This window comes from Saimiri boliviensis, chromosome 4 (assembly GCF_048565385.1).
Source record: "Saimiri boliviensis isolate mSaiBol1 chromosome 4, mSaiBol1.pri, whole genome shotgun sequence".
Classification (NCBI taxonomy): Eukaryota; Metazoa; Chordata; class Mammalia; order Primates; family Cebidae; genus Saimiri; species Saimiri boliviensis.
In genome coordinates this window covers 160,156,089-160,300,267 of record NC_133452.1, presented here as the reverse complement: position 1 = coordinate 160,300,267, position 144,179 = coordinate 160,156,089, and the positions used below count along the sequence as shown (strand labels likewise).

The 144,179-nt window shown below is 39.4% G+C and overlaps 1 long non-coding RNA gene across 1 annotated transcript; it reads left to right on the top strand.

The window, feature by feature from the left end:
- Nucleotides 1-42,814: 42,814 nt before the first annotated feature.
- Nucleotides 42,815-135,061, top strand: LOC141584408 (uncharacterized). The gene is made up of 4 exons (XR_012517460.1): nt 42,815-42,981; nt 90,786-90,907; nt 122,468-122,642; nt 126,245-135,061. It is a non-coding gene; the product is annotated as an uncharacterized LOC141584408 (long non-coding RNA).
- Nucleotides 135,062-144,179: the final 9,118 nt, after the last annotated feature.

Here is a 144,179-nt window from a genome sequence, read left to right as displayed (position 1 = left end):
AGTTAGAGGTTTCAAGAGACTTGAGAAGATTTAAAACAGCTTTGTGGAGAAGACAGGGTGCTGACTAGGGAAATATATAAAATCTGTTGAGCAATTCTTACTTTTTAGATGGGGAGTCTGTGTAAGCTGTTCGACATCATTCAAGTCCAGAAAACAATTGAGTCTTGTTCTTTCTGATTCCATAGCTACAGCTCTTAAAATTGCCAATACATTGGACCACCTACACCTACTTCCTAGCACTGTTCTGTGCCTCTTTTGACACTCCCCACTTCCCTGTCTTATATATATTTAGTTAAGGAAAGGCGTTTTTCTCTTAGCCAGTTCCTGGTGTGCAGGATCAATATTTTAATTCATCCTTGTGTTTTTTCAGCGCCTACCGCAATTCTGTGCACACAGAGAAGGCTCAATAGCTATTTGCTGAGTGAATGAATGGATGAATAAAGAAAGGGAAGCTGCATGAGGTGGAGGAAAAGCCCCTTTTCCTTATACAGGCTTACCTTCCTCATTCATATGTATGACTGGCTCCATTTCTACTTCATATTTCTGGCTTAGACATAGCTAGAGACTCACTCTATTATATTCATAGTTTGGAAAGAAATAATTTAAAATCAAGCAAAGCAATGCACCGTGAAAAAGATTGTTGAGAATTTCTTTTTAAATTTTTATTTTTCTATTTCTTGGAGTCCAGACACAGCCTAAAAGCCGATAGTTGGGAGATTGTCTTTTCACCAATGTAACTGACATCACAGAGTTTGTGCCCTTATCTTTCATTCTCAAGGAAATAAACAAACATTGGGATTGGCCAGAGCCCTGACCTTGTGAATGACTAAGGCCCCCCGGAGTTAAATTCTAACTAAGATTTTCCTCTGGGACTCAAATTCTATCATTTTGTTCTGTATTTACCAATGATGTTACACTTTATCTTTATCTTAGCAAATATTTAATTTGCTGAGAGAAAACATGTCATGAATGCATTACTCATAAGTTTCCATATTTCCCAAGGATTCTGGCAAGTGGCAGAAAGGGAACGTTCTGGGGTTCTATTCATACAGCTGAAACAAAGCCAAGCACCAAACTTGAGTGAATTCACAAGGGAAGAGATGTGTGCCATACCCAAACGGAAACACACACACTACGTGATCTACTATGGCTAGGTGACCAGCTGGTCAGTCGTCAGTCCTTTCTTGCAATGGTTCTGTTTAGCTTTGAAATCAAATGGTTTACAAAAAGAGTATCTGAGAATCGAGACAATGTACCTTACCGACTGAAAATATGGAAAGCTCACCTCTTTTTGTTCTCAGTCTCCTTCTCTTGTATTGAATTAAGGATACAGCTGACAATGGAGAAGTCTGGTGATGGAGGGAGACTTTTGCATCATCGTGATGAATTTCTGTACTAATGTCTAAGCTTCTGAACTGAAACTCTCGTGAGAAAATAGACTACATCTTGACACTGATGGTTCTGAGACTACGAAAACACACAGTGTTCTACAGAACCGAAATAGGCTATTTAAATAAGAGTTTTTATTGATAAGCGCCCTTAAGAACTCATTATTTGTACTGCAAGCTGAAATCTGACCATAGGAAGCAGTTCTCTTGATTTCCCCAGTGACCTCATAAAGGGTTTGGGCTAAGTCTAATTCCAAAATCCAAAGAAAATAAATTTTATCCAGATGTTGGGCTTGGAAATTCAAATTGCATTACAAATAAAAGTGAATATTTGTTTTCGGAAAATCTTACTACTGTATATAATTTAAAGTAAATGTTAGATGTGCTTCTTCATTCTTGTCACAGCTTCCCGTGTTTAGCCTCCGAATGCCACTTTCCCACTTCTGAGCCTCCAGCATTTCTGTGTTTGTCGACAATGCGCATGATTAAAATGATATTTTCATATTTCAGTGTAGTTGGAGCTCCTTAAAGCAGAGGGTTGTAAGTGCAAAAAAGAGATACGCAGTTCCCTGATGGCTTATTACCATCACATTTGCAATTCAGATCAGCTCTAAATTGACTGAAATTTTTAAACACATAGCAGGCAGTTTAAACTAATGATTGTCTGGAGGTTCACCACTGACACGAACTAAGCTTCTGTTCAAAACAAATTGCAAATAATTCCTCCCTTAGAGTCAAAATGTCACTTTTAAAACTCCATGTTATTGTTAGATTTTTGTCAGTTACATCCCCACCCCCCCCCCAAAAAAAAAATATCTGCTTTATAGGGAGTGTTCTACCTTTGAAACGACGGAGTGACACAGTTCCCCTGTTTAAAACAAAAAAAAAAAACACAACAACACGTATCCGTGTATATAGATCTACACTGGTTTCACTAGGAATCACCCCTCCCTCTTCCCCCTCATCCCCTTCAAAAATCCTAATTGTAAAGTAAAACACCCTTGGGGCAGTGGTAGGCCCAAGTTGCTTAGCAACCCTCAGCAGGTAGCAAGGATTCAGCTGCAGCTGTCCTGATTCTTTCCTAAGAACCTTCTTATTACTGTTTGTGCTAATCTTTAACCAGGCTTTTAAACCACAGTCTTTCTCTGGGGTCTCTTGTTGTTAGATTGCAGGGGCCTACTCAAATGTTGTCCCAGAGGTAATGGTATTAAGGGTGGCTATTGAATGTTTGAAGAGCGATAAGTGCTGGAAGGGATTAGAATTGCGTGTTCCAACTAACCTTATTTTACATTCTTGAAAAATATCATGAAAATTGTCCCCCAGTAGGAACAATGGTCGGTGTTGACACACAGCTCTAAACCTGATTTTGCTCCCAGCTTGTAAATTGGGGAAGGCGGGCTCCCTCTCCACAATTGTTTCTTTTAAAAGACCCACATTCTCTTGCAAAGGCTATTTAAAGAATTCAATAAGAATTAGTAGATAGCCTGATTTTGGTCTCTCATTTAATTATGAGAAAGCTAGGTGTGGATTGGTAGAGAGGTATAAAAACAGATATAACAGGGTATTGAGAAAATTTCTTTCCACAAAAAGTGTTTCTGCCTACGTTGACAATCCAAAAACTCCAAGGTTGGAGTGCAGGTTGGCCAATTATTACAGAATAAAACCGTGTTTTATTCTATAAAACAGTGGCCAAAAATGGCGTATTTATTTTTAATAGCAAGGAGACTTCTACTTTGTTTCCTGGGTTGCGAGGTTTGGCTAAATTACAGTGGCTGTCCACGGCTGTTATTAACCAATGAGGGTAAGTTCATAAAATGTTTTAAAGTCAGTCTACTTCTGCCTTCCCATTACACAGTACAAGGCAAAATGAAGAGGACATGGCTGCCCTGAGACTTTTTCACTCAATCCCTTTCTCTCAGCAGACTAAAAAAAAAAATCATCGTGAATGATTCACTTGTTGAAACTTCATCCTGTCATTTAAAAGGAATTTAGGCCTTTTCCCATCATAACATTTTGTTACAGACCTGGTCCTATTACGCAACATAATATGTGCTGAATATGTGTTGATTAACTGACTTGGAAATTGGAGAAAGGTCAAAGCCATCTGAAGGAGACAACGTTTTTATATTTTCTGAACCTTGTCAGAGTTCATCCAAATAGACATAATCTTCAAAATCTGGTTTCAAATCACACATACAAATAATATGAGTCTCAGGATTTTTAAATTTCACTACATTCTCCTTTTTGTTACAGGTTGTATAAAAAAATTGTTTGCTCTCAAGTAAAAAACAAACAGGATAGTGTCCTCCAATAGGTTGATAGTGGAGAGTGTCTGCCATCATACACATGGAGTAGTTCATTTTAATTCTTCTGATCCCACCAAATATCAAATACAGGGAAATGTACCTTATATTTCCGATGGGAAAACTGAGACAGGAAGCTTGTTATTCAGTTTTAGACTGCCATATTGGGATGCCCTGAAAGTCCAATGATATCATATAAATCTCCCCCACTGTGAAATGGTACTCAGGTGTCCACTAATATTAGTGTTGTATTTAGAGGACTAGCTAATTTTTCTTTCCGAGAAATCTTGGCCACACCACTTCAAAATGATAAACTCTCTAATTTTGATTTGTTTCCTATTTAAACTCCAACCTCTGTCTTTTATCTTTCCCTTGCCCTAAGATCTATTATTTTGTTATATAAATGATTGCCCAAGTGGGTCAATTAAATTCTGAATACGGCTGATGTTGATTATAGTTTTGCTAATAAAAATATCTTTGTGAAATCTTCAAGACAACCTATAAAAACTAGCTCCTTGATGAACCTGGAAATTCCGAACAAAAATTTATCAGTCAACGTGTTGATCAATTTCATCCTATCAATCAAAATTTAGTTTGCCAGATAATCTGTTAAGTGTCCGTGAAGGAGGATACCGTTTAGAAAAGGGCAATTTGAAGCAATGCGCTTGTGCCCTGGTGAGGCGTGTATAGCCGTCCTCATGGAGTGTGGGTTTGGAGTTTGTCTTTGGGGAAGTGGGAAAACAGACCCCACACCTATGGCCGGAAGGCGCCATGTTCCTCTTATCTTCAGGCAGCTACCTGTGTCTACCTGGGGCAGATGGCTTTGAGGACCTCCTGTTCAAGTCTTCCTGGTAAAATACCTCTGCTCTTCCATTGTACCTCCAAACCATCAATCCACATGCCAGAACTACAGCCCCATCCCTGAGAGGTGCATCTGGTTAGGGTGACCCATTGTGGGCTGCAAGGTTTCTGTGGTGGTTCGTTACATTAGGTATGAACACATACTTTTAGTGTTGTTTGTGGCTCCCAAATTTCTTTTCATTTCTTTTATGACATCTGAGTCCAAGAATGAAGAAAAGGCCATATGCTTTATTCTCCATTGTTAGTTATTACAGTAAGTAGAGGAATATTCTTAGATTTGTTGATGTCAGGATTTTTCAGTCTCGGCACGACTGCTATTTTGGGTAGTATTGATATTTTGGGCTGAGTAGTTTTTCATTGTAGTGGAGCTGTTCTGTGCATTGTAGGATGTTTGGCAACATCCATGGCCTCTACCCACTAGCTGTACCCCTCTGCAGTTGTGACAACCTAAGATGTCTCTGAAAGTGCCAAATGTTCCCTGGGGGGACAACGTCATTTGTAGTTGAGAAGTGCTGGCTTATTCTCTTCAGTGGTACAGGCCAGCCACATCAGCATCATTAGGAGCTTGTTAGAAATGCAAAAGTCTCAGGACCCGCCCCAGGCTCACTGAATAGGAATCTGTGTTTTAACAGAATCCCCTGATGATTTTGTATAAACATGAATATATGGGAAGTGCTTGATTAGAAGTCTGGACATACATATTTCTTAGGCTAAAACAGCACAATCCCAAGGTTCAAAATGTAACTATCGGCCAGGCACAGTGGCTCACACCTGTAATCGCAGCAACGTGCAAGGCTGAGGTGAGTGGATCACCTGGGGTCATGAGTTCAAGACCATCCTGGCCTATATGATGGAACCCTGTCTCTACTAAAAATACAAAAAGTTAGCCGGGCGTGGTGGCAGGTGCCTGTAATCCCAGTGACTTGGGAGGCTGAGGCGAGCCAATCGCTTGAACTGGGAGGTGGAGGTTGCAGTGAGCTGAGGTCGTGCCACTGCACTCCAGCCTGGACAACAAGAGTGAAACGTCATCTTAAAAAAAATGCAATTATGGCAGACTTCTCAGTCTGCAAGCCCATGTATACATTGATAAAATGTATTTAAAGTTAACTGAAAAATTTAAGAAAAATAAAAAGGCATTGACTAATCTAACCAACTCCCTCTTCCCCTAATAATTACCATATTGTTTTAGATTTTGGCCATTTGTATCATATAAACATAAATTAATAGTACTTTGGAAATATCTCTGTATCTCCTAAGCAAATCCATAAATAGCAATAACAATAATACTGCAATCTATCAGTTGTGTTTATTATGTACTGAGTAGTTATTAGATTGTTTAATCTTCATAACAACAGTGTGAGGTATTAACCTAATTTGACAGACAAAAAACTGACTCAGAGAGGTGAAACACTTTGCCCTAACCAAACATTTCTACAAAGTGAGATCCCAGCACCTAGTCCATGTTCCTTCTATCCAGCTATTCCATCTGAACTTCTAAGGAGAGAAAAAAAACGATAAAGAATATTTTCTCCAAACCAATTATGTCTAAACAACATCCACACAGATCCTCAACCCCAGGAATGAGCAGGGGAAAGGAATCATTATTTTTCTTTAAAGACCTCTTTTGTTCTGTCTTCTTAAGCAGTGCTCTCATTATACCTTGAGAATGTCTGAGTGTAGCCAACAGCTTGAGGTGAAGAATGCTGCTCACGCATTTCCTTCCCTTTGCCCCCACGGAATTAGCGTTCAGCAGCAACAAAGCCATGCTGTACATTGTTAAGAAGCATTCTTGGCAAGGATGGTTTTGTCTTTCTTGTTTCTGAGATTTGCCCACTGATTGCTGAAAAGTATGTACTATGAACCTTGATGAGCTAGCCCAAGGGTCTGATGAGTAGACCCAAACTGTGCAAGAAAGCCAAATGTGACATTTATGTGATTTAATCCGAAACGAATACAGCTACGATCCTTTCTTTCTTTCATCAGAGAAAGCCTTTGCTTTTGCTTCTGATCCCTTCTTTGCCTGAACGTCTTCTACTGTATCATCAACCTATTTTTTTATTCAATGTATATTCTACCAGCCGGTATTCTAGCTTCCTTTTATCACCATGGTGACACTGTGTGCTTATGCCTTTATTAAAAATTTATCTTAAATAGATCTAGGAAGTAGTCTTTTAGGCAATGACAATTTTTTTAGTTTTAAATCCACCATAAGGTCCAGATGCTGGGAATTTGTGTGCAAATATCTTTCCACTATTACTATAAAGGGAAATAAAGCAAAATGTTTAAAATTAGGTGGCTGCTATTCCTGTTAGCTGCTTATGCATGGAAAAAGACATTTTATATGCATTCCGTTCTTGCTTTTCAAGTGCACTTGGCACACAGTCTTTTTAAAGAAGAACTTTACTTAAGCTTTGATTAGCTTATATGATCATCTATTACTGGTGAATTCGAAACTTAGTGTTGCGTTTCTAGGAATCCTATGAAACAAATCAGAAATACTAACAAAGATTGACATGCATGTAATAGTCCTCACATTATTTATAATAAATACTTAAAAATTATAAAAATGTTCAACAATGGAGGAAGGATTAAATAATGGCAGGGTGTTATGGTTGAACAACATGCCTCTCTTAAGAATGATATTACAAAGAATTTTAGTGACAGGGAAAGAATTATAATATGTTAATTTTTAAAATTACAAAAATTGTATACAATGTGACTTCTATCTTCATAGTTATATATAAAGCTTGTTAGTTAATTATCTTTAGTTATATTTATATCTATTTATAGAATTTCAAAAATGCCGGATGTTAATAGTGGCTATATCTGGATGGAGAGTTTATGGATGATTTCATTCTTTTAAAAGCTTTCCTCTGTTTTCTGCAGTATTTTAGTGAGCATAAAATGCCTTTGAAGTCAGAAAGAAAAAATAAATATTTAAATAGAAAACTGGATAACTGAATTCTTCCAGGATTTTAGTAAAATGATTAAGAGGTCCCTGAGACTTTTCTGTATTTTCTTCTATTTATAAACTCTATTGTTATAGAAACTACTCTTAGCCTGGTACTTTTGTTTTCAAAGAGAGTTCAGGACAATTACTCTAGATGAAGGACAGTGACTATTGTCTTCACCCTGGATAATGAAAAATGAATTACATGGAAAGAGGCACAAAGTCAGAGGACATTGTCCCAATTGTGTTTGAATTAAATAGCGAATTTTTAAAAGGGTCAAATCTGGAGTCTGTAGATGGGTCTGGCAACAGAGAAGATTGCAGGGATTTTTTCATTGTAATTAAACACAAATGTGCTTAAAAATGCAAAATGTAAGAAGATACTTTTATATAAGAAAATGATTAATGAGTATAATATTTAGGGGAAGAAATACTTAAAGGTTGGTACTAGGAAAAGAAAAACCCACAGATTTTGATCACAAGAAACCTCGGATTCTAGATTTGACCCTGGCAGTAACTTGGACAAGGCATTTATTCTCCCTTGGCCTTGGGTTCTTCATATATCACATAAAGGGTTTGGATTAAATGCTGTCTAAAATCCCCCCTTCCAGTTTATTAAATCTGATCTATTTTACATGTTTTTATAGCACAGATCAAATTCTGGAAGTTTACATTTCCGAAACTTTGGTCAAGGCCCTTGTTAGTCCTCAAAAAAGAGCAACTGTGTGGACATCTGTGGCAACAGGAGGAATTCTTTAGTGGACAGTCAGCTCTGTTATTCTCTCCAGCCAAATGAAGACAAACAACATGAAAAGTAGGCTCAAGCACCCAAAATCTCTTCTTGACTTCCACCAAACAGTCTTCTTCATTTGGAACACTATCTTCATATGTGGAACTTGATGCTAGTATAAATTTTTGTGATGAGAACCAACAAGTGATGATGATAGCTGTTCTCTTGTGTGAATGCAAGTATCTGTTAAATATATCTAATGCCGGGCGCGGTGGCTCACGCCTGTAATCCCAGCACTTTGGGAGGCCAAGGCGGGTAGATCACGAGGTCAAGAGATCGAGACCATTCTGGTCAACATGGTGAAACCCCAACTCTACTAAAAATACAAAAAATTAGCTGGGCATGGTGGTGCACGCCTGTAGTCCCAGCTACTCAGGAGGCTGAGGCAAGAGAATTGCTTGAACCCAAGAGGCAGAGGTTGCGGTGAGCCGAGATCGCGCCATTGCACTCCAGCCTGGGTAACAAGAGCAAAACTCCGTCTCAAAATATATATATTAGATATATATAATATACACTTGTATATATGAGGGCATTTATTGAAAGACACTTAAGATAAGCATGAATAAATGTACTTTTTTTTTTTGAGACGGAATCTCGCTAGGTCGCCAGGCTGAAGTGCAGTGGCGTGACCTGGGCTCACTGCAACCTCTGCCTACCGGTTTCAAGTGATTCTCCTGCTTCAGCCTCCCGAGTTGCTGGGACTACAGGCACGCGCCACCACATCCAGCTAATTTTTGTATTTTTAGTAGAGACGGAGTTTCACCATGTTGACCAGGATGCTCTCGATCTCTTCATCTCATGACCCCCGACCTTGGCCTCCCAAAGTGTTGGGTATGAGCCTGTACTAGTGTTTAAAACAGCTTCATTGAAGCATAATTGACATGGAGTAAGTTACACATATTTTAAATACACAATTTGCTAAGTTTATGCACACACACACACATAAACTCTCACAAAACCAAGTTATTAACCACAATATCACCCCTAAAAGTGTCCTTTTCTTTTGCAGTTTTGCAAACTTGTATGTGGTACCAAGTATGAATCAAATTCTTTGCTTTTTTTTTTTCTTTTTTTTCATTGTGGATATCCAATTATTCCAGCACCATTTGTTGAAAAACTTTCTTCCCTTTGATACATTGTCAAAAATCAATTACACACATATGTATGGATTATTTCTGAAATCACGATTTCATTGTTGATACAGTTATCTCTCTTTATGTCAATACCACATTGCCTTAATTGCTGTAGATTTACAAGTCTTAGAATTAGATAGTCCTCCAAAATTCTTCCTTTCCCCTCTACCTGGAGTGGCTATTTTAGCTCTTCTGAATTTCATATGAATCGTAGAATCAAATTGTCAATTTTATGAGAAAGCCTGCCGAGATTTTTATTGAGATCACATTGAATCTCTGTTGATTTGGAGATAACTGACATATTAATGATACTGAGTTTGCTGATTCATGAACAGCAAATGATTCTATAATAAATGATTCTCCTCATTTATTTAGGTCATTGTAGGTTTATCTCATTTTATATTTTTCAGTGCACTGGCCTTGCATATTTTTTGTCAGATTTATCCAGAAATATTTTGTATTTTTATGCTTATATAAATGGTATTGCTTCTTTTAATTGCAATTTCTGATTATTAATTGCTAGTCTACAAAAATACAGCTGATTTTTTTTAGTATTGATCTTGGATCTCATGGTCTTGTTAAATTCAACATTTAATTCTAGTAGATTTTTGGGTAAATTCCATAGGCATTTTTACCCAGATGATCATGTCATTTGTGAATAACGATAGTTTAACTTTTTCTTAAATATGGATTTTTATACATTATTTTTCTTATCTTATTACACTGGCTAGAACCCCCACTAATGATGAGTAGATGTAGCCAGAGCAGACATCTTTTCTGCTCATGACATGGACACCATATGCTTCAGATGTTGCTCTGCCCTGTTTGTCAATCTGACCCCAACATCCCAACCTTCTGTGCACAGTCTCACACCGGTCTTTGTCCATCTGCACCCCACAGGGTTGTTTCTCAAAATCCTCTTGGCACAGACACTGCATACCCTTGGTTGCACACAACCCTCCCAACGAGTGTGCTCTGGGCACCTTGACTCCTGTGCTTTCATTCATCAGCTTTGTCATCTTTAATTTGGAGAGGATATTTTGTTCTTCTGTTTGTCTGTTTTTCTGGCTTGCCCACTACCTGTGGGCCAACTCTGGTTCAGGCAATCCAGTGAAGTTCTCTGTCATGAAGTGGGCTGTGAACACAGCTTTGCAATGAAGTCATAATTCAGCCTTGAGGAGAGCACCCCTTTCGAGTTTGATCCTCTTTGAGTGCTCTTCATCAAACTTAAGATTTTTCATTAGCATTTTCAGTACATCTTTATCATGACCCCAAATTACGGTTAATTATTCTTTATATCAAACTTTCTCTTTTTCACATGACTATGTATTTTCTGCCTCTTAATTAGACTCCAACTGGCATATTACTTTTGAAAAAAATTATTGAAGTAAAATTAACAAACAAAAAACTGTACATATTTAACATATACAATTTGATGTTTCGACATTTGTATACACCCGTAAAATACAATCAAGATAACCAACATGTACATCATCCCCCAAATGTTTCCTCATGTTAAACGGTATTTAGGGGTTCATGTAAAGAGGAACTGAGCTAGGGATATGTTTAGTTTGGGTTTATTAGGTTAGGTTTATATGGTTCACAGTCACTTTCATGGATGGTTAAGACTGTCAGTCATCCTGATTTAGGAATGGCTTCTGCAATTAATTCTGTTGCCTACTGCTCTTGTAAGCATCTTGATAGGAAGTGCCTGGGCCACGTGAACATACCCTAGAGTACTGAGCAGGGACCTATGTGGGTAATAAAGGAAAAAGAAGGTTCAGAATATGTAAGTAAATAGAGCTGAACCTTGTTTGTGAAAAAGTGTTTTAAATCCTACGCTAATATGAACAAAGATTTGAATGAAGTTTTCCTATCAACAAAACTTTTAATAAAGTTACTAACAATACATTATTGAATAAGAAGCTAAAAATTATTGTTAAATAATCAATAATATAAAGAAAATAAATATTTATTAGCTATGCTCAAGGAGAGTCTAAATTTCCTATCTAGTCTTCTTTTTTTGGAGACAGGGCCTTGCTCTGTCACCCAGGCTGGAGTGCAGTGGCATGATCATGGCTCACTGCAGCTTTGACCTCCTGGACACAAGTGATCCTCCCACCTCAACCTCCCAAGTAGCTGGTACTACAGGCATGTGCCACCTCGCCTGGCTAGTGTATGTGTGTGTGTGTGTGTGTGTGTGTGTGTGTGTGTGTATGTATGTGTGTGTGTGTGTGCGCGTGTGTGCGTGTGTGTGTGTGTGTGTATGTAGAGATGGGTTTTCACCATGTTGCCCAGGCTGGTCTCAAACTCCTGAGCTCAAGCAATTCTCTCACCTCAGCTTCATGAAGTGCTGGGATTTCAGGCATGAGTCACCATGTCCAGCCATCTCTTTAGAGAAAATATTGCAAAATTATTGTTTGTAAAGAAATGATTAAAGGAGCTAAAGCAAAAAATGTGGGGAAAATGTATTGTAGAGGTGGTCTGACATGTTATTAATAAAAATGTTTACTTTCCTTGCATTTTATAATGTTTGTGGTAAAGATGGGTGGGGTGATATTCGTATAAGCTAAATTCATTAGCTCTCTTTGTGGATATCTTCTATGTTACCAAAGAATTCTTCTTTATATCTTCTCAAAATTGTACCTATTGCTGTTTAAACCATCTTCATCTCACTGCACAATGAGAACCTCTGGTCAGCATTGACCATATATTTTATATGGTCAATGTCTGTGATGACTGTATTTTACAGGTTAAAATAAAACATAACTTTTTCCTTGTTTGTGTATTTATGGTTTTATAGAATATGACATTTAAACTCATAAAAGTATCTAAACATTTGTATTTACATACTTCAAGAATTATCTTTATCATAAAAAAGTACATAAAAATTGAGTACATATTTTAAGTATGTATCTCATGTATATACAAATATATTTGTGAAACTCATACTGGAAAATTGAGAACAATGTTATTTAGAGTGTCGTTTGTCTGATCTTCCATAATTGTTTTTAGGTTTTTGTTTTGTTTTGTTTTGGGGTTTTTTTGCATTTAAAATGTAGCATCAAAATTGGTGGCTTTAGACATATTTTAGGTTAAAGACAAAGTTTACAAATTCTCTTATGTATTGTGCCTCAAGAATTGTTGAACACAGCCTAAGATCATAAATGGGATTGTATCGTATTTTATTCACTTATAAGGCAAATGTATTGTTTTCTGCCATTTATATTTTGCTTTTATTTTTCATGAGCATCTTTTTACCTTAAATAGATTTATTTTCTTCTTTTCTCTGTTCATTTGTCTTTTTTTTCTTTTTCTTTCTTTTTTTTTTTTTCAATAGATTCGCTCAATCCCAAGACAAGGAGCTCTTTGATGATGGACTGGAGGAAAGGGTTAAAGAACGGTTTAGAACTAATTTAAGAAAGAACAATCTGATTCCCACTTGGAGGAGGACACAGGAGCTGAATCAGATGGGGCTGTGATGCCTGGGGAGGAAATTGTGAGTACTTGCTCCTGATTGAGTATCATTATCCCCCTGTTGTCTAGAAAGATGATCATTATAATTAGCCACAAATGTCATAGGCAACTGTAATTTACCTTTTCCTGTAACAACTGATAGTTTACCTTTTCAATGCCTTCTTTTATCTACCCACTATGGGGCTTTCCCCATCCCTCCATAGCAATCAAATATAGAATAAAATATATTTGTCTTACAGTATGTGTCTATCAATGTATACTTATAGTAATAATATGACTATTCATTTTTAAAAAGACATTTAATGGCTACTCTCCCAAATTTCAGACTCCTTTAAAATTAAAGTTCCTACATGAAAAAAATTAGAAACCATGAGGTTACATAATAGGAATGCTGGTGGAGTCCTTAGAGATATTTCAGGACCATTTCTTATTAATCTTATTTCTAAATACAGTATAAAGGGATGTTATTAATTGTGTTGCCTAATGCCTTTGAAATGCCATTTTCATTTCCTTAGGATTTATTTGTAGTGTAATTTCTTAAATTCCATTTTAAATTTATTATGGTAATTCAGAGGAAGTATATATTTGTATTCTATTGTAGAGTAGTTATAGTTTCTATTCTATTTTTAATACAAATAGCTTATTTTTAATAGAAATACAATAGTTTGTATTCTATTTTTAGTAAGTTACTTTAGTAAGAACTAGCTCTTGAGTTGAATTTTAAAAAAAGAGTAAAAATCACAATATTTTATAAAGCATTATATAATTAAGAAGAATTTTTAACTAGCACATACCTTTGCTAGATAATAACCAAATAATAACCATATACACTGAATTGCTTTCAAATTAAAGTAGCTCAAGTGCTCTTTTTAAAAAATGTTTCACTGTTTCGGACTTCATACTATATTTATCTATTTATTTAGAGACAGAATTTTACTCTGTCACTCAGGCTGGAGTGCAGTGGTGTGATCGCAGCTCACTGCAACCTCTGCCTGCTGGGTTCAAGTGAGTCTCCTGCCTCAGACTCCCGAATAGCTGGGACTACAGGCACAAACCACCACGCCTAGCTAATTTTTGTATTTTTAGTAGAGATTGGGTTTCGCCATCTTGGCCAGGCTGGCCTTGAACTCCTGACCTCAAGTGATCTGCCTGTCTCAGCCTCCCAAAGTGTTGGGGTTACAGGTGTGAGCCACCATGCATGGCTTCATACTATATTTATATTAATAAGTTTATTACATACTTTTAAGTAACAGTACAAAATAATATTTACAATAGTAATTAAATGAAAACAAATCAGTGACATAAATAGCTAGTACATCCAGGGCAAAGATAAATGTCCCCGAAACCGAGGAGAGATGGGACTAACATCGTACAATTATATGTTTTTGTTTGAATATAGCTCCTGCCTTAACACTTTTGTTTCTTTTACTACTACAATTTTAAAACAAACGGTCAACATCTCACGTCTGCTTGCCTGCCTTACATCCTTATGGCCTGAATTTGTTCCGCACGTCCTCACTGAGACATCGTGCTAGATGTCCTTGATAAATTATTTCTACAATACACAACGACCGTCTGCTCAGTGTTCATTCTCCAGGACATCTTTGCCAATTTAAAATTGTTGACCACACCCTCCTACTTGCAAGAAGTGGCTTTTGTGCTGTTTTGAGTTGTCTTCCATCTGAATTACTCCTTCTCCCACTACTCTAGATTTTCCATTTTTCTAAATAGGCCCAGTTTTCATGCACTCTTTTTCTTCTTCTTTAGGGAATGTCTATTTTCTAGGCTTCAATGATCATTTCTGTGTGGATAAAATTATGATACCTAATATTTTTCCATCTCCAGACTTGACTTCTTGAATATCCTAGAGTTGAGGAATGAAGGAAAAATAACAAGATTAAGAATTATTTTTGAGATCATGAAACAATCTAGTCATAGAGTTAAAAATATGGAAATAACTAGAATTATGAAGATTTTATCAGTAAAGTTCTTGTCTGATTTTTCAATAATTTTTCTCTCATTTGAAAGATGATGCATTTTTCTTTTCAATTTTTAGGTTTAATTCTTTGTTTCTTTAGTGTTAGAGTTGGTTCTTGTGTTGTTGCATATTTTTAAATTAAGGGGCAATAAAATACATACTATATCTATTTTCATGCAATTAGAACAATTTTATTCAAATAGGTTCCTTTAAGCAAAGTTACATAGGTTTTTTAGGCTATGGAAAGATTAAATTACTAAATATACTCGAAGTCCTGTTAGTGGGACTGGAGAAAGGCTGTTATTTTATTTTTTTATTTTTTATTTTATTTTTTTTGAGACGGAGTTTCGCTCTTGTTACCCAGGCTGGAGTGCAATGGCACGATCTTGGCTCACCGCAACCTCCGCCTCCTGGCTTCAGGCAATTTTCCTGCCTCAGCCTCCTTAGAAGCTGGGATTACAGGCACCCACCACCATGCCCAGCTAATGTTTTGTATTTTTAGTAGAGACGGGGTTTCACCATGTTGACCAGGATGGTCTCGATCTCTTGACCTCGTGATCCACCCGCCTCGGCCTCCCAAAGTGCTGGGATTACAGGCGTGAGCCACCGCGCCCGGCTAAAGGCTGTTATTTTAAAGCCACTTGCTGATTTTGCTGGCAGTGATTATAATGAAATAGAATATGTTTTATTTATAAAGTGCTTTTCACCTATACATTCAGAATGTCTGGATTTCAAGTGATACTCAGGGTATGTCAGTTGATAACTTCGCTTTCTGAGGTCTGATGAACACATTTGCATCGTGTTCATGCTTGTTGATTACCAGGGTCACAATGACCAAATTCACTGCATGTGTTCAAAATATCATAGGATTACTCAATAAAGTCTTGAAATTTTTTTCTACCATATTTATTCTTGTCTAAAGACAGGATTTGGGATAAACAAACAAACAAAAGCCAAAGACTTCTGTGTGAAAGACCTAAAGTCTTGTGTACTGAAAAAAACATAACTATAAAAGAATGACACAAATCTCCTTATATGGTTATGGAATTAGTCTTATTATCTTAAAATCATACCATCATACCACAACTATTCTTGTCACCACAAAAGAGCAGAGAATAATTTGCTGTTTAAAGACTGATTACACTAATGAAAAAATATTTCCCTGTCTCTTCTTAGTCGTTATAAGACATTACATTAAAAAACTCCACAGTTGTTTCTGAGTAGTCAAAGCATATTCCTAAGAGGTTAATTTTCTCCCACAGTCTCATCTTGTTCATATTCTTTCCCTTTTTCTTCTCTACCAATTGCCATCTTTTCTAAGACAGTTAGGTAGTGACTAGCAATCCATTTGTCCATACCCTGGATAATTCAATACAGTAAAACAACATGGAAATGCAATAAGAAATATTGCCAATTTAACATGTCCTCTGCTCTGTGTCTTTGGCTGTGGACCGCTGGCTGCTCATTTTGCTTTTTTAATTTGAAAGACAGCTCTAAAAAAACACTTGGTTCTTTTGTACCTCATTTTCTAAATTGAAAATATTTACATATCCACATATGGCATTCGACATATGTGGAAACTATATTTGATAGTAAAGAAAATTTTATACAAAATATTTGGTAGAAGTAAGCAAATATAATCTTAACATAATATTAAGAGCAGACTTAGCATAATAGGCAGAGCACATGGACCATTACACATGATCAAATATTTGCTGTAAAAACATGTTAGAATAGAAAATCAGTGTTACTATAAACACTTTCAAAGCACTGCTACATTGGAAATATAGCAATGGAAATTAAAGTAACTTACTTGCATAATTTTATTCAAACTATTACTATTAAACTTATGTAAACAGTCCTGTTCAAACTATTTCTATTCCTAGCCAAACTATGAGTAAATTGCAGCACTGTAAGTCACCAAATGTTGTAAGACTTACAAAAATATCACCATACTCATATTCGTACTAAATTCATTCTTGTATGATCCAGCAGCTGCCATGACCTACAGTAAATATTATGACGAATCTATTGGGAAGTGTTTCAGTATAGCATTGAAGAAAATAATTTCTGCATGATGAAAAATAAATGAAAAATACAGGGCAAAAATATAAGATATTAAAAGTAAATGCTTTCACAAAAGGTCTAAATTCTCTAAAGAATGATGCAAGACGTTCCATATTATGCTTATTTCATTTACATTTGCACTTTCGAATTTAGTTTTATTTTCCTGTCAGATGTCTCTCTGATATCATAGGTAAAATAAAAATAGCAAAGATAAACAAAAAACAAAACCCCAACATCCTAAAAGAAATCAATTTAGTTTTATTTTTAAAGCTTTAATATTGGGGGTTTCTGCTCTCTTCTTCAATTCTGTTCAAAAGTGATAAAAGCTTAAAGCGGCAACATATTTATTTTCTCCTCCGCCAAATCCTAGACTGATTATGTTGTTATTAACAGTTACTTGGTTAAAAATGTATACCAGGTTTCCTTTTCTTTTTCTTTAAAATAAAGCATGTTACTCAACCTCATGTTATACATGAAAAGAAGAATAATCTTGGGCACGTCTACTCCGCTGCTACAGATGTAAAGCAGACAGAGAGCACACCAAGGAAATAGAATGGCACCCAAAGGAAATTAAATTAAGAGTAATTTAACCTAAGAAATAAAAGAAAAACAAAAATAAGGATATAAAATGCATACCCCAAAAACCTATGTACTTGCTACAAATAAATCAAAAGATAGCAGGAAGCTCTCTAATGATGAACTGAAAAGTGTAATATGGACAGTTTTATAGTTTACAGAATTTATGTCTTTAAAGAATAGACTGATCAAGAGGTAATTACTCTGTATACTAGTCTCAGAAAGAAATTCTTACAAGGTTCCTCATTAAGGGAATGCTGTAAAGAACAATATCCACAATGATATTTCTATAGCTGAAGAGTTGGAAGGGTATGTTTTTTAAAAAGTTTATATTAAATATTTAAGATTTAAAAATTACAATTGTTTATATCAATGCACTATATGTAAATTAATACATGAATATGATAATTAAATATATGTATATGAAATACATAAATATATCAAAACATATTTTTTAGAGCATTATAGCAAAGTAGATAATAGAAAGGTAAATAGAAAGGTATTTTCTATGAAAATACATGGTATAGGTACTATGAATCAACAATGATTTGGCCAGACACGGTGGCTCATGTCTGTAATCCCAGCACTTTGGGTGGATGAATCACCTGAGGTCAGGGGTTCGAGACCAGCCTGGCCAACATGATGAAACCTCCCAGCCACTGGGGAGGCTGAGGGAGGAGAATTGCTTGAACCCAGGAGGCGGAGGTTGCAGTGAGCCAAGATTATGCCCCTGCACTCCAGCCTGGGAGACGCAGAGAGACTCCAACTCAAGACAAAAAAAAAAAAAAAAAAAAAAAAAGACTTTAAGTAGACACCTGGCCATGTCATATGTTGTTAAGAAGAGGGGCTCAGGGGCACTGATCTAAAAGAAAGTTATCATTTTTGGCAAACTATCAATAACATGCAACTGGTTTGTCATTTACAATCTTACGCAGTAGGTTAGGTCATTTAGTTTTCCAGGCATGTATTTTGCAATTGATTTTTCTCTGCAGAAGAGTGGCCTGCTTTTCAAGATGAACCACTCCAAATGTGCTTTCCTGGGACAAAAAAAAAAAATGGCCAAAGGGCATGATTACTTGGTCTGCACATGTTATTTTTAAGGATAATTTTTTAAAGCCATATACCCTCTTCTGGAGAACTTTAGGGTTGGTTCTTTTATTGGTATATCCAAAATTACATTCTGAGAAATTTCTTGTCTCTTCCCTAAAGGACTGAGAGACTTGGTATTCATTATACATTCTGTTAGGCAGACACCTCACCTTTCCTAAGGGCCTGTTAGTCCATCTCTGCTTAGATGGCTACAAGGCACATAGATAGTTCGAGCTTAAGGCAGAACATAGAATAGCTGCACACCAGGTAGCTGTTAAGGAGTACTTAGGTCCCTGCTGCTCTAATTTTATGAAAAAGTCAGTTGAACAAAACTGTATTTATACACACACACACACACACACACACACACACGTGTGCATGCGCGATCACTGGAAGGACATGTAGTCCAACAAGAAGATGCATTAATTGAAAATCACTGCTGGCCCTCAGACAATTGCATTTATTGAATTGCTTCTTTGGTGCAGTGACCCCAGCCTGCAGTGAGTGACTTTATAGGAAACAGTCTAGGAAAGACATTGCCACATTGAATGTAAGAGTGTTGTTGAGTTTGTCACATCACTTATTATCATCTTCATGAGGACTCACAGGAGAAAAATCTCTCGGATTTCAAAGGTAGAAATGCCTGTCCTTGACCACGTTTTCCCTCCTCATCCATGTTACAAATCATGTACCTGATTGGGCCCGTCTGAATCCTGGACTTCGGGACTCTGTTCCCCAAGGCCTTCCTTGCCCTGGATCCCAGAAAATGTAGCATCAATATGTGAGCATCTTCCAGCAGTCTTCCAGATGTGCAGGCATTCTGTGTATTCACTTCAGTCTTGACTTCCACAGAGCTCTTCCATTGTCATTTTTTCTTGATTCCATTTATCACAATTTTGGTTTTTATTCTATCTTTCCTTAGTATATTGCATGGATTTTAAAAGCTGCTTTCAATAATTTATGGATGTGAGCATGAGAATCTTGAGAGCAGTCAAGTCTTTGACCTTTCACAGTTACATGTCCTCTGAGTCTGGGAGCCCCTGTGTTCTGTGAACTGCCCCCATATATAGTTAGACCTCACTCAAAACTTGCTCACTGTTCTCACCACAGGGTTTTTCTGTGCAGATAAAATGGTATTACCACCTTCCCCAGGGAGGACATGAAACATGGTTGCTGCTGCTTCTGTTTCTGCACATCACTTGTGCTTTGTGCTTGAAGCATATAAATTTTAATATGAAATTTAAGCCTTCTTGGAGGTATTAGATTCTGTGAGCTTGATGTTTTTGATGACTCATATTGTTACTCAGTGTCTTCGGTGATTTAGTAAAAGATCTGAACTCTTCTCTGAAATGAACATATTCATTTAATAAAAAAATGAAATGTTTGTGTAATTATTTTAATAAGAGTTGACAGTAAGGCAGAAATCCTGAGAAATGCTGGTACTAAATATTGTCAGTAAATTCATTTCTCCTTTGTCTGAAAATATTTCTTACTTAAATGGCACATCTGAAATACAATATATGCTGTGAGTTCCTTTAGTACTCACATTTTTTGAATAACTAAGATGAATATAGGAAGATCATTTCTATTAGGTTATCATTCATTCACTCATCAATTTCCCTGCAGTCAGGAACTCCTCTGGGCCCTGTATGATTTCACTACTGGGAATACCATGGTAAGTGTACAAAAATACCCTTGCAGAACTTATGCTCTAGTCAGGGGAGGCAGAGAACTAATGAATGAACTAATGAACAGCTAAATGAGGTAATTTCAGATAGTTGTGGATACACTGAATAGAAAGAAAGGTGATCATGTATAGTAATGACTTTGGTTAGAGGGGTCAAGGCAGGCGTCTGATCTTTGATATGAAACTGGAATGATGAGAGGGACCCAGACATGCAAGGATATAAAGAAGAAACTTTGAAAGCAGAAGGAACAAATCATGCAAAGGTTCTTGGATGGGAGAAAGTTTGTGTTCTCAGGGTCCAGGGGAAGCCCATTACAACCTGAGCCAGGAACGTCGAAAGAGGTGAGCTAGGAGGGTGAGAGACAGAAGGCAGGCCACTTGAGGTCTTTGGCTGTACATACCTATTCTTTAGGCCCCTTGAGCAAGTCATCTAACCTGTCTAGGCCTCAGTTTCCCCTTCTTTAAAATAAAGGGGATAGAACTATCTCCTAGGCTTGCTTGTGAAGATTTAGTTTGTTAATCAATGTTAGGTGCTTGGAAGAATGTCTGGCATTTAAATACATAATAGTATAGTAAGAACTATATGTGTTATCTATTATCATTATGTATTTATGTACTTTCCCCCTAGCTAACAAGTTATTGCTCTGATAGATTTTTAAAGCTAGAATAGGTCTTGGAAATCATATTAAATCTTGACATTTTACAGACGAGACTTTAGCTTGGAGAGGTCAAATGGTTGACACGAGTTCCCAAAACTGGTAAGTAAATGTTTAGACTAGAATCTTGGTTTCTTGACTCTCAGGCCAAGAGCTTTCTACTATTAAATAGTGTTGGCCTTTAACTATCAACCTAATGGCTTAGAATTATTTTCCTTAGTATTTGCCTTATATAATTATATTTACAATAGTATTACTGAAGCTGTATTTTTTGGTAGAGACTGAGATAGCTACCACACTGGTGGTAAATTTACAAGCTAATGATTTACTGATAACTGAAAGATATTTGGAAGTAATTAGAATTTTTCCATGTGGTTTGTAACAAAATTTGCCCACAGTAAAAACAGCAATATAGGCTATTATTTAAGATTATTCTGTTATCTAATAAATTAACTACAGATGCAAATATCCCATTAGTAGCTTTAGCTTTTGTACCTTTTGAATAAGATGAATATAGGAAAATTATTCTATTACATTTTTCATTAATTTATTTCCTCAACAACTACTGTGTACCCTGTACTAATCTAGAAACTAGTCATACCGCTGTGAACAATATAGAAGTATTTCCTCTCATGGAACTTACGCTCTAGTCAGGGGAAGCAGACAACAAACACATGAGTGAATTAATAAATAACTAAAAGGGGTAATTTCAGGGTGATCCCTGAAACATTTTAAAATTGGGAAATCAGGCAATCAGTGATCTGTCAATCTAATAGATAATAATGGTATAACTAAAATCAGAAGCGTTAATCATGCTTTAAGTGATTAGCTCATTTAAACAACTTACTCTTCTAAGCCTCAGTCCTTCTATCTAGCCCTACCACCCACCAATAAATGAGTTAATGGGTTATGTAAATTAAAATGTAATTATGCACATGATGTTGTCAAACAGTGGGGTTAAATTAATGTGTGGCAAAAAGAATGCTAAAGTTATTTTACCTAAAAGGTATTATTTGGTGTCTCAGGTTAGTTGCACATTTTAACTTGCTTCTATCAACAACCTTATGGATTTTCCCAGACATAGGAAAACTGGTTCCTGGGATGATATTTATTTATTTATTTATTTCATTTGCTTCTATATAGAGAGTCTCTTACCTACAAAAGTTTTGTTCCCCAGGTTAATTTGTATGCCATTGTGAAGTCATTTACCATAGAAGCAGTGCTTAGCTTAGTAGTTAGGTTCAAACGTTGGCTTACGGAAGTTTATTTCACTGTTCTTGAAGTTGAAAAGTTGTACTTAATGGTACTCCCTTGAGTTCTGGCCCAATTTGGTTGCAAGAAGTAAACAAAAGAGGTGCATTTTTCTCTTTCCCTGAGCACAGACCTGGACCCAGTCTATCCTGGGAAGCAGATGAGATTTCCTCATGGCACCCTCTGGTCTTCCTTTCACGCTCCTGACTGCCCATGGCAGTGTTCTCTTTAGGCTTCAAGACAGATTATTTTTTTTTCTTCCTAGTAAGAGCTATGTGTCCTCTGTTCTTTGTTCCATCTTATCAGAATAATACCAAAGTTGATCACTGAGTAAACAATATGGATATCTGATTTTTCAAAATGCCAAATAGATGTATCACAGTCTCAAAATGATTTTTCTTGTTCAACTATCTGTTTTTAGGGGCCAAGAACTTCCTCAGAGTAACCTTCCTTTGCTTCTTCACAGTACCCTCTGCTCGGTTAGAGCTGACACTGACTAGCCCCCAGATATCCATAGAATGTTCTTGCTTCTAACTTTGAGATGGAATGTCGGAGTTAAAAATCTGTGAGATTTAACTCAGGGCAAGCATAGTTCTGTTAAAAGGAAAAAAAGGCTGAAAAAATATAGCAGTGTTATTTGATTAGTTTGGGTTCACTCTGCTGTTGGTATTTGCTTTATTCTCTATACTGTCCTTGTACACTTTGTTGTTACTTTAGAGAAATAGGCTATGTGAAATCCTAGCATAAGCAAAAAGCAAACGGAAGCATGAGTTTGTCCCACACCACTGTCAAGACAGAGCATAGGTCTGCAGGCTGCCAGAAATAGATGTGGTTTATAGTATGTTCAACTCCATTGCTCATATTTTTTCATTTCCTCTTCCCAGCTGAATAAATGGGGGGGAGGGGAGAGAAAAATATTACTACCATAAAAAGTACATTTTCCCCTCTATGTTCGATTATGAAGGGACATCTATAAACGTGGGCATGAAGCCCAGAGGAAAGGAGATATTGCTGAAATGTTGTCTGATAGTCACTTTAGTTTCCAAATAAATATAGTTTGAAAATACATTGAGGACGTATAAGCAGAAATATTGACATATGGCATGTAGTATTTGGCTGAGTTTGTGGATGAGAAATGAGCCTGCTTCAAGGAGCTTTGCTGGTAATTGTGTAGTCCAGGAAGGGAATGGCAATCAGTCATGAAACACAGAAATTTAGGAAGCTATGGAACCTTAATGATCATGTAGAAGAATTTACCTGGTAATTAAAACACTGAAATAAAACTACTGAAAAATATGAATAAAAGTAATGCCATATTTAGAAATAGCTAAACTATTCAGTTTCAGCTTTTGCAGTTTCCAAAAGGTGCAATTTGCCGGGCTCCAGGGTGTCATGGCAAAAACCAGATCTTTCTTTGGTCAGTATCTGCAGCTGAAATCCTATCTCCAGGCTGGCTGCTTGGGGTGTGGCATTTGTTTGTTCATTGTGATTTTACCTTCAAAGCACATGTCACGTATGCTTAAGTACGTTTAATATTATAAGGCACATATACTTAATGTGGAGATCGGAATTTGCATGTATATGCTTGAAGTAGTATTTACTTGAAAAAATAGAGTTTCGAGGAGATAGCATGGTTTATTAGAAGGCACATTAGATTGGAATTTGGAAACTTAGTTTTCATTTCTACTTTTGCCATTTGGTTTTATGAGATAAGTGACATTCATTTTCAGATTTCTTTGTGTAGATCTCTAAGATGGGAAGGCTATCTAGTTGATTTCTAGGGTTCTTTTCTTTTCTAAATGTCCAATAAATTTCACTGGCCAATTATCTGGATAAGGAATTCATTTTTTTTAATCCCAAGGGAATCAGCTAAAATACATACAAAATAATATAAAAAGTAAAGAAAAATATGGAAATCATTTTTTGCACTTATGTTTAGCTGATCCTGTGATAACTGTGGATGTTTCTGTGTTTGTGATTTTGGGATCAGGAAGAAAGATGCCACCCTTCCGCTGAAGGCATGTATGTGACAGTTCCCTGAGGGTCCATCATCATTTAGTACTTCTGTGGCCACCTACATCATCAGAAAACAAGCTGGCACACTCCAATGAGGAAAGTAAAAAGAGATCAATAAGGTAGCTAGAGGTCAAGGGCCAGTTAGAAACTGGAGCCTGAGTTCCGGGTAACCCATAGGGAATGGCAAAGATTCCTTTGGGACCAGTAAAAGCAAGGAGATCTTAGCACCTTTGTACCTGCAGGAGCAAAGGGAGAAAGTAGATGTTGGAATCTGTAAAGAGATCAGCAGCTTGCTTGTAGCTGTAGGAGAGAGTCTCCAACCAGAGCTCTGGGCTGTGGTACAGAAACCTGGCCACTTTCCGGTAGGAAGGGAGTCAGAAGAGAGAATAAATACATCAATCTCCTTCTCTCCAGAGTCTCTGATCTTTTGCTAGAGCCTACCATTGGCTAAACCCAAGTGGAAGCCAGAGGCCAGGGGAACCATGTGGACCTAGTCTGGTAAGTTCAGCCTGTAAAGGCCCAGATCTTGATGGAAAAGAATTGGGTGTTTCTGGAAGGGCAAATAGAAAGCATCCAGTACATTCATAATTTTATGCTATGGAAATGTTTTTCCATCCTGTAAAAAGTAGTTATAAATTTTCATTAGACGTTTAGAATGACTCTTGGCACGATTAACTTTAATGGAAAAAGCAAACTGAGAAAACTGCTTCGATCTAGACTTTGGTATCTGTTTTCATATTGCTACGACGATAGTACTGTTGCTAGGACCCCAACTGACTGTATCACGGACTTACTTAAACCTTTTCAGTAGATAACGTAGTGTGACCAGACCTCTAGGTTCAGGGTCTATGTGTATGCATTGCTGGAATCAGTTTACTGTGTGTGAGGCTGAAAACATTTGCATCTAAATTTATGAGAAATATCTGTGTGTAGTTTCTTTGTTTCTTTTTTTGGAACTACTTTTGTTTGTTTTTAGTATCAGAACACTACTAGCCTCACCAAATTAGTTAGGAAGTGTTCCCTTTACTTTTATTTTCTGAAAGAGGTGGTATAAAATTGACATTAGGCTGGGTTCAGTGACTCATGCTTGTAATCCCAACACTTTGGGAGGCCAAGGTAGGTGGATTACTTGAGGTCAGGAGTTTGAGATCAGCCTGGCCAACATGGTTAAACCCTGTCTCTACTAAAAAAAATACAAAAAATTATGGTGTGGTGGCTCATGCCTATAATCCTAGCTATTTGGGAGGCTGAGGCAGGGGAATAGCTTAAACCTGGGAGGTGGAGGTTGCAGTAAGCAGAGATTGTGCCACTGGACTCCATCCTGGGCAAAAGAATGAGACTCTGCCTCAGGGGGGGAAAAAAAGAAAAAGACATTCTTCTTTAAATGTTTGGTAGAATTCTTCAGTAAAAACATCTGGAAGTGAATTTTTTTTCAAGACATTTTATATCATAACTTCATTTCATTAATGGTTAAAAGACTATTCAGATTATTTCTTCTTGGTTGAGTTTGTCCTTTTCAACTTTTACAGTAGATTCAAGGGGCAGGTATACAAGTTGGTTACCTGGGTATATTGCATGATTCAGCGGTTCGGAGTATAAATGATCCCGTTGTCCAAGTACTAAGAATAACACCCAGCAGTTTTTAACCCTTGCCCCCGCCTCTGTTTCCACCCCCGAGTAGTCTCCAGTGTCTGTTGTTGCCATCTTTATATCCATGAGTACCCAATATTTAGCTTCCACTTACAAATGAGAACACACAGTATTTAGGTTTCTTTTCCTGTGTTAATTTACTTAATACAGTGGCCTCTAGCTGCATCCATGTTTCTTAAAAGGACATGATTATGTTCTTTTTTATGGCTCTATAGTATTCCATGGTGTATATGCACCACATTTTCTTTATCCAATCCACTGTTCATGGGCACCTAGGTTGAGTCCATGCCTCTGCTGTTACAAATAGTGCTGCAAGGAACACATGTGTCTTTTTGGTAGAACTATTTGTTTTCTTTTGGATATATACCCTGTAATGGAATTTCTGGGTCAAATGGTAGTTCTTGTTTAGAGTTTTCTGAGAAATCTCCAAACTACTTTCCATAGTGGCTGAACTAATTTACATTCCCACCAACACTGTGTAAGTTTTCCCTTAGCTTTGCAAACTTGCCATCATCTGCTGTTTTTTGGCTTTTCGATAGTAGCCATTCTGGTGTGAGAGGGTATCTCATTGTGGTTTTGATTTGCATTTCTCTGATGATTAGTGATAATGAGCATTTTTTCATCTGTTTGTTGGCAACTCATGTGTCTTCTTTTAAGAAGCATCTGTTCATGGCCGGGTGCGGTGGCTCAAGCCTGTAATCCCAGCACTTTGGGAGGCCGAGGCGGGTGGATCACAAGGTCAAGAGATCGAGACCATCCTGGTCAACAAGGTGAAACCCTGTCTCTACTAAAAATACAAAAAATTAGCTGGGCATGGTGGCACATGCCTGTAATCCCAGCTACTCAGGAGGCTGAGGCGGGAGAATTGCCTGAACCCAGGAGGCGGAGGTTGCGGTGAGCCGAGATCACGCCATTGCACTCCAGCCTGGGTAACAAGAGCAAAACTCTGTCTCAAAAAAAAAAAAAAAAGAAGCATCTGTTCATATCCACTGCCCATTTTTAAAGTCAGGTTGTTTATTGCTTGTTAATTTAAACTGCTTATAGACTAGATATTAGGCCTTTGTCAGATGCATAATTTACATATATTTTCTTCCTTTCTGTAGGTCATCTGTTCACTCTGTTGATGGTTCCTTTTGCTGAGCAGAAGCTATTTAGTTTCAGTAGGTCACACTTGTCAATTTTTTGTTTTCATTACAATTGCTTTTGATGACTTGTAAATTCTTTCCCAAGGCCCATGTTCATAATTTTTCTAGGATTCTAATAGTTTGAGGTCTGACATTTAAATCTTTAGTCCATCTTGAGTTAATTCGTGGCATATAGTATATGTCTATGTAAATTTTGTGTACGATAAAAAGTAGGGGTCCACTTTCATTCTTTTGCATATGGGTGGCCAGCTATCTTAGCACCATTTATTGAATAGACATTCCTTTCCCCTTTGCTTTTTTAAAATCATCTTTGTCGAAGATTAGATGGCTGCAGGTGTGTGACTTTATTTCTGAGTTCTCTATTCTGTTCCATTTGTCTATGTGTCTATTTTTGCAGCAGTACTGTGCTGTTCTGGTTACTATAGCCTTACTGCAGTGGTCCCCAGCCCGAGAACAGAAGCCCATCTGTGGCCTGTTAAGAACTGGGCTGCACAGCAGGAGGTGAACAGCAAGAAAGCATTACCACCTGAGCTCCACCTCCTATCAAATCAGTGGGGGCATTAGATTCTCATAGGCGCACAAACCCTATTGTAAACTGCACATGCGAGGGATCTAGGTTGCGCGCTCCTTGTGAGAATCTAACTAATGCCTGATGATCAGTATCATCCTGAAGCCAACCCGCCCATTGTCTTCCACACAACCACTCACTGGTGCCAAAAACACTGGGGACCTGCTGCCTTATAGTGTGAAGTTAGGTAATGCGATGCCTCTGGCTTTTTTCTTATTGCTTAGGATTGCTTTGGCTGTTCTTTGACTCTTCCCTTTCTACTTTCTCATTTTTTTTTCTAGTTTCTTGACAAAGTAATTTTGATTATTGATTTCAGACCTTGCCTTGTTTCCATTTAGTGGTATAGAGTTCCTTTTCAGCCCCACTTTACCTGCATTTCACAAATTTAGATATGTTGTATTTGAATTTTTATTTTGCTTTATGTATTTTTTATTTCCTTTGAGACTTCATTTTTGACCCATGGATCTTGATCTTTCTTTTCCTTCTTTTTTTTTTTTGCTCTGTTGCCCAGGCTGGAGTGCAGTGGCATGATCTCAACTCACTGCAACCTCCACCTGCTGGGTTCACACTTGAACCTAGCTGGGATTACAGGCATGCACCACTATGCCCAGCTAATGTTTGTTTTGGTAGAAATGGGGTTTTGTCATGTTGGCCAGGATAGTCCTGAACTCCTCACCTCAAGTGATCCACCCACCCCGGCCTACCAAAGTGCTGAGATTACAGGTGTGAGCCACCATTTAGAAGCGTAGTTTAATTTACATATATTTAGAGATTTTCTTGTTTTTACATTATTGATTTCTGGTTTCCTTCTGTTACAGTCAGAGAACACACTGTCTATAATTTCAATACTTTTAAATTTGTTGAACTTTGTTCCATGGATCGAGATATGCTGTATCTTTGTAAATGCTCCGTGGGCACATGAAAAAAATGAATTTTGCCCTTGTGTTCTGTATGTCATTTAGGTCCTGCTGTTTGCTATTCAGACTCTCCATATTTTTGCTGATTTTCTGCCTAGTAGTTCTATCAGTTTCTGAGAGAGGGGTGTTGAAGTCTCTAACTATGATTGTGGATTTATTTCTCCTTTCATCTCTATCAGTTTTTGCTTCATGTGTTTTGAGGCTCTGCTGTTCTGTGTATAACTACTTAAGATTATTATGTCTTCCTCATTCATTGATATTTTATACTTATGGAATGTCCTATTTCCCTCTTTATCTCTGGTAATTTTCTTTGCTTTGATGTCTACTTAGTCAGATATTAATATAGCTACTCCTGCTTTAAAACAAATGTTTGCACTGTATACTTTTCTTAAAATCCTTTCATTGTCAGTTACCTGCGTTATTGCATGTGAAGTGAGTTTCTGTGAAACAATATATAATTGTCTTTTGTTTTTAAATTCACTCTGCCAATCTCTGTGTTTTAATTGATGTATTTAGGCCATTTATATTTCATATAACTAATGATATATGTTAATGCTTCTTTCATTTTTATTATTTATTTTCTGTTTGTTCTTCTGGTTCTTGTTTCTCTTCTTTAATTCCTGGGTTACTTTAATTTTTTTTAGGATTCCATCTTGATTTATTTATAGTGTTTTGAGTCTCCACCTTTGGGCATTACAATATCCATGTATAACTTTTCACAGCCTACTGGTATCAACAATTTACCACCTTTAGTGAAGTGTGAAATCTTCATTTCCATTTAGAGCTCTTTACCTTCCCCAGATTTAAATACAATTCTTGTGGGTATCGTATGGTATTCTAATTTTTATTTCAATCATTAAACATGATTTATAAAACTCATGACGAAAGTCCATAGTCTATTACATATACTCATATTTTGGCTTTTTCTGTTTTCTCCTGATGGTTCAAGGTTCTTTCTTTTATCAGCTCCTTTTTGTTTGAAGCATTCCTTTGGCCAATTTTAAGACTAGATCTGCTAGCAACAAAGTCTTACTTTTTCCTTCATCTGAGAATGATTTTATTTTTCTTTCATTCTTGAAGGAGAGTTTATCAGATACAGAATTTGTGATACTTCTTTTCTCTGAGCATTTGTCACTTTCTTAGAGCCTCCATGGCTTAGAAGAAAAATCCACTGATAATTTGAATTTGTATTCTCTTGTAGCTAAATCACCATTTCTCTGTGGCTCATTTCAAGATTTTTTTCTGTGTCCTTCATTTCCGGAAACTTAATTCTGTTATGTCTTGGTGTGGATTTCTTTGGGTTTATCCTACATGAAATGGTGAGCTCATCAAATCTGCAGATTCGTGTCTTTTTCCAAATTTAGAAAGTCTTCAGTCATTATTTCTTGGAGTGGTCTTTCAGCCCCATTCTTTCTCCTTTTTTCATTTTGAGATGTGATGATGTAATTGTTGAATTTTTTTATTGCTGTCCCATAAGTCCCTGAGGCTCTGTTCGTTTTCATAAGTCTATATTCTCTGTGTCGTTCAGATCCAATGAATTCTGTTGATCTAAAGTTCACTTATTCTGTGCTCCCTGATCTCCACTTTACAATTACACCCATCCAACAAGGGGTTTTTGTTGTATTTTTTATTTATGCAATTTCCATTCAGTTCTCTTTTAAACATCTATTTTTTTTTAATTTTATTTTATTTTAGGTCCTGGGATACACATGCAGGACGTGCAGGTGTGTTAATAGGTAAACGTGTGCCATGGTGGTCTGCTACACTTATCAAGCCATCACCCAGGCATTAAGCTTCTCATGCAGTGGCTGTTTATCCTGATCTTTCCCTTCCCCAGCCCCCCAGCAAACCCCAGTGTATGTTGTTTCCCTCTTTGTATCTGTATGTTCTCATCGTTCAGCACTCACTTATAAGTGAGAACCCACAGTGCTAGATTTTCTATTCCTGAAGTTTGTTTGCTGAGGATAATGGCCTCCAGCTCTATCCACATCCCTGCAAAGAATATCATCTCATTCTTTTTTATGACTGCATAGTATTCCATGATGTATATACACCACATTTTTTAATCCAGTCTATCATTGATGGTCATTTGAATGGATCTTTGTCTTTGCTATTTTTTTTTTTTTTTTTTGAGACGGAGTTTCGCTCTTGTTACCCAGGCTGGAGTGCAATGGCGCGATCTCGGCTCACCACAACCTCCGCCTCCTGGGTTCAGGCAATTCTCCTGCCTCAGCCTCCTGAGTAGCTGGGATTATAGGCACGCGCCACCATGCCCAGCTAATTTTTTGTATTTTTAGTAGAGACGGGGTTTCACCATGTTGACCAGGTTGGTCTCGATCTCTCGACCTTGTGATCCACCTGCCTCAGCCTCCCAAAGTGCTGGGATTATAGGCTTGAGCCACCATGCCCGGCTTGTCTTTGCTATTTAAATATCTATTTCTTTAATGAAAAGTTGTTCCCAGAGAATTTGTAATTTATGTTGAGGTGATACATATATATATATATATATATATATATATATATATATATATATACATATATATATATATATGTAAAACCTGTCATTGGAACCACTACCATATATATATAGCTGCTTTAAAATCCTTGTCAGACAATTACGACAGCTGATTAATTTTGGTGTTGGCATCAGTTGGTTGTCTTTTCTCATTCAAATTTTAGTTTTCTTGTTTCCAATATGAGAAATCATTTTACTTGTGGCCTGAATATTTCATCTTTGGTAAGATCGCTGGCATCTTACCTAAATCTTTTATTTGAGCAGGAACTCATCCTGTCTATAGTTAGCATGCAGTTCCTCAGCTACTATGTGGGTAATGGTTCCAATGACAGTTTCATTTTGAAAGCCTTTGCTGTGTTATTTTGGTCTGTTTGACTTATCTTACGCTTCTTGGGCTTGCACTGGTTCCTGCAGAAGGGGTTTCTCCAGACTGGGTCACTGGGTGTCCCTAGGTGAGAGAAGGCGGTCCTAGGCCTGCAGGTAGAAAGAGGCTCTCTGGTCAGCTCTTGTGACATAATCTCCCTACTCTGCCCTGGTTGCCCCAGGATCTCTGGGCAGAGGAGGGGAGTATTAGGCCTCGGAGACAGACTTTGCAGGTCCTGCTGTCTGCTGTGGCTGGGTCCCTCCTCCTGGTTTCACACATTCATCCTGGCATCCCCAGTAGGGAAGGGAATTCCAGGTTGTGGCAGCTTTTCTGGAAAATACTTATTCTGACAAGATCTTCTCTTCTTTGAGGGTCAGAGTATTTCCCAGGCTGGGCCACGTGGTGTGACGTCCCCCTTGAAGGCACCCTCTGGAGGATGTCACAGGCCCTCAGAGGCAAAGAGGTTCCAGGATGAGACTGCTGTGGAGTTTCTTGCAGGTACTGTGGGGCAAGCTTGGCGTCTCCCCACTGGAAGGAGAGTTGCTTCTCTCCATCCATCCACCTTCATGATTCTTCCTACCTTGCCCTGTGCTTTCTGAGGGGCTCCAGTTCCATTGGGGGAGGTGTGGCCTTACCCAGGCCACTTTCTGGTGATGGATTGAAGGAAAATGCTGGGCCTGGGTCACTTTGTTCTACAGGGTGTTGCTCCTCTAGTCTTTGAGTCCCAAACCAGCTCGCCTTCTTCTTACCAATAACCAGAGTTGCTTCCCACTGTTTTCAGGGTGAGCAGCAGGTACATATAGGTCTACACCATCTTGTCTGGATTGGAAGCCTAGGGTGTGTTTTAAACCAAGGGAAGACATTTCAATGAAGGAAGATGTGGAGGAAAATGAGAACGACTACACAGTAATCAGGAGGAGATGGAAGCTGTGAAGCCCTTTTCCACTGAAGGCCACGGAAAGCTGAGAAACCACTCTAGACAGCAAGCATACCTATCTCTGAGTTAGTACGCTTTCCTCGCCCTCTGCATGTCAGCCTTTTGTATTTCTTCATTAATTCTCTGCATAAATGGATATCTGTAAGGATAACCACACTCCTTTTTGTTTTTGTTTGTAGGTCTTTGCTTTGCTTTCAGTGTGCCTTGAGATTTAAACCCTTGAAGAAAGGGAATCTATTGTGAGATTTGGATTATTATCTAGCAGTAGACAGATTGATGATGGAGTAATAAAAGGGCTAATGATGATTGCTTAATTGAGCCTGCAAAACTTTATATATGCATATGAAAAAACATATTCATGTGTAATTTTATTTCCAGCCCCCTGTGGTATTATGAGAGCTTCAGTTTAAATCATACATAAAATAAATTGTTTTATTATGGTTGCTAAACAGGTATGCTGTAAGTATGTGTGTGGATACCTAATCCATTAGCCCAGAGGCCTTAAAAGTGAGTGTTCTCAACTATTTGGAAAGAAATATTAGAATTTATATTTCTAGTTATTTTTTATCTCAGTGTCCTTTCACTTACCTTTTGTGTGTATTTTAAATGCAATAGCATACTGTAACAGCAATACATGGATGAAATTTTAAAATTATATAAATTTGGGCACCGATAGGGTGCTGTAAAATCAAAATAGTTTGGAGATTAATGCTTCAGGCAACAGAAGATTTTCAAAATTCACTGCATAAAAAAGTACTTAATTTGGGGCATTCTTCCCAGCATAATTTATAAAATCTTCAATTCAACTGAGGAGAGGCAGAATGTTCACAATATTCATGTATGGATATGTTTGAATAACATATTTCAATCTCAGAATCTCAGAGAAAGAAATGTTTTTGAAATTGTGTGGAAGACAAAGAAATCTGGCAGCTTAGAACAAAACTTGGATCTGGGATGCAAGAGAGCACAGGTTTGCATGACGTCATGGAGAAAGTCAGCTGCTCCTCTTCTCAGCGGGTTCTAATCCATCTTTTGAAATCTCTTCTTTCTCCACCTGTATGCTCAAAGCTCCTTATCCTTATTTTCTGTAGTGTGATTCATCAGCTAACATACTATACAACAAACTAGTAATAATGTTTACTGTGGGTTGCCTGTCTTCCCCCAGCTAGAATGCAAATACCATGAGGTCAGTGTCTTCATCGGCTCATTGATGTAAATCAAGTGCCTGCAACAGTGCCTGAATACAGCAATGATTAACTATGCATTTGTTAAACCACCAATAGCAGGGTCCCGGGCTGGCTTACAAGTTTCAGGCCTTGGTGGTTTTTGCTAGCGTTGGAGCTAAAGTGCTCTGCAGTTAATGTCCCAAGGTTAAGATATTCTGCTTTCTTTGTCAGCATAAACATAAACTACATTTGGAGATTTTTTTAATGCAATATGCTAACTAGAATGTGCCTTAAAAACACCGTATTCTTGATTTTTTTTATCCAAAATACATTACCTTTTTGACTTAGTGCAATTAAGTAAGTCTTACAATCAGAGAGCTTTTTTTAACAGTTGAGTTGAATAAGACTTCTCAGTGCCAATTCATATAGAGCCATCCTCAAAGAAGCCACTCCTGATGAGGCTCACCTGGTTCCCATCACACTGGTATGGCATGCAACCATGTGTGTGTCTTTAAAATGTGTGTCATGCATTGCTTTCTAAATGTCTTTCATGGCTTCATTTGTCTTTTCTGTCTTTACTATCCAAGAAAATGATAATCATTGCAGAAAGTGTCTAATAAGAAGGGTTATACCTGACTGCCTCTGGGCATTCTGGAAAGATGTTGAAGAGGAGTCATTTCACTATTAGGGTTTTATGGTCAAGCAATTAGAAATCTTTTCAGTTTCAATGGGCTGTAAGTATGAATTTACCTTTAAGGCTGGGCGCGGTGGCTCACTCTTCTAATCCCAGCACTTCGGTAGGCCAACATGGGTAGATCACGAGGTCAGGAGTTCAAGACCAGCCTTGCCAACACAGTGAAACCCCATCTCCACTAAAAATACAAAAATCAGCTGGACATGGTGGTAGGCACCTATAATCCCAGCTGTCTGGGAGGCTGAGGCAAGAGAATTGCATGAACCTGGGAGGTGGAGGTTGCAGTGTGCAGTGAGCCAAGACCACACCATTGCACTTCAGCCTGGGTGACAGAGCTAGACTCTGTCTCAATAAAAAAAAAAAAAAGAAAGAAAGAAATGGACTTTTGAAATATGTATTTAGTCAGTGATTAATTGACCATCTGCTGATAGCAAGGCAATGAAGGAATGATAAGCAAAGATGGATTCAGAAGAAAAGAAATATGCAAGAAAGGATGGGTTCAGAAGAAAGAAATGAGATAGTCTTGGAGAAAGTAGACAAATGTAAGGAGAGTATTATTCAAATTTTGTTTAGGGTTGGCTCTGTAAAGAAATAAATTGCTTTTATTTTATTTTTATTCATCCATCCTGCTTTACAAAGTATGTCTTATGTAAGTGTTAAAGGAGACAAGTGACTTGTAACTTATTATTACTAGGAAGTATAAATTCTCTAGTTCTATCTTCTATAATCTTGCAGAAGTTTTTGAATATAATCATTTCTCTGGTTTGGTTAAATAATTTTTGATGATTTTTTTTTTCTGGTCCAAATTCAATAAAATACAGGAAAACAAAGTTTATATGCATTTGGAAAGAACATTTACCTCATCGTCTCTTCTCTCTGGCTTTCCCATCATTTGTTTATTACCTGGTCTCAGGTTTGTGATTCTCTGTTGGACTTTCTGTCTGCATCATTCCCTCCATATAGTCCAGGACAATTGATATTTCCGTGTCCCCATGGCCTTTACCTCCTTCATCTTGGCAGAGCCCTTTCTGATTTCCTCTGAGGGTATCATAACGTTATTTCAACTTGTTTCTCAACCTATTTTTTCTCTATGAGTCTCACACTCCCACAACCTCCAAAACTAGATTAACATTTCTGTTTTCCAATTCTGCACATATTGCTCTCGTACTAAACTTTTCTATTTTCTTGTTGTCTGGTAGAAAAAGTACAAACTCTCCAAACTGGTATGAATGATCCTCCTCAAAGCATAAAGAATCCCACCAGATTTTCCCCCATTATTATCCTACAGCAGTGGGTCTAGCACATACTGATGAGAGCTATTAGGAAATGTTGACTTAGGAGAGATCCAAGATGGCCGAATAAGAACAGCTCCTGAGTGCAGTTCCCAGCAAGCACAGCGCAGAGGGTGAGTGCTCACCGCATTTCCAAAAAAGTTTTTTCTGCCCACAGACCAGGAGATTCCTGGGCCAAAAAGTGCCACAAGTTTTCAACGCGGCAGTTTCAGCCAGTACTGGGTAGGCACACACAAATTCACACAAGTCTGGGTGGCCGTTTCGACTGGTGCCTGGAATGCCTGGGAGACAGAGCCACCCATTCAACTGAAAGGGAGGGGCCTGAGACAGGGAGCCAGGCAGTCTGGCTTGGTGGGTACCACCGCCAGGAAACAAGCAGTCTGAAATGCTCTGGACTGAGAGTTTCGCAGCAAATGCAGCTGGACCCAGGACAAAAACTAAAACAAATTTTCAAGAAAAAAACAAACAAACCCATCCAAAAGTGGGAGAAGGATATGAACAGGCACTTTCCTTTTTAAAAAAAAAAAAAATTTCCTTTTTATTTTATTTTTTATTATTATTTTTAAAGACAGGGTGTCACCATGTTGGTCAAGCTGGTCTTGCACTCCCTACCTCAGGTGATTTACCTGCCTTGGCCTCCAAAGCGCTTGGATTACAGGTGTGAGCCACCATGCCCGGCCCCTTGAACAGACACTTTCCAAAAGAAGACATATATGAGGCCAACACACGTGAAAAATGCTCATCATCACTGATAATTAGAGATATGCAAATCAAAACCACATTGAGATACCACCTCATGCCAGTTAGAATAGTGATCATTAAAAAATCTGGAGACAACAGATGCTGGAGAGGATGAGGATGTGGAGAAATAGGAACACTTTTACACTGTTGGTGGGAGTGTAAACTAGTTCAACCATTGTGGAAGACAGTGTGGCAATTCCTCAAGAACCTAGAAACAGAAATTCAGTTTGACCCAGCAATCCCATTACTGGGTATATACTAGTAATTCTTTATCATAGAATAAATCATTCTCTTATAAAGACACATGCACATGTATGTTCATAGTGGCACTGTTTACAATAGCAAAGACCTGGAACCAACCCAAATGCCCATCAACGATAGACTGAACAAGGAAAATGTGGCACATACACACCATGGAATACTATGCAGCCATTAAAAATGATCTGTCCTTTGTAGGGACATGGATGAATCTGGAAACCATCATTCTCAGCAAACTGACACAAGAACAGAAAATCAAACACCGCATGTTCTCACTCAAAGGCTGGTGTTGAACAATGAGAACACATGGACACAGGGAGGGAAGCATCACACACTGGGGTCTGTTGGGGGGGTTACGAAGGGACTGTGGGAGGGGTGGGGAGGTCTGGGTGGGATAACATGGGGCAAAATGCCAGATGAAGGTGACGGGGGGATGGAGGCAGCAAACCACATTGCTGTGTGTACCTATGCAACAGACCTGCATGATCTGCACGTGTACCCCAGAACCTAAAGTACAACAACAAAAAAAAAAGAGAGAGAAAAAAGGGGGGGAAATGCCTACCTCCTTTATCACCAATTTTCATATCTGAGGGGGTATGAAAATAAAAGTCATTAATGAATCTTGATTGCAACTGACAGAAACCTAAATTCAAACTACCTTAAGCAAAAATTGGAATTTATCAGAAAGGTCACGTAACTACAGGAAGTAGAGCAGTGCATCGGGCCACAGACTCTCAGATGCCACCAAGCCCATCTCTCCCTCATGTCTTGCGTTAGCCTCTCACTCTGTGACATCATGTTCTCTGACCAGCTTTCTCCCGATAGCAGGGAACAAAAGAAGATGAAGCCACCTGTTTCCTGTTTCCCAGCTTCATAATAAATGAGGAAATGTCGTTTCTTTCCCTTTCTCCAGGTTAAACAATGATAGGAAAAATTTTGATGTCCCAGCTTGGTTCTATGCCCGACTCTGGGAGGAATCATACATAATCAGAAGAAAAGTCTCCTAGGGATGGATCAGGTTAATGTCATACTCATGATGAAAGGGGAGATGAATTATTTAAGAACATGGAAGAACTGGCAGAATTATACAGCTGGGAAGCCAGAAGGAGCATTTCCCAAAAAAGGGGATTGCATATCCTAGTAAAGCTGAAGGAATATCGGACAGAGAAAACAATGGTGGTTCACGCCGGTAATCCTAGCACTTTGGGAGGCCAAGGTGGGTGGATGACCTGAGATCTGGAGTTCAAGACCAGCCTGGCCATCATGGTGAAACCCCATCTTAAAAAAAAAAAAAGAAAAGAAAAGAAAAAAAGAAAACACCAACTCCATTTCAGAGAATACAACAACAGATTTGCTTTCTACAAGAAACAGTAGAAGTGACGTGCACAAGTCTGCAAGTGTATTACATAATGCACACAAGACAAGGCATAAATTTCCATTCAATCTCATCCTTTTTTGTAAAAATACAAAAACAAAACAAAACAGATTATAGCATGTAAGTACCTAAAAGGACACTACAAACCCCTAACTTCAATCTTATTACTTTTTAGATGAGCCAGCGAATGCCTACAGAAAAGCAAGTGGCAGGTACCATGACTCCAAGTCCAGTGCTCTTCCTATTTTGCCTAATATAAAAGCCTGATCCAAACTTGGTTAGTAAACTACCTCCAGCATTCTGGACAGTTAATGACCATGTTCTCTGATGTGCAGGGCTATTGTGGTTTTGAACCATTTTCTCTGTGCACACACACAAGTTTCCCAATGGGAAGCCTATAATAAAGGTTAAAACACCATTGGAGAACAGGGGCCAAAACAAGTTTTTTAAGTTTATACACAGGAGTCCAGGTTTTAATCCTAATCTACTATACTCTGCCTTAAATGCTTAAGTGATAATTTAATTATTTAAAGTGTAATGTGTCTCAAAATGACTGACTCTTGGATCGTACACCCTGTGTTTCCACAGAGCAGTGGAAAAGCCTGGGAAAAAGGGAAAGAGGAGAGTGGACCATGTCTATGTTCAGACAGAAAAATTAAAAGACACGTGTTAGTCAGTTTTCACACTATTATAAAGAAATACTCAAGACGGGGTAATTTATGGAGGAAAGAGGTTTAATTGACTCCATTCCACATAGCTGGGGAGGACTCAGGAAAGTTACAGTCGTGGTAGAAGGGGAAGCAGATGCGTCCTTGTTCACAGGGTGGCCGGAGAGAGGAGTACACAGCACAAGGAGAAGAGCCCCTTATGAAACCATCAGATCTCATGAGAACTCACCCACTACCATGAGAACAGCATGGGGGCACTGCCCCTATGATCCAGTCACCTCTCACGAGCTCCCTCCCCCAACACGTGGGGATTACAGTTTGGATTATAATTCAAGGTGAGATTTGGTGGGAGACACAGAGCCAGACCATATCAAGACATTTATCATGGAAAACAACACCCGAAAAAGGTAACTTGATGCTAGTCTCTGAAGGAAAAAGTAAAGCAAACTCAACTAAGTTCAGTCTTAATGCTTTTAGAGTTGTTACTTCTGAGGATAATTGAGCTCTTCTCATCTCTCAGATTATTCAGATACCTTAAAAACTCAAATGGAATTTCTAAAACATTGTAGGGATGCACTTTACAGCTTGTATGGCAAAAGTTGTCTTCTTGCAATGTCAATTTACAGAATGAAAAGACAAACAAACAAAATGTCCAGAAGTCCTTTGTGCTCTTTACAAGTAAGTTTACTCTAGAGTTTTAATCTCAAGTCTCGGGTGGCAGCATGTTTCGAAGTAGTCAGCACATAGGTATTTAAAGCCAGTGAATCAAAAGAGAGAGGCCAGGGAATCAGGGCAGATAAAAGTCATGAAAATCCAGGCCTGTGTCATGCCAGCATGGTAAGAGGTCTAAGAGATGAGAAGCACAAGAAACTGAGAAGGAAATGACAGTGAGGTGGAAGGAATCAAGGGAGAATAATAGCTTAAAATCCAAGTGAAGAAAGCATTTCGATTTGTTTGAAGTGGTCAACTACGTCAAAAGGTGGAGCAAGATGAAAAGAGAGAATTGATTTTTGGATCTGGCTATGTGGGAGTCGGAGATCTTGACAGGCGCTAATTCGTAAGAGTGACATGAATACAACTTTAATTGGAGGGGTTCAGGAGAAGATGGGAAGAGAGGACACTCAGGCTGCCAATCACATGAGCTTAACTCTAAAGGGGAGCAGAGAAATGGAGAGGTAGCTATAAGGAGATGTATGCTGTATGAAGTTTTTCTGTCTTTCCAGGACAGGAGATACACGAGTATGTTTTGATGCTAATAAGATGATTCCGTAAAGAAGGGGAAATTTATAATGCAAGGGAAAGAGGGGCCAATTGCAGGATGAACAACTTTGAGTAGGCATAGAGAGCAAGGTTCAGTGCACACGTGACAGAGTAGTCCTTCGACAGGAGCATGCACAGTTCATCTGAAGCAGCGGGCAGGATGGTAGAATAGAGGGGCCAAGATGCCCGTAGGTTAGCAAATTTGGTAGGGGAAGTGTGTGGGAGTACTTTTCAGATTGCTGATATTTTCTCACTATATTAAAAAGTTGTTAGCTCAGAATGCAATGGAGGAGAAAGTGATAGGAAATTGAGGAGAAAAGATAGGAAATACTCATCCAAGACGGTGAAAGAGTGAAAGGCTTGGGAGGGATATCATGGGAATAACTAGGTAAGTAGGATCCAGTCAGGGGGTTTTATTTTTTTCTCCAGCAGTATCCGCTTGCCTGCTCACAAATGCCAGTGTGTTTCAAGAACGTCAGATTTCACATAGGTTAGAACTCTGCCAAGAAGAGAGAGAGGGCAAACTAATTGAGGTTATGTGCACAAGAGTGGTTAGAGTGTTAAACTATGGAATCTAAGCTGTGTACAGAGAGAAATAAGGATGTGTGTTTTGAAGAAGACCAAAAACTAGGGTTTGCAGAATTGTTGGGGCTGAGATACCGGCAGAAATTAACTGGAAATACAGGGGATGGTATTTGAAAAGAGAGAAACTTTAAATTTAGTTTACACAAGGGGTCGAGTTATCAGCAGCAACCAATATATAACCAAGAGAATGGATGGATAAGGTAAACTGAAAGACAAAAATCACTGAAGGAGGAGTCACGGAACTAACAGTCCATGGTATTAAAAGGATCAACTACACGCATGTGTGCATCAAGAGAGGTGATGCTATACTGCAGTAACAACCTCAGTGCTTCAGTAGTAACAAACCCCCACATTTCTAATGCATGCAGAGTGGAAGCTCAGCAGCTCTCCAAGGCTGGTCTCTCCACTGAGTGACTTAGGGAGTTAGTTTTGGGCTCTCCATCTCAACATGTGGCATCTAGTGTCACTGCTGAAAGGAAATCAAGAGAGGGGAGATGGCGCACGGACTTATAAATACTTTGCCTCAAAAACGATACTTGTTATTTCTGCTCACCATATCATGGTCTGGAACGAGTCATACAGCCCCACTCCCTGTACCAAGTCCAGGAACACAGGGAGTATGTCTGGCTGCCACAGTGTCAATAGTTTCTCCTTGAAAATTATCAAGGAGTAACATACGAGGGAAAGATGGTGAACCAGGTGCTAAATTCTTCAGAGAATGAAGGGAATTCACCCAGAAGGTCAGATGTGACTACAACAAAAGAATTAGCAGGTTGTAGAGACTGTTGGCATGAGAAGCCAGGGAACCGTGGGCTCATCTGCTAGAAATTACCTTCTCTTTATACTAAACTGTCTGAAATCTGTGTACATGACATCAAATATCTAGATATGAATGAAATATTCAATCATCTAGATATTTCCTGAGGCATTAAATCTTAAGCTACTCAGAAATGGGCTGTTGATCAATCTGATTAATATAGAGTTAGCCATATTTCCTTAGAGGACTACCAGGTTTTAAAGAATGAAAATATGGGAATAATAAAACCTTACTGAACATAATTTATTCTTTCCTTGACGATTTAGAAGGCACCTTTAGCTCCTATGGTGACTTAGGGACATGCCTATGAACATCAATTACAATTGAACTGCGGATATGCAAGGCAATAACTCACATGGGCTCTCTGCACACTTGGAGCCCAAGCAGGGCCTTAGGAAGAGTAATGACGGTGGAGAATGGAAGAGTCAAGAGCTGGGGAAACTAAACAGGTGGCAGGACTTACTCCCAAGAGCAAAACCAGCAGTTGAACTAATAAAGTTCAGGGAGACGAGGGACTGGGTTTCAATTAGGGCTGAGACGGACATCCAGGAGGTACCCTCCAGGTGCTGGGAATACAAGACCAGAAACCTCCATTTACCATAGGCGGATCCTATGTCTCCAATCTAATAGGTGAATTGGTTGGAAGCAGATATGGAGTATCCAACTATTGGGATTTCTTTCTAAGTTGTGGTTTATTAACCCCGGGCTGGGCCTTTCAAAGGACCAAGCAAGCTGGTAATCATTGTGAAGTCCAGGACAGGGGTCTGATTTTACCAGGAAATTGAAAGGCAAACCAGGAAACCAGGGAGTTAAGCGCAGTAGGAGAGGTGGCAAGAAGGGCCTCCAGTTAATGAGCATCCCAGATCTCCCACTCCAGCGAGCACGCTGATTCCAGAGTACACTCACCTGGAGATGAGACGGGGCCTCTACTATGGTTTCAAGGAGAAGGAGACAGAAAAGTAAGGAAGAGAAAATGTCTTGGTTGGCTTTGGGTAGGGCTTAGCATAGGGCTCATTTTCTTGGGAGGCAGGGAGGGACAGGTTGGAGAATGAAGAAACTGACGTGCAGAAATGTAAGGCAAGGAAAATTCTGATTTACTCTATTGGAATGTTAGAAGTGTTCTCTGCAGAGGCTGCAGGATTACATACCCTACCCCACCTGTTTCCCGAGGACTGTAGCTCTGCCCCTTTATTTGGAGGCTAGGCCAATATTCAAGTTACGAGAATGGAAGATTGTTTTTGTAATGCAACTTAATTCACAAAAAAGAGTCAAAGAATGTTTTTCGTTTAATAAGGGATTGACTTAAATTCTTATTTGTCTGATAGATGTTTTGCCTGTCTTTATCTCATTCTTAAAACCTCATGAATTTAAATCTCCTGCTGTCTCCACCATGGAAAACCAGATGGAACTGAACCTGGTCCAAAGGCCTGAGGACAGAGGCGTGGCGGGAGGCCAGAGAAAGGTCTAAGAGATTGAAGAGACTGAGGAGTTAGGAGTGAAAGTGTGAGGACAGGGGCGTGGGGGTGGGGTCAAGGGGAGAGAAGGGAAGAGGAGGAGCAAGACGCCAGCTGGGGGCGGATTTCACATCTACCAGTGGACAGAATCTGTGCGGAAGCGGAAGTGGAAGCGGAAGCGGAAGGGCCAGGAACGTGAGGACGCCCACCTCCTGAGGAGTGAGCTAGACACGTTTCCCCAGATGTCCCCGCATGGCTGAGCAGTCCAGAGAGGAGGCCAGGCAGTGCAGAGGCAAGCAAGACATTTTCAAAGACACGCGGCAGGCAGTTGTGGAATTGCTAGTGTGGCCAAGGTAAATATTACTCACAGGCTTCTTTTTACCTAAAAAGGGCCATTTAGAGTTTCTGTGTTTCAAATTTATTTTATTTTTCTTTATTGATGTTTAAAAAGCAACGTAATTGGCCTTAAGTCTTTAGGTTCAATTTGCAAACTTTCTCATCTTATTTCTAAAACTAGTAAATGTTACGTAAAACAGGACGGGTTTTGCCGGGAACCTGGATTAGTGTTTCATCTACTCAAGTTACACGAAGTAAATTCTCCTTAAAACAACCAATCTCGTTTTAAAACTTAGTTAATTAAATTCCCTTAATTTTAAACTTCGTTTATAAATCAAAGTACCCTGTCTCATACGCCTGAGTGGGTAAACGTATGAGCTTAACAAGCAAAATCTTTCCAAGTTCTGAACAAATCTTTAAAGTTAAATAAATTAAAATGACAAATATAACAAGTTTTAAATTCTTTTAAGCATGCCAGTACTGATTACAAACTTACTGGTATGCATTTCGACAAGAATGAAAAATTACAAGAATCAGTTGCATGTTTAAAATCGGAATCAAGAAGCTGATTTCTCAGATTTCATTTCGAGACTTCTTACTCATTCGGTGTGGTCAGGGTGGGGGCTGAGGGCGGGGCGGGCGGCAGCACAGGGACACCTGCAGCTCATTAGGAACATGGCCTCTCCGGTCCCACGCGGAACTGCTAACTCAGAATCCATGGCACATATTTCCTTCGGTTTTTGAGCTGACACAGGTGCCAGGATCATATGGTTTATTGATTCATCCATTTTTCCTTCTCTTTCTTCCGTGTTAGTAGCATACAACAACCCAGAAAGCAAATCCTATCGATCTTGTATTAAAGTTTTCTAACTAGAAGATGCAGAAATACTGTGGTTTAAAAAGAACCGAGTGGTGCCGGTGAAAGATAGGTCTGATCAATTTTAAGAACCATACTGGGCATAAAAGGAAGAGAAGGAACTTTTTAAAAATGGACCCCCTTGCTGAGTGGAAGTTATTGCCTGAATCAGCTGCACACAATATAAATTCCTGGCAGGAGTTTCTCTGTGATTCAGGTATCAAAGTCTTCTAGAAAGTGGGATGGGCACTGTGGCAAGTGGGTATAGCCACGTTTCTTGAACTGAAAAGGAGAAAAAGGGAATGTCACATAAAAAATACCTGGCCAAAATGAGCAAGAGCTAGCTTACCCTGAGCCTAGATGAGTCAGTGTGTGGTGCTCATCTGGAAAGAGGAATAAGATCAAGTAGGCATAAAACTCTCGCGTAAGGGGTCTTACCGTATGCAGTTGGGGCTAGCCTGCTGGCATAGTAGTGACATTGGAAAGCAAAGCCCTGCCATGATGCCTCCATCAATAATGGAAACATGGAGACAAGGACCTCCAAAAGCAGGGTATGCTAGAGAGGCAGGGCCCCTACGGGGGCTTGCAAAGGGGGAGAAAGGTGACAGAATCAGAACAGACCATGTCGGAGGTTTCACAATACCTGGAGAAGTACAGAATTTGGGCCTGGGCACAGTTTCTTATTTCTGTGATCCTGGCACTCTGGGGCCAAGGTGGGAGAATCACTTGAGCCAGGAGTTTGAGATCAGCCTAGGCAACACGGAAAAACCCCATCTCTACCCAAAAAAAAAAACAAAAAAAAAAACCCAAAAACAATTAGCCGGTGTGATGGTGCACACCTGTAGTTCCAGCTACTTGGGTGAGGGAGGTGGGAGGATCACTTGAGCCCAGGGGTTTGGGATCAGCCTAAGCAACACAGAAAGACTTCATCCCTACCAACAAAATGGAAAAAAACGAGTCGGGTAGTGCACACCTGTAGTCCCAGCTATTTGGGTGATCGAGGTGGGAGGATTGCTTCAGCCCAGGAGGTTGAGACTGCAGCACACCTTGCTTGTGCCACAGCACTCCAGCCTCGGCAAAAAAAAGTAAGACCCTGTCTCAAAAAAAAAACCCAAAAATTTAGGAGCTGGAGTCTGAATAAACAGAGCACTGTTCCCGGGTGCCGTGCAAGGCTGCCTCCACAGAGGCATTCCTGTGCTTAGCTTGGTTCCAAGGCAGCTATGCAGTGTAAGAAGCAGGGATGCAGCCGGGCGTGGTGGCTCAAGCCTGTCATCCCAGCACTTTGGGAGGCCGAGGTGGGTGGATCACAAGGTTGAGAGATCGAGACTATCCTGGTCAACATGGTGAAACCCCATCTCCACTAAAAATACAAAAAATTAGCTGGGCATGGTGGCGCGGGCCTGTAATCCCAGGTACTCAGGAGGCTGAGGCAGGAGAATTGCCTGAACCCAGGAGGCGGAGGTTGCGGTGAGCCGAGATCGTGCCATTGCACTCCAGCCTGGGTAACAACAGCGAAACTCCATCTCAAACAAAACAAAACAAAACAAAACAAAACAAAACAAAACAAAACAAAACAAAAGAAGCAGGGATGCTCCATCTGGGCACGGGAAAGCCTGAAGTTTCCTAGGCCTTCTGGGGTAGAGTAAGATGAATCCAGTGGTGCAGTGGTGTGAGGGACTGCTTTCTTATAGAAAGAAGGTGTCCAAGAACTTTGGGAAGTCAAATGCAGGTGCCCATCCACTTTTTGCACCAGCTGTTGCAGTTTAGGACAAGAGTTACAAATTCAAAAAAAAAAAAAAAAAAAATCATTGAGTCGTATTGGACAAAGTCCAAAAAACTAACAGCACCAAAGCAAACCACAATTCTGTTCATCTTCTGTTCATATTGTGCTGCTGAAATGGATGCCACACCCAAAGCTGTTTTAAGTTTGGACCCAAAAGAATTCCTTATAAATAAAATCCATATTTGCCTGGCACCCTGTAAGTCCTGGAGGCAGAACTTCACATTCACCCCAGTATCATTTAAACTTCTCTTTTATAACTGATAACTCCTAGAAGTCCAGTGGCTCAAATTTCCCCTGGAGGTTTTTGTCACGGAATTACTAAATTAAAATAATTTTATGTAGGAATAAATTTAAATGAAACATGTTTTCATTCAAAGTCCAGAGGGAAATTAGAGATGTGGTGTCCCTACAGTGTCTAGTAGCCAATGTCATCTTTTTCTGTTTGTGCTGGACTGGCCAGATTTATCAGAACCTGTTTGAAACCAAGGTCATGTCTGTAACGGACAAATTAGTTTTAAATTTCAACAATCGATATGCTTTTGAAAATCACTGCAAGGACAAACTAATACATTTGAGAATACAGAAGTGAGTTCCTTTTAATTTGATAATAAGATATCTGGAATAACAATGAAGAGTTTAGCCAATTAATCCATTTCCTACAGAATGCTAAATATGTAACTAGCTTAAAGCAAACATATCAGTTGACTTAAATATTATTGTTCCTGAATGCAAAATAGTTTTCAGGTACCAAAAAAAAAAAAAAAAAAAAAAAAAGAGAAAGAAAAGTACTGGCTAAAAAGGGGTCATCCCTATTAATTTGTTTCCCAATTAATTGGAGTATCAGTGCAGTCTCTTGCCAATAAACAGTGTCATTACGTTTTTCTCATGAGGGTTAATTAATGGTAACAACCAGTGATTGAGATTAGAAAGGAGAAGGCAAGCACAAAGTTCTTTCGTGAGCTGGAACATGTTGCCTCTATATATTTGTAGGCTTCAAAATCGAAAAATAATTTACCATTAGAATTACAGTACAGTGGGCTATGACATATAATGTCTTTTTCTTTGACTTAAAAATTTTCTAGCACCAAAGATGGATTTATTCTCAGGCGGCTTGTGTGGTACACCAGTGGACCTGTAACTGAAGCAGTTACTCTGCTCAGGGGAGAATTAGTGCTACCTATTAATTTATGGTTTAGAGAATGTTTTGGCGATAAAGCTGAAAAATTAATTTCAGATTGGTCTCAAAGGGGTTGCTTTTAATAGTTCTACTAATTCACTTTGGGGGATCCCTATTAAAGTTTATGAAAATAGCAAAGACTCACTAGCCCATCTCTAATCTAGATTTTTTTTAAAACGGACCTCATCCTTCTAATTAGAGTTGTTAGAACCCACTTTAATTTAACCAGTAATAATTCACATTTATATGGTACTTCAGTTTACAAAGTGCTTTTTCATTATCTATTAAATTTTGAAATCATCACACTAATGAAGTAGTGTATTTGTTTCTTACTGCAACAACAAATTACAACAAACTTAGTGGCCTCAAACAACACAAATTGATTTCATCATGTTGTCAGAAGTCCAAAATAGGTCTCATGGGCTAAAATCAAGGTGTCGGCAGGTGTCCCTTCCTTCTGGAGGCCCTAGGGGAGAATCTGTGTCCCTGCCTCTTCCAGCTTCTAGAGGCCACCTGCATTCCTTAGCTCAGGGTCCCTTCCACCTTCACAGCCGGGCAGCAGTACAGTCAGCTGTTTCTCAGGCTGCATCACTCTGACTGTTTCTATTCTTGTATCCCCACCCTCCCTCTTTTACCTACAGAACCCAAGGAATTACAATGCCCATTCTCCCAGGCAATCTGGGATCATCTTCCCGTATCAAGATTTCTAATTTAATGACATCTGAAAAGTCCCTTTTACCATGTGATCTAACATAGTTACAGGTTCCAGATTCGAAGTCATAGACATCTTTGAGGCCATGATGGTACCTAGCCCAAGTAGCAATATTTTCAATGTTTTTATTATTAGTGATGGGGATAGTAAGAATAATTATTTTACAGATGAGGCAAACAAGATCAAAAGAGGCCTAGTTACTCAATTACAGTCACTCTGTTAAGAGCACACAATACTGTAATTTAAAATCAGTGTTCGGATGTTCATCTGCTTGTTCAACTCCATCATGATGTTAGTCCAAAAGAAAAGTTCCTATAAGGCATTTGTATTGAAGTGTGAATGATACATCCAGTAATTATCTTAGGTCATTTCCAAAAATGTTGCTTCAGGGCTTATGGTCAATAATGTCCACCATATTTTTGATTAATTAACATTAGTGATAATTGTAGTTGTGGCAGCTCTGATAATGTACATATTTCCAGATTCCCCTAAAAAAGCAAAAAAGGTTTATGTTCCCATAGCATAATGTAAACTGCCTAAATTTTGTGTTTTCACATATTATTACAACTATGTAAACATCAAGAAAGTCAAATGAAATAATCCATAGGCCACACCTAAAACAGGAAAAGACCTATTAAGTGGCAAAAAAGGAATTTGGCATTCATTCCCAAGTTTAGGGTTTTTAAATAAGCTCTTTTATTAGCACCATGAGTAAAGAAAAAGTGCAGCTGACATTTTAAAGTACAACTGAAGTCAACATATTTGCTCCGTGTGTTATTTGGAAAGGATGCCAAGAAGATGGTTTGGTTAGGGTTCAGATCAGCTTTGGGATTTGACAAATACTAGCCTTAAATGTAAACAGTTAATGAGTTAGGTGAGCACATACATTTACCAAAGCAGGCCAGAGAAACCCATGCCTCACCTTTATTTGTTTTAATCTTTGTTATGATGGAGGAGACTTCAGGACAGGATTTCACAAAAAGAAGTATTAGACACAAACGCTGATTCCTCAGCGAAGATCCCAGAATTGGTTCTTCAGCAGAATATGGTAAATTTATCAATATAACAATTCAGACCAGAAGAGACAGGAACCAGATTTCCTGAAAGAGCAAGTACTCTTTTGTGTTCTGAGATATATCAGTTGAACAGAAGCTGTTGATGCTTAAAATTTTAGCATAAGCATTTATATATGTTTTATTGTAGACAGTTCCTGTACCATACTTAAATGTTTGGCAGTCCGAGAAAAAAGTAACCATGATAAAAATCCACATTCCATGTTATTCATGGAATTGTTGAAGCAACGATGTATTTTTGGATTGGGAAAGATAAAATTTAGAAGATGGTTTCTACTACTAGAAGGAAGATTCTTTGGATTATTTTCCATACATTTAGCTCCATAAGATAAAACTAGAACAATTTTAGGGATAGCTGATTAAAGACCCATTGAATATTTGTTGTAGTAATTTGAGCTACCCTGAATTAGAATAAACAACTTCATAAAGTAGTAAGTTGCCATTCCTGTGAAATCCACACAGAGGATGGATGATGGTGATCATGGACTTTGTATGTTAGGGGAAAGAGAAAAACGGAGAAAGGTAATACAGCAGATAAGAGTAGGGACCTGTGACTTTGGGCAAGTTGCTAAATTATTCTGTCCTTGAATATTCTTATCAAGGTAAATGGAAGGAAAAATGGTTCTACCTCGAGGCTGTTGTTAGGTTTAAATAAGTTCAGAAAAAGGTTTACTACTACGTTTGGCACGTAATAAGTGCTTAATAAATAGAAGGCATACGTGAAACTAACACCATGCTAATTAAAAAATCTAGTAAAGAACAGCACAACTCAACTGTTGTACAGTAAAGGAAGCTTTGTGACATACCTTTTCTCATTTTAATTAGGATTTCATTTTTTCTATTATACTTTAAGTTCTGGGGTCCATGTGCAGAATGTGCAGGTTTGTTACATGGGTATACACATGCTATGGTGGTTTGCTGCACCTATCAACACGTCATACACATTAGGTATTTCTCCTAATGGTGTAATTCCCCTAGAGCCCCACCCCTTGATAGGCCCCGGTGTGTGATGTTCCCTTCCCTGTGTCCATGTGTTCTCACTGTTCAACACCCACTTATGAGCGAGAACATTCAGTGTTTGGTTTCCTGTTGTGTCAGTTTGCTGAGAATGATGGTTTCCAGCTTCATTTATGTCCCTGCAAAGGACACGAACTCATCCTTTTTTGTGGCTGCATAGTATTCCATGGTGTATATGTGCCACATTTTCTTTATCCAGTGTATCACTGATGGGTATTTGGGTTGGTTCCGAGTCTTGCTATTGTGAAGAGTGCTGCAGTAAACATATGTATGCAGGTGTCTTTATAGTAGAATGATTTATAATCCTTTGGGAATATACCCTGTAATGGGATTGCTGGGTCAAATGGTATTTCTAGTTCTAGGTCGTTGAGGAATTGCCACACTGTCTTCCACAATGGTTGAACTAATTTAAACTCCCACCAACAGTATAAAAACCTTCCTGTTTCTCCACATCCTCTCCAGCATCTGTTGTTTCCTTTTTATTTTTATTACACTTAAAGTTCTGGGGTATGTGTGCAGAACATGCGGGTTTGCTACATAGGTATATACGTGCCATGGTGGTTTGCTGCATCTATCACCCTGTCATCTACAATAGGTATTTCTCCTAATGCTATTGTTCCCCTAGGCGCCCACCCCCTGCTATCCCTTCCCTATCCCTTCAACCCCCAACAGGCCCCAGTGTGTGATGTTCCCCTCCCTGTGTCCATGTGTTCTCATTTTTCAGCACCCACTTATGAGTGAGAACATGCGGTGTTTGCTTTTCTGTTCTTGTGTCAGTTTGCTGAGAATGATGGTTTTCAGCTTCATCCATGTCCCTGCGAAGGACAGGAACTCATCCTTTTTTATGGCTGCATAGTATTCCATGGTGTATATGTGCCACGTTTTCTTTATCCAGCCTATCTTTGATGGGCATTTGGGTTGGTTCCATGTCTTTGCTATTGTGAACAGTGCTGCAGTAAACGTATGTGTGCATGTATCTTTATAATAGAATGATTCATAATCCTTTGGATATATACCCAGTAATGGGATTGCTGGGTCAAATGGCATTTCTAGTTCTAGATCCTTGAGGAATCACCACGCTGTCTTCCACAATGGTTGAACTAATTTACACTCCCACCAACAGTGTAAAAATATTCCTATTTCTCCACATCCTCTCCGAGATCTGTTATATCTTGAATTTTTAATGATCACCATTCTAACTGGCGTGAGATGGCATCTCAGTGTGGTTTTGGTTTACATTTCTCTAATGACCAGAGATGATGAGCTTTTTTTTCATATGTTTGTTGGCTGCATAAATGTCTTCTTTTGAGAAGTGGCTGTTCATATCTTTTGCCCACTTTTTGATGGGGTTGTTTGTTTTTTTCTTGTAACTTTAAGTTTGTTGTAGATTCTGGATATTAGCCCGTTCTCACATAGGTAGATTGCGGAGATTTTTCCCCATTTTGATAGTTCCCGTTTCACTTGAATGATAGTTTCTTTTGCTGTGCAGAAGCTCTTTAGTTTAATTAGATCCCAATTGTCTATTTTGGCTTTCGTTGCCATTGCTTTTGGTGTTTTAGTCATGAAGTCCTTGCCCATGCCTGTGTCCTGAATGGTAATGCCTAGGTTTTCTTCTAGGGTTTTTATGGTGTTAGGTCCTATGTTTAAATCTTTAATCCATCTGGAGTTCATTTTTGTATAAGGTGTAAGGAAGAGATCCAATATCAGCTTTCTGCATATGTCTAGCCAGTTTTCCAAACACCATTTATTAAATAGGAAATCCTTTCCCCATTGCTTGTTTTTGTCCAGTTTGGCAAAGATCATATGGTTGTAGGTGTGTGGCGTTACTTCTGAGGCCTCTGTTCTGGTCTAGCGGTCTATATTTCTGTTTTGGTACCAGTACCATGCTGTTCTGAATACTACAGCCTTGTAGTATAGTTTGAAGTCAGGTAGCATGATGCCTCCAGCTTTGTTCTTTTTGCTTAGGATTGTCTTGGCCAGGCATCCCCAGACTTTTTACATAGGGGGCCAGTTCACTGTCCCTCAGACCGTTGGAGGGCCGGCACATACTGTGCTCTTCTTACTGACCACCAATGAAAGAGGTGCCCCTTCCTGAAGTGCGGCGGGGGGCACTGTAGTTTGGGGACGCCTGGTCTTGGCTATGCAGGCTCTTATATGTTTTTATATGAAATTTAAGGTGTTTTTATCCAATTCTGTGAAGAAAGTCAGTGGTAGCTTGATAGGGATAGCATGGAATCTATAAATTACTTTGTGCAGTATGACCATTTATATGATATTTATTCTTTCTAATCATGAGCAGGGAATGTTTTTCATTCTGTTGGTGTCCTCTCATTTCCTTGAGCACTGGATTGTAGTTTTCCTTGAAGAGGTCCTTCACATCCTTTGTAAGTTGTATTCCTAGTTATTTTATTCTCTTTATGGCATTGTGAATGGGAGTTCACTCAGGATTTGGCTCTCTGTTTGTCTGTTATTGGTGTATAGGAATGCTTGTGATTTTTGCACATTGTTTTTGTATCCTGAGACATTGCTGAAGTTGCTTATCAGCTTAAGGAGGTTTTGGGCTGAGATGATAGGGTCTTCTAATTAGACAATCATGTCATCTGCAAATAGAGACAATTTGACTTACTCTTTTTCTAACTGGATACCCTTTATTTCTTTTTCTTGCCTCATTGCCTTGGCCAGAACGTCCAATACTATGTTTAATAGGAGTGGTGAGAGAAAGCATCCTTGTCTTGTGCCAGATTTCAAAGAGAATGCTTCCAGTTTTTGCGCATTCAGTATGATACTGGCTGTGGGTTTGTCATGAATAGCTCTTATTATTTTGAGCTACATTTTATTAATACCTAGTTTATTGAGAGTTTTTAGCAGGCAGTGCTGTTGAATTTTGTTGAAGGCCTTCTCTGCATCTATAGAGATAATAATGTAGTTTTTTCTGTTTATGTGACGGGTTATGTTTATTGATTTGCATATGTTGAACCAGCCTTAAATCCCAGGGATGAAGCCAACTTGATTGTGATGGATAAACTTTTTGATGTTCTATTGGATTCGGTTTGCCATCTTTTACTGATGATTTTCATATTAATGTTCATCATGGATATTGGCTTGAAGTATTCTTTTTTAGTTGTGTCTCTGCCAGGTTTTGGTATCAGGATAATGTTGATCTCATAAAATAAGTTAGGGAGGATTCCCTCTTTTGTATTATTTGGAATAGTTTCAGAAGGAATGGTACCAATCTACCAGCTCCTCTTTGTACCTCTGGTAGAATTTGACTGTGAACCTGTCTGGTCCTGGACATTTTTGGTTGGTAGGCTATTAATTGCTGCCTCAATTTCAGACCTTGTTATTGGTCTGTTCAGTGATTCGACTTCTAACTGGTTTAATCTTGGGAGGGTGTAAATGTCCAGGAATTTATCCATTTTTTCTAGATTTTCTGATTTATTTGCGTAGAGGTATTTATAGTATTTTCTGGTGGTAATTTGTATATCCGTGGGATTGGTGGCGATATCGCCTTCATCATTTTATACTGCATCTATTTGATTCTTCTTTCTTTTCTTCTTTATTAGTCTAGCTAGCAGTCTATCTATTTTGTTGATCTCTTCAAAAAACCAGCTCCTAGGTTCATTTATTTTTTGAAGGATTTGTGTGTGTGTGTGTGTGTGTGTGTGTGTGTGTCTGTCTGTCTGTCTCTATCTCTTTCGATTCTGCTGTGATCTCAGTTATTTCTTGTCTTCTGCTAGCTTTTGAATTTGTTTGATCTTGAGTGTCTACTTTTTTAAATTGTGACATTAGGGTGTCAATTTTAGTTCTTACCTTTTGAGTTTGTTTGATCTTGTTCGTCTAGTTCTTTTAATTGTGACATTAAGGTGTCAATTTTAGGTCTTCATTTCTCTTGTGGGCATTTAGTGCTATGAATTTCCCTCTAAACACTGCTTTAAATGTGTCCCAGAAATTCTGGTACATGGTGTCTTTGTTCTCATTGATTTCAAAGAACATTTTTATTTCTCCCTTCATTTCATTATTTTTCCAGTAGTCATTCAGGAGTAGGTTGTTCAGTTTCCATGTAGTTCTGTGGTTTTGAGTGAGGTTCTTAATCCTGGATCTTGACTCTTGATCCAATTTGCCAGTCTGTGGCTTTTAGTTAAGGCATTTTGCTCATTTACATTTAAGGTTAATACTGTTATATGTGAATTTGATCCTGCCATTCTGATGCTAACTGGTTGTTTTGCTGGTTACTTGATGCAGTTTCTTCATAGTGTACAATGTTTTGCAGTGGCTGGTAGTGGTTGTTCCTCTCCATGTTTGGTGCTTCCTTCAGGAGTTCTTTTAAGGCAGGCCTGGTGGTTACAAAATCTCTTAGCAGTTGCTTGTATGTAAAGGATTTTATTTCTTCTTTGATTATGAAGCTTGGTTTGGCTGGATATGAAATTCTAAGTTGAAAATTCTTTTCTTTAAGGATGTTGAATATTGGCCCTCACTCTCTTCTGACTTGTAGGGTTTCTGCCAAAAGATTCACGGTGAGTTGGATTACCCTTTGTGGGTAACCCAACCTTTATCTCTGGATTCCCTTAGCATTTTTTTCTTCATTTCAACCTTGGCGAATCTGAGCATTATGTATCTTGGGGTTGCCCTTCTCAAGTAGTATCTTTGTGGTGTTCTCCGTATTTCCTGAATTTGAATGTTGGTCTGCCTTGCTAGGTTGGGGAAGTTATCCTGGATAATATCCCGAAGTGCGTTTTTCAACTTGGTATCATTCTCCCCTTCCCTATCAGGTCTACCAACCAAACACAGATTTGGTCTTTTCACATAATCCCATATTTCTTGGAGGCTTTTTTCATTTCTTTGCACTCTTTTTTCTCTAATCTTGCCTTCTTAATTTATTTTGCTGAGCTGATTTTCACTCTCTTTTAGGCTTTCTTTTGCTTGATTGATTCAGCGATTGAATCTTGTGTATGCTTCATGAAGTTCTTGTGCTATTTTCAGCTCCATCAGGTCAGTTATGTTCTCTACACTGGTTATTCTAGTTAGCATGTTATCTAACCTTTTTTCAAGTTTCTTAGTTTCCTTGCGTTGGGTTACAACATGCTTCTTTAGCTTAAAGAAGTTTGTCATTACCCACCTTCTGACGCCTGCTTCTATAAATTCATCAAATTCATTCTCCATTCAGTTTTATTCCCTTGCTGGTGAGGAGTTGTGATCACTTGGAGGAGAAGAGGCATTCTGGTTTTTGGAATTTTCAGCATTTTTGCTCTGGTTTCTTCCCATCTTCATGGATTTATCTACCTTTGGTCTTTGAAGTTGGTGACCTTTGGATGGGGTCTCTGAGTGAACGTCCTTTCCCTTGATGTTGAAATTCTTTCTGTTTATTTTTCCTCCTAACATGCAGACCCTTCTGCTGCAGAACTGCTGGAGCTTGCTGGAGGTCCACTCCAGACCCTGCTTGCCTGGGAATCACCTATAGAACAGAAAAGATAAATGCCTGTTTCTTCCTCTGGTAGCTTCATCCCAGAAGTGTCCCTGCCAGATGCCAGCCAGAGCTTTCCTGTATGAGGTGTCTGTCAGCTCCTGCTGGGAGGTATCTCCCAGTGAGGATACACAGGGGTCAGGGAGCCACTTGAGGAGGTAGTCTGTCCCTTATCAGAGCTCAGATGCTCAGCTGGGAGATCAGCTTCTCTCTTCACAGCTGCCAGGCAGGGATGTTTAAGTCTGCTGAAGCTGTACCCACAGCCACCCCTTTTCCCAGGTGGTCTGTCCCAGGAAGGTGGGGCTTTATTTATAAGTCCCTGATTGGCTACTGCCTTTATTCAGAGATGCCCTACCCAGCAAGGAGGGAGTCTGGTGACATAGTCTGCCTGCAGAGGCCTTGATGAGCTGCCATGGACTCTGCCCAGTTGCTATGTAAACTTCCGGGAAACTTTGTTTACACAGTTGAGGTTAAAACTGTCTACTGGAGCCTCAGTAATGTCGAATGCCCCTCCCCACCCCAAGCTCAGACGTCCAAGGTTGAACTCAGACTGCTGTGCTGGCTGCAAGAATTTCAAGCCAGTGGATCTTAGCTTGCTGGTCTTCATAGGGGTGGGACCCACTGAGCCAAATCACTTAACTCCCTTGCTTCAGTCCCGGTTTGCAGAGGATTGACTGGTTCTGTCTCACTGGGGTTCCAGGTGCTACTGGGATATTGAAAAAAAAAAAAAAAAAAAAAAAAAAAAAAAAAAAAAAAAAAAAAAACCTGCTGCATTTAGCTCAGTGTCTTCTCAAATAGCCACCCAGTTTTGTAATGGAAACCCGGGCCACTAGTATTGTAGGCACCAGAGGGAATCTCCTGGTCTGTGGTTTGTGAAGAGTGTGGGAAAAATACAGTACGTGGGCCAGAGTGCCGAGAAACATCCCTAATGGCTTCCCTTGACTAGGAGAGGGAGTTCCTTAGCCCCTTGTGCTTCCCAGGTGAGGAGATGCCCCACCCTGCTTCGGCTTGCCCTTCTTGGGCTGCACCCACTGTCTAATCAGTCCCACTGAGATGAACCAGGTACCTCAACTGGAAATGGGGAGATCACCTTCCTACCTTCCTTCTGTGTAACTCTTGCTGGGAGCTACACACCAGAGTTGTTCCTATTTGACCATCTTTCCAGCAATCCCTTGTCTTTGTTAAAAAAACAAACAAACAAAAAAAAAAACGTTCTAACTGGTGTGAGATGGTAGCTCATTGTGGTTTTGATTTGCATTTCTCTAATGACCAGTGATGATGAGCTTTTTTTCATAGCTTTGTTGGCTGCATAAATGTCTTCTTTCGAGAACTGTCTGTTCCTATCCTTTGCCCACTTTTTGATGGGTGTGTGTGTGTGTGTGTGTGTGTGTTCTTGCAAATTTGTTTAAGTTCTTTGTAGATATTAGCCCTTTGTCAGATGGATAGATTGCAAAAAATTTCTCTCATTCTGTAGGTTTCCTGTTTTCTCTTGATAGTTTCTTTTGCCGTGCAGAAGCTCTTTCATTTAATTAGATCCCATTTGTCAGTTTTGGCTTTTGTCATTGCTTTTGGTGTTTTAGTTATGAAGTCTTTGCCCATGCTTATGTCCTGAATGTTATTGCCTAGGTTTTCTTCTAGAGTTTTTATGGTTTTAGGTCTTATGTCTAAGTCCTTAATGCATCTTGAGTTAATTTTTGTGTCAGATGTAAGGAAAGAATCCAGTTTTAGTTTTCTGCATATGGCTAACCAGTTTTCCCAACATCATTTATTAAACAGGCAATCCTCTCCCCATTGCTTGTTTTTGTCAGTTTGTCAAAAAGCAGATGGTTGTAGATGTGTGGTGTTACTTCTGAGGCCTCTGTTCTGTTCCATTGGTCTGTGTATCTGTTTTGGTACCAGCACCATGCTGTTTCAGTTACCATAGCCTTGTAGTATAGTTTGAAGTCAGGTAACGTCATGCCTCCAGCTTTGTTCTTTTTGCTTAGGATTGTCTTGGCTATGCAAACTCTTATTGGGTTCCATATTAAATTTAAAGTAGTTTTTTCTAATTCTGTGAAGAAAGTCAATGGTAGCTTGATTGGGATAGCATTGACTCTATGGAATACTTTAGGCATTGTGGCCATTTTCTCTGATTCTGATATTGATTTCCCAGATATTGATTCCTCCTAATCGTGAGCATGGAATGCTTTTCCATTTGTTTGTGTCCTCTCTTATTTCCTTGAGCAGTAGTTTGTAGTTTTCCTTGAAGAGGTCCTTCACATCTTTTGTAAGTTATATTCCTATTATTCTCTTTATAGCAAATGTGAATGGGAGTTCACTCATAATTTAGCTCTCTCTTTGTCTATTATTGGTGTATAGGAATGCTTGTGATTTTTGCACATTGACTTTGTATCCTGAGACGTTGCTGAAGTTGCTTATTAGCTTAAGGAGATTTTGGGCTGACACAATGGGGTTTTAAAAATATAAAATCATGTCATCTGCAAACAGAGATAATCTGGCTTCCTCTTTTCCTATTTGAAAACCCTTTATTTCTCTCTCTTGCCTGACTGCCCTGGCCAGAACTTCCAATACTATGGTGAATAGGAGTGGTGAGAGAGGGCATCCTTGTCTTGTGCTGGTTATCAAAGGGAATACTATCAGTTTTTACCCATTCAGTATGATATTGGCTGTGGGTTTGTCATATATAACTCTTAATATTTTGAGATGTGTTTCATCAGTACCTAGTTTATTGAGAGTTTTTAGCATGTGACATATCTTTTTTCATTTTAATGAGGATTCTAGTTTTCCATTTAAACTGGCAGGAAGTGTGGGCATACGGGCATCTCAGCTCATTAGTAAGTCATTCCACCCAACTGATGTTGCTTTTTGGATATAATTGGCCTTAGCATCTTTGGCAAACTGTATTATTGTTCTCTATTATTTACCCAACTCTTCAGTATAAAAGGACAGTAAGACCCCACCCGATGCATTGTGACTTACAGTGCCTTCAAAAAAATGAAGTATGCTGTCCCATCCCACTGGAAGCCTTGGCTTTCTGACTACTTTATCCAATAGCATATGCTCAGATGTAACATGAGCCGCATCAAGCAGAAGCTTGAAGACACATTCGTTTTTTCTGGAAGTCCTGATGTTCTTTACCTCTACCATGAGAAATATAGAAAAAAAAAATTATATCTATATCTATATATATAATGGAGGTGAAATGTAGACAGAAAATACAGTCATTTATTGCTTAACCACAGGGATATGTTTCGAGAAATGCTTCATTAAGTGATTCTGTTGTGGGAACATCATAGCGTATACTTACTTAAACCTAGATGGTACAGCCTACCAAACCTAGTCTATATGGGATAGGCTGTCACTCCTAGGCTAGAAACCCATACAGCATGTTACTTTACTCAAAACCACAGACAACTGTAGCACCGTGGTAAATACCTGTGTGTCTAAACATCTAAATGTAGATATGTTTACAGTAAAAATATGATATAAAAGGTAAAATGGTCTCCCTGTATAGGACATTTACCATGAATGCAGCTTGCAGGACAGGAGGTTGCTCTGGGTGAGTCAGTGAGTGAGTGGTGAGTGAATGTGAAGGCCTGGGACATCACTGTACACCACTGTAGACTTTATAAACACTCTACACGTAGGCTACACTACATTTATTTTTTAAATGTTTTTCTTCAACCATAAATTGACCTTGCTGTACTGCAATCTTTGTACTTTATAAACTTGTTTCTTTTTAAAGTTTGACCTTTTTGTAATAACACAGCTGAAAACACAAACACATGTACAGCTGTACAGAAGGAGTTTCTTTATATCTTTATTCCATAAGCTAGTTTGTATTTATTTTACTTTTTTACTTTTTGGTAAAAACTAAGTCACAAGCACACATACGCATTAGCCTACGCTTACACAGGTCAGGACTGTCAATATCACTGTCTTCTACCTCCACATCTTGTCCCAGCAGAAGGTCTTCAGGGGCGGTAACATACAAAGAGCTGTCATCTGTGATGACGATGCCTTTCTCTGGAATACCTCATGAAGGACCTGCCTCAGGTTGTTTGACAGTTAATACATATATGCAGAGGGAGTACACTCTAAAATCATGAGTAAAAGTGTATATAGTAAGTACATAAACCAGTAGTACACTTGTGTATTGTGATCAGGTACTATGTATTCTATAATTCTTTGTGTTCTGCTCATATAACTAGCAGGGTGGCAGCTTTGTTCACAGCAGCATCACCACAGACATGTGAGTAAGACCTCAGGCCTTGACATTACTATGGCTACGATATCACTAGATGATAGGAATTTTTCAGCTTTATTATAATCTCATGGGACAGACCATTGTCATATATGCAGTCCCGTGTTGAGGAAACACAGGTAGTGCACGGCCGTATATTATACAAACCGTTCCTTCTAGCTGCATCTCAGAATGTGAAGCCTTGTGGCCCTCACTTGCTATGGGTTTGTGACCTGGTGGGTGTCAGACCTGGATTTTCACCAGGAACTGGAGGAACAGGAGCTGCAGGAGGTGGAGAGGTGCCAGACCCTCCCTAGGCCCCCAGCCTGAAGCCAGGCCTTGCACCCCCTGAACACTAGGCTTCTGGGGCTGTATCCATAGCAGTCTTGGTTTCCTATCTGTTGGCAGCATGCAGGAGCAGGTGTTCAGCTCTCTAGGTACAAGTCCCTTTGCTAATGACAGATTTTATCACGAGTTGAGAGAGTCTGACATGCTTAAGTGCATTTGTTGTTCTAGGTGTTAGATTTTAGGGTTGTGGACAGAGCAGCTCTAAGCTGGCAGATATGACCCGGTTGCCCTTACAAAGAGAAAAGGGCCGAGCGCTCGTGACTTAGCCCAAAGCTCTCCAGACTCCCATCTTGCTTGCATGTGTGACTTCTGTCATTGGTTCTCTTCCTTGGTGCCCTGAAATGACAGAAAAAAGCAATTCGATATCAAATACATTGGAGGTAAGTGGAGGCGCCAGGTGCCCCATCCATAAAGCAGATCTGGTATCTCACTCATAGGCGGGTGTTGAACAATGAGAACACATGGACACGGGGAGGGGAGCACTACACACTGGGGTCCGTTGGGGTAAAATGGGGGAGGGATGGGGGCATGGGGAGGTGGGAAGAGATAGCATGGGGAGAAATGACAGATACAGGTGAGGGGAAGGAAGGCAGCAAACCACACTGCCATGTGTGTACCTATGCAGCAATCTTGCATGTCCTTCACATGTACCCCCAAACCTAAAATGCAATTAAAAAAAAAATCCAACCCCCCCCCCAAAAAAAAAAAGAAGGAATCTGCAGAGTCCTGCTCAGTGCCCAGCTTGGCTGAAGGGTTTGATGCAGCACTAATGTGGTCCAAAGGGTTTTAAAAGACAGGTTTGTACCAACATTGGAGCAGAAACTGAAGCTAGATCAAAAAGTCCTTAAGAGGTTGGATACAGTGGCTCATGCCTGTAATCCCAGCACTTTGTGAAGTAGAGGAGGGAGGACTGCTTCAGACTAGGAGTTCCAGACCAGCAATACAGTGCGACCCTGAGCACTACAGCAGGACCATCTTGTCTCTACAAACAGTTTTTTTTTTTTTTTTTTTGAGACGGAGTTTCACTCTTGTTACCCAGGCTGGAGTGCAACGGCGCGATCTCGGCTCACCGCAACCTCCACCTCCTGGGTTCGGGCAATTCTCCTGCCTCAGCCTCCTGAGTAGCTGGGATTACAGGCACACGCCACCATGCCCAGCTAATTTTTTGTATTTTTAGTAGAGACGGGGTTTCACCATGTTGACCAGGATGGTCTCGATCTCTTGACCTCGTGATCCACCCGCCTCGGCCTCCCAAAGTGCTGGGATTACAGGCTTGAGCCACCGCGCCCGGCCTACAAACAGTTTTAAAAATTAGCTGGACTTGGTTGTGCACACCTGTAGGGCTAGCCACTCAGGAGGCTGAGGCAGGAGGATCGCATCAGCCCAGGAGGTTGAGGCTGCAGTGAGCTATCATCATGCCTCTATGCTCCCAACTGTGCCAGGTAGTAAGATCCTGATTTTTTTTTTAAGTCCTTAAGACAGCTGGGCTGCCTTCTCACTCAAGTACCTCCAGGGCTCTGGAGACATCTTGAAACGACTCTCTGCAGGACACTCTTTATCAGGCTCTTCGCTGAAGCCAGAGGATGATACCTCTCCAAAAGTCCAGAGTCACAACACAGCTTTCAACTGAGAGGGTCGAAAACTCACAGCAAACATACAGTGACGATACAGACAGGAAGTAAAAAAGGAATCCAGGACCTGGAGGAGAGCTTTATGCCTGTCTCTGCAGCCTTAGGCATAAAGGGCAAAAATACTCCAGCAGTGATTGGAAAGCCCGGAAGAACTGACAGTAATGGATTGCCAGGAGGACTGGAGGAGTTGAAGGCAAGAGAACCAGGTGACCAAACTTCAGCAACAAAGTAGAGCAGATTGGGCCATGAGTTCTGGGACAGCATCAGGACCTTCCTGTACAGAATTTGAGCTGGCGCTTAGCTGTGGAGACATCTCAAGAAACACAGCTAGACAAGAAAACATGGAGCTGCCTAACTTTCTGTGTGTGGATTAGCCACACTGGACTAGGAGGAAGGGATGAGCCTGGAATGTGGGAAGAACGATCTGCTTGGATACATTCAAACCTCTTGGATAGCTGTTCTCAGGCTGACCCCTGTAGGTCTTCACCCCTTTGTGCTTGGGCTCTCTGTACGCTACAAAGCAGCCCATGCTGCATGTGTAGTTACCAGTTTCTATAATACCTGCAATATATGCTGGGGAGGGAAATGGGAGACTAAATTAAGATGACCTGTGGAGCGGAGCTGCAGCTACCAATCTGCTACCTGCCCAAATATAATGAGAACAAAAAATAAATATTTGTTACTATAAATTAATGGTTTTTATAAAAATTATACTTCAGGTTCTGGGGTACAGATCATACAGGATTGTTGCATAGGTACACACATGGCAATGGGGTCTGCTGCCTCCATCCCCCCATCACCTACATCTGGCATTTCTCCCCATGTTATCCCGCCCAGACCTCCCCACCCACCCCCACAGTCCCTTCCTTGCCCCCCCCCCCCCGCAGACCCCAGTGTGCGATGCTCCCCTCCCTGTGTCCATGTGTTCTCATTGTTCGACGCCTGCCTTTGAGTGAGAACGTGTGGTGTTTGACTTTCTGTTCTTGGGTCAGTTTGCTGAGAATGATGGTTTCCAGATTCATCCATGTCCCTAAAAAGGACACGAACTCATTGTTTTTTTATGGCTGTATAGTATTCCATGGTGTATATGTGTCACATTTTCCTTGTCCAGTCTATCGCCCATGGTCATTTGTGTTGGTTCCAGGTCTTTGCTATTGTACACAGTGCTGCTATGAACATACATTTGCATGTATCTTCATAATAGAATGATTTATAATCCTTTGGGTATATACCCAGTAATGGGATTGCTGGGTCAAATGGAATTTCTATTTCTAGGTTCTTGAGAAAGTGCCACACTGTCTTCCGCAAAGGCTGAACTAGTTTACACTCCCACCAACAGTGTAAAAGTGTTCCTATTTCTCCACATCCTCTCCAGCATCTGTTGTCTGCAGATTTTTAAATGATCACCATTCAAACTGGCGTGAGGTGGTATCTCAATGTGGTTTTGATTTGCATTTCTCTAACAATCGGTGATGATGAGCATTTTTTTCATATGTTTGTTAGCTTTATATATGTCTTCTTTTGAAAAGTGTCTGTTCATATTCTTCTCCCACTTTTGGATGGGTTTGTTTTTTTCCTTGTAAATCTGTTTTAGTTTTTTGCAGATTCTGGATATTAGCACCTTGTCAGACGGGCAGATTGCACAAATTTTTTCCCATTCTGTTGGTTACCGGTTGGCTATAATGATTGTTTCTTTTGCTGTACAGAGGCTCTGGAGTTTAGTTAGGTCCCATTTGTCTATTTTGGCTTTTCTTACCAATGCTTTTGGTGTTGTAGTCATGAAGTCCTTGCTTATGCCTATGTCCTGAATGGTTTCTGCTTTCTGCACACTGCTAGCCAGTTTTCCCAACACCATTTATTGAACAGGGAATCCTTTCCCCATTGCTTGTTTTTGTCTGATTTGTCAAAGATCAGATGGTTGTAGATGTGTGGTGTTGTTCCAAGGCCTCTGTTCTGTTCCATTGGTCTGTATCTCTGTTTTGATACCAGTACCATACTATTTTTATTACTGAAGCTTTGTAGTATAGTTTGAAATCAGGTAACATGATGCCTCCGGCTTTGTTCTTTTTGCTTAGGATTGTCTTGGCTATGTGGGCTCTCTTTTGGTTCCATATACAGTTTAAGGTGGTTTTTTCCAGTTCTGTGAAGAAGGTCATTGGTAGCTTGATGGGGATAGTGTTGAATCTGTAAATTACTTTGGGCAGTATGGTGATTTTCACGATATTGATTCTTCCTGACCATGAGCATGGACTGTTTCTCCATTTGTTTTTGTTCTCTTTTATTTCCTTTAGCAGTGGTTAATAGTTCTACTTGAAGAGGTCCTTCACATTCCTAGGTATTTTACTCTCTTTGTAGCAATTGTGAATGGGAGTTCACTCATGATTTGGCTCTCTGTTAGTTTCTTATTGGTGTATAGAAATGCTTGTGATGTTGGCACATTGATTTTGTATCCTGAGACTTTGCTGAAGTTGCTTATCAGCTTAAGGAGATTTTGGGCTGAGATGATAGGGTCTTCTAAATATACAATCATGTCGTCTGCAAACAGAGACCGTTTGACTTCCTCTTTTCCGAATTGAATACCTTTATTTTGTTTTTTTTTTTTCTTGCCTAATTGCTCTGGCTGGAACTTCCGATACTAAATTGAATAGGAGTGGTGAGAGAGAGCATCATTGTCTAGTGCCAGATTTCAAAGGGAATGCTTCCAGTTTTTGCCCATTCAGTATGATATTGGCGGTAGGTTTGTTCTAAACAGCTTTTATTATTTTGAGATATGTTCCTAGTTTGCGAGGTTTTAGCATACCTAGTTTGAGAGGTTTTAGCATACCTAGTTTGAGAGGTTTTAGCATAAAGTGCTGTTGAATTTTGTCGAAGGCCTTCTCTGCATCTATTGAGATAATCATGTGGTTTTGTCTTTGGTTCTGCTTATGTGGTGGATTACATTTATAGACTTGCATATGTTGAACCACCCTTGCATTCCCAGAATGAAGCCTACTTGATGGTGATGGATAAGATTTTTGATGTGCTGTTGCAATCGGTTTGCCAGTATCTTATTGAAGATTTTTGCATCTATGTTCATCATGGATATTGGCCTGAAGTTTTCTTTTTTTGTTGAGTCTCTGCTGGGTTTTGGTATCATGATGATGTTGGTCTCATAAAATGATTTGGGAAGACTTCCCTCTTTTTGCATTGTTTGGAATAGTTTCAGAAGGAATGGTACCAGCTCCTCTGTGTATGTCTGGTAGAATTCAGCTGTGAACCCATCTGGACCTGGACTGTTTTTGGTTGGTAGGCTATTAATTGCTGCCTCTACTTTAGCCCGTGTTATTGGTCTGTTCAAGGATTCAACTTTTTCCTGGTTTAGGCTTGGGAGGGTGCAAGTGTCCAGGAATTTATCCATTTCTTCCAGGTTTACTGGTTTATGTGCATAGAGTTGTTTGTAGTAATCTCTGATTGTAGTTTGTATTTTTGTGGAGTCAGTGGTGATATCCCCTTTATCATTTTTATTGCATCTATTTGATTCTTCTCCCTTTTCTTTTCTGTTAATCTGGGTAGTGGTCTATTTTGTTGATCTTTTCCAAAAACCAGCTCCTGGATTTATTGATTTTTTTTTGAAGGATTTTTTTTTGTGTATCTATCTCCTTCAGTTCTGCTCTGATCTTAGTTATTTCTTGTCTTCTGCTAGCTTTTGAATTTTTTTGATCTTGCTCCTCTGGCTCTTTCAATTTTGACAATAGGGTGTTGATTTTACATCTTTCCTCACTTCTCTGGTGGGCATTTACTGCTATAAATTTCCCTCTAGACACTGCTTTAAATGTGTCCCAGAGATTCTGATACATTGGTTGTTTTCATTGGTTTCGAAAAACATCTTTTTTTTTTTTTTTTTTTTTTTTTTTTTTTTTTTTTTTTGAGACAGAGTTTCACTCTTGTTACCCAGGCTGGAGTGCAATGGCGCGATCTCCGCTCACCACAACCTCCGCCTCCTGGGTTCAGGCAGTTCTCCTGCCTCAGCCTCCTGAGTAGCTGGGATTACAGGCATGCGCCACCATGCCCAGCTATTTTTTTGTATTTTTAGTAGAGACGGGGTTTCACCATGTTGACCAGGATAGTCTCAATCTCTTGACCTCGTGATCCACCCGCCTCGGCCTCCCAAAGTGCTGGGATTACAGGCTTGAGCCACCGCACCTGGCCCAAAACATCTTTATTTCTGCCTTCATTTCATTGTTTATCCATTCGACATTCAGGAGCCAGTTGTTCAGTTTCCATGAAGTTGTGTGGTTCTGAGTTAGTTTCTTAATTCTGAGTTCTAATTTGATTACACTGTGGTCTGAGAGACTGTTTGTTATGATTTCCTTTCTTTTACATTTGCTGATTTACTTCCAATTATGTGGTCAGTATTAGAGTAGGTGTCATGCGGTGCTGAGAAGAATGTATATTCTGTGGATTTGGGGTGGAAAGTTCTGTAGATGTCTATTAGGTCCACTTGGTCCAGATCTGAGTTCAAGTCCTGGATATCCTTGTTAATTCTCTGTCTCGTTGATCTAATATTGGCAGTGGGGTGTTAAAGTCTCCCACCATTATTGGGTGAGAGTCAAAGTCTCTTTGAAGGTCGTTAACTTGCTTTATGTACCTGGGTGCTCCTGTATTGGGTGCGTATATATTTAGGATCATTAGTTCTTCTTGACGCTTTGATCCTTTTACCATTATGTAATGCCCTGCTTTGTCTCTTTTGATTTTTGTTGGTTTAAAGTCCATTTTATCAGAGCCTAGGATTGCAACTCCTACTTTTTTTGCTCTCCATTTGCTTGCTAAATCTTTCTCCATCCCTTTATTTTTGGCCTATGAATGTTCTTGCACATGAGATGGGTTTCCTGAACACAGCACACCAATAGGTTTTGACTTTTTATCCAATTTGCCAGTGTGTGTCTTTTGATTGGGGCATTTAGTCCATTTACATTTAAGGTAAATGTTGTTATGTGTGTATTTGATCCTGCCATTTTGATGCTAGCTGGATGTTTTGCCCGTTAGTTGACACATTTTCTTCATTGTGTTGATGGTCTTTACCTTTTGATATGTTTTTGGAGTGGCTAGCACTGGTTGTTCCTTTCCTTATTTAGTGCTTCTTTCAGGAGCTCTTGTAAGGCAGGTCTGGTGGTGATGTAATCTCTCAGGAATTGCTTGTCCATAAAGGATTTTCTTTCTCCTTTGCTTATGAAGCTGAGTTTGGCTGGATATGAAATTCTGGGCTGTAAGTTCTTTTCTTTAAGGATGTTGAAAATTGGCCCCCACTGTCTTCTGGCTTTTGGGTTTCTGTGGAGAGATCCACTGTGAATCTCATGGGTTTCCTTTTGTGGGTAACTCGGCCTTTCTCTCTGGCTGCCCTTAGCACTTTTTCCTTCATTTCAACCCTGGTGAATCTGACGCTTATGTGCCTTGGGGTTGCTCTTCTTGAGGAATATCTTTGTGATGTTCTCTGTATTTCCTAGACTTGAATGGTGGCCTGCCTTGCTAGGTTGGGGAAGTTCTCCTGGATAATATCTTGAAGATTGTTTTCCAGCTTGGATGCATTCTCTCCATCACATTCAGGTACACCTATCAAATGTAGATTAGGTCTTTTCACATAATCCCATATTTCTTGGAGGCTTTGTTAATTTTTTTTCACTCTTTTTTCTCCATTCTTGCCTTCTTATTGTATTTCATTGAGTTGATCTTCAATCTCTGATATCCTTTCTTCTGCTTGGGCAATTCAGCTTTTGAAACTTGTGCATGCTTTGCAAAGTTGTCATGCTGTGTTTTCAACTCCATCAAGTCATTTATAGTCTTCTCTAGGCTGTTTATTCTAGTTAGCATCTCTTCTAAGCTTTTTTTTAAAGTTCTGTTTCTTTGCATTGGGTTAGCACATGTTCTTTTAGCTCTGAGAAGTTTGTTATTACCCACCTTCTAAAGCCTATTTCTGTCAGTTCATCAGATTCATTCTCCATCCATCTTTGATCCCTAGCTGGTGAGGAGTTGTGATCCTTTGGAGGAGGAGAGGCATTCTGGTTTCTGATGTTTTCATCCGTTTTGCATTGCTTTCTTCCCATCTTAGTCATTTTATCTAACTGGTCTTTTAGTTGGTGATTTTCAGATGGGGTCTGAGTGGACGTCCTTTTGCTTGATGTTGAAGCTATTTATTTCTGCTTCTTAGTTTTCCTTCTGACAGTCAGGCCCCTCTGCTGCAGGATGGCTGGAGGTCTGCTGCAGACCCCGCATGCCTTGGGATCGCCTGCAGGGGCTGCAGAATAGCAAGCGTTGCTGCCGGTTTCTTCCTCTGCTATCCTTGTCCCAGAAGCGCATCTGCCAGATGTCTCCCTGAGCTCTCCTTTATGAAGTGTCTCTTTGGGTATATGGGGGTCAGGGAGTTGCTTGAGGAGAGTCTGTCCCTTATAGGAGCTCGGGGGCTGTGCTGGGAACTCCACTGTTCTGTGCAGAGCTTCTGGGTAGGTACCTTTAAGTCTGCTGCAGCTGAACTCATAACTGCCTCTTTTCCCAGGTGCTCTGTCCTAGGAAGGTAGGCTTTATTTGTAAGTTCCTGTTGTGCTGCTGCCTTTTTTTATAGATGCCCTGTCCCACACAGAGTAGTCTAGTCACAGTCTGCCAGCAGAGGTGATGCTGAGCTGCAGCAGTCTCTGCCCAGCTGCTGTGTGAACTGCCTAGGTAGTGGCAGACTGCCTCGGGAGCAGGTGATGCCCTTCCCCCCACTGAGCTGGATGGTCCTGGGTCCAGCTACACTTGCTGCAACTCTCTCAATCCAGAGCGTTTCAGATTGCTTGTTTTGTGGGGGTGGTACCCACTGAGCCAGATCACCTGGTTTCCTGTCTCAGCCCCCTCTCTTTCAGTTGAATGGATGGCTCTGCCTCCCAGGCATTCCAGGCGGCAGTCAAAATGGCCGTCCAGACTTGTGTAAGTTTCTATGCACTGACGCAGCACCAGCTGAAATCACCACACTGAAAACTCATGGCATTTTTCGGCCCAGGAATCTCCTGGTCTGTGGGCAGTGAAAACTTGTTTGAAAATGCAGTGAGCCCTCACCTTCTGCACTATACTCAATGGGAGCTGCACTCCAGAGCTGTTCCTATTTGTTCATCTTGGATCTCCCCCCTCAAATTAATGGGATTTTATGATTGCTGCTACTGAAGCAAATCTAAAATATATAGAAATCTGAACCAGCACACAGGAATTGATACCAGAAGTAGGATGACTTCACACAGACATATAATATGAGCCACTGGCCTCAGAGCCAGGTGGTAGGTAATGAAGAAAATATTATTGGAGGATGAGAAGAATGATCATCTATATTATGTAGTGATGTCATATTTGGGTTAAATGTCATCTGTGTCTCATGGAAGTGAGCAAATATACCTACTGAACTTGTGGCTTTGGACAAAGAGATTGCAATTTAAGAATTTTGCTAGGGTGCCTGGGTTGTTATTTTTAGCTGTCTTTCAGTAGGTATTACAAGAGTAAGAGATGTGCAATAGAATTTCGATGAAAGTGTGGAGATAATCCTGGGATAAAACATTAGTTCAACCATGAATGGAAGGTACAGTTAATTTTTGGTTTTTGTTTTGTTTTGTTTTGTTTTTTTGAGATGGAATTTTGCTCCTGTTGGCCAGGAAAGAGTGCAGTGGGGTGATCTCAGCTCACTGCAACCTCCACGTCCTGGGTTCAAGTGATTTTCCTGTCTCAGCCTTCCCAGTAGCTTGGATTGCAGGCACACACCACCATGCCTGGCTAATTTTGTATTTTTAGTAGTGACGGGGTTTCTCCACGTTCACCAGGAGGTCTCTAACTTCCCATCTCAGGTGATCCACCTGCCTCGGCCTCCCAAAGTGCTGGGATTACAGGCATGAGCCATAGCACTGGCCTCATTTTTCATTTATAACCAGTGAGAGAAAAGCTTGAGAAATGCTTGGGCAACAAAACCTAGAATATATCTCAAGAAAAAGACCAAATCTTTTGTATGATCATCACGTCCTTAGTTAAACACTGTGGATGATTCAAAAATTGCCCATAGAAAATCTTTCAGTGGGGGGAAAAATGCTTAGGATGAAGAGAATGCATACATGGCTTATCCATGAGGCCTGTAAACTGAAGATGAATCTAGAAAGACAGGAGTATATAAAAAAGACCTGTGGGTACAGCTTTTGGCACATAGACCTTTTTAATGATCATCATTCTAAATGGCATGAGATGATATCACAATGTGGTTTTGATTTGCATTTCTCTTATGACCAGTGATGAGCATTTTTTCATATGTTTGCTGCATAAATGCCTCCTTTTGAGAAGCATCTGTTCATATTCTTTACCCACTTTTTAATGATGTTGTTGTTTTCTTGTAAATCTATTTAAGTTCTTTGTTGATTATGGATATTAGCCTGCTTCTGTCAATTTGTCAAACTCATTACCTGTCCAGTTTTGCTCCCTGGCTGGCGAGGAGTTGTGATCCCTTAAAGAAGAGGCATTCTGGTTTTTGGAGTTTTCAGCCTTTGCAGCACATTCTTTCTTCATGGATTTATCTACCTTTGGTCTCTAGGTTGGTGACCTTTGCATGGGGTCTCTGAGTGGACACCTTTTTTGTTGATGTTGAAACTACTTCTTTCTTTTTGTTATTTTTCTTTCTAACAATCAGGTCCCTCCACTGCAAGTTTGCTGGACGTCCACTCCAGACCCTGCTTGCCTGGGAATCACCAATGGAGGCTGCAGAACAGCAAAAATTGCTGCCTCTTCCTTCCTCTGTTAGCTTCATCCCAGAGCGGTACCTGCCAGGTGCCAGCCAGTACTCTCCTGGTGAGGTGTCTATCGGTCCCTACTTGGAGGTATCTCCTAGTCAAAATACATGTGGATCAGGGTGCCACTTGAGGCTGTCTGTCCCTTAACAGAGCTCAAACGCTGTGTTGGGAAATCCACTGATCTTCAGGGCTGCCAGGCAGGTACATTTAGGTTTGCCAAAGCTGTACCCCCTACTGCCCCTTTTCTCAGGTGCTCTGTTCCAGAAAGGTGGGGGCTTTACTTATAAGTCCCTGATGAGCTGCTGCCTTTTTTCAGAGATGCCCCACCCAGCAAGAACATCTAGTGAAACCGTCTGTCTGCAGGTACTGAGCTGTTTTGGGCTCCGCCCTGTTTGAACTTCCTGGCATCTTTGCTTACACTGTGGGGTTCAAACTGCCTACTCAAGCCTCAGCAGCGGTGGATGCACCTGACCCCACCAAGCTCTAACATTCCAGATCGAGTTCAGACTGCAATGCTCTCTGTGAGAATTTCAAGCCAGTGGATCTTAGCTTGCTGGTCTCCATGTTGGGGGACCTGCTGAGCCAGACCACTTGGCTCCCTGGCTTCAGCCCCTTTTCCGGGGGACTGGCATTCCAGGCAATACTGGGGAATGAAAAAAAAGCTGCTGTGGTTAGCTCCATGTCTTCCCAAATGGCCACCCAGTTTTGTGAAGGGAGATAAAGATTTTCACTTCATCTTTGTAGGTACTGGAGGGAATCTCCTGGTCTGCGAGTTGTGAAAACTGTGAGAAAAGTGCAGTATCTGGGCCATGGTGCAAGGAACAGTCCCTAACGGCTTACCTTGGGTAGGAGACAGTACCCCCGGCCCCTTGCACTTCCCAGGTGAGGCAGTGCCCCACCCTGCTTCAGCTTGCCCTCCTTGGGCTGTGCACAGTGTCCAACCAGTCCCAATGAAATGAACCAGATACCTCAGTTGGAAAGGTGGAAATCACCTGCCCTCTGCATCAGTCTTGCTGGGAGCTGCACACTGGAGCTGCTCCTATTTGACCATCTTGCCTGGGGACCTCCTCTTTGCCTTTTAAAAAGAATCTATTGTAAACTATGAAGTGTGTAGATGTCGTTTCTCCTAGGTGTCAATACCCTCGCTTGGAATTCGTGCTCTATCTTGAACACTTTTGTTAAGTTTGAAAATTCTTGGTCAGTATTTACTTAAATATTACTGTCGTTTCATGTCCCTTTAGCTATTTTCCATATTTTCTAGATCTCCTCTCAGTGCTTTGATATGGGCATTTTCTATTGTCTTACTTCCTGTTCATTAATCCTCTGTTTTTCTTTGCATAATTAATAGAAACAATCTAAATTATTAATTTCAGATAATGTATGTTTCAGTTCCAAAATTCAATTTGATTCCTTCTGATAGATTTCAAGTCTCTGCTGAAAAATTCCATTTTTCCTGTTCCTTTCTTTATACTGTGGAAAATTATTTTGAAGACTCTGATGACTTCAGTAACTAAATCACATTAGGGGCAGTTTCTTTCTTGTTCTTGTTCTTCTTCTTCTTTCTTTCTTTTTTTTTGAGATGAAGTCTCACTCTTACATCCAGGCTGGAATGCAGTGGCGCGATCTTGTCTCACTGCAACCTCCACCTCTGGGTTCAGGTGATTCTTCTGCCTCAACCTCCCAAGTAGCTAGGATTACAGGCACACACCACCATGCCTGGCTAATTTTTATATTTTTAGTAGAGATGGGGTTTCACCATGTTGGCCAGGCTGGTCTCGAACTCCTTGCTCAGGTGATTCACTCACCTCAGTCTCCAAAGTCCTAGAATTACAGGTGTAAGCCACTGCACCTGGCCATGGTGATATTACAACGTATGTTTCAATTAAAAAATTTTTGGTAATAGACCCATGAATAAAAATTTAGAGACTCTGAATAATGACCTCTTCACCTGAAAAGAGAAATGCTTCCTCTGATAGGCAGAGAGAGTATAGGGACATCGCCCTGATCCTGTGATAGGTTTGTTTTATGTTTTGTTTGGATTAATTTATAGGTAGGTTTTCCCCTTGCCCTTCAGTAGGGACCTTTCTCCCAAGATGTGGCCTTTCCCAATTCTCAGACAAAGGTCCGAGGTAGTTACTAGGGTCCATCCACCTTAGCCGACTCAAAACTCCAATATTCATCGCCCTAACTGGCACAACAACTCAAATCTTTGCTGCTTGCATTTGACCTAATTTTATTACAGTTTTTTCCTCACTAGATACGGGCCTTCATGTCCTGGCAACCTTGGCAGCCCCAAGTTACAACCTCTGTCAAGATTCTTAAGTCCATGATACTATTGTTTTCTGCTCAGACACTACTCCCACAATGCCATGATCTGACAAATGCCCTTGAGGAAAAGCCAGTGCCACTGAGAAGCTCATCTTACTGTGCGTCCCTTCCATCAGTGACTGTAGCACGTCACATCCTTCCTGCATCAGTTACACCCCAGTGGCTTCGATCTTTTTTTTTTTTTTTTAATTTTGTGTACCTTTTAGTTGTGCTTGGCAAAAGGGTTAATGTGATACAAGGCACTCCTCTGTGGCTGAAACAAGATGACCTCTCTGAAGACTTTTAAGATTTTCTCTTTGTCCTTAGTTTTGAGTGTTGTATTATGGTGTGCCTCATATTGGTTTTCTGTTTTGTCTACACTGGGTTTGTGAGGCTTTTTGAATTTGTGGTTAGATGTGTTTCCTTGGTTTCTGCTAATTCTTAAACATCTATTCTAGCATTGTTTTTGTACCATTTCCTTTATCCATTTCTAAGATTTTACTTGCATATATATGTTAGACCAGTTCACTGTTTTTCATGTATTTCTTCTTTTAGAAATGTTTCATTTGGTTTAATTTATATGTAGGCATATAGCTTTGTAGATAGCTTTGTAATCATTTTTCAATCTTAGTATTTATTACTTTCAGAGAAAAAAATAAACAGACCTACACTCCCAGTCCTCTGTTAAGCTACGTCTGATTGGCTATTAAACCCATATATTCTGGTCTTGATTTCAGTTTTTTAATATTTTTCAGTTGTCTGCTGTTATCCTTCCTTTTAGCACATGATGTCTTAAACACGTTGATCAGCCCACATCTTATAACTGCAATATCTGGATGACTTGTGGGATTAATTTTATTATTTCTTAATATTTCCCCTCATTTTTGTTCAATTTATCTAGTCCTCTGGTGTGCCTAATTATATTTTATTACATAGAAGACATTGTAATAAAAAAAAACTGGAGAGATAATTTGAGGCTTTAAAAACTGGAGAGATAATTTGAGGCGCTAGATGATATTTTCTGAGATTTGGGCTTAATTTTGCTTCAGATATTCTATTAGAAGCAGATCATTTTTGTTTGATCGAGTATTTTGCTGTTTAAATCTGGGTTTGAGTTATTATAGATGCTCTTCTATTTCCTTTTCATTTCTCTTTCTATTTCTATTTTCATTTCTCTTTCATTTTTGAGGCTCCTGATGAAAACCTGAGGTATTTCCAGGTCCCTTAGTATTGGAGGACCCAGAAATTCCATTTTAATCTCCTCAGTCCTGTAGGTCTGCTAGAGTTCTGCGAGTCAGCTTTTCAGCTGCTGTTTGCAAATGACCATGACCACGTGGAAACAAAAGGGGACTTATGATTGATTGTGTTATAGATTCCTAAAGAAGGCATAGTATAAAATTTTAGCTGAGAATAGGATAACAATATGTTACTTTTACCTAAAATAATTTCAGTTTACATCTGTGGTTCTGGATGAAGAATTAACAAGTGCGTACTTTTATTCTCAAAAGTATTCCAGTTTACAGGATACATTATAAATTCACCCTGGCCATACATACTATTAAGCTGTACAGAAAAGTGTACAGGAGTGAAGACATTTCAGGAAGAGTAAAGACCTATCAAAGACACAGAGGAATGAAGCCATATGCTGTGCTCATAGCCAGCATGACATATAGCAGTAATGGAGACTAATATGAGGGCAATGATTAGAACTGGGTCTGAAGACAGAGTAAGGGACTGGAGTGTGATGTAGTTTGGCTATGTCCCCACCCCAGTCTCATCTTGAATTGTAATCTAAATTGTAATCCCCACATATCAGGGACCCGACCTGGTGAGAGGTGACTGGATCATGGGCATGGTTCCCCCATGCTGTTCTTGTGATAGTGAGTGAGTTGTCATGAGATCCGATAGTTTTATAAGGGCGGTTCCCCTGCACACCCACTCTCTCTTGTCTGATGCCATGTAAGACATGCTTTCTTCCCCTTCCACCGTGATTATAAGTTTCCTGAGCCTCCCCAGCTAAGCAAAACTGCGAGTCAGTTAAACCTCTTTTCCTTATAAATTACCCAGTCCCCAGTCCCCGGCAGTTCTTCACAGCAGCATGAACAGGGACTAATACAGAGCATGAGAGATACTGGAAGTAGATTTTATTTCTGTAGGTAAATGGAAGCTATTGAAAGGCAAAGGTATCACCACAGTAGATTCTGGAGGTAATTATAATAACTCCTATGAGAAATGATGTTGAAACGAACAAAGGCATGGGGAATGAAAAATGAGATGAGAGAACAGATAAAAGAATCATATAGGAAGTAAAATCAAATCACATCTGGTGACCGAGGTACAGAGAAAAGATAACTTGGGTGCCATACAGAGACAAGGATGACTCCACCCAGTCTGGTTTCAGAGATGATAGAAATGAGAAGAGCGTAAGGGAGATCAGTTAAGGAGGCATTAAAAAACGAAAAGAAAACAATCCTGTCCATATTTCTCCAACAGGAGCAAACTGGCACGGATGTTTCAGAGCATCTATTATGGAGAAGTGAATATCCTCAACTCAGAGACATAGTTCTTTTTCTGGAAGGACACTGTGTTCACTTGGGCTGCCCTCATAAAGTATCACAGATGGGGTGTCTTACACAACAATTTATATTTCAAAGTTATGGAGGTTAGCAAGTCCAAGATCAATGTACAGCTGTCCGCTAAGTTCCTGGTTAGGGCTCTCTGCCTTCTTGCTGTGTCCTCCCATGGTAGCGGTGGGAGGGGCGTAGTCTCTCTTCTTCTCCTTATAAGGTGACAGTCCTGTTGGATTAGGGCCTCACTCTTAAGAACTCAATTGAGTTTAATTACCTCCTAGGGACCCTGTCTCCAGATACAACCTCATTGGGGGTTAGAGCTTTTACCTATGAATATGGGGGTTGTAGGAGGATACGGTGCAGTCCACAGCAGAAACACTGTAATCCTTTATGACTCTTCGCATGCTGTTTTACACTTGTGTTTGGTTAAGCCGGTGAGGAGTGTTGATAATCCAGAAGATCCAGAAGAGACAAATCGAACAAACCATTTTTATTGCCTTCTGAAAAGGCAGCTGGAAAACACAGATGTTCATGCTTTGTGGCTAAGAAGGTGAAAAAAAAAAATAAAACACAGCAAGAAAGAAAATTAAAAACCTAAGTCAATATAATCATACTAACAGCAGGGAATGGCATCATCTTCCGATGCCTGCTGCTACTGATGTAACACTTGCCTGTCAGAGGCGATATATGAGCAGTTGTCCTAGGCATCAGCTTGTAAATGTGGGCACTAGAACTGGCCATGGCAACGTACCTGCCTAACGACAGCCCCACTGTGCAGAAAGGCCCCTGGACACCTCACTGTTTCCTTCACTCATTTCATTCTACCCTAGGAGATATGAATTTTTTAAACACACTTATTGGCATATATTTTAAATATGATAAAATTTCCATGTTTTAATTGTACAATTCAATACATTTAGTTGACAGAACTGTACAACCATCATCAATCAAATTATTAGAACATTTCAATCACACTAAATAGAAACCTTGTACCACTTAACAGCCACTCCACACTCTCTCAGCCCAAGTTAACACTCATCTACTTTATGTTTCTAAAGAGACTCATTTTCAAGATGACATTGAAAATGTTTAGCTTTCTCACATTTAATTTATTTCCCTATGTATTTAGCCTTAAAATACCGGAATGAATGAATGGCAGACTTGATTCCAGCCCCAGGGCCTTGAACATTGGAGTGTGTTTTTTACCAATAGAGATCCCTCATGTGGATGGTGACAAAGAAACCAATGGGTTGAGCCCCTGTTTTCTATTTTTATTCTGCCAAGACTCAGATGTAATGCTGCTGCCTCAAACTGAGCAGGTAGACACCCTCTGGAGCCCCCGGTTGCAAAGCCAGTCGGCAGTTCTGTTTGTAAAGACAAATGAGATGCCAGTTTGTTAGATCCCGTTCCAGTTCACCAAAATGAAAGTCAGTGCACAGGAAGAAAGAGGGAAACGTGCCCAGGGGCTCTGCCTCTGCACAGAGACAGTTTTTGCCCCTCCCTCCATGGTGAAAGATACACCACATTTGCTAGTTTACAACCATGAAACCATGGTTGTCTGCAAGGTCTTGACGTTTCCACTCACCTGCTTGACTGTATTTCAGTACCTGGTTGACTGAGGGATTTTGGAAGTGTTAGATCTTCTAAGCATTATCTAGTTTTTAAAAAATGTTATCACCAAATAAATACTTATTCAACATTATGCATTAGATAGCAAGAGACGAGAGAAGTAGCAGGTACCATTTAAAGTCTAAGAAACTAGGAAAAGATGATATCATCAGCAAAGTTTGATAAGGGCATGTGAAAAGGGAGTAGAGAGAGAAAGTATACCAGTCTTGAGAGAGGAGCGTACATATTTTAAAAAAGAAAACACAATGTTGAAATTGCCATGATTGGTTTTCAGTCATAATATTTGGTACATTTTGAAATTCCAAGAAGTACCGAAAATGATGAATTTTTCATATTTATCAAACATGGACGCAAGTTTTTCAAATTGATCACTAAATCTGTACTCCTTAAATAAAGAACAGGACAAGATTCATCCTTTGAGAGAGTTACAAGCAGTAATGTTATGAAAGCCCAGAACAGAGGTTACTTCAGATAACCCGAGAGGGCTTCATGGAGGAGGTGGTGTCTGAGATAGACAATTGAAGTTCATTTGAGTCAGATAGGCAGATAGAGAACACAGATGTGGCAGCAAAGGGCCTGTGTAGCAGAAGGTGTACAAAATAGCTTAAATACGACCATTTATGAATGGCGAAAGCTGCTCAACCCGCTGCCAGGCAGAATAACAAATGGCCGGGTAAGGCGAAAGAGGACCCAGGCGAAGTTCATGGCAGATCTGAAACAGCACCAGAAATGGAAAAAGGGTCAAGACTTGGTGATTCTGCTGAAAGGAAATGGAATGTGGAAGAGCAAGGGGGAAAGAAGAGACAGGTTTTAATACCACCAAGGCGCACAAGAGGAGTGCATACCATTAGCAGAAATAGGAACGCAGGATGAAGGGCTGCTTTGGAAGACAATGGGATTGAAGACGCTGTAGCCCCCAGGCTGGCACAAGAGGCGCACTGACTTACCCCATGGAGGGAGGAGCCCCTCGATTCCTTCTGCAGTGCTATTAAGAGAGGCTGTACTGACACTGTGACGTTCCAGCGTCTCCCACACTCCACAAGCCTGGGTATGAAGCAAATTTCTTTACAATCCTGAGCACGGAGGTTTGTCAGGGTCATTCCCAGCCTCCATTCCCTTTCCTCAGAGGAGGGGCTGCTGAGGTGAAAGTCCACTGGAGCAGTTCAGATTCACAAACCTCAAAGTCCACTTAAAGGCTTCTTCTATTGTATATTTTCCTTAATGGACCACACAACCTTGTCACAAAATTATAATTAAGATAAAAAGCAGTTCTCTAGTGGAAGGAACCCAGGATTTAGTTTAACCAGAATGGCCTTGGAACACCAGTCCCTCCACTAACTAGCTCTTATGTCTCTGACCTTAAGTCTTCTCACCTGAAATATGGAACTAATAATACCTTTCATGTTGTGAGGATTAAACTTTTTGTAAAAAAATTTTTAAATATCTGGACCGGTTCCTAGATCATAGCATTATTCCTCCCCACTTTCTAGATTAAAGCTTGAGTCTGATATCGAAAGATGAAAACGTTATTCTAATACTGGGTGAAGAAATTTAGAGGCAGAAGCCACTGGGATGGAATGTGGAAACGTGGCACAGATGGTTTCTAAATGTTTATGGAGTCAACTGTATTTACTATTGATTCGGGCACTTGGTTGTATGCGATTTTATTTTCCATATGTATGCTTCAAACAAAAAGACTGAAAACAAGGCCAGATACCATAAATCGTTTGGGTTCTTTGGCTTTCAACACACTGTACATGTAAAATCATAGTACTAAAATGCATTGCATTCATTTGCCAGGGCTGCCGTAACAAAGTGCCACAGGCTGGGTGGCTTATACCAGTGGTCCCTAACCTTTTTGGCGCCAGGGACCAGTTTTGTGGAAGACAGTTTTTCCGCGAACCACGGGGGTGGTGGAGGGGATGGTCTGGGAATAAAACTGTTCTATGTCAGATTATCAGGCATTAGATTCTCATAAGGAGCGCGCAACCTAGATCCCTCGCACGTGCAGTTCACGGTAGGGTTTGTGCTCCTGTGAGAATCTAATGCCACTGCTGATCTGACCGGAGGTGGAGCTCAGGCCTCAATGCGCACTCGCCCACCACTCACCTCCTGCTGTGCAGCCCCGTCCTTAACAGGTCACCAGCTGGTACAAGCCCACGGCCCGGGGGTTGAGGACCCATGGCTTAAACAACAGAAACGTATTTTCTCACAGCTCTGATGGCCAGAAGTCCAAATCCAAGTTGTGGCAGCTTTGGTTTCTTCTGAGGCCTCCTCTCTCCTTAGCTTGTAGGTGACTATCTTCTCCATGCCTTCTCTCTGCATTTCTGTATCCAAATTTCCTCTTCTTATAAGGACATCAGTCGGTTGGGTTAGGATCCACCAAAATGACTTCATTCTAACTGACTTACCTCTTGAAGACTCTGTCCAAATACAGTCACATTCTGAGGCCCGGGGGTTGGGGGGGAGGGCTTCCACGTAGGAATTTTGGGAGATGCAAGTCAGCCCATTGCACATAGAATAGAATCTCTGTGCACTGGGCTGACTTAGAATAGCTGTTTACCATAGAATAGCTTTACCACAGAATAACTGTTTACCATAGAATAGCTTTTTCTGGTTTGCAAAAAGTTGGTATATATACACCATATCATTTACCATTCAGAACAACCCGGAATGCAGCGGGTTTGAGAAGTCATTCACAGCTGAGAAAACAGGCTCACGGACTAGATAGTCGAACCAGGACTCAAACTCAGGACTTTTGAGTCTAAATATAGTCATCTTTTCACCTTATCCCATCACCTGTCTGAAATGAGAAGCTGACAGTAATTAGAAGCCTAAAAGAACACACTTGTAATGGCTTTTTTTTTTGACAATGTATTGTATACTGCAGAGTGAACAGAAGCCACGCTACCTTTACCCTCTCAGGAAGCAAATGGCAACAGAGCAGAAATATCAAATGTCTTTGCTTTTGACTAGAATACGTGCATTCACCATGAAACCGAATTATTTCATGCTGATCTGAAGCCTTGATTGGCAGAATTATACTCTTTGACATGAAAATAACATCCAATTAGTGAATTTGCTTTAGCAAACTCAAACGTTTCAATAAAATGCATGGGAGAAGGAAGACAAAGTGTCCTTGATGGTAAAATTCCAGCAGGCAGGAAACCAATCAATGGCTCCAAGATGCTGTTTTGTTTTTTTGAGTTTCGCTTCTGTTGCCCAGGCTGGAGTGTAGTGCACGATCTCAGCTCACTGCAACCTCTGCTTCCTGGGTTCCAGGAATTCTCCTGCCTCAGCCTCCTGAGTAGCTAGGATTACAGGTGCCCACAGCCACACCCAGCTAACTTTTTATATTTTTAGTAGAGACAAGGTTTCATGATCTTGGCCAGCTGGCCAGGCTGGTCTTAAACCCATGACCTCAGGTGATACGCCTGCCTCAGCCTTCCAAAGTGCTGGGATTACAGGTGTGAGCCACCGCACTTAGCCCTGGCTCCAAGATCCTTTTCATCTCTAAGCCTCAAAGGCTCTTATTTCTTTGCACCCCTTCGGCACACAGCTCAGTGTCAGACACATAGGAGCTGTTCAGTATGTTTTGGATTTAATTGAAGCTGATTAAGCATCACCACTTAGACACTACATATTATGGAACACCCGTTAAAATACCATCAAAACTACCTGTCTCCAGTCTCTTAACTCTAGAGGTCTCACAGCACTTTGCTCACAAATCCTTAAAACAAGAATGTGAAGTAGGAAGATGAAATGTAATATACTGTCCTCTTAATGGGTACTCATTACCAAATAAGGATATATTTTTACCCTCACTTACTCTTACTTTCTCTTTCTCTGTCAAAACTTTAAATCTAAAGAACAATTCAATTTTATGGAGAGAGGTCAAGTGTTCTTATTCTCCCCATTCCCACATTTTAAAGCTATCACTTCACATGCCTGAGTAATTTCTATTAAACTGACCTCTTTAAATAAAAAGCGCCATATAATAAAGTACGACTCCTTTGAGATTAGAGATGCAGTGAACGATTTTCTATAAATTGATGTAGGTGCTTTCTAGTACCTACCTAAAGCAACAAAACCAGAATGCTTGCTAGGTAGAGTTTTGTATCAGAATTATAGATGGAATTAAACAGTTCCAGCTGACTTTTTTAGGAGTAAGATGAAATCAAAGTGGTGGAAAGATTCTTAAAATCAACAGTGAGCTCCTTGAAGGTTGGATCAGGTCACAGTTGTATACGGGATTGGAATGGTAGACACTACACAAATACGTGATGAATGAACACGTAAGCCTGGCTGAGGTCAAAAAAATTAAAAGAAAGCGGGCATGTTCAGATTTAAGAAAAATGCTAAGTAAGGAATGTTTATTTGCCAAAGAGCACCCCATTCAGCCTCCCAACTGTTCCCTGCATTTGGGTTCTGGTGACCTTAAGTTATCCCCTGAGTAACCTGAATTCCCTAGATTTTCACCATTCAGATCTTTATCTCTTCTTAGACCCCAAACTTGCTAAACATATGCATCTGATTGAAACTAAAACTGGACTAGGTCTTGAAAACCCACTTCTTTGTTAAAAATTGTTTAAATGAGATATAAAGCAGGCAACTGGCCGGGCGCAGTGGCCCACAACTGTAATCTCAGCACTTTGGGAGGCCAAGTCGGGCAGATCACAAGGTCAGAAGATCGAGACCATCCTGGTCAACATGGTAAAACCCGTCTCTACTAAAATATAAAAAAAAAAATTAGCTGGGCATGGTGGCACACGCCTGTAATCCCAGCTACTTAGGAGGCTGAGGCAGGGGAATTGCTATAACCCGGGAGGTGGAGGTTGCAGTGAGCTGAGATCATGCCACTGTACTCCAGCCTGGAAACAGACCAGGCAATTACTAAATACAGAAATACCGACTTCATTAGTGACAGAGTCAGAACTTGAAAGGGGACTTCCACTTCTTAGTTAACATCCCCTTTCCTCTGCCATTCCACTGTGGCCCACCAGTGAGCTCATACTAAATTCATACAACAAAGGCCATATATTTACAGTTTTATTATGGACCTTAAAAATGAGTAACTACTTTCGCCAAAGAATTGGGTCTAATTTCCACAGATACTATAATAGTCTAATAAGACAAATGAGATTTTCAAACCCTCTCCCGTCACGATGTTGGCTCATAATTCTACCCATGTGTTGCTTCCCTGCTGCCATCTGGAAAGCCAAGGGGTTGGTGGCAGGGAATAGGTGGTGTTTCAGTGACCTGTACTTCCTAACTCCACCACTGTCATATAAACCATACTTTTATTTATGACAGGATAATACTGTGAAATATTAGCTCGTAGTCCTTGATCCTTGTCCCATTTATTCAGCTAAAGCGTTTTTTATTCATTGCCTTAGAGAAGGCATACTGCAGCAGATGGCCAAAAGAAAAAGATACATGGAGTCAATTCTTGTTTTAAAAAGTGTAGTTCTCAAGAAGGAATGGAAAAAAGTAATGGGCAGTTGTCTTGAGAGTGTACTCAGTAAGGAAAGCTGGCCATTTTACTCCCAAAGAGACAGTTTCCCTACACAGAGGAGCAGAGGGTGGAGGGAAAACAGACTTCTACAGACTTCTGAGAAACAGCTGGTTAGATCTGGGCATTTGAGATCTCTAAAATGAAAGAATGCATTTTTCTACATTGAAACCTACTTTTGCTTTTGAGCCTCTGATCCCTGGATCATAACTTCATTCAGTTTAGGGATTCCTCCCTTTTCCCTTTTGCATCTGTAGGGAAAAGAAATAACTACCCCTCACTCATCACTAGGTTCATGGCTGAGGCCCCTGGAACAAAGAACAGAATCAGCAAGAGAAAAGCAGAGAAACTTACTTAAGTTTTACATGGTACAGGAGACTTCCTAAGGAAATGAAGACCCAAAGAAACAGTGAAACCTGTATTTATTTTTATGCAGGGCTTGATGAAGACATTGATAGTTGTGGGGAAACAGGATTGAACAAAAGAGCATGATCTAATGAGGGGAACTTAGCAAGGCATGTTTTTCAGATTCTTCTCTGAGCCTGTGTCTTGAGACATAAGGATGTGCCTTTTCTCTTGGTCTAGAAATGGCAACTCCCATACGAGAGCTTTACGTTCTTCAGGGAAAGATAAGGAAGGAATTTCTGACATTCCTAGGTTTTATGACCTGTGTCACACGAAAAAGGAGAGGGGAAAGGTAAAATGACCTTCCTGAAACCTCCCTTGCAAAGATTATGACAGTGAGAGAAATCTAACATAAATAACTGCATCTTGCTTCTAATGTCTCAGGCTGGCTGTTTTTGCCCATTTCTGAGTGTACACCAAGCTAACTACGGAAGGAATTTAGTTTGTAGTTTAACTTTGAAGCAAGGCTGGTAATAGCAACTCCCTAAAATGGTTGCTTCAGGGTGGTTACCAAGACACCTTTATTAGACTAATGAGAAGCCACCAGATTAGGATTACAGAAGAGGCCTGAGTTCTGATAAAATGTAGGTTTGGTTTCTGTCGTCTCTCACTGCTCAGGAGTCATGGGGCTAGAGGTCACATAATTTATAACTTCCCCAATTGTTTCTACATATAACATCACCGTTTTCGGACCTAAGTTTGGTCTTTTGAGATGTTCTTCAGACTAACCCCACCCAGACTCATGACTCGACGGGTCCCCTGGCCTCCCACTCAGAGGTGACTTAGCATACAGAGACCCCTATGATTGTATCCTGAACCAATCAGCAGTACCCATCCCCTAATTCCCTGCTCACTGAACTCTCCATGAAAAACCCTGACCTCTGAGCCTTCAGGGAGACTCATTTGAGTGACAACTCCGTGGCCAACCTCCGATTCATTAAACTCTTTCTTAACTGCAATACCATGGTCTCAGTAAACTGGTTTTGTCTGTACAGGGGGTAGGAAGAACTCATTGGGCAATTACATTCCTGCTTCTGCTGTTTTCTCAAATTCCTCCAGTTTAAAAAATTGTGGGGTGGCATATTCTGAATGTCATAACATCTAAGTTTTAGGGGATGACACAGAGCTAAGGTATCAAGGGGCCGTGAAGGAGTCTGGTCTTCAGTGCACCATGTAGCCACACTAGCATCTTCCTACACTGGCTTGCATCCACACTAGCTGAGATGGGGATGTCCTCTTTTACTTCGGGTCCTCTGTGCATTCTTTCCTACTATAGGGCCCTTTAAGTGATTCCTCATTCTCAAGTATTTTCTGGCCACTTTTGATCATGGGGAGAGCTTTCCATTTATTCTTCATTTAGTGGATCCTTGGAATACTCTGGGGGACTCTCTGACACTCCATTTACCTACTGTATCACACCCGTGATGTTGTGATGGAAGAAGACACATATATTTGGTCTTTGTTTCTAGTTCCTGGTACAAGAGTTTCTAAAACCCTTGGAATTGTCTGAGTGACAGGGGTGAGAGGATTATCTTTTGCTACTCATAATAAGCCCCTTTAGATCACATCTGAGTTTGCTAATGGGGTGACTCTCAGTGGGCCCTAGATTGTTTCAAGATGAAGGCCAGTTGCAGAGGAGCCAACCATGTGATCCGAGGGTTGGAACTTAGCTTCACCTTCCCACCCTTTCACCTCTAGACAGGGAACAGAGGCTGGAGTCTGAGTCAAACACCAATGGCCAGTGATTTAATCAGTCTCAGCTACTTAATGGAGCCTCCATAAAAACTCCAAATAATGGGGTTTCAAGAGCTTCTGGGTTGGTGAACACATTCAGGTGAAGAGACAGTAGAATGTCCTAAGAACACATGAAAACTCTAAGCCCTCAGAGGCACAAAAGCAACATTAGGATTAAACATGGAAAAATAAGTTACATTTCTGGCTCACCTGAGCTGATGTACTGAAGATTTATACCTTTTAGATATTTGAAACTTTAAAAAAAATTACTTCTGTTTTTCACATTTGCCTTGCATAAAACTGTTATAGTCATCTTGTACTTGAAGTTAAAAACTTCAGGCAGTATAATTCTAAAGTTAGTAAGTATTAAATGGAAACAAGTACAAGCAATTCATACTGTTTTATTCACTAAAACAATAGTCTTGCAATAACAAAAATATAGGGTTTGACAGGTTTTTTTGGGGGGGTCAAGCTGTTTTTTACATTCATAACATTCCTTTGGTATAAAAATATCTAAGGCCTCATTTTCTCTCAGTCTATAGAGACCATTCCTTTTCTTTATTAAGTTACAGCTTGTCATGCCATGCTTTTTTCTTATTAAAATATTTATTTTTGTTCTAAAGTTGTTGAGGACAATAGGATGTTTATGCTTTAAAATAACAGGGTGTACTTGAAATGACATAAAATGCCTAGATTCAAGCTCCAAGCTTCAACGATTAGGTAATTTTACTAGTATTAGGCAAAAATGAACAGCATTTATATCTACCATGGGTCAACTCTACGTTAAAACAAAAATGCTACTGTATTAGCATGAATATATAGCCCTTCCCAACAGGCTGGCAGTTAGGATAATGTGCTAAGTATATTAAAGCAATCCACCCGCCATGAACAAGCACAAATGGTCCAGCATATGAACTGTAGTCCTCTCTCAAGGTGTTAAAGGGTTATACAATTAGAAAATGCCACTATCCTTTTTGTACATTCAGCAAGGTCATAAACATATAGATGACTGTATTACTGTTGCTACATATGGCAAATGTCATCAATAAGCAGTAAAAAGCAAAGGACTGCCTAAGTAGATGGAGAAATTAGAACCAACACCCATGGAAGAGTAAAGAAGAGGAAGCTGATTCTTGGGATTTTGCCTTTAATAGGTTTTTAACCTTATGTTTATACTTTTATTATCTGAGGTTTTTAAAACCTATTACTTGAGACTTTGAAAGCCCAATATGAAAGTATTGCCAAAACAGTTGAAAAAGAAGGTAAAAGGTGACCAGGAGTAATTTTTCTCATTTTTAAAATAAATAATTAAGTGATGAAATCTTGGAGATCTTTTTCTAGATTCTAGATTCTTCCCCCCACACTGCACTGCCCCCACTCCCCGAGATGGAGTCTTGCTCTGTCACCCAGACTGGAATGCAGTGATGGTGTGATTGTGGCTCACTGCAATCTTCCCATCCTGGGTTCAAGCTGTTCTCCTGCCCCAGTCTCCTGAGTAGCTGGGATTACATGTGTACAGCACCACACCTGGCTAGTTTTTGTACCTTTTTTTAGTAGAGATGTGGTTTCACCACATTGGCCAAGCTGGTCTCGAACTCCAGACCTAAGGCGACCCGGCCACCTCAGCCGCCCAAAGTGTCTGGGATCACAGGCGTGAGTCACCAGGCCTGGCCTCAAATTTTGCGATTCTTTGTCACATCCCTGCCCTATTATTATCATCCCATATATTTCTTCCATCATGGTCCGTGGTAAAGAAGGGCTCCTGGCCCAAATATGGATAAAACATACTGTGGAAGACTATCCCTTTTCTACCTAAGAAGGCTGAGTGGATGCTGAAATACACACAGTGCACAAAAGAGAAGCTCTTTTCAACCACTGTATGTGGCATCATGTGTAACTTTGAATCCAGTTCTTAATTTAGGAAAATAACTCTGGAGACTTCTAAGGTAGAACGGGATTTTAACTATCTGAGGAGGTGTGGGTTTAGCAGAAGACAGAAGGAAATTCCAGGGCATTAAATTGTGCATTCAGTAGCATAAGAAACAGAACCAGAGAGCCCTGACAGACAGAATACACAGTGGCTTTCAAAAAGGTCACAAGAATCACCTAGTCTGTGACTATCATTGTAAAGATGAGAAAACAAATCCAAGAAGTTTACTGATGAGACTAGAAACATATATTCCTCTAAGAACAGCAAACCTTCTGTAAAGGGTCAGTCAGTAAATAGATGTGGTTAGCCTAGTGATCTCTGTCACGACTACTCCACTCTGCCATTATGACCCCAAAACAACCATAAACAACATGTAATGAAGGCACGTTGCCGTGTTTCTGTAAGATTATTTGCAAAATCAGGCTGAGGACCAGATTCGGTCCACTAGCCACACTCCATCAACCCCTGCACTAAAGAATATAATTCTATATCCCTTTTCAGTATTCCATTCATCACAAATTAGGGAAAGCAAACTATTCTCCTACTATAAATAAAGTGGCTTTTAGTGCTTCTCTAGAATGGCTTGAGATAACCCTTTACAAAAGTAGGTCTATATTTGCAGATAATCATCTTTGTTACTTACATGCAGAGACTGCCTGGGAACAAAGATGATGTCAAAAAAACATGAACCAGTCCCAAGATTTTCCTATTTCTGACTACTGAGCCCTACCACAGACATCTCAGTTACATGCTTCACCTACTTTTAGTTATTGGTCACTTGCAACCAAGAATCCTAAACAATCAGCTAATCAAATTTCCATGTACCCAACAATTACCACTTAAATTATTCGACCAGTTCAATTATTTACCCAATTTCTATGTTTTGACTATCTTTAAAGCCAGTCCTTCAGAGATTGGTTACATATGTCTCTGTGGGCTTAAGCAGAGATTAACATTTTAAAATCATTTAAAGAATAATCAAGATTACTAATATGTAATCGAATGATACTTTACATTTGGGTAGAACCTTGAAGTGTAAATTTTTTTTTTTTTTTTTTTTTTTTTTTTTTTTGAGACAGAGACTTACTGTTTCCCAGTCTGGAGTGCAGTAGTGATCATGGCTCACTGTAGCCTTGACCTCCCAGGCTCAGGCGATTCTCCTGTCTCATCCTCCTGAGTAGCTGCCACCACCAGCATATGCCACCATGCCTAATTTTTTTTTTTTCTTTTGTAGTGACAAGGTCTGTGTTGAGCCAGCCTGGTCTCAAATTCCTGGGTTCAAGCAATCCGCCCACCTTGACCTCCCCAAGTGTTGGGATTACATGCATGAGCCCCTGCCCAAAAATGTAATCAGCACTAAAATGGTCTTTAATTATAAAATTATATTATAAAGATTAATTATAAATTTATTTCTTACTACAGTGTTGTGAGATAAACTGTTCCGATTTTATAAACGGAGATCACTTAATTCTAGAACTCCCTCACGCCCTCTCATAGCTAATAAATTAGACTAGAACTTGAATCTTATCGATGTCGGTCTGGTGCTCTCTTACGTATATTTCCCTTTTCTGTGTGGACAACAAAATACTCTTGTGTGTCATCTTTTTTTTTTTTTTTTTTTTTTTTTTTTTGGTCATTTCCTTTTTATCTGCCAGGCAGCCAGCTCTGAGTTACTCCCTGCTTCTGTCATCTCTTCTCCACATACCAACTTTCTCACCATGATGATGATACCAATGCTACGGTTTTTTTAATCCTCTGGCTCTGGAAAATCAGATAATGAAACATGTTGCAGATTACATGTTAAAAAGATCAGTCACACCGATTGACAACTTGAGACAAAATGAGATAGTTTTCACACAACAGCTCTGTGGCAGGTATGGGACTTCTTTCTCAACATCTTTTTGGTTGAGGTTGTGTTGCACTGGCTAAGATTGCTGAAACAGTGGCCCTTGCATGGAGATGTAGAATCTGCAGGAATATTACTGCACCCTGAGTGAGGATACCCATAAGACTTCCTTAAATACAATGATGGTATATTTTGAGCTCTTTAGAAAACCTAAGCAAAGATCTACACAGAAATGCAAATATGACATTGGTATTCTTTTTTTTTTTTCCTTGGAAAATGAGGGATCAGTCTTCCAAACTGGCATTATAGAAGGAACTTGGCACACTTACCATTATCTCTTCCAGCTCTACAGTTCAGTGAATTGCTCCCAGCCCTCCACTGTTGGGCCAATTCAACCTCTCTTTTCATATTCATTCCTCTCCTTTGGTTGTTGGAAGAAGACTGCATTTTTTACTTTCATGAAAATAATTTAATTTTAGCATTCCTAGGTCTGAAGACTTGAGTTATCTGGGTCTCAAGAGTATAATTATTTGGCAGAGTGCTTTTAAATTGACCTCTCCATTTCATTAGACCTGGGGGAACCAGTATTTCTGCTCATGAATCCAGAACACTCCTGTTCTAGAATTCCAGGATATTGAGTAGATAGATGCTAGGCGTATTTTTTCATGTGGTCCTTCAGTGATCATTGTCACTGTTGTCATCATCATCATAGTTAATCTGTTAAGCAATTGATATGTTGAAATGTTACTACTCTGTAATTTTCAGACCCCATTTGATTGTCAAAATAAGGGTCCAGTTCAGAAACATACATTGCAATTACTTATCATGTCTCTCCAGATACCTTCATTAGTTCATTAGTCTTTCCCTGGCTTTCAAATCTCTGAGACTTTTGAAAATTACCAGCCAGTTATTCTGTAGAACATGCCTCAGTTTGGCTGTATTGTGCTTTCTCATAATGAGATTCAGATGATACATCTGCCAGGAATATCACAGATGTTTCTCATTGCATTCTATCAGGTGGGTGACAAGCAATTTTGATTTATGCTGTCACTGATGATGTTCACTTTGATCACTCAGTTCAGGTGGCATCTGCCATGTTTCTCCATTCAAAATGTCTTCACTTTCCCCTTGTGATTAGTAAATATTTTGTGGGGAATACATTTAAAAGTACGTAAATACCTCATTCATTCCAATTTTTCAGTTTACTCTGATCACAGTGGACTTATGGTTTTGTATTTTAATGGGTTATAATACATTACTATCGTTTATTTTGATGGTCAGATTATTCCCAATTTGGCCTGTGGGAGCTTCTTCAAGGTGAATTTTGTGCCCTTTTGACATGTCTCCATTTTTTTTAAAGCACTCCTTACTTTCTGGCATAAAATGCTTGATACTGTACTCCCTCTATACAAATTGTGAAAACTGGTCATTTTCCCAAAGAAAACTCTCTTTTTGGTAAAGACTGGTATTTAGAAGCCAAGATATGTGTTCTAAGTGTGCTAGCTGGTATTGTAGTGGATATCCTTACAGCCTATTTCAGTCAACAGAGCTAGGTATTATAATATACCGTATACCCACATACGTTTACATCTCCATGTATCAATATATCCTTATTAAAAATTTTAAGGTCACACCAGTATCTTCAATTCCTTAATTTTCTCCTTTTTTATATTTGTAATTTGCTTCTATGACAGAATCTTGGCTTCTCTTACTCTCAAAATACTTACTATCCAATTTGATCAGTCTACCATATGTAACCAGTCTCTCATCTCACCTCCTCACCCCACTTGGGGTCTGACATTTGTGTTGGGTGACTTCTAGCATGGATGCTCTCCTATCCTGCATAAGCATTCATGCCCCACAAGAAACCACCCCTTCACAGGGATGCCGTTCTCACTGTTCTTGATGTCTGAAACCACCTGATGAGTCACCTCCTTTGACCTGGTGGTATGTTGAATAGTGGCACATCAAAACATATGTCCAGCCAAAACCTCAAAATGTGCCTTTATTTGGAATAAGAGTCTTTGCAGACATAACCAAGATAAGAATTTGAAGATGAGGTCATCCCGGATGAGGGAGGGCTCCACATCCAATAGCAGATGTTCTTACGAGAGTCAGAAAAGGAGGCTACACAGACACACACAGAGAAGAACCCCACATGAAAGCAGAAGCAGAGATCGAAGTGATGTGCCTACAAGCCAAGGAACTCCAAGGGTTGCCAGTATCCGCCAGAAGCAAGGAGACACATTTCTCCCTTGGAGTCTTCTAAAGAAATCAAGCCTGCCCTAACTTTGATTTTGGCCTTCTGGCCTCTAGAACTGTGAAAAAAGAATAAATTTCTGTGAAATGAAGTCACCAGGTTTAACGTAATTAGTTACAGCAGCTCTGGGAAGTTAATACAGAGTTTGGTACCAGGAGTTAGCACTTGGACAAATGTTTTTGGGGTCTGTATTCCAATCCACTTTACATCTAGACACCTGCTTCACCCAGCTTGTACTCCAAAACCACACACCAGCCTGTCCCCACATGGGAACATCCCCTCACCCTGCCAATGCTCGACACCCCTTGCTAGGCTGTCCCCTACCAGTACTTACCCTCTTGTGTCTGACCTGGTTCTGAGCCACCACAACTCCCCCTCCTCCCTGCTGCACACTCCTATCTTGCCGTCCCATTCCATGGCTTTAGAATGGAATTTCAGAGTTAGAAAAGGAAGGAAGGAGGACTCGATTAACATTTAACCTTAATGTAAATTAGGTTTCATAATAAACAGTATTACTTACCTTTCTTTCTTCTTCTTCTTCTTTTTTTTTTTTTAACAGACAAGGTCTCGCTCTGTCACCCAGACTGGAATGCAGTGGTGCATTCATAGTTCACTGCAGCCTCGAAATCCTAGTCCTAAGTGATCCTCCAGCCCTGCCCTCCCCACATGCTGGGATTACAGGTATGAGCCACTGTGCCCTACCATGCACACCTTTTTTTTATCTTCTTTGCAAGACAAAAGTATAAGCTCTTTCTAAGATAAATTGAAAAGTGTCAAAATTATCCCCATTTCCTAAAGTAACGAAAAAACACAGTGTTTTTGGCAGAGAAAGATAATTCTTTTATAAAATAGCTATCTGTCTTATTTTCAATATAGTTGCTCTTCATTTCATCTAAGAAAATATGACATTTTAGAACAATAAATGTCCTCATAAGACCCATGTACTGAATTGAGTTCTTCAGAGATAAAACACTTTGTCAAGAAAAAAAAGAAAAAGTCAAAATGGCTTCAGAGGTTGTCTTTCTCTCTTTAAGCTTCTGGGATTTTCTGGCATCTTCAAAAGAAATACCAAGATACAATAAATATACCAACAGGATAAAACACAAGTTTGTTGTAAAACCATAAACAAAGCATGATTATCACAGGGGGTTCTGAAGTTTATGTTCTTATACTCTAACAATGAAGTCATTAGTTAAAACGCTCTACCAGTTCAGGGTTATTAAAAGGACATCTGAAAGCCCAGAGACAAGGGGACAAAATGGAAAATCAAGCTTTTTCCAGTCTCACTGTTTCCACCAGAACATTTTAGGAAAGCTCTGAGCGTTCGCTGAAACACAGGGAAAAACAAAGACTGGAAAACTCTTTCCTGAAGTTTATTTTTTAAAAGTTCTATCTGTTTTTCTTTACATCTGTTGTGGCTGCTGTTCCCACAGATAAGTCACCGTCCAGTGCCAGGATGGAACAAAGTTTATGGGTCTCTTTTGTTATGTAGCACTGAACTACAGAGAAAATTTTATTGCACATTTGCTGCTTTGAATTTCCCCAGATTGTTTAACAATTCTGTGCTTCTGTGACATGAGAGACAGGCCAGAAACCTGAGGCCACACTTCTCAGCTCCAGATCGAACATGACATTACAAACCAACAGCGTTTGACAATTTGGCTTGTTCTGTGAAAGCTATCAGACTGTGCCATGACCAAGATGCAGAGAAAAATAACAGTCTTTGTTAGGCAACATTTGTAAAAACGTAGTTCCCATTATGCATTGGCAAGTGTTAGCTAGAATTAGTGATTATTAATATTAATGAAATCGGTATGTAAAGGATGCAGGAGGGGCTTGAATTCATTGGGGGATAACTCAGTGCTCTACCCTGCGTTCTATTGTGCTGCAGAGAGAATATCTGTGATGTGAAATCACACATCAGCTGTCTGTTTGGACTTACTGACTCGCCATTTCTTGCCAGTTTTGTAGTGCTAGAGAAAATTTAAAGTACAATAGTCGATATAATCATTTCTCAAGTGGACCTATTCATCTCTTAACGAAAAGAAAAGACATAATGAGAGAAGAGCATTTTTCTGTGTTTCAATTATATTTAACACTATGGGAGATATAATGATACTGAGCCTTAAAATCTATAATGCTGCCTGCCGTGTTTTGACAATACTAACTTTAACCTGCAGGACAAATTACAGTAGAAGCCCGTGTATTTGGTAGTGCGTCAATGAGAACTTCTTCTTTACCAGCGATTTTGAGCTGTGCCAATACGTAAAAATGGATACTTATGATTATGGCTGGTTGCAAGATCCTCCTGCACCTTCTCAAACAAAGTTTTCATTTTGTCAGGCAATTTTCATATTTATTATTTGTACTGTAGTGCTTTGAAACACTGGTAATCCACACATGTAGTAATCCTGGCCTTTCAACTTTATTGCCGTCTCAGAATTTCATGGCCTGATGAGTAACTCTTCTTGGATATCCCACTATTTCTTCAGGTGTAATTATACTATATTTTGCATGTTCATAATAAATATGAATAATTACACCTAATACAAACATACCACCTATTTATATTGCAGCTACATCCTGGGTGTTAGTGTATTCATGAATATCATCTATATAGTATATTGTCTGATTTAATTGTAGCAATTAATTGATATTTAAATGGCATGATTGTAAAAACGAGGCAGAAGGCTTTGTGACTTGCCAAAGATCACATGTCTCATTAATAAAGTCAGACAGGCAAGACTCAAACTAGATTCTGCCAGCATTCAAAGCCCTCTTCTTTCCGATACACCACATACCTCACTATACCTGCCATGCTTCTAATTTCTAAACCAGATATTTTCAGAATAATCAACTTTTCCTTCTTTATTCACATATTCAATTTGTAGCCAAGGCATCATATTTTCTTTTTCTTGGCTTAGTTAACCCCATTCCCCAGGCCTACTCTTGCCCTCATTATTTCACGGGGTTAGATTACTACAGAAGCCTTGTAATCTAGGCTGCTTGCCTCTAAACCCCATTTTGCTTACTGGTTACATCTTAAAGCAGTGTCCACCGTGTCATTCCTCGGTAATCTGATTATCTAGGGATGCAGTTCTGAAGAACAACCATGCTTTCTCTTGAGAAGTACATTTAACATTACAACCTCATAGACCTAGTAAACATATTTATGTGTCTGTGCACACACAGTTGATCCTCATTATTTACAAATACTATATTTGCAAATTCACCTACTTGCTAAACTTTATTTGTAGCTGCCAAATCCATACTCAGAGCATGTCTGCTTTCAGTCAGAGACAAGTGTAGAGTGATGAAAATTTGAGTGCCTGACATACGTGTTCCCAGCTGAGGTAGAAAAACGTAATGCTCTGCCTTCTTGTTTGAGCTCAAACTGTAAACAAGTACCCTTTTCATGGCCTATTTAATGTCACATTTTTTACATTTTCGTGCTTTCTTTATTGGTGATCTCATGTTTAAAATGGCCCCAAGCATAGTGCTACAGTGGCAACTAGTGTTCCTCAAAACAAGACGGCTGGGATGTTCCTTAGGGAGAAAAATACCTGTGTCTGAGAAGCTTCATTCAGGCATGAGGGATGGTGCTTTTAGCCTGGAGTTTAAGGTTAGGGAATCAACAGTATAAAATGAGGTGTCTTCATACAGAAACACTCACAAAGTAAGGTTATGTATTAATCTGTTGATGAAAATTTTGTGACCAGAGGAACAAAGGAACCTAATCCTGTATTTACCCAGGAGCAATGGTTTAGTAATTAACCATTCAGTGTCGGTGGTGACTTTATACAACTACTACAGATAACAAGCATTGACTGTATACTAAACAAATGTTTCACAAAAACCCTTATTAACTGCAAGACACATTTCTATTTTCTATTTTATTTTATCCTAGTTCATTAAAACAGGTACGTTGGTGTTACAGCCTACTAAGGAGTCAAGATCCAAAACTTAAAGTCTACTAAACTAGGACCTACTATTAGAAGATACAATTATTTTAAATTGGCTTTCAAGGCTCTCCATGATACTGCTTTATTCTACATATCTAATCTTTCCCACACCCCATCCCTTGCTGGTCCTGTCAGTCTGGCCAGACTTGGGAGATGGGTGAGGGGATCAGAAGGCCCCCCGTAAACTGCTGTTAAGACCTGGTTGAGCCTTCCTGAGCCCTGGGGTCCGGTGTCCCATGTCAGGGAGGATCTGTAGTATAGGAAGGTCCAGGGTAGGGACAGAGAGTGGCCTCCCAGGCTCACCAAGTAACTAGAATTTTGTGATGGAGACCAGGATTGGTCACACAGCAAGGTGCATGCTGAACGTTATTTCTAATGCTCTGTGCTAATGCTGAGTTCAGCTGTGTTGGGGATTGGGCTGTGTTTATATGCCCATCATGAAAAGTGTTCGTACTTGCTCCTTCTTGTTGAACTAAGACCAAAGCTACAGAATGGCAACTCAGAACCTTATTTACTTATTTAAAAAATAAAACCTTAGTGGTAGAAGACCAAGGCCATGTTGGTTTTCTACCACTTCTCTGAAATCTCTTGAGATGAATTATTTCCAGTTGTAAACATCCCCTCTAGATTAGATGAGGAGATTTTTGATGGCTGATGTCTATTTTCTTAACAATCTGGTTAAAACATCAGTCAAATAGGTTGGGTTCAAATCACTCCACCACCACAAAGAGTAATGTGACTGAGGATGCGGTTAACACTGTAAACTCGGTATATCCTCATCTGTAAAACAGAGGTGACATTAACTGGGTTCTGGGGGAAGTCAATGAGGTAATGCTTCAAAGAATGATAGGGAAAAGTAATTGCTTGATACATTTTGTTATTATCATCATCATCATTATTAGTATGGCCATGAGGCCAAACACAAAATAGGCACTTAATAATTTTGTTTGTAACTACATTGTGAAACCACTTTACTTTAAATCAATTGGAAGCTTCTCTGCTATTAGTCAGCACAGGACAATTTTCCAGGTATCTTTGGTCTGACACAGTTACCCCCTCTTTTTTACACATAGTTCTCAAGAATAAGTATAGAATATGTTAAGAATGCAACATCTTAAGATATGGAGAAACTAGCCTGAACAGCCTAGGCTCTGTTCTAATCACTTGTAGAAACAGTATGTCCTTTTAACACATTAGCACAGTGAATCGTGTTATGCTGGGGTATAAAACTTAGAGTGCAGTGCTTTCATGGGACCCTCCGCTTCAGTGCAAATGGGGCACATGTGGATGAAACTCCATCTGCCAAGCCAGCTTTCTTGAGGCTTTTATGAATCATAGGCTTCTGTCGTCCTATCCGTGAGTAACACACTGGCTTCAAGGAACTTGTGTGGGGGAGTGTTCTATCTCACTGGATTAAGACAAGTTGGTAATCAGTACACAGTGAAACTGTTCTGTAGCCTTGTCATCTTACTGTTGTTTGCATCGTCTTTTCTACGGTAGTTCTCTTTCGGCACAAGAGAAAGAACTGGGGAACACTGTTGAAGGAGTCACTTTACCAAACCTTACTGTGGGACAAGAATTGCATGAGATTTTATAAACATATTTCTCAGCTTATAGTCACAGTTTCTGAGATGTAAATGGCATTATTTTATAAGTAAAGAAGTTGCGGCTCCAGACAAATAAATGGCTCAAGGTCACATATCTTGCTGTTATAATAAGCCATATATTCAAAGGGGATCAAAGACGAATGGAGAAGAAGGTAATGTCTTTTTCTCCTTCCAGGGTTCAGCATTACTTTGGTGGTACTAGCCTATTTAACTTTCTTTTGCCTTCCCAGACGTTTTAGCACTGCTATACTGCAGTTAGAAATAGTAGAAAAGTGCAGTCATTTTGCACTAGAACCCTAGAACATATCTGCAGGAGGAAGTTTTTTCCCTGCAGGGGAAAAAGCCACGCTATAAACCTGGAAGAGGGGAGTGTTCTAAATGCACAGATGTCAAGCAAGAGAGACAAGAACATGAAAAAGCAGTGAAATATAACACCACAAAACACAGTAATTCTCCAGTAACTGACATCAAAGAAATAAACATTTTAAATTGCCTGAAAAAAATTTTTAAATAATAACTTTAAGAAAACTCAGAGACACACAAAGGAATATAAAAAAAGACAATTGAATACAAATGAAAAAAACAATTCATTATTTGAATGAGAAATTGTACAAAATGTGAGGTATCAAAAAATGAAAATGGCACTAGAAAAGTGCCAAGTCAGAGATAAGACTGAAAACTAGGAAGAGTTTGAATATGGCTTTATATAACTAAGAGGTAATGAAATTCACATCTTTCAAGATGTAATGTGAGGAGCAGAGCCTGAGCTGACTCAAGCCATGATTTACCAGCCCCTCACTTTTCCAAACCATGGACCCACCCAGCACCTTACCCTGTAGAGGAGCAGAGCCCAAGTAGGTGGAATAGCCATACGAACCTCTATAGTCTAAGCCACTGAGGCACACACAGGTATTGCTGATGTTGATGATAGCTGAGAAAAACTGTATGAAGACTACACCACTGTACCCACCCATAGAAAAGCCTACCCAACTGACACCCTAGGACATAATTGCAGGAGAAAGTTTCTTCCATGAAAGCCACACTGTAAAACTAGAAGAGGTGACTGTTCCATTAAATGCTCAGATATGAAGCAACGGAGACAGAACATGAAAAAGGAGTGAAATATAACACCACAAAACAAAGTAATTCTCCAGTAATTGACCTCAAAGAAATGAAAATTTTAAAGTATGTAAAAAAAATTCAAAATAATAACTTTAAGAAAATGCAGACACACATAAAGGAATACAAAAAGACAATTCACTGGAAATGAAAAAAACAACATGATTTGAATGAGAAATTCAACAAAAAGATATGTATCAAAAATGAAAAAAAAAAACAAGTATTGAGCTGAAGGATTTAGTAAATAGAAAAACATCATTGAGAGCTTCAACAACACCATTATATCAAGCAGTAGAAAGAATCTTTGAACATGAAGAGATGCCTTTTGAAATATTCCAGTTGAACAAGTAAAAATAATGAAGAAAGTCTGTCAAACTTATTGAATAGCATTAAACAAACAAATGATTGCATTATGGCAGTTCCAGAAGAGGAAGAGATGGGGAAAGCCATAGAAAATGTATTTAATAAAATAATAGCTAAAAAGCTTCCAAGTCTTGGGAGAGGTATGTACAGTGAGATGGATCAACAATAAAGGAAGAAATAAAGGCTATTTTAAAAAAGCCTAACAAAATGACCACAGTAAGTCCTTACCTATCAACAATAACTGTGAATGAAAATGGATTAAATACCCCATTTAAAAAAGTGTAGACTGGCTGAATTAATGAACAAATAAGATGCAACTATATGCTGCCAACAAGAAACTCATCTCACCTATAAAGACACTAGGGACTGAGGGTGAAGAAATAGAAAAAGACAATCCAAGCAAGTGGAAACCAAAACAAGCAAGAGTAGCTATGTTTTTATCAGATAAATTAGACTTTAAGTAAAAACTGTCACGAGAGAAAAGGAAGCTCATTACATAATGATAAAGGGACCAATTCAGCAAGGGGATATAAGTCCAAGTATACATACACCCAAAACCAGAGCACTCAGTTATATAAATCAGATGTTATTCGATTTAAAGAGAGAGAAACCTCAACACAATAACAGCTTGGGTCTTCAATACCCTACTCAGCAAGCATATCATCTAGATAGAAAATCAACAAAGAAATATCAGATTTACACTGCACTATAGCCCAACAGGACCTAACAGACATTTATAAAACATTTCATTCAACAGACGCAGAATACACCTTCTTCTCATGAGAATATAGAACATTCTTCAGGATATACCATATGCTAGGTCACAAAACAAGCCTTAACACCATTTTAAAAACTGAATTCATATCGAGTATTTTTTTCTGACTACACTAGAATTCAACAAGAGGAACTTTGGAAACCATAAAAATACATGGAAATTAAACAGTGTCTTCCTGAATGATCAATAGGTCAAGGAAGAAATTAAGAAGGAAATGTAAAAATTTCTTGAAACAAATGAAAATAGAAATAATATATGAAAACCTATAGTATACAGCAAAAGCAGTACTAAGAGAGAACTTTATAGCAATAAGTGCCCACATCAAAAAGTAGAAAATTTTCAAATAAACAACCTAACAATACACCTGAGGGAAATACAAAAGCAAGAACAAACCAAGCCCAAAATTAATAGAAGAAAAAAAGAAGATCAAAGTAGAAATAAAGGAAACAGAGACAAAAAACACAAAAGATCAACAAAATAAACAGCAGGTTTTGTGAAATGCCTAGAAGACAATCTAGGCAATACCATCCTGGACATAGGAATAGGCAAAGATTTTATGACAAGGACAGTAAAAGCCATCACAACAAAAGCAAAAATATACAAATGGGACCTAATTAAACTTAAGAGCTTCCGCACAGCAAAAGAAACTATCAACAGGGTAAACAGATGACCTACAGAATGGGAGAAAGTATTTGCAAACTATGTATCTGACAAAAGTCTAATACCCAGCATCTATAAATAACTTACATTTCCAAGAGAAAAACAACTCCATTAAAAAGTGGGCAAAGGACGTGAACAGACACTTCAAAAGAAGACATACAGGTAGCCAAAAAGAGTATGAAAAAAACCTCAGTATCACTGATCTTTGGAGAAATGCACATCCAAACCACAATGAGATATGATCTCACACCAGTTAGAATGGCTAGTATTAAAATGTCAATAGATGCTGGAGAGGTTGCAGAGAAAAGGGAACACAATACGCTGTTGGTGGGAGCATAAATTGGTTCTATTGTGGAAAGCAGTATGGTGATTCCTCAAAAAGTTAAAAGCAGAATGAGCGTTCGACTAAGCAATCCCATTACCGGGTATATGCCCAGAGGAATATAAATCATTCTACCATAAGAACACATGCATGTGAACGTTCACTGCAGCAATGTTCATGATCCAAAGGCACAGAATCAACCTAAATGCTCATCAATGACAGACTGGATAAAGAAAATGTGGTACAGATACACCATGGAAAATGATGCAGCTGTGGAAAAGAACAAGATCATGTATTTTGCAAGAACATGGATGAACTGCAGGATATCATCCTTAGCAAACTGATGCAGAAGAGAAAACCAAATACCGTATGTTCTCACTTTTATAAGTGGGAGGTAAATGATGAGAACTTAGGAACACAAAGAAGAAACCAACAGACACTGGGGTCTACTTGAGGGTGGAGGGTGGAAAAGGAAGAGGTGCTGCAAAGATAACTATTCAGTACTGGGCTTAATACTTGGGTGACGAAATAATATGTACAGCAAACCCCACGACACAAGTTTACCAATGTAACAAACCTTCACATGTATCACCAGCATTACCCTAATGATAAAACCAGATAAGGACAGAAGAACAACAAACTACAAGCCCATATCCCCGATAAACATAGATGCAAACCTAAAACAAAAGTTAAAATTTTAAAAAATAAATAGGCCAGGTGAGGTGGCTCACACCTCTAATTCCAGTACTTTGAGAGGCTGAGGCAGGTGAAACCCCATCTCTACTAAAAATATTAATACAAAAAGTAGCTGAGTGTGTTGGCACAAACCTGTAATCCCAGCTACTTGGGAGGCTGAAGCATAAGAATTGCTTGAATCCAGGGGTTGGAGATTTATTTCAGTGAGCCAAGATTGTACCACTGCACTCCAACGTGGGCAATAGAATGAGACACTGTCTCTAAAATAGTTAATTAGTTAAAATAAACTGAACACATCACGATATAGATTGGATATTTAACTTCACCCATATCTCATGTTGAAATGCAGTGCCTAATGTTGAAGGTGGGGCCTGGTGGGAATTGTTTGGGTCATGAGAGAATATCCCTCATGGCTTGGTACTGTTCTCACCATAGTGAATGAGTTCTCCAGAAATCTTATTGCTTAAAAGTGTGTGGCATCTCCCCCATCTCTCTTGCTCCCCTTTCACATTCCACCATGATTGTAAGCTTCCTGAGGCCACCCCAGAAACTGATCAGCTGCTAGCACCATGCTTTCTGTAAATCCTGCAGAACCGTATGTCAATTAAACTTTTTTTCTTATAAATTACCCAGCTTGCAGTGTTTCTTTATAGCAGTGCAAGAATCAACTAGCACGTCATTAGCTAGATTATGGAAAAAAAAAAAAAAGACATAAATAAAATAGAAACAGAAAAGAAGACTGTATAACTGATGCCACAGAAATTCAAAGGGCCATTAGGGACTATTACGAACAACTATACACCAACAAATTGAAAACCCTAGAGGAAATGGATAAAGTCCTGGACACATACAACCTACCAAGACTGAATCAGAAGGAAACTGAAATCCTGAATAGACCAATAATGAAAAATGAGATTGAGTCAGTAATTAAAAAAAAAAAATAAAAAATAAAAACCTCCCATGGGACAGATGGCTTCATTGCTAAATTCTACCAAACTTTTAAAGAACTAATACCAACTTTTATGAAACTACTCCAAAAAAATATATGGGGAGTGAATTGTTCCAAATTCATTCTATAAGACCAGAATTACCCTAATGGTAAAACCAGATAAGGACATAAGAACAACAAACTACAAGCCAATATCCCCGATAAACATAGATGCAAAAATTCTCAACAAAATATTAGCAAACTGAATTCAACAGCACATCACAAAGTTCATACACCATGACCAAGTGAGATTTATCCCACAAATGCAAGGATAGTTCCATATATATCTATACACAGTTTGTGTATGTTGACCTGCTATAAAGATACTACCTGAGACTGGGTAATCTATGAAGAAGAAAGGTTTAATTGACTCACAGTTCTGCATGGCTTGGGAGGCCTCAAGAAACTTAAAATCATGGTGGAAGGCAAAGGGGAAACAAGACATGTCTTATATGGCAGGAGGAGAGAGGGAAAGGGAGACAGAAAGAGAAGTAGGGAACTTCTAAACACGTTTAAAGCATCAGATCTTCTGCAAACTCCCTCACTATCATGAGAACAGCATGGCAGAAATTGCCCCCATGATCCAGTCACCTCCCAACAGGCTCTTCCCTCAAAGTCTAGGGATTACAATTCCATATGAGAGTTGAGTCAGAATACTGAGCCAAACATTATCATTCTGCAACTGGCCCCACCAAAATTGCATGTCCTTTTAACACTGCAAAATCAATCAGACCTTCCCAGCAGTCCGCCAAAGTCTTAACTTACTCAAACCTTAATGAAAAAGTCCAAGTCAAAAGTCGTACCCAAGACAAGGAAAATTCCTTCAGCCTGTGAGCCTGTAAAATCAAAATCAAGTTAGTTACTTCTAAGACACAATGGGGGAACAGGCATTGGGTAAATGATCCAATTTCAAATAAGAGAAATTGGCCAAAACAAAGGGTTTATAGAACCCATGCAAGTCTAAAAGGGAGTTATTAAAGCTCCAAAATAATCTCCTTTGACTCCATGTCTCACATCCAGGGCATGCTGACAAAAGAGATGGGCTCCCAAGGCCTTGGGCAGCTCTGCCCCTGTGGCTCTGCAGAAAGCACACAGGCTGCTGTCACAGGCTCGTGTTGAGTGTCCATGTTTTTTCCAGGAGTACAGTGCAAGCTCTTGTTGGATCTACCATTCTGGTGGGGCACAGTGGCCCTCTTCTCACAGCTCCACTAGGCAGTACCCCAGTGGGGACTCTGTGTGGGGCTCTGACTCCAGATTTCCCTTCTATGCTGCCCCAGCAGAAGTTTTCCATGAGGGCTCCACCCCTGTGCAGATTTCTGCCTGGACATCCAGATATTTCCATATGTGATCTGAAATTTAGGTGGAGACTCCCCAACCTCAATTCTTGACTTCTGTGTAGCCACATGCCCAACACCATGTGACATGCCTAATACCATGTGGAAGCCATCAAGGCTTGGGCCTTGCACCCTCTGAAGCAATTACATAAGCTGTATGTTAGCCCCTTTTAGCCATGGCTGGGATGCAGGGCACCAAGTTCCAAGACTGTGCAAAGCAGCAAGGCCCTAAGCCAAGCCCATGGAACCAATTTTTCTTGTTAGTCTTCTTGGCCTGTGATGGGAGGGGCTACTGTGAAGACCTCTGACATTCCCTGGAGACATATCCTCATTGTCTTGACAATTAACATTCCGCTCCTTGTTATATATGCAAATTTCTACTGCCAGCTTGAATTTCTTCCCAGAAAATGGGTTTTTCTTTTCTACTACATGGAGAAGCTGCAAATTTTTCAAACTTTTATTCTCTGTTTATCTTTCAAACATAAGTTTCAAAGTCATCATCTCTTTCGAGTTAAAAGTTGCACAAATCTCCAGGACAGGGGCAAAATGCTGCCAGTCTTTTTGCTAATAGATATCAAGAGTTGCCTTGACTCCAGTTCCCAAGAAGTTTTTAATCTTCATCTGAGATCACCTCAGCCTGGACTTCATTGTCCATATCAGTATCAGCATTTTGGTCAAAACCATTCAACAAGTGTCTAGGAAGTTCCAAACTTTCCCACATCTTCCTGTCTTCTTCTGAGCCCTCCAAACTGTTCCAGCCTCTGTTACACAGTTCCAAAGTTGCTTCCACATTTTCAGGTTATCTTTATAGCAATGCCACACTATCCCACTACCAATTCTCTGTATTAGCATATTCTCACACTGCTACAAAGATTATTATTACCTGAGACTGGGTAATAAATGAAGAAAAATGGTTTAATTGACTTAGTTGTGCATAACTGGGGAGGCCTCAGGAAACTTACAATCACAGGAGAAGGTGAAAGGAGAGCAAGGCAGGTCTTACATGGAAGCAGTAGAGACAGAGAGAGACAGAGAGAGAGCGAGCGAGAGAGAGAGAGAGAGAGAGAGAGGGAAAGAGTAAGAGAAAGAGAGAAAGGGAGAGAACTACCAAATGCTTTTAAAGTATCAGATTTCCTGAGAACTCCCTCACTATCATGAGAACAACATAGGTGAAACAGCCCTCATCATCCAATCACCTCCCACAAGGCCCCTTCCTCGACACCTAGGTATTACAATTCCAGATGAAATTTAGGTGGGGACACAGAGCCAAATTGTATCACAAACCAGATAAACACAAAACATCACATCAATAGAGTGAAGAACAAAAACCACATGATCATTTCAATAGATGTAGGAAAAGGAGGTGATATATTTCAACATCCCTTCATGATAAAAAGCTGTCAACAAATTAGGTAAAGAAGGAAACCTAAACATAATAAAAGCAAGATATAACAAAGCCAAGCCAACCTCATACTAATAAGGAAAATGCTGAAACTTTTCTAAGAACTGAAACAAAAGACGGATGTCCACTTTTGCTACTTTTATTCAGTGTAGTACTGGAAGTTCTAGCCAAAGTAGTTAGGCAAGAGAACAGAAAAAGGACATCCAAATTGGAAAAGAGGAAGTCAAATTGTCCCTGTTTACAGATTACCTAATTTTACATACAGAAAAACCTAAAACTGCCAAAAAATTTTCAGAACTGATAAGTGAATTCAGTGAAGTCGCAGGATACAAAATCAATATACAAAAATCAGTAGCATTCCTATACGTCGACAACTGACTATCTCAAATAAATCAATAAAACAATTCCAGTTACAGTAGCTACAAATTTTTTTAAATATATAAGAGTAAATATGACCAACAATATGAAAGACCTCTATAATGAAAAACATAAAATGCTGATGAAAGAAATTTACTACAAATCAATGGAAAGATATCCAAGATTATGGATTGGAACAATATTTTTAAATTAACCATAGCTACCTAAAGTAATCTATAGATTCAATACAATTCCTGTTAAAATACCAGTTAACATTCTTCACAGAAATAGAAAAAAAAAATCCTAAAACTCATATAGAACCACAAAAGACCCCAAATAGCCAAAGAAATCTTGAGCAAACAGAACAAAACTGGAGGTCTCATACTACCTGACTTCAAAATATACTACAAAACTTTAGTAAACAAAACAGCATGGACTTACATAAAAGCAGACACATAGAACAGTGGAACAGAATAAAGGGACCAGAAATAAATCCATGTATTTACAGACAACTGATTTTCAACGAAGGCACCAAGAATATAAATTGAGGAAAGAACACCCTCTTCATTAAGTGGTTCTGAAAATTTGAATATCCATAAACAGAATAAAACTAGAGCCCTGTCTCTCCCTATATACAAAAATCAACACAAAATGGATTAAAGACTTCAATATAAGACCTAAACCTATGAACCTATTAGAAGAAAACATAGGGAAAATGCTTCAGAACATAGGTTATAGTTAAGGCCACAAAAGCGCAGGTAACAAAAGCAAAAATAGGCAAGTAGGATTACACCAAGCTAAAAAGTTTCTGCACTGCAAAGGAAACAAGTAACAGTGTTAAGAGGCAACCTATAGAATGGGAGAAAAACATCTGCCAAAAATGTTTATCTCACAGGAGGTGAATATCCAGAATACACAAGGAACTAAAACAACTCAATAGCTTCAAAATTAAATTCAAAAATGAGCAGCGGATCTGAATAGACATTTCTCCAAAAAAAGACATCCAAATGGCCACAAGTATATTAAAGAATAATATCAGGAAAATGCGAATCAAAACCACAATGAAAGATCATCTCACTCCAGTTAAAAGGTTATTATTAAAAAATAAATAAATAAATAAAGCCTGGTGAAGATGTGGCAAAAAGGAAACTCTCAGGCTCTGTTGGAGAGAATGTAAATTAGTTCAGCCATTATGGAAAACAGTATGGAGATTTTCCTCAAAAAGCTGTCAATAGAATTGCCATATGGTTTAGGAATCTTACTACTCAAAAGGAAAAGAAATCAGTATGTTAAAGAGATATCAACTCTCATGTTTACTGGAGCACTATTCCCAGTAGCCAAGATATCACATCAAACTAAGCGTCCATCAACAAAAGAATGGATAAAGAATATGTGGAATTTATACACAACAAAATACTATTTAGCTGTAAAAAGAAGTGAAATCCAGTCACTCATGGCAACATGGATGAGCCTGGGGCATTGTGTTAAGTAAAAAAAGGCAGAGAAAGAGAAATACTGCATGCTCTTGCTCATATGCTGAAGTTTAAAAAGATCTCATAGAAGTAGACAATAGAACAGTGTTTACTAGAGGCTGGGAAGGGTTAGAGAAAGAGAAGGAAGAGGCTAGTTAACAGCAACAAAATTGCAGCTAGATGGAAAGAATAAGTTTTAGTGTTCTACAGAGCTTTAAGTAACTAGAGTAAACAATAATTTATTGTATTTTTTCAAATAGCTAGAAGATTTAGATTGTTACTAACATACAGAAACAATAAAGGTTTGAGGTGATAGCTATACTAATTACTCTGATTTGATCATTACACATTATATACGTGTATTGAAATGTCACACAGTACCCCACAAGTATATACAATTATAATGTGTCAATTGAAAATATGTTTTTTAATCATCTGTACATCTGATACAGTCCTGATATCCAGAATCTACAATGAACTCAAACAATTAGCAAGAAAATAAAACAATTCTATCAACAAATGGGCTGAGGACATGAATAGACAACTATCAAAAGAAAATATACCAGTGGCCAACAAGCATATGAAAAAATCCTCAGCATCACTAATGATCAGGGAAATGCAAATCAAACCCACAATGCAGTACCACTTTACTCCTTCAAGAATAGCCATCATCAAAAAATCAAAAAATAATAGATGTGGCTGTGGATGCGGTGAACAGGGACCACTTCTACACTGCTGGTGGGAATGTAAACTAGTAGAACCACTATGGAAAACAGTGTGGAGATTCCTTAAAGAACTAAAAGTAGAACTAGCATTTGATCCAGCAACCCAGAGGAAAAGAAGTCATGATACGAAAAAGATACTTGCATGTTTATAGCAGCAGAATTTGCAACTGTAAAAATGTGGAAGCAACCCAAATGCCCATCAACAAGTGGATAAAGTATGGCTACTGTCTATTTATCTGTATCTCTATCATCTATATCTATAGCTGATGGAATACTACTCAGCCATAAAAAGGACTGGAATGAATTAATGGCATATGTAGCAACCTGGATGAGATTGGAGACTATTATTCTAAGTGAAATAACTCAGTAATGAAAAACCAAACATTGTATATTGTCACTCGTAAGTGGGAGCTAAGCTATGAGAATGCAAAGGCTTAAGAATGACACAATGGATTTTGGGGACTTGGAGAAATTGTCTAGGAGCTACTTTAAAAAAAATTAAAATGGAAGATTAATTATGTTAACATATTTTAACCCAACACATCCAAAATATTATCATTTACCTTGTTATAAGCATTAAAATCAAGGAAATACATATTTTACCATTCTCTTTTCATGTTACATTTTCAAAATCCGACCATATTTTATTCTTACAGCACATCTTAATTTGTACCAGCCACGTTTCAAATACTCCATAGCCATATGAGGCTAGTGGCTACTATGCTGGACAGCATAACATGTAGTACTTTTTTTTTTTTTCTGGACTTTTGTAATATATATTTATTTTTCTGTTTTCATCTAACATCACCCAATCAGAAACACTGGTTGAAGGTAACCGTATTCCTATTATGTTCCAGAGGTTTAAAAACCTAATAAAAATCTCGTAGAGCTTCCGACCCAGGACTCCTTTCCTCTTCCTTGAAGATGGGAGCCGGCAGCACGGCAACAGTTTCCTCTGATGTAATTTCAACTGCTGGGTCTTTAGTCCATCTCAAAACAGACTTTGGTTAATTCATGGCAGGTCACAGACCATGACTGAATAAAGTGGTATTTGGGGCACAGCTTCAAAAATACAGGATCACTTCTCCTGGGCACTGATAGATTGTTGGAGGAACAGAACTAGAGGCAACCTCCATCGACTATCAGAGTGGTATTCTCTCACTGTTTCTGGAGAGAGAAACGATCCAGCTAAGCTCAGACAGCTAGTTAGCAGCAGAGCCAGGTTGGTAATCCACAGTTCTAGTTTGCAGTCCATGAACTTTCTGATGCAGTATGTTGAATGTTACCATACTTGAGGCTACTGCGTATGTATTTCTCTTGCATGCCAACAGTATTTCCTCATATTTTCCCTATATGAGCTCTCATTCATACATTTTTTAGGTGATGAACAAGCTCAAATAACTTGTAAAATAAAGGAATTGTAGGCAACTTCTGAACTGCAGAAATGAGGCCTAAGACATAGCAGGGCAGAACATTGGAATCAAGAAAAAAGAGCTGTAGTTCTAGCTGTGATGACAACTAGCTGTGTGACCTTGGGCAAATCTCCCTTAACCGCTCCATGACCCGATCTCCTTATCTGCAAAATGACTGGCAGTGGGAGGATTAGATTATTTCTGAGGTCCCTTCCATTCTAAGATACTTATTCTAATTCCTGCTAGACAAATGATTATATAATAATAACCTCTCTAAGTTAGTCTTCTTCTCAGAGGGAAAATAAATGGTGCCACCTGTTCTCTTTATGGATACTTCTAAAAATTAATCAAATCATACTGAATGATTTTATAAAGAAAAATGATAATCTCAAGTAATCACTACTATAATAGTGTTTCTCTATAAGCAACCATCCTATAGCAGTAAGCATTACACAAAGCAATAGCATGGTTAAAATTCCACTTCTCTTGAGAACATTTTATTTCACACAAATGAAAGTGAGAAATTCATAATAAAACTATATTGCATGGATAGACTGTATTTTTACATTTTGAACAGAAAGCTATTGGTTTATATTGAAAATGTTGGTTTAAAATATCTTAACATACTCCCACTTCCAATTCATTCAATAGATGTGTATATGGCATTTTTGCTGGGCCAGGCATTGTATAATGATGAGCTAAACTGAAAAACTTGTTCCTATGGATCTTAGAATCTGATGGATAGATGTAAAGAAAATTAAACTAAATGCTCCTGTAAGGACTGAGTATATGATACATCACGCCATCCTTCTAATAATTAAAAACCAATCCCCAAAAAGCAGCTGTATAAACATAGACCATAATAATCCTTGTTTACCTTGCTACCCGTACCTGTGACTAAGAAGGCACAAATTGGCACATTGGTTCTTTTTTTTTTTTTTTTTTTTTTTTTTTTGAGACGGAGTTTCGCTCTTGTTACCCAGGCTGGAGTGCAATGGCGCGATCTCGGCTCACCGCAACCTCCGCCTCCTGGGTTCAGGCAATTCTCCTGCCTCAGCCTCCTAAGTAGCTGGGATTACAGGCACGCGCCACGACGCCCAGCTAGTGTTTTGTATTTTTAGTAGAGACGGGGTTTCACCATGTTGACCAGGTTGGTCTCGATCTCTCGACCTTGTGATCCACCCGCCTCGGCCTCCCAAAGTGCTGGGATTACAGGCTTGAGCCACCGCGCCCAGCTGGCACATTGGTTCTAAAGAGAATCCTGGAAATAAAAATTCCAAACAATAGAGTACTATCCTTTATGCTCAAGTGGTTCCGCAAAACTCTAAATAGGACTCCGGAATGAAGACAAGTCCTATACCCCAGATTTCGAACAATTAGCGACATGGAGAATTGATCAAAAGGAGGAATGCAATGTTCAAATTGTTTGCTGGCCATCATTTGAATTGACTCTAAGTGATTAATATTTTGATAGAAGTCTCTCTTCTTTTATATTTACATGTGTTAACAAAAAATTCACAGGCCTTCCATAATTCTTGAATTAAGCGTTCTGAAATTCTAGTGAAGATTCATGATCACCAAATACTACTGCTACTACTATGTTTTCTGTTAAAAGTATGAAATGCAAAAATCTAGAGATTCTTTTCCAGTAAAGGAATGTAAAGAGATTTCCTTAAAATTACAAACATTTCAAATTCTGTGATGCCTTTTATTCTGTAAATACCATAAAATTAAAAGTATCAGTGGTCCTTCCTGGGAAACAATATTGGCATTCCCTATTCTTACAACTAAAAACCTAAACCAAAGAGGCTTTGCGGTATAATTACTACAGTCCTGGAAGAAAAAAAAAAAAAAAAATGAAGCAAAGGTTTCCCTGTAACAGAACAAGGGAAAACACCGACCTGTAGTAGCCAGAGAGAGAAGGAAAAAATATTGTAAACCCATTGTCGTCCACCCGTATCTATTGAGTGTCCTTTGTAACATTAATGTCTACCTCGGATAACAAGAGGGGTAGGCAGAGTCTAAAGTCAGAATATCGAACACATCTGAAAAGAAAACAGGCGGAAAAAGAATCACTTCTATCGGGCACTAGCCAAATGTCCATTTTTATGTACTGGCTTCTTTCAAAATATTCAGTCACACCTAATAATTGACAGAGAACACAAAAAAGCTCTCACTCCCATGCTGTTGCATTCACTTCCCCTGGGGCATTCGGCCATTTGTAGTCACTGGCAGCCGCAAGGAAAAAAAACCCCAGGAAAACCAGACATGTTCAATTCCACCCCCACCCCTCCTGCCTTGAACCTCTCTGTTATTAATATACTTTTGCCTTGTGGGTTAGGAAAGGGTCCTTAAAAGCATCAAAGTAACATTTTTCTAACCTTTCTGTTAGAGAACTAAAGGGTTTTTTATTAAGAAAAATATAAAGACAAGCTAAAATATCAAATATCACATTCAATTGATGATTCCTGAACACTTTCATTTAATAAGCTTCTCAATGGTTTGTTAGAACTAAGAACGTGTCTCACAGAATAAGATATATGTTTTATGAAATCCCTACAAAAGAAGAATCATCATTCTTGCTATAGAATATTTCTTATTTTTACCGCTTTAAAAAATTTGGTTTCTCTTCTCCATCTCTGTGCTGCATGCTGTCTAGACAGAAGTGTATTAGTTGGGCCCAATCTCAGAAGGAGTAACAAGAGTAAATGTATTTTCTCATTTACTAATTCCAAAACTGTGGATAGAACCCTTTGTTTTTAAGTGATATTCTACAATTACTGGGATAGATTAACTCATGAATTTCACCATCAATTTAGCAGTAGTAGTTACTCATAGTTCAGCAATATTTCAAATGACTTATTTACTATAAATTATTAGAATACGCAGAAAGAACAAGCCTGTGACAGTCATTTTCTATACAAATATCTATTGTATGGTTAGAATGTGCCTATGGCTTTTCTAGTGCTGAGATTATCTTATTAAGGTATTCCCTTTGCTATTTGCAGTCTAATGGAGGTGATCAGAGAGGTAAAAAGCAAAAATAACGTTTTAAAAGTGCTTTGCTTTGTGAGCTCATGGGCGCTCACATGAGGACAACCTTAGCCACATTTTGGGGCCATAAAAACTTCAAGGGGAACATAAAAGACCTGGAAGTGATAGAAAAGTTAGGTGCTGATGAACAAATGTGCTTTAAAAAATCATTGGACACAATGTCAGCTGAAGACTGATGAATGTTTCGAACATGTGTTGCTCCCAAGCCCCACTTAATCAGGGTCAGTTTTCTGGAGATGAGCCTTGAGCACAGTTTTAAAATAAGGAAATCACAGCCTAAGGGTAGAGGGGCAGCCCTTTTTGCTCCATCCTTCTTTGGTCTTACTCTAAAAACAGACGAGAAACAAACTTTGTTTCTAGGACGATCCTAAAAGAGAATACGCTAAAACACACCAAGCCAACAACAACCAAAAATTAGAGGTGAAACAGCAAGAACACAATTTTTTGAAATACGCTGGATACTTTCATACTTATTCTAAGTTCCTGTATCTGCTCTGCTCTTGACTTAAGGACTTCTCATATCTGACTCTCCAAAATAAATGCTCTAGGTGATGCCTCTCATTAATAAGAGCTACCCTTAAGGACGCCACCAAGATCTCAAAGCCTAATGCAGAATCACACACGTCTTTAATGGCAGAACAACTCCCAATTATAAAAGCAAGAGTGAGCCACAGCACCGGCAGTCACATCATCCTGCACATTTAGAAAGTGTTAGGAGGGCTTTATGTTCACAATCTCATCTCACCCTCATAAAACCTCTGCATGGTTACCTTTAATTTATGAATGAGGAAATTCAGCTTAGGGAAGTTCACTAAAATGTCCCCAGTCCCACAGCTGGTGGGTACTGGAGTGAGATGTACACACAAGCTTGCCTAATTCCCAGGCCCATGGGTTTAGAGCACCCTCTGTCCTGGCTGACTGCCTCCAACATCATCCATCAACATAGAGGGCCAACACCGGCTGCCCAGCAACAAAGAATAATGACAAGGCAGGGCTCAAGGAGAGCAAGAGAAGGGAGGAAAAGGGTTTGTTCATCCAGAACCTCTAAAGTTGCAGATTAATCACTAATAGAGAAGGGACTGGAGAGATGGGTCAAAGGAAAGATCTGACCTAGTTTGCGGAAATAGCACAGTATTTACATTGATTAAAAGAATATGCAAAAGATAACATGAAACACAGTGGCTGTGCTTCCAGAGTTACCATTTTACACATTTTAAATTTTGTGCCAGCTCTTCAAACAAAAAGGCTGGCCTTCCTTTTTGCCCCTAGGCAACCAACAGTAGAGAAATAATTTTGAAGGTAAAAATGTTCCATTCTTTTGTTTTTTACATATTGAGCAATAAAATGCCAGTATATTTTAAGAAAGAGTAACAATCCTTGCTTTCATCTTTGAGTTTTAAAATAAATCGTTCCATCTGTGTCATCAGTGAGAGAAGAAAATTTGGTTTATTAGCACTGAGTCCTCATAACAAATAAATAATATCTAATACCTTTTCTTAATTTTTATTGAATTGTTTGAAATCTTCCTCCTTTTTAAATACACTGATCTACACTAAACCTATAGGTGTAAATCATACCCTCAAAATATCAAAGGTAATTATTATACTTGGGGTCTATAACCCACCGGCAAATTCAGCCCCTTGCCTCTTTTTATAAACACAGTTTGATTGGAACACGGCCATGCTCACTCATTTTCTAGTGTCCATGGTTGCTTTTTAGCCACACCAGCCAAGTTTAGTAGTTGCTATAGAAACCATATGGTCCACAAAGCCTAGAGTATTTACTATCTGGCCCTTTGTAGAAAAACTTTGTGGATCTCTGCCCTATGCCAGTGACACATCCACAGGTAGAAGATTTCATTATTCTTCTCTAAAGTCTGTCTTCTGGATACTGATCAGTTCACTCATTCATTCACTTGTTAATCAACTAATGTCTGTGAAACATCTTCTGCGCCTCTGGCACATAGACGAAGAATGGTGGGGAAACAGACTAACGGAATACCAGCACATGATGACTGTTCTATAAGATAGAAGCCTGGTAAAAAGGAGGTCCAGGAGGTGTCAGGCTGAGGGAATCAGATAAGGTCTCTGGCAGTATATAGTTCGGGCTCTTCGGGTGCTATGGTTGAAATGCTGTTACGCATTTAAATAGTGATGTCAAAAATCTCGGGGTTACATTATGCTTTTATGACTTCACAAAAGGCACATTCTGACATCGATTGATCTTTAGTATTATAAAAGTGTTGAGATGGTTTGGAAGAGATGCAGCTTGTTCGTGAGATCGGGACAGCTCATCATCTCCAAGCATCTGGTAAAGTTCTAAGGACTAAGTAACATTAGGGATCACACAGAACAGAGCCGGGGAAACTATCTAACACAAGACCCACCAGAGCTAGGTGGCCCACAACAACCAACTGCCCATATTCCCTTTGCTGTTTGCCCTCCAGTCCCACCAAAAGCTCACTGGTCTATGTTAAGCCTTCTAACTGGAGAAGTTAGCCTCATGTGTGAGCGGAAAATAAATACCTAATAAATAAACGATTGATGCAATGAGTGAAGGTGATTGCTCCTTTGGCTTTTTAAGGAATGGCAGAGGATGAAATGAATACTAGGACATACATTGCCTAAGTGAATATCTAGGACTCAAGCATCTGTGTAAGTATAAACTTAAGCTTAGCTAAGTCAGCATAAATGGCATTTTAAAATATGCTTGTTTTGTTTTTGTTTTTGACTTAGCGAATACTTACCACCCTGGTAATGAATAAAAACAATGAAAAATTCTTAGCAACCTAAACAACCAAATAAGATTTATACTGAACAGTTTCAATGTGATCAATTTATTTTTAATCAAACAACATTTGATTTGACGAGGTATCTGGAAACAGGCTGTGCTTCCCATATAAATTAGCCATATGTTTATTAAAGAATGTTAACAAAAGTATGTTGACATTTTTCCTTAAGTAATTTTAAAGTGACCATTTCATTTCTATATATTTTCATTTAAATATTTAAATAATTGTCCAGTGACCTAAGCAAATACTGTAAAAGAAAACCAAAACAAAAATTCACTGATTAAAATAATAAAGAAATTGCTTCATTTTGGAAGGAGCAGTACACCTTAGGATAAGGTAATCTTTTATTCAACAAATATCAGTTGACATTTTATTCAATTAAGAAAGATTGCTAGTATAGTTGGAAACCTTTACAATAAATATTTGTTTGGGGACTCTTAAAGGTTGTGAGGTATATCTATCAATTACAACATCAGAAAATATACTCTATATTTTTTTAGCTTGATATATCAGCTTTATTTATATGCTGAAATGTAAACACTCCTGGATTTTAAATACATATATATATGATTGATAGATTTCTTGGCTTTGACACCATTAAAGGATTTGTTTTGTTTTGATATAAGTAGAAATCACTGTTTAAAAGCATTATGTATCTATACAGTTCTGAATGTTTTAAAAAATCTAAATGAAAAGAAAAATCTACACCTAAATTTTCTCTTGCCTTTTTCATGTGGCCAAAAAAAAAAAAAAAAAAAAATCTAATGTGACAAGTTTATTATTCTTTTCCTTTATGTAGCCCAGCATCTTGTTTACTTGTGATACCCCAGTATGTTGTTACAAAAATTAATTTCAAGTCTAAAAGGCAGGATAATCACTACTTTCAGCAGTAAAAGGTATCAGAAAGAAATTGCAGTTTAAGCATAGATAGCATATAATTAATAAGAAAAATTACTCTTGACTGTGTGTTGCTTTAATTTTTCTCCTGATGGCTTTTCAGATTACTTTAAAAAGATCTATCAAAACGCCCCCTCTAGAAAAGATCTACTAAAAGGCACAGACACTTGGAGATCCACGAGAAGGAAAAAAATAGGTCATCTTATAAAATTGATTATGTGAGCTGTCTACATGCAGCGCATATGTCAGCAACAAGGAAAACAACCTCCAGATACATTCTGCAGGCAGATTTTCTTCTGGAGAAAAACCCATGTCTTCCTATACATTGTGAAGCCAACAGGGTAGAGTAGGGGTAGTGAGGTTTCATTCACAAGCCTCCACATGAGGCTGGCTTTTTAAAGACAGCCAATAATATTTTGTAATAACAAAAGGGATGTATATACATATTTTTTTTTCCTGACTAAACCTGGAATCCTGACCACCTTCTTTTAAACAAGCCAGAGACTGCAAGCTTCAATCTGTTTGGATAGAAAGGAATTTATATAAATGTTTTGTTCAAGCCCAAAAGGGAAAGAGAGTATAAATATACAGTGCATGAAAGATGCATACCCAGCTTCAATACAGCTTAGTGCACAGAAGAGGAAAAATAATCGAACCTTCTGGTAGTCATTCCCAGCAGTCTTTAAGCTTAAATATCTTGTAATTTGCAACATCGTTTCCATGACCCCAACGGTAAGAGATGAACCAGAGTTTCATAACTGTCCTGCTCTCCTCCCCTCGGGCATCTTGAGAGGAGGGAGAGAGAACAAGAAGGTCAGAGAACAAATGGAAACAAAATCTGTGTTTTGCACTCTTTCTCTGCACTTGAGAAAGAAAAGGAGGCAGATAAATCTGTATAATACTAAACCAAATCTCTTTAATTCCAGTCAGCTTTTATCATTCAGCCACTGAGTCTGTGTGTGGAAAAATTCATGCTAATTTCCCCCTAGCAACAGCCTCAGCCTATCAGGAGACTTTATGTACCATGCAGCTGCCAGCCAGAGAGAATAACTCTAAGTAGGTCAGGCCTGTATTTCTAAAAATGCTACGGTCTAGTAACCCCACTGTCCCGTCTGTCTGCCCTGCCCCATAATAACCTCAATTGCTTGGTGACACAATGACATACTATCCTGTTAGAGTGCAATCACATCATGCTACATTATTCTGTGCGAGCATGACTGCCGGGTGAAGGACCCTCGGAGGGGCAGCATTAATCAGGCAGGCATTCATGTCCAGCAGCACTTCGCTCTAGAAATGGGGACTGCATTAATGACCAGCTGTTTGAACTAACACAAACAAAATAATGTCTTCCACCCTGTTGGGTGCACAGAATACACTATTCTGATCTGGCAGGTTCCGCTTCTTGACTAAAGCGAAGATGTAAATTAAACGGGCTCAGACAATGTCAGTTTTGGCAACCTCAAAGTGAGTATATTTAAATTATATTACATGTGATTCAAAAAGCTATTGATTTAATATACACAGCTTTTCATGCCTACAATTTTCCCTAATCCACATTAAAAAAAAAAAAAGAAAAATGCATACATGGGTAATGCAATACATATGCACATATTACCCAAAAACTAAACGCAAGAGCTGAACTAAAACTGACTTCTCCTTGGGCAGAGAAACAAAGCAGGTCAGGAGTAATTGTGCGGCCTGAACACAAATAGAAATACAAAATGAATGAATGCCGTGGAGGAGCCCTGAAAACAAATAAGAGTAAACATTAAGCCTGCGGACCAATCAGCTTCTCCCACCGTCTCTTTGTGGAGGCTGCAGTAGCACCAAAATCTCGAAGCACAGGAGACGAGGGAGGGAAGTGAGCGTGGCCTTCAAATCTCAACAGCCGTGGTACCCTGACTTCCCATAGCCATTACTGACTAGCTGCTGCTTGGCTTCAGAACAGCAAATGCTCCTTCAAGGTTTAAACTCGGGAGATCAAAAAAGAAAAATCGAAACTCCTTAGTTGTTTTTTACATTCTAAAGTGGGAATGTGAGAATTTAATTTCCCTTATTTACTTGAGTGTAACTTTTGACTTCTCTCTATTGAAATGCACACACACACACACACACACACACACATTATGTACAGATACAGAGACAAGAGACTGGCAGTGGCTCTTTTGGCTATTTAGTAAAACATCTTGTACTGATAGAGCTTGCATTGATATATTCTCGCATGATTAATTTGCACGTTTAAGGGTTCACAGTTTCATTTAATGAATCTATCCCCCCTGACAAATTGATAATTTAGCCTTCAATTATACAGAATTCAGCAAGACTTCTCTGTGTAATCCATCAGTATTTGATTTACAAACATAGAAAATTTCTTAATCCATTTGCCCTTGTTTGAACTGGGTTTGATAACTTAGTTATGACTATCTTCTTCACTTTGTGGCACATATCACACAGTTATTCTTGGATAGATACAGTCACTGACGCAACCATGAACCGCTAATTACAAGCTGCTGACATTCTGCTTGTCTATGCAGCTTTGAAGTTCCAAAGTTTTTCTCTTGTGCGCTTGCTCCGTTTCGTTCTCTTCCCCTCATGCCACCCACTCCTAATCACTCTCTCTCTCCCCTCTTTTGACTTCAAACCCTTTCTGGATTCACTCTAGGACTATCTGGAGAAGGAGGTACGCACGATCAGATTCTGTAACTTACTGCTTTTCCTTTCCTTCCGTACTATCCCTGCACACCCATCTACAGTTTGAAAGTACAGTAATAAGATCCTCACCCAGCCCCACCCGCAGGAATGCACCAACAGCTGGCCAAACATAATCCAGCACACAGAGCTGCCTTTGTAGAATTAGTAACAAACAGTGGAAGGGCCAGACAGGCGTCCCAGAAGAGCTCCCCATGACAACTGGGAAAGCTCCTCACCCCCAGGGTTGGCTGACTCCACTGAGTTGGGGTTGGAGAACCCCAGTCCTCACATCTGAATGTACAACAAGCCTCCAGTGCCTGCCCTCAACCTCACCAGAATCTACTCGGAGGGCACTCGGCTCTCCATAACAACAGTTTAGAAACAAGCATTCTCCATATTGACAGCGGCCATACTCTGCCTTATGGCACATGCCTTTCGAAATGCAACACGCCAGATCTGCAAATCACCTGAACAACATTTACACCTGTACCTAGCCACCTAGCTGTGAGCTGGCAGGACCACCTCTCCTCTTTAGAAAAGCATTTTTTTTGCAAATTACAGGCTGATCCCAACATTCTGAACCATGTAAATATAAAACAGTATTCATTTCCACTGAGCATTTAGCATCTGAAGCTTGTGGTAGCCAGCTGGTCTCAAAGTCATCTGGGATACATTTATTTTGATTAAATTGATCGGATTTCTATTTACAGGATAGAAATTTTTTTTGCCATTACTGAATACAGCTGTGTTTACAGGGATTTGTAGGAGAAGAAAACAAAACCCACCATCGGTCCTAGCAAAGCACAGAGCACTCAGAACTGGAAGGAGTTAACACAGAGGGGGCTTGCTTTCACAGTAAAAAGAAAATTCTGCATGCAGCTGCTTTGACCATGCTGTCTCACTAGTCAGGAAATGGGTGTTGAGCTGGAGCTGAAAACACAAGCTGCAATCAAGCCCGATCCAGCAAAGTGACAGACTTCCTGTGTAAAATGGTCAGAAACCTCTTTCCATGTCTCTACACGCATGCACATGCATTTAAATCCATGCTGCGAGGCTGCGATTTTCTCTGGGGACCCTGGTACAGTCACCTAGCCCATCAGTTGCTTCGTTGACAGCGCCGGGGACATCCAGACTAGGATTTACAGTTCCTCCATCCGTGTGCCGGGTTATAAATTATGCCATCCTCCTAGAATGAGAACGCACAGCGAGCGGCAGACAATCGCCCGGCATTCGGCGTCTCCTCCTGCCTTGCACGCGCTCCCTCACTCCGCCTTTCTCCAGCTCTGCCTTCCCAGGCACATGCATCAGATGCCTTGTTTATCCATCTTCAGCTGCGTTCCGAGGTAAAATGCCACCACATCTCGCCACGGGTTGTCCCCCCAGACTGAATCCCTGGGAGCAGCCCGAGCTGGGCGCACGCGGCGGGGGCCACGGCTGCCCTTGCCCTGCGCAGCACCGGTGGGCACTGCGTGGATGGAATTCCCAACTTCCCCTTCCCCGGTCCTTGGCGTCCTCTGTGGCCGTCCCTCCCCAGGTCTTCTGCAGCGTCACCCCGTCCTGCAGGTCCCCTCGCCCAGCTGTGAGGGAGGAGACCGCGGCCACAGCTCCGCCAGCAGGGCCTTCTTCCGCAGGGCGCAGCCGCACGATTCCGGGATCCCCGCACCACGGCGAAGCCCGGGCGGGAGACGCAGGAGCAGCTCAGGTAACCAGGGGAAGCTTGGTGTGCCCACGGAGATGCCGCCCTGGAGCTGTGAGGAAAGACGGTCTGGCTTCAGAATTTAAAAAAAAAAAAAAAAAAAAAAAAAAAAAAAAAAAAAAGGAAAAAAAAAAAAAAAAAAGAAACACAAAACAGCGCAGCTCGGCGCCAGCGGGGGTGGAAAAAAACAGATACAAACCATAAAAAAAAAAAAAAAAAAAAAGCAAGATTGTTAAAATTTCAAAAAAAAAGAATACAGAGATCAGGGTACTTCATGCGAATTTTATTTCTGACGTTTCTTGGCTTGTTGGCCTCCCCGCCCCCTCCAAAACCGGTTCTGTCCCTGAACACCACTGTCTGTCCATGAGTGCCAGTCACAAAGGCTCCAGCTCCCAAGTGCTGCAGACCCAGCATCACATGAGAAACCACATGACAAACTGCAGTCTGCTGCTGATGTGGTCAACTACTTCACCCAGGCAGGGGGAGCAGGAGGGACACAAACCTCACGTGCGACATGCCCCGCTCTGGCGGCCAGGAAGACATTTCCTTAAAAGAACAATGGGAAGCATGCCACTGAAGCTTGCTTGGGAATACATACATACTTTTCCATTTGCACACTTACAGGCACTAAAGAGGCCGTGGATACTTGAAGACATTCTGAGGATGCGGTACCACAGACACAAGCTGGATGGCAGCAATATTATTTCTAGTTTGTATTAGTCAAAGCTGATTCCACTTAAGTGGATTCCTGAAAAGCACACACCACGTCTTCATAGCATGATCAGGCTTGGAAAACCAATTCTATTATCTCTCCCTGCGATCTGCATCTGAACCTGCATTCTGAATAATTTATTTTTAGACTAATAAGATGCTTGCCAAGACTGCTCCCTTTCTTCGGCAAGCAGCACAGGCAACGTTCTCCCGAGTGGGAAAACCTTGTCCCTTTGTAGGGAGAAGAGAGATTTTTTTTTTTTTTAAATGCAATTTCTTTTTTAAAGGCAGACCTAGCAATGATGTTCTCTCAAGTAATCTTAAAAACAAGTGAAATGTTTCTGCTTCATTGAATCTACATGTCTCTTATTTGCAGTTTGGCATCTCATGCTGGCAAACGGTGGTGCAATTTTTCTAACACCGTTCATGGCTGCAGCTAGAGCCCTTAAGCCACATGGAGATTGCTACTTTTCAGCAGGGTGAGAGCAAACAATTGCTTTCTGGAGCACCTTTGTGTGGAGGTGCTGCACTGTCAAGTATGTTTTACCAGTTACATTAAGGCAGATATGAGGGAGATGGCCTCAGGGTGTGTAGATTCTGTCACTCATCCTGGAATTAAGTAAGTTGCCTATTTGGGAAATGCTTCCCAAGATGTGAGAGGTATGGCTTTTTAGCAAAATTGATTATGCCAGCTAACAAGAACTGGAGAATCGTTAAACAGGTGGGAGATAATTGTCTACAATATATCTTATTGGACTGTGTAGATAGGTAAGTGGCCACTAATTAATTTCAGATGCTCTTTTAGCCTCTCACTGTAAGAGTGTGTCAAGGATGGTCCCAGACACTGGGGTTCCAGTGATGGGCAAGACAGGCATGGTCTCTGCCATCTTGGAGCTCAAGGTCTAGTAAATGCACACATCTTTTGTCCTTCAAGGAAACCTTTTACCAATTTGAATTCTCCAGAGTTAACCAAGGAAGAGATCCAGCAGTCACCTTCTCTGCCCTTGCCTCTTCAGCATCCTCTGTGATCGCCCACATCCCAGATAGCCATTCTTTACCATCTGCTCTTGGATTTAAGATTTCTTCCTCATTCATTCCTAGAGTTCAAGCTCAGGTACTGATCCCCTCCCACCCAATGATCTCCTCTCTGATCACCCTCTTTTTGTTTCATTCCATCTGGCAGCCTGCTGCCAAACGAATCCTACCAAACCAACACATTCATGATGTCCAGAACTACTGTGCAGATGGGCTGGACAACCCTTTGTCCAAAACCGAGGTGGCTCCTCATTTCTTCACATTCATACGCTACCCAGTCAAGACACTCTATTATCTGATTGTACATTGTCTGTGTAAACACATTGGTCTATTGATGATCTTCTAACCATATCCTCCATTGAATCAGAGAAAAAAAAACAGGGGCTTAATTTTCTTAAGGAGGCATAAAGCATTGTACGAGAAGCAAAGACACAAGAAGCACTGCCCCTGCCCTCAGAGAGCATATACTCTGTAGAGCCTGTGCTACTTTTTTCTATCATTACTGTTTATTATCTTCTATTGCTAGTCATTTCTTCAGGTTTTATTTCCCATGAAAATATTGGGTAGGTCTCAATCCGCTTGCTAAATGTGGGTCAGATAAGTGGAGCCATAGAAGGCCTGAAAAGGAAACAAATACTTCTACCTAAATCTCTGAGGAGGTTCCCAGAGTTCCTTGGGATTTGCAATGAGCTATAAATACTTGGCCAGGGAGTAAGGCAGGGTTTAGGTGTTAACAACAATAGCAATGGCAGTCGCTAAAAATCAGCACTTACGATATGTGACCGTCTATTGTAAGCACTTTAGAGAAATTAACCTACCTAATTTTAGGGGGAAATATTTTTAATAAGTTATTTTCCGTGATATACAGACAGAAGCACAAAAGAGAGGTTAAATAAGTTGTCCAAACTACACAGCAAGTAAGTGGTGAAACGCATCTGGCCCCCAAGCACATGGTCTTAACCAACATGCTGTCCTGCTCTGGAAATGAAAGAAATTGTGGGAAGGAGAGCAGATATGTGAACATACATACATGTGCCTGAAGGGGGATGAAGGAATCACTGTGGTTCAAGTAGGGTATTAGTTCTGTAGAAGTGGGATTAGGTTGAGGAGAGCCACAGTATAAAGCTAAGACATTACCCTCTTCCTAAACAATGGGATCAACAACCAAATTGTAGGATAATAAGTCCAGTAGCCAAATCTAAGACTGACGGGGGAGAAAGGGATTGGATATAACGAGACTAATCAAGAAGCTTCTGCAGTTGCCTGGCTAAGAGGTAATGGCGCCCAAACCTCGGTAGTGGTGAAAGAAAACTGAGATGGATGCTGGTGGTGTTACAAAGAAATGACATTATTGTGGTATTCTTGGAAAACAGAAGGTGATGGTAAAGCTGACTCTACATTTTTTGTTATTGTACTTTAGGTTCTGGGGTACGTGTGTAGAACATGCAGGATTGTTGCATAGGTACATACATGGCAAGGTGGTTTGCTGCCTCCATCCCCATCACCTATATCTGGCATTTCTCCCCATGTTATCCCTCCCCACCCCCACTGTCCCTCCCTTAGTCCCCCGCCCCCCACAGACCCCAGTATGTGATGCTCCTCTCCCTGTGCCCATGTGTTCGCATTGTTCAACACGCGTCTATGAGCGAGAACATGTGGTATTTGGTTTTCTGTTCTCGTGTCAGTTTGCTGAGAATGATGGTTTCCAGATTCATCCATGTCCCTACAAAGGACACCAACTCATCGTTTTTTATGGCTACAGAGTATTCCATGCTGTATATGTCCCACACTTTCTTTGTCCAGTCTGTTATTGATGGGCATTTGCGTTGGTTCCAGGTCTTTGCTACTGTAAACAGTGCCGCAGTGAACATTTTTTATAGTGCACATGAAGAAAGAATGCAGCTCCTTGAGCTTAGGAGTTGCGTCATTCATTTTTTCCCCCAGTAGCTAGCAAAGTGCTTGATATATCTTTTTAAAATAATGAATAAATGAAGGCGATGGAGGTAGAAATGGGAACATCAGAAGTGATGATGCCACATGTAACAAAAATCTCTACAGTGAATTTAGTAATTCACAGGATAACTGAGTGGCTTATGTGGCTTGGCTTCTGTCATGCCATTACTTATAAAGAAACAATTTATTTTCTCTTTCCACCTTTGGCCTGGATTTCAGATGCTACCTGCTTTCCCCCACCACACGCCTCGGATGCTTCTCTAAAGGCTGATCTTGGTCAGGCTGTTTGCTCCGCTCTGCCCCAGCGGCCTCCATCCTTGCCCAGCAACTGCAGACTCATCCTCTCTAGACCTGGATCCCTTCTCAGAATGTTTACACTTATCAGGGCGATAAGGTAAGCGGACTAACATACTTCACCATTCTTTAATTTTTTTAAATAGCCAAGGGAGAAACCACAGACATTTATCAGCCTTCTCACACAGTCTTAGCTGACCAGAATACTACAGTAATGAACGTACCTCATTTCTTGGGCAGTTAATGAAGGTTAATGTGACATACTGCCTCTGGCTGTGGAAGTAAAAAGGGGTGTTACTGCTTCATATTACAGCTGGGGAAAAGAAGTGTTAATAATCTTTCTCATCAGCAGTAAAGAATTGAGCTTTTAATACCCAGATATATTTTAGTAAAAGGCTAGTATATCATCTGTAAGTGGAGTTCAAGAGCACTGTTAGATAACCAGGGCATTTCAAGAGCCTGCTTATACTAGAGATCAAGAAAAAAAAAAAAAGAGAGAGAGGGGGAACGAGAAAAAAATAGCGAAATACAGCCAAAGCTGAATTTATTCCAAGAAAAAAGAAAAATGTAAATTTATGTTGGGAATGTTGTCATTTATATCACTTTAGATCAATTTTAATCCTTTAAATAGAAGAAAACTTGGATCTCACAAGTAAGTGATACTGAGTAACTGTGTGAGCAGGGTCCTTGATTTGATGAAGTTCACACAAATGCATTATGTGGACCTGCTAGTCTAAGGCAATGTGGAAGGCACTGTCCAGGGCCCTTACAGAGCTTACAATACACGTATCCAGGAAGACATTTCCCTTCCTTTTACAGAGGGAAGCTATTGCATTTGACGATAGTAAAAAATAACGAGAGGTGGGGTAGAGGCAGTGGCTCACTCCAGCACTGGGAAAGGCCACGGCAGGTGGATTGCTTGGGCCCAGGAGTTCGAGACCAGCCTGGGCAACATGGCAAAACCCTGTCTCTACCAAAAAAAGGTACAAAAATTTGGTGTGCACCTGCAGTCCTAGCTACTCAGGAGGCTGAGGTGGGAGGACCACTTGAGCCTAGTAGGTGGAGGTTGCAGTGAGCCATGGCAACAGAGCAAGGCACTGTCTTTAAAAAAAAAAAAAAAAAGCAGAGTTTAGTTAAAAAAATAAAAAGGGTATGCTCTCTTGACAGGGAGCCAACCCACCTAAGCCCCTTGGAGATCTTACCATAGCAGAAATAGCTTGCATGATGTGAATAGTCTATGAATGTGACTCTTCAGTCCTTTAAGTGAGTAAGAATGTAAGAATGCTATGCTTTATCTGTGCAATACTGGGAAATATTAATGATGTGCCGACAGTATCCATAAAGCCAGGGTCTCTAGGTTTATTTAATAGAGTTGCTAGAGGACTTCAAACTGCATGTCTTGGTTTCTAACGTTTTCAAAATGGATGCTGAATTAAGATGAGCCCTTCCCAAAGTAGACTGACAAAGTGACTAATTGCTGGCTGTTGGCAGAGGAATGATTTCCCCTCTCTCTGCTACCCAACATTATTACCCTCGTCCATTTTACAGGGACCAAATGGCAAGTTTAAGGTGGAAGAACTGTGTTTGTTCACCTGTGAGTGGTTTGACCTTAGACTTTGCAGAGCACTGTCAGGAAGTCGGTTTTTCCATGCTCTTTACAGTAAACAAAGACAGTGTGGCCATGCTCCAAATGTTACAGAAGGTCAGGGACCAAACTGCCTCAAAGACAAAGACCGCTTCCAGAAATTGAAACACAAAATAGATGTGAGCGCCATCCACATTCCACACTGTGCTCCTGTTCATTCTCAGTGTTTGCTTCAAACAGTGTGACACATACCCAGCGTAGATGCATAATAGAAATAGAATCATAAAACCCCAGGTGCTGGAAAGCACCTTAAAAAGGTCATCTGGTCTGACCACAAATCTAAATCGTGAATGCTGCCCTTTAAAACCTCCTTCATGTAATCATCCGGGCTCGAGGGGAACACCACTGGTGATATAAACGCAGGGCCCTGGGAGAGACAAGCCGTTCCATCTTCTGAATGCAACAGCCTGAGTATTTAAAACCCTGGGCTAAGGCTGGGCGCGGTGGCTCACGTCTAAAATCTAGGTGTTGGAAGGTCTAGGTGGGCCGATCACCTGAGGTCAGGAGTCCGTGACCAGCCTGGCCAACATGGTGAAACCTCATGTCTACTAAAAATATAAAAATTAGCTGGGCGTGTTGGCACACACTTGTAATTCCAGCTACTCGGGAGGCTGAGGCATGAGAATCCCTTGAACCTGGGAGGTGGAGGCTGCAGTGAGCCAAGATCATGCTACTGTACTCCAGCGTGGGTGACAGAGCAAGCCTCCGTCTCTAAAGAAAACAAAGTAAAACCCAAGAAATCCTGGGCCAAATCCTATCCCATCACAGTGGGAGCCTCACTGGAGCTTGTTTATTAATCCTTGATTTCAAAGTTTGGGAGCTCAAATCTAGTGTGGTTTCCACATCATGGTCCCTCAGTTACTGAAATCTAGGGATCTCATACCTAGCATGGTTTCCACGTGATGGTCCCTCCCCATCTATCATCCTCCATTCAGAATTTCTTTCTCTACACGAAATACCTGCAACTTCTTTAGAGATTACTCTGTGACTTCTAGTCTATTCAACATTCAGTTTGAGAGCCTAGGAATAGATTCCAGTTGATGAGTAGTGCTTTCAATGATGTGTCACACAGAGCATAACACAGGGTCCCATGATGCGGCTACACAAAGCAAAACAGTCCTATTGATTCCTTCATTCGAACTGATCCTGTTGCAGTGAGTGCAGCCTAACCTGGATTTCCTTGCCTGGTAGGTACCTCCTGCTGCTGCCTCGTACTAGGCTCACCTGTGCCTTTGTTCATCCACTTTGACCTAAATCCCATTTCTTTATTCTTTTTCTTTTCTAACTACTCTGCGCTTATTGGTAAGATATTTTAAATCGCATTTCTGCCATCTTCAGACAATGCCACTGTGCATTTATTTGACTGGTTTTGTTGTGTTACTGGCTTGGGTTACCATATATGATCAGATTTGAGGTATATTTTAGAACATTTTTAACCCAGGCACAGTGGCTCACACCTGTAAGCCCAGCACTTTGTGAGGCTGAGGGGGAGATTGCCTGAGCTCAGGAGTTTGAGATCAGCCTGGGCAACATGGGGAAACTCCATCTCTACGAAAAACACCAAAATTAGCCAGGCATGGTGATGTGTGCCTGTGGTCCTGCCTACTCAGGAGGCTGAGACGGGAGGATCACGAGCCTGGGAGGCAGAGGCTGCAGTGAGCCATGATTGTGCCACTGCACTCCAGCCTAGGTGACAGACTGAGACCCTGTCACCAGAAAAAAAAAAAAAAAAAAAAAAAATCGAAGGAAAGAAGTAGTAGTAATCTATTCTTAAAGGAGTCATAGGTATACATGTAACTACACTTATCTATCCATTGTAAGATACAAGACTCCTGAGAGCGAAGTTCTTAGAAAGGGCTGAGTACACCTTCTGTTTTTCATCTATCCCAACAGCGCTGCATTAGAATAAAATAACTCTCATTACATAAAATAGCCTGGCCTACTGGGAAAAATACTGGACTAAAAATCAAAAGCTATGGGATCTGGTATCTGTGTTGCTATGGGCTATCTGTTTATCTTTTATATAATTATAGAAAGGTCATTTTATCTTTTTCCAGGCTCTAGTTTCCTTCGTTGTCAAGTGAGAATCTCTACAATACGCACCGTGAGCTACACTGCCTTCTAATAGTTTATATTTCTGTGGAATCTTCATTAAATTTTTATAATTTTTTAGTACAATGGAATAAATTGTATATTAGCCAGTGGTTAAGCCCTGGCTAAAGTTTCCTATAGACTTTCATTAACATTAGGTAAGTTTTACATTAAATTCTGTTTTAAAACAAGTGAGCGAATGGCATGGTCACAAATCAAAAAAGTTCTTATGTCCAGAGTTCTTTTCTTTTATGCCAATTAGGGAAATTAGATAAGTCTGACTGGGGGTCCTGGAATCTTGAGCCTCTGATAAAATAGCAGTTTTGAATAGGTGAACCAATTACTGAGATTCTTGGTGTAAGGAATAAATGTCATAACGTGATATCATCACTTTCCTATAATCCAAATGTCTTCTTAAAATGTCTTTAATTAACTATACAGAGAGAACCTTTAGGTTGAAAAGACGTAGTTTCGTTCACATTTTTTAACTAGAGCCATGACAACAGAGTGCCTTGATGTCAATCAATAGTTCCCACAATGGGGATACTATTCACACTCGGAGCGAGGGGGAAGGGAATGATAGCCTATGTTCATAACAAGAGAACACCAGCTCATCTTAAAAATCTTGCCTTAGAGTGAAGTTAACTCCATGATCACATTCTAAGGCACATCCAATCCTCCTAACCTTCACAGAGTACAACTGTTGGTCTTTTTACTAAGTATATTATTAGAGTAGGCAGTTTGTCTCTTAGATGTAAAGAACTAAAATAAAAGTAGGAATCGTGGGTTTCCTTTTCTCAAAATCTGGGCCCAGTTTTGGTCCAAGCCTTTCTTTGTTAATGTTTCTTCACCGTTCTGACCTGTTTTATAAAGTACCATTCTCTATAAAACAGAGGAGGTGTCTCAGTGTCCAGGCTCTGTGCCCGTATGTCAGAAAGAAGGCATGTTTTTTGTCTTTTGAAGATCTGCTTTTAACAGGTAAGTGATCCAAGCAGTTTATGATCCTTGAGATCCACAAGTCATATTGTGTCTTAGTTTCTTTCGTTCTTAAAAGCCTCGTGGCAGAGACCCTAGTGCAACAATAATATCTCAGTCTCAAATCCCTTTCTGGGCATCAGGCAGAGGGCTCTCAAGCCAGGACCCTGGGCTTGAATAGCACTGGGCATGTAGCACTTCAATAAGCCTGAAGAAAGCAAGCCACAACTATATGATGAACACATGGTTCAGACATAGACAGTGATGTGGAGATGGACGGATGCTTTCTGATGTTTGTAAAATATACCTAGGTAGCAAATTGTTATGTAGTTAAGTGCCCAATGGCATGTGATGTGAACACAAGTTGTAAACATTAGCTTACTGTAACCAATATAATAGGGACTCTAAAATGCAATTAGCACAAATGACCACATCTCCATTCAAGTAGGAAGGTAGACTTTTAGATGAAACCTTAAAATAACTAAAGTGGCCACGTTCAGGATGCCAAGTGCAGACAGATATATCACTGGCTGCTAAAGCAGTGAGGCTTTCTCAAGCAACAGAGGAGGCAGGCTCATGCCCAAGGTTACACTGAGCATCTTATTGAAGTACAGCACCCCCACCCCTGCATCTGATGGCCTTTTCTGCAGGTCCCCCAAGATCAGTGCTATAGTACTATGGTGTCTATAGGATATAGATATATGGAAGGGAAGAAAAGGATAGCACACTGGAAAGAAAGGATGTTTATTTTTTACTCCATCTGACTCAATGCATGCTTTATGTAGAATCTGTCCCTTAAGGACAAAAACCTAATTAGGCTTTATTTGAAAACTTCTGAAACATGCAATACATCACAAGTGATTTTTTTTAATAGGAGGTGTGACTTAATGATTGACTTTATCCTCATGAAAATAACTCAGCTTACATTAAACACTGGTTCCTGATAATCTCTTTTCCAAAACACAGATACACATACAGTTTATGTATAAATAGATATGCATATATTTTATTAACATCATAAAGTTATAAAATGTATATAAATGTACAAGTATGCAAAATTATACATATAGAAGACAGATTATCAACATAGATAATTTAATAGAGTTGGCTTAATTCTTGATACTCTGTTTTCAAAGACAAAGATTTGTAATTACGGAGGATACTGAAAAGAATATCTTTATCCAGCATCTAAGGAAAATTTAAAAATAATTATTCAAATATGTTGCTATATCAACATAAATGTAGCACGTCTTCGTGTGACTTCTTTGAAAGGTGAGACTTTTGTTTATATGAGTATATTAAAAAGGCCAAAGTGATTTTCATACTCTTACTGAGGCTGGAAAAAGACATATTGATGAGTAAGTGAGTTATCTGGTGTAGTAAATGTAAAAGAATACGTCTTTTATTTTTATACGTATTCTTTCCTTGGGAAAAGAACACGTCTAATAATACTGGACAATTAATACTTACTGCACGCTAGGCACTGCTCGAAGCACTTCATGTTTACTGAGTTAGGCACCATTTCAATCTCCACTTTATAGCTGAGAAAACTAGCATCAGAAAAGTTCAATAACGACAAGGCCACCGAGCTAACACGTGGGAGAGCCAGGCTGCATACTCAGGTGTCAGGCTCCAAAGTTCTTGCCCAGAGTCCATTACCTGCCTTGTATCGCTTCTTTCTGTTTCTCTTCTCCCACGTGACCCCTAGCACCCAAAACCAAATCAAAGACAGATCCTTCTCTTGAATCTGCTCAGGCCTCCTAGTTAGTGTCCATGATACAGAATCAGGCTTTCTAAAGGAGTTTTGGAGACATTTTATCTAATTGTTGTAACAACTCTGCCAGTATGCTATTATTCTTTTTTGACAGATGAGGAAACTGAAACCCACAGAGATTAAGTAACATCCTCAAGATCAGAAAGGTAACAAACAGTGGAGGCAGAATTCAGACATTGCTCTACATGATGCCAAAGCCTGGGCTCGTGGAATTACAGTCAGAGTGCAACAGCTCAAGAGCAAAGCATCACATCTAAGTCACGGAAAATCAGTACAGAGGTCTGGACAGCCAAACAGCATCAACTCCAGGTATCTGGGTCAGCAGAAATGGCCCCGTTGGGCAGCATTGAGATTGCAGGATCACACATCACAGGCTGATTCCTCTTTGGTTCTGAGCATCAGCCTCATGTCCGCTCAAAGTAAATGGCCCCTCTGATTGGAATCAGAGGTGTCTGGGTCATCTCACAGAGCCAAACAAATATGACGTGCTATTACAAAGCCTTTCGGGAATTATTCCCAGTGTAATAAACACATAATCATATAGCAAGCTTTGATAAAGTCCAAAAACAAGGGAATGTGGAGTATCTAAGAGAAAAGTTTAGAATGTAAATGAAAAGCCCAATAAACTGGGGCCAACTATAGGATAGAGCCCTGTGTGTGATGGCCTGCTTATGACGAGCCATAGAAAAAGGATAGTGAATTCTGGATAATAAGAAATGTCAATGAGATGGAAAGAACCACCTGTTTTATGTAAAACTCCAAATAACCAGATCACACTGGACAGCCACTCAAATAATGCCTTCATAATACAGAGTATTACTGAGAATAACTCAATTCACAGGGAGCTTAAGGCAGCCAATATTTGATAGCCTGTCAGAAAAAAACAGAACGGTAATTACAGAAAAGAATCAAATCCTCGGAAAAACAAAAATTAATCAAACTAAGTTTGTAAAGCCTATCTTACAGACACGTTGTCTGGACTGGTCCTCTCAAAAGTACTTTTTTTCAAAATTGTATGCCAATTTAGTTAGTTAATTTAATGATTTTTGTCTGATTACTTCAAAACTGGAAATACTCTATGACTCATAACATCTTACAACCTTTCTACTTTCTTAAAGAATCTCAAGTTTATAATGACAGGATTATTTTTCAGAAAATAAACGATAATGTAATGATTTCTGTGTGGATTGTAGAAAAATCAACCTTATGACAACAGTAGCAGCTGCATTAAGAAATCTGAGTAATTCCAGTCAACTTGAGATCACGTCTAATCAAACACAAATACAACTGATAAATTTCATTAAGTAGTGTGGAGGTTAAACTAACACACAATTATGTAATAAAATCCTTTAGAAGTACTAAAATGTTAGAATAGTTCAGATATACAGAAAAATTTCAAAGATATACAGAACTCCCATTTTTCTCTATTACTAACAACTTCTATTTGTCACAATTAATGAATAATCAATATACAGTGTTATTAACTAAAGCCCATACTTGACTGGATTTGCTTCGTTTTGAGCTAACATTCTTTTCCTTTGTCCCAGGGTCCCATGCAGGCTACCACGTTATTTATTTGTCATTTTAGGCATGTCTTGGCTGTGAGTTTCTCAGACTTCCTTGTTTTTGATGACCCTGACAGTTGGAAGGAGGACTCGTCAGTTATTTTCGTAGAAATGCCCTAAATTTGAGTCTGGCTGATGTTTTTCTTAGGGTTTGACTGAGGTTACGGATGTTGGGAAGGAAGACCACAGAGGTAAAGTACCACTCTCACGAAATGATCTTAAAAGTACATATCCTCAGCTTGCGTTATACAATTGGTGTGACCCTTTGTCACCTGGCTGTGGTAAGGTTTGTCACGTTTCTCCACTGGAAAGCTACTCTTCTCATCACCCACTTTTCTGTACTGTATTCTTCAGAAGAAAGTCACTATATGCATCCCAAACTTAAGGAGTGGGAAGTTATGTGCTACCCCCTTGTGTGCAGAATATCTGCGTAAATCGTCTGGCATTCTGCTGCATGGGAAAATTATCTCACTCTCCCATTTATTTGATCATTTTTCTTATCAGTATGGGCTCATGGGTATTTTTTTTAATACGTTGGGTTATAATCCAATACTAACACAACAAACTTTTTTATGGAGATGCATCCAAATATATTGCTAAAATGGGCCTGACACCTCTTTACCTTGGCCAAACAGAAATTCTGGATGTAGCGAAGCACTCTGGTGTCATGTGGACTTTGAAGGTTAAGAAACTAGGGATCGTCAGAACACACTTGCTCTTCCATCTCATAGAGAAAATGGGGATACACCTCATCATTTCAGGAAACCTTCTTCCTAATATTTCTGATACATCCAGGATAAAAGTCAGAATTTATAATCAATAGCTTCAAAGGTAAGCATAATTTGTTTACTAGAATTTTTTTAATTGTACTTTATCGTGCAGAACATGCAGGCTTATTACATGGATACACATGTACCATGGTGGTGGGCTGCATCCATCACCCTGTCATCTACATTAGGTATTTCTTCTAATGCTATCCCTCCTCTAAACCCCTACTGGCCAACAGTCCCCAGTGTGTGATGTTCCCATCTCTGTGTCCGTGTGTTATCACTGTTCAAGTCCCACTTAAGAGTGAGAACATACAGTGTTTGGTTTTCTGTTCTTCTGTCAGTTTGCTGAGAATGATGGTTTCCAGCTTCATCCATGTCCCTGCAAAGGACATGATCTCATCCTTTCTTATGGCTGCATAGTATTCCACAGTGTATATGTGCCACATTTTCATTATCCAGTCTATCTTTGATGGGCATTTAGGTTGCTTCCACATCTTTGCTATTGTGAACAGTGCTGCAATAAACATATGTGTGTATGTGTTTGTTTGTATAATAGAACAATTTATAATCCTTTGCTTATATACACAGTAATGGGATTGCTGGTTCAAATGATATTTCTAGTTCTAGATCCTTGAGGATTCACCACACTGTCTTCCACAATGGTTGAATTGATTTACGTCTCCCACCAATAGTGTAAAAGCATTCCTGTTTCTCCACATCCTCTCCAGCATCTGTGGTCTCCTGACTGTTTAATGATCGCCGTTCTAACTGGCGTGAGATGGTATCTCAATGTGGTTTTGATTTGCATTTCTGTAATGACCGGTGATGACGAGCTTTTTTATCATATGTTTGTTGGCTGCATAAACGTCTCCTTCTGATAAGTGTCTGTTCATATTCTTCACACACTTTTTGATGGGGTTGTTATTTTCCTGTAAATTTGTTTAAGTTCTTTGTAGCTTTTGGAAATTAGCCCTTTGTCAGATGGGGAGACTGCAAAAAATTCTCTCCCCTTCTGTCGGCTGCTTGTTCATTCTGATGACAGTTTCTTTTGCTGTGCAGAAGATCTTTAGTTTTATTAGATACCGTTTGTGTGTTTTGGCTTTTGCCGTCACTGCTTTTGGTGTTTCAGTCATGAAGTCCTTGCCCATGTCTGTGTCTTGAATGGTATTGCCTAGGTTTTCTTCTACGGTTTTTACAGCTTCCGTTCTTATGTTTAAATCTTTAATCCATTATGAGTTCATTTTTGTATCAGGTGTAAGGAAGGGATCCAGTTTCAGCTTTCTGCGTATGTCTAGCCAGTTTTCCCAACACCATTTATTAAATAGGAAATCCTTTCCCCATTGCTTGTTTTTGTCCGGTTTGTCAAAGATCAGATGGTTGCAGGTGTGTGGCATTATTTCTGAGGCCTCTATATTTGTTTTGGTACCAGTATCATGCTGTTTTAGTTACTGAAGCCTTGTAGTATAGTTTGAAGGCAGGTAGTGTGATGCCTCCAGGTTTTTTGTTTTGCTTTGTTTTGTTTTGTTTTTGCTTAGTATTGCCTTGGCTATGTGGGCTCTTCTTTGGTTCCATATGAAATTTAAGGTGTTTTTTTTTTTTCCAATTTTGTGAAGAAAGTCAATGGTAGCTTGATGGGGATAGCACTGAATCTATAAATTACTTTGGGCAGTATGGCCTTTTTCACAACATTGAATCTTCGTAACCATGAGCATGCGATGTTTTTCCTGTGTTTGTGTCTTCTCTTGTGTGCTTGAGCAATGGTGTGTAGTTCTTCTTGAAGAGGTCCTTCACATCCCTTGTTAGTTGCATTCCTAGGTATTTTATTCTTTGTAGCAATTGTGAATGGGAGTTCACTCATGATTTGGCTGTTTGTCTGTTATTGGTGTATAGGAATTGTGATTTTTGCACATTGATTTTCTATCCTGAGACTTTGCTGAAGTTGCTTATCACATTAAGGAGATTATGGGCTGAGAAGACGGAGTCTTCGAACTATGCAGTCATGTCGTCTGCAAATGGAGACAATTTGACTTCCACTTTTCCTAATTGAATACCCTTTATTTTTCTTGTCTGATTGCCCTGACTAGAATTTCCAATACTATGTTCAATAAGTGGTGAGAGAGGGCATCCTTGTCTTGTGCCAGTTTTCAAAGGGAATGCTTCCAGTTTTTGCCCATTTAGTATGATATTGGCTGTGGGTTTGTGATAAATAGTTCTTATTATTTTGAGACACATTCCATCAATACCTAGTTTATTGACTTTTTAGCATAAAGGGCTGTTGAATTTTGTTGAAGGCCTTCTCTGCATCTATTGAGATAATCCTGTGGTTTTTGTCTTTGGTTCTGTTTACGTGACGGATCACGTTTACAGATATTTGCGTATGTTGAACCAGCCTTGCATCCCCGGGATGAAGCTGACTTGATCATGAAGGATAAACTTTTAAATGTGCTGTTGGATTCGATTTGCCAGTATTTTATTGAGGATTTTCGCATCAGTGTTCACCATGGATATTGACCTGAAATTTTACTTTTCAGTAGTGTCTGTGCTTGGTTTCGGTATCAGTATGATGTTGGTCTCATAAAATGAGTTAGGGAGCATTCCCTCTTTTTGTATTGTTTGGAAGAGTTTTAGAAGAAACGGTTCCAGCTCCTCTTTGTACCCCTGGTAGAATTTGGCTGTGAAACAGTCTAGTCCTGGACTTTTTTTGGTTGGTACGATATTAATTGCTGCCTCAATTTCAGAACCTGTTATTTGTGTTCCTGGTTTAGTCTTGGGAGGGTTTAAGTGTCCAGGAATTTATCCATTTCTTCTAGATTTACGGGTTTATTTGCACAGAAGTGTTTGTAGTAATTTATGATAGGAGTTTGTGTTTCCATGTGCTGGGTGGTGATATCCCCTTTACCATTTTTTACTGCTTTGTTTCTTCTCTCTTTTCTTTTTTATTAACCTGACTAGTGGCCTATCGTCTATTTTGTTGATTTTTTTTTTTTAAAGCTCCTGAATTTTTTGAAGGGTTTTTATGTCTCCATCTCCTTCAGTTTTGCTCTGATCTTAGTTATGTCTTGTCTTCTGCTAGCTTTTGAATTTGTTTGATCTTGTGCCTCTAGTTGTTTTAATTGAGATGTTAGGGTGTTGATTTTAGATCTTCCCTCACTTGTCTTGTAGGCATTTAGGGTTATACATTTCCCTCTAGACACTGCTTTAAATGTAACGTAGAGATTCTGCTACATTTTATATTCGTTCTCATTGGTTTCAAAGAACATCTTTACTTCTGCCTTGGTTTCATTATTTAGCCAGTAGTCATTCAGGAGCAGGTTGTTCAGTTTCCACATAATTGTGTGGTTTGAGTGAGTTTCTTAATCCTCAGTTCTAACTTGACTGCATTGTGGTCTGAGAGACTGTTGTTATGATTTCCATTGTTCTGCATTTGCTGAGACATGGTTTACTTCCAATTATGTGGTCAATTTTAGAACAAGTGCAATGTGCTGCTGAGAATAATGTATATTCTGCAGATTTGGGATGGAATGTTCTGTAGATGTCTATTAGGTCTGCTTGGTCCAGATCTGAGTTCAAATCTTTAATATCCTTGTTAATTTTGTCTCATTCATCTAATATTGACAGATAAGTGTTAAAGTGTCCCCCTCTTACTGTGTGGGAGTCTAACTCTCTATCTGGGTGCATTTATATTTAGGAGGGTTCGTTCTTGTTGCATTAATCCCTTTACCATTATTTAATGCCCTTCTTTGCCTCTTTGTCGGTTTAAAGTCTATTTATCAGAGACTAAGATTGCAACCTCTGTTTTGTTTTGTTTTGACTTTCCATTTGCTTGGTAAACCTTCCTTGGCTACAAGAGGGAGTTCCCCAGTCCCTTGTGCAACTTGCTGGGTGAAGCAACACCCCACCCTGCTTTGGCTTCCCCTCCTTGGGCTGCACCCACTGTCCAACCAATCCCAATGAAATGAACCAGGTACCTCAGTTAGAAATGTGGAAATCACCCACCTTCTGCATTGATCTCGCTGGGAGCTGTGCACTGGAGCTGTTCCTATTTGGCCATCTTGCCCGGGACCTTCTGCTTACTAGAATTCTTAAGGCCGATGTTGGATCAATACCTCGTTCTTTCAGAAATAATGTTGGTGCTTATAAATAGGTATTACATAATCTGATATACTGATTTATATATATAGCAATTTATATATATAGCAATTTATATATATAAATTATATGTATTATACATAAATATGTAAATATATTTATAAATTATATAGAAACATATAAATTATATTGTAATTACATATATATTTATATATATAAATCACGTATACTGAAATATATAATATATAATATATAAATATATATTAATATTAATATTGATCAATATATTAATATATTAATTAACATTAATATATTAATATGTATTAATATAATATATAATATATAATATAATATATAATATACTATTTATATATATTAATAGATATTAACATATTGATTAATAAATATATTAATATAATATATAATATATAGAATATATAAATTAATATAATATTTATATGTATTTTTATATTATATATTAATGTATTAATATGTTAATATATATTGTTAATTTTGTCTCATTCATCTAATATATATTATATATATTATATAATCATATAATATATATTCATAATTATATAATCATAATTATATAATTATAATATATATATTAATATTAATATAGAATATATATTTATATATTCTATATTATATATATAAATTTCTATATATAAATATATATATAAATTTCTATATATAAATCTATATATAAATATATATTCTATATTATATATATAAATTTATATATATAAATTTCTATATTATATATTATATAATATATTGTATATTATATATTATATGTAATATAGATAATATATAATAGAAATTTATATATATAAATCTGTATATCAGATTTATATATGTACTTACTCTAAAGGAGCATAATTTAGTTTGTGATATAACACAGTAACCTGAAGTAAAGTAGGAGGTCAAGGAAGTCTTTATATATACAAATTGTGAAAAACATTTATAGGTCAGATTATGTGATACACTGATATCACATAATCTGACCTATAAATGTTTTTCACAGTTATACATGTATTTCAGGTATAAGGGTGAAAAACATTTGCCGGTTTAAAGTTTACTATGTAGACAGGAGACTGTCTGGAGGTATAGGGATATAATTGGGAGTCAGAGTAATAAATATTTTAAGTACTTACTACTTATTACTCATTAGCACAAAGTAACTTTAGGTATAAAATGCATGAGAAGACTCTAATAAAGAAGTCCTTGAAAGCCGTAGGGCAGAAAGGCATAAAAGACAGTATAGGCTAGAAGGAGATAAAGACAGAAGTAGATTTCACTCATTCATTCATTCAACAAGAAAGTTCACGGAGTACCTCAAATTAGCAGCAGCTATGCTAAAGACTAGGCATATTACCTACATAGTTACAGACTTTGCTCTCATGTAGTCTGTGGGAAGAGAGACATTAATCAAGTAATGGCACTATTGACCCTTGTGCAGAAAAGAGTTTAAGTCAGAAGACCTGGGCTGCTCCAACCCTGCACATTCCCAGACTTTCAAGACTGGTCTTGGCCTCGCTCCTGGGAAGATTACTTCTGAGCCATTTGTTGAGATAGGAGTTTATGCCAACCATGTGATTTATGGCAAACACGTTTTTGTATGCCTGAGGCTTTGGGTCATGCTGTAGCAATTTAATCTCTGAGGCCTGAAGACTAGTAGCTAAGGTGCTGCATGCCTATATGACTGACCTCCAATAAAAACCCTGGACACATGCCTCGAGTGAGTTTCGTTAGTTGGCAACACTTCGTTGTCACACATTGTTGCTGAGAAAATTAGGTGTAATCCACGCAGTTCCACTGGAAGAGGGCAATGGGAAGCTGGTGCTTGATTTCTCCTCCACTCCACGCTATCCACCTTTTCACTTTGCTGCCTTTTTTCCTGTATCCTTTCAATATATTAAACTTTAACCATTGAGTGTAACAGCTTTTTTGAATCCTATGAGTCTTTCCAGCAAATCATTGAGCATGAGAATCATCTTGGGGATCCCCAACACAATATTACAATTTAAAAATGAGGTACTTACTCTAAAGGAGCATAATATAGTTTGTGGCATAACATAATAACCTGAAGTAGAATAGGTCAAGAAAGTCTTCCCTGAAAAAGAGAGGTCTGAGCCGAGATAATGGATGTAGAAGACATTACTTATAAAGGTAGATAGAGCTTTCCAGCATGGAGAATGGCATGTACAAATCCTCTGGTGGGGGAGAGTAAAGTGTGTAGCAGTTGAAAGTGACAGGCACAGCTGGAGTGGAGGGAGCAGCAGGAGATGGGATGGACATAGGTGGGACAGTCCTCAGAGGCTGGGCCTGGAAGATCATGTGGAGAATTTTGGTCATTATTCTGAGAGTCATGGGAAGCTACAGAAAGGCCTGAAGCAAAGGGGGATTCAGGGTGGCCTTCTGAAATAAGCGTTCTGGCAGTGGGAGCTGGAAGAGAACCTACAGGGGGTGAGGAGTCAGCAGAATGAAAACAAGGCAGTCTCTTTTTACAGACTCAGATGAAAGACGATGGTATCGCTGGCAGAGGAAATACTGAGAAATGGAAGCTTTTCGTAGAAATTTAGTGGGCCAAATTACTTTGCTGGCTTGTGCCAATGACAGAATGGTTGGACCTGTCATTAAAGCAGGAAGCACAAGGGGAGACCACGTTTATTTTTCTGGGGATGAAGCACCAGAATGACATCCATTAGGTCTTGGGCACACTGAGTTTGATGATGTGCCTTTAGAGTCGAATATGGAGATGGTTATAGGCCCTGAATACATAGGTATGGACTGATGGCATTCAGGTTTCATCCACAAATTGTAACTACAGCTGTAAATTCAGGGGGCAACTACTATTTGCCTGGCATTACTTTAAGCACTTTCCATATATGAACTCATTTTATCTTTACAATTATTAGATGAGCAAATACTATAACTAGCCTATGTCATTCTCATAGCAGCACAACAAAGGGGTTGAAAGCAACTCTGGAGCCAGTAGGCAGTAAAAGAGGAGGGATTTCCAGGTAACCAACATTAATAACTGATTCCTGGTGGACGAGACTGAGTACACCACCAGAGGTGAAGGAGAAGCATGGGCTAGCCTAAAAACCACGGGAAGTTAGTTGGTGCTCCAGAAAAAAGGCATTTTTTAATACTGGTCAGTTTACTAAGAAGAGAACCATGGGATGGACGACAATCAATCATGGCACGTACAAGTTTTGGTGAAGTTGGAAGCTAAATTAGAGAAGGGCGCACGGAAGGCATGAAGACACGGAAGTGCTTTGGGCACACTGGCTGGAAAGGGTAGGCGAGAAAGCAGGACCTGCAGGAAGCTAAAGAGGTCATGGAGGAGAAGTTGGTGGGTCAGATGGGAAAGCTCTAACAAAGTTTTAAAGTCAATGGGAAGGAATCATTTGGGAAGGAATGGTTGAGTACAAAGGAGAGAAGAAAGTACTTTGACTCAACGTCTCAAAAAAAAAAAAAAAGTACACTGATAGAATAAGCTTCTTCAGCAATCCACAGTGGGACAGATGGGATGTAAATATGGTCAGACATATTTGGGCAGAGCCAGTGAGTGAAATGATACTCTTCATAATATACACATCAGAGAAACCAGTCATACAGATCCAAGCCCTGCCTATGCTCTACTCTGCTCTCATACCCATTGGTTTTCTTATGTCCCTTTGGCTACCCGTCTTCCTTCATGACTCCATATACCACGTTCCTCTCATTTCGACCCATCGCACTTGCTGTTCTTTTTTTTTTTTTTCCCAGCTGAGAATGTGTTTAACTCCAACTAAAGCCCCCCATCTTCATCCAGTTTCTAGCCTCATGAAGATGTTCAATAAATAGTCATTGGTTAAACAACTTGTGTTCAAAACACTTACTTACTGAAGCAAACCTGTATTAGTCCACTTTTATACTGCTATAAAGAAGTACCTAAGACTGAGTAATTTATAAAGAAAAGAGGTTTAACTGACTCACCAGTTCAGCATGGCTGGAGAGGCCTCAGGAAATTTACAATCACGACAGAAGCCAAAGGGGAAGCAGATACCTTCTTTGCAAGGTGGCAGGAAGGAGGAGTGTGGAGCGAAGGTAGAAGAGCCCCTTCTACAACCATCAGATCTCAGGAGAACTCATGCACTATCAGCATCCTTCAATTACTTCGCCTTGGTCTCTCCCTTGATACCTGGGAATTATGAGGATTACAATTCAAGATGAGATTTGGATGGGGACTCAAAGCCTAACCATATAAAACTCAATCTGAAATTCAATCTGATTTTGAATATTTGTTTCAATGTACTTCTGATTTGGGTCACCAATTTTTTTTTTTTTTTTTTAAGATGGAGTTTTGCTCTTGTTACCCAGGCTGGAGTGCAATGGCACAATCTCGGCTCACTGCAACCTCCGCCTCCTGGATTCAGGCAATCCTCTTGCCTCAGCCTCCTGAGCAGCTGGGATTACAGCCACACACCACCATGCCCAGCTAATTTTTTGTATTTTTAATAGAGATGGGGTTTCACCATGTTGACCAAGATGGTCTCGATCTCTTGACCTCGTGATCCGCCCGCCTCGGCCTCCCAAAGTGCTGGGATTACAGGCTCGAGCCACTGTGCCCGGCCGGTCACCAATATTTTGACCAATATAAATTTTACACATACTTAAAGAAGGCACTATAATCTAATATTTTGTTGTATCCATGATCATAGCCATCCCTCCCACAAATATAAAACATATGCATATGTCATTTTATTTTATAAAATAGAGAATAGTTTCAAGCAGACACACACCTGTTAATTCTCTCCTAATAACCAAGCAACACAGAAAGAAATTCCAATCAAAATGTCAATCTATTAATTTACAGTAAAAGGTGCAACTGTCAATTCCACCAGATATCTTTGTTAATCTGACCAATGCACATTTTTACCCTGGACAAGCCAGCCACAGATTGGTAAACCTTACATTAAAAAATGTAGATAGGCCCACATCTCTCATCATAGACAAAAATAAACTCAAGATGAATTAAATGTAAGACTGGAAACTGTAAAAACATGAGAAGAAAACCTAGGGAAAACTTTTCTGGATATTAGTCTAGGAAAATAATTCATGACAAAGACCTCAAAAACACAAGCTACAAAAAAAAAAAAAAAAAAAGAAAACTGAGATGTAATGAAATAAAGTTTCTGCACAGGAAAAGAAATAAGCAACAGAAGAGACAACCTGCAGAATGTGACAAAATACTCACAAACTATGCATCTGACAGGAAAATAATATCCATAATGTACAAGGAATGAAAACAAAACAATCCCATTAAAAAGTAGGCAAGGGACATAAATATTTTTAAAAGGCATACAAATGGTAAAGCATCATATGAAAAAAATGCTCAACATCAGTAAATCAGTTATGAGAGACCACAGTGATATCATCTCATACCAGTTAGAACGGCTATTAAGTCAAAAAAAAAACAACAAAAAACCGATGTTGGTGAAGATGTGAAGAAAATGGCATGCTTATACACTGTTAGTAGAACCTCTATGGAAAGAGCAGGGGCCAAGATTCAACATCCTTAAACAAAAGAACTTTCAATCTAAAATTTCATATCCAGCCAAACTAAGCTTCCTAAGAGAAGAAGAAAGAAAATCCTTTAAGAACAAGCAATTGCTGAGGGATTTCCTCACCACCAGATCTGCCTTACAAAGGCTCCTGAAAGAAGCACTAAATGAGCAAAGGAACAACCAGTACCAGACACTCAAAAAACGTACCAAATGGTAAAGACCATTGACACATGAAGAAAATGCATTAACTAACAGGCAAAACAACCAGCTGGCATCAAAATGGCAGTATCAAATTCACACATAACAATATGAACCCTAAATGTAAACTGACTAAATACCCCAATCAAAAGACACAGACTGGTGAATTGGATAAAAAGTCAAAACCCATTGATATGCTGTATTCAGGAAACTCATCTCACATGCAAGGATACACATGGGCTCAAAATAAAGGGATGGAGGAAGATTTACCAAGCAAATGGAGAGCAAAAAAGCAAGCAAGCAAACAAACAAAAAAACCAGGAGTTGCAATTCTCATCTCGGATATGAGATGTGAATTATATAAAATACACTTTAAAGGAACAAAGATCAAAAGACACAAAGAAGGGCATTACATAATGGTAAAAGGATCAATGCAACAAGAAGAGCTAACTATCCTAAATATATATGCACCAAATACATAAAGCAAGTTCTTAAAGGCCTTCAAAAAGACTTAAGACTCCCACACAATAACAGTTGGAGACTTTAACACTCCTCTGTCAATATTAGATCAATGAGACAGAAAATTAACAAGGATATCTAGGACTTGAACTCAGATCTGGACCAAGCAAACCGAACAAACATCTACAGAACTCTCCACCCCAAATCCACAGGATATACATTCTTCTCAGCACCACGTCGCACCTACTCTAAAACTGACCACATAATTGGAAGTAAAGCAATCTTCAGCAAATGCAAAAGAATGGAAATCATAACAAACAGTTTCTCAGATCACGGTGCAATCAAGTTAGAACTCAGAATGCAGAAACTAACTCAGATCCACACGATTACATGGAAACTGAACAACTGGCTCCAGATTGTTGACTGGATAAATGGTGAAATGAAGGCAGAAATAAAGATGTTCTTCAGAACCAATGAGAATGAATGCACAATGTACCAGAATCTCTGGGACACGTTTAAAGCACTGTCTAGAGGAAAATGTATAGCAATAAATGCCCATGTGAGAAGCAAGAAAAGATCTAAAATCGACACCCTATCATCAAAATTGAAAGAGCTAGTGGAGCAAGATCAAAAAAACTCAAAAGCTAGCAGAAGACAAGAAATAACCAGGATCAGAGTAGAACTGAAGGAGACAGAGACACAAATCCTCCAAATAATAAATCCAGGAGCTTTTTTTTTTTTTTTTTTTAAAGAGCAACAAAACAGACTGCTATCCAGATTAATAAAAAAGGAGAAAGAAGAATCAAATAGATGCAATAAAAAATGATAAGGGGAATTATCACCACAGTTTCCACAGAAATGCAAACTATCATCAGAGATTACTACAAAGAACACTATGCACACAAACCAGTAAATCTGGAAGAAATGGATAAATTCCTGGACACTTGCACCCTCCCAAGTCTAAACCAGGAAGAAGTGGAAACTCTGAATAGACCAATAACAAGGGCTGAAGTTGAGGCAGCAATTAATAGCCTACCAACCAAAAAAAGCCCAGGTCCAGATTTGTTCATAGCCAAATACTACCAGACATACAAAGAGGAGCTGGTACCACTCCTTCTCAAACTATTCCAATCAATCTGAAAAGAGGGAATCCTTCCCAAATCATTTTATGAGACCAACATCATCATGATACCAAAACCCTACAGAGAAATAACAACAAAAAACTTCAGGCCCAGGCCAATATCCATGACGAACATAGATGCAAAACTCTTCAATAAAGTACTGGCGAACCGATTGTAACAGCACATCAAAAAACTTACCCAACACAATCAAGTAGACTTCATTCTGAGGATGCAAGGCTGGTTCAACATACACAAGTCTATAAACATAATCCACCACATAAACAGAACCAAAGACAAAACACACACGATTATCTCAATAGATGGAGAGAAGGCGTTCAACAAAATTCAACAGCACTTTATGCTAAAACCTCTCAATAAACTAGATATAGATGGAACGTATCTTAAAATAATAAAAGCAATTTACAACAAACCCACAGCCAATATCATATTGAATGGGCAAAGACTGGAAGCATTCCCTTTGAAATCTGGCAATAGACAAGGATACCCGCTCTCACCCCTCCTACTCAATATAGTATTCAAAGTTTTAGCCAGAGCAATCAGGCAAGAAAAATAAATAAAGGGTATTCAATTAGGAAAGGAGGAAGTCAAATGGTCTCTATTTGCAGACAAAATGATTGTATTATTTAGAAGACCCCATTTTTCTCAGCCCAAAATCTCCTGAAACTGATAAGCAATTTCACAAAGTCTCAGGATACAAAATTAATCGGCAGAAATCACAAGCATTCCTATACACCAATAACAGACAAACAGCCAAATCAAGAACAAACTGCCATTCACAATTGGTACAAAGACAATAAAATACCTAGGAATACAATTGACAAAGGATGTAAAGGACCTCTTCAAGGAGAACTATGAACCACTGCTCAGGAAAATTAAGAGGGGACACAAACAGATGGAAAAACATTCCATGCCCATTGTTAGGAAGAATCAATATGGTGAAAATGGCCCTACTGCCCAAAGTAATTTACAGATTCAGTGCTGTCCCCATCAGGCTACCTATGATCTTCTTCACAGAACTGGGAAAAAAAAAAAAAAAACACCTTAAACTTCATATGGAACCAAAAGAGAGCCCACGTAGCCCAGACAATCCTGTGCAAAAAGAACAAAGCTGGAGGCATCACTACCTGACTTCAAACAACACTACAAGGCTACAGTAATCAAAACAGCACGGTACTGGTACCAAAACAGAGATATAGACCAATGGAACAGAACAGAGGCCTCGGAGGCAACACCACACATCTACAACCATCTGATCTTTGACAAACCTGACAAAAACAAGCAACGGGGAAAGGATTCTCTTTATAATAAATGATGTTGGGATAACTGGCTAGCCATGTGCAGAAAGCAGAAACTGGACCCCTTCCTGAC